Consider the following 144,179-nt stretch of genomic DNA (forward strand, 5'->3'; position numbering starts at 1 on the left):
TTTTTTTTTATTTGAGCATCTGCTTAAATAACTCACAAAAATTTATTAAAAATGTACTAAATTAATGATTACATTCTAAACAATATTGGCATAGCACAAGGTATTGGAGACTTTGACATTGGGTGCGACTGTAGCATGGTCCGCCTTAATTGGACGGAGTCCATGTCAATAACGAGTTATCTCACCTAATACTGCGAGGTCTACACCATTTTGATGACTACCTTTATTGTGTCAATTCCACATTTTCATACAAAGTCTATATGTTGACAGTTACTGTTGTCACCTATTCCATCAGGAATAGAGTCTAACATTATAGTATCGATTCATCGCATGTGTTATATCAAGGTCTACATCACTTGTCATTTCTGACATTTCATGATTAGCATTTTTATACAAGCAGTTACAACATTTGCTATTAATTTACTCTCATAGTAAATTAATACATTTTCATTTCATGTGAAACATGGCTAACATTTCCTAAATGGATTTTTCAACACTTGCATTGGATGGCAACAATTATTTAACCTGGGCCATGGATATCATAATAACTTTGACTGCCCGGACGTACATTGCCACCATATCTTCACCACCAAAGAATGTCGAACCAATTTTCGAGCATTCCAAATATGCAACTTTGCATTTTATGTCAACACCTTCATCCAGATCTCAAATCTGAGTATTTAATGGAGGACGATCCACTCGCTCTTTGGGCCTCTCTCTAGGAGTATTATGAGCAACAATCTGTTATCCTACCTGAAACTCAACGTGAATGGCCTCTCCGCTTTCTGGACTTTCAGTCCATAGTAGATTACAACTCTCAAGTTCATAAGATCTTCCCTAAGTTGAGATTCTGTGATAATACAATTTCGGATGATTGTGAAAACTTTATGCACTTTCTATCCATTATTCTGGATATTGCAAGAACAATATCATCATCAAAATCACTCAATGGGTGTGGTGCCCCTTCCTGAAGTCCATGCTACCACTCAGGATACAAATAAACTTCATGTCCATAAACAAAACAACAGGAAATCCAAGGGAAAGTGAAGGTTTTCCAACATGCAGAAAAAAAAGTGGAATTGCACAAGACAAAGATGGTTTCATAAGAAATAATAATATAGATCAATCTCAAGTTTGTCAACGGTGTAGTTGTACGAATCATCATACAAACAAATATCAAATTCCCAAATATTAGGTGTATTTGTATCTCAAATTTACTAGGAAAGGCAAGCAAGTTAAAAGGGATAAGCTTCAAGCTCACTTATACACAACCGAATGGCACTCCGCCAGTGGACTTTTCTTAAACCATTCCTCTGATGGAAAGCAATAATTTAGCCCTATAGAAGGAGGATGATATTGTGAGAACCGTCCAAATTGCATTCGAAATAATCAAATTGGCGATTCATCCAATAAGATGAGAGCTAGCACATGCCCATCTCTCGACGTACCACGTGCTAACCCACATCTCAAAGCAACAATCGCAGCCACGAGATGATTAAAACGAATCAATCCCAGTAGTCCTAGTATGTATTTATGCCTAAGATCGAAACACATACCTTTACAACAAGCTTTATCATAACAAGACATAAGAAAGAGCGAGTGATGTAAACATATTACAAGTTTTTAGAATCATTATAAGTTCAACAAATTTAAAGTACTACTTGCTGAAATTAAAGGATGAGAGCCACATAACAAGTTCGGGCTCTCCGAATGACATCAACAAGCGCTAGAATTAACAAAATACATCAATTTTTTATATCATAGCATGTCCATGTCACTACACAGCGGAATATCATCTAAAAACAGCAAAAAAGGTGGTGTCATTTTCCCTAAGGCACCACCAAGTCACCATGAGTAGCACACCACTACTCTTGCCCATCGCCAACATCAACGGGCACGAAGTAGTTATAGACTAACCCATCCTCACCTGCAAAAACTCAACGATAGCATCATGAGTATGAAGGTACTCACAAGACTTACTCATATGAATACATATAATAACCTGACTCCAAAGATTATACGATTAGAATGAGTAGTAAGGAGTAAGCCACAAGGTTAAGTTGAATTTAAGCAAAAAACACTTTAAGAGACACATGGTGTGAGCAGATAACATAAACAACAACATAAGTAATCCTCATATGACCATATGCACATAAACATAGCCAACAAGTAACCAATTTCTTCTCAACATAGACATACTCAGGAACCAACTCCCAACATATCACATACAACTATAATCACCCAAGTACCAAAAACTTTATGACTGATGTCCAATGGACATTAAGAATGCTCATGACCGAGAGTGTGGCAATTCGAATTGATCTTACACTCTGCAAGGGAGTACAATTTTACCCACACAACACGAGTCCGTCTTCTCAGCCCCCGTGACAACCTTTTTCTCACCTATCCCTAGCCGGTTGGACAATCCTCATGATACCGAGGACCACCGAGCTCCTCCACGAGGCACACACTAGGCTCCCTGTCTCATCCACATATCCACAAATCCACACCAACACATGTCACACACTCACATCATGAGGTCATGGCCCAAACAACCGGTATAGCATGAGATAGTTGGCTCATCATTTCCCTATTCGGATATGTGATAGCACAGAAAGTGCTTAAGCCAACGGCACCAACGATCGGTTCTTACTTGACCTAGGCGGGCCTATGATGTCTGAGACTCCATTCCTGAACCATCCCTAATACCCGCCTAAATCTAGGTTTATTCTTACAAACTCATTAACCCTTTATGATTAAATGTAATGAGACACAAATAAACCCTAAAGCTCACGAATGATGGACGAATCACCGCTCGACTTCTACCGGTGACCTAAGCCTTGCTAAGTACATCATATTCATTTTAAGTTGATCATTTACATGATATCACCCTAGGTAACAATGGATTAAGAGATAAACAATGTCAAGGAAGGGCAATGAAACAAATAGGATCTATCAACAAAACCCGATATTGGCTCGCTAAACATGCATGACATACATAAAGCAACAATTTATTAAAATTAAACAACACATAGATCCAAAATTGAGGTGAAATATGCATGGATGCTTGCCTTGATTTTTTACTTCACAATCAACAGCGACAACCTCCGGATCACCCTCGATCATGCCCCAGTTGCTCTTTGGCTCTTCGTTTTCTAAAGAAAGAGCTCGTGCAATGTGATGAGCATGAGTAAAATGCAATGCAATGTGATCCGAATGCTATGAGAATGCACATGAATGAAGTGCACTAAGTAAAGATCATGATAAAAACAAGATTCACACAAAGCAATTATCATAAGCTCATGGTATAAACGAATAAGCAAGGTGATGTCCTAATTACCAATTTAATTAAAATAGGATACAAACAAAACTCATGTTAAGTAAAGACTTAAAATGCCCACCATTATTTTTCCTATATAGGGTTACACCAATAGAGATTTTTAGAAGTGGTCCCAGCCCTAAATCATTTTTATTAATTTTTGTACAATTTTTAGAAGTTAACAACATGAGACCAAACATGTGCTAAAACCATGAGCCAAACTACTCTAACATGTGGACCCCTAATTACCCTATTTATCAATATTATCAGAATTGGATTCACTAGTTTTGGATCAACCATGAATTAATACTGGCTTATACAAGATTTAGCACAATTAAATAAACACAGACAATAAAGTACACTTATCATGAGCACAAGCAATTTTATACAGTAGAACATGAACATATAAAGCTAAGAAAATTTACCTTACAATTTTTGGACCTATACTGATTTTTCTATGCATTTTTTATCATTTCAGCCGGTTAAACAGTGTAACAATAATTTGATTTCGCCATTTCCTGGAATATCCGAATCACTAAATACTCTACAAAGCTTTTTGCACCCAGATCTATGTAGCCTAGTCATAGCCTAGCTGATTAGGTCAAAGCTCTCGACAGAGCATGTACAAAAGAACTGGCCGGCGGCCGACAGCGGCACGGTAGCGGCCATGAGGGGTACTAACGGCACCAGCACGACGAGGGGGGGGGGGGGTTCCATTTTGCCATGTTCCAGCGACATGCACAGAGCGGGGAGCTCAGCCCACAGGGAGCGGCAGCCATGGCCGTGGAGCTCACTGAGCTCGGCCAGCGACAAGGGGCAGAGAGAGGGAGGCTGCAGGGAGGCAGCTCAAGGTGCTGAGGAGCTTCACCTTCACGTGCTGAAGCTCGTCGCGCTGCTCGTCCGAGTGGATGAGGGCTGGGCAATGTGGTCGGCGGAGAGGTCCTCGGCAACAGCAATGAAGATAGGCGGCGAGGAAGCTTCAAATCCGGCCCGTGCGGTAGGGCATACAAGTCAAGAAGAGGTCAAGAAGATGCACAAGATCGAGTAGAAGACATGCTCAGGAGGAATCGAGCTCAAACTCACCAACTGCGATGGATTCGGGTGGATTTTCTACTGCTGCTATTGCTCGGCAATGGGGCTATTGTTGCTCCTGTTGAACTCAGTCGAGAGAGAGAGAGAGAGAGAGAGAGAGAGAGAGAGAGAGAGAGCAGCAGCAGCAGCAGCAGCAGCAAGAGAATGAGAGAGGGAGAGGAGCTGGGGGGAGGGGATAAGGTGAGGCAGTGCCAGGCACCACCCATGGCCGGCAATCGGCGGCGAGTACGCGGCGATGAGTTCCTGGGCATCCAACGGGAGAGAGGGTGGAAGGGATGACGAGTGGGCCTCACGAAGACATGAACAGAGACCCTAGATAATTCCAAATTTCTCCAAACTTTTTCTGCAGCTCCTAGAATTCACAAAGAACCCATTTTGATAGGATTCAACTCAATATTCCATGAAGAATTCAAATTAAAATTATCCAAAAAAGGCTATTTTGAAACTTCTAGTAAATTCCAAAAATCTGAGAAAATTCGCTAATATTCATCTCACATGGTAGAATAATTTTTAAAATTATTTTTAGACCTATGTCATATGGTGAAAAAAATGAGTTCCTATGTAAAGCTCCATTTAATTATATTTTTATCAATTAATGTGATTTTCTCTTTTTAATTCAATTTGAATTCAAACAAATGCAAATTTACATAACATTCAAACAAATGCTAATGAATGCTTATTAAATGCATGCAAACATGAGCATGCATGAATTTGGGGTGTGACAGATATCTTTAGTGTAGATAATATACTTGTGAAATTTACTTCCTAAGATATGTTTGGAGACCTTCATTGGTCTCATATCATCCCCTAAATGTCATAAGCCTTCTATCATCCTACTCCCTCCGTTCAGATTTAGTGGGCGTATATTTTCTGAATGCTTGTTCAGATTTAGTGGACGTATTCATTTTCCAAAGTAAAAATGTACCACTATACCCCTCATAAACCATGCGCATGTTAATTACTCTTCTTATTGCTTCCCGAAGCATTTGCACTTGCAGTCACGCGTGCATGTATGCATGTTGTAGCATCACGATGGTCCGTTTAAAGAAGCCCATCACTGGCACTGGGCGAGAAAGAAGAAGAAGAACACTGTGGTCAAGATGGTGAAAGAACCCATCGGCAAGGTGGCCGCGGACTCCGTCGACAAGTACAGCAGAGACAAGGAAGAAACCACTGGCGAGGTGCCTGAAGACTCCGCCTACGACGCCGACGACGAGAAGGAACCCAGCCGAGATGTGGCCAAAGACTCCACCAGCGATGATGACGAAGAACTCGGAGAGGTGGCCGAAGACTCCGCCGGCGGTGAAGAACCCATTGGAGAAGTGGTCGCAGACTCAATGGAAGACGAACCCATCGGCAAGGTGGTCGCAGATCTGTGTATGATATGAAAAATATGAAGCCTGATTACTCATACTCAACAAAGGGAAAAAACAACAGAAGGTGTTACTTACCTAGGTTATCATTGTCTCTAGGCAATGGCTCATTGAGATATGGCACTATAGACTCCATTGTTTCTTTGTTCAAGACTTCTACGGCTCCATTTCTTCTTGCTTCTCTTGCTGCTCTCTTGTGTTGGTCATGCACCATGCACCATACTTATACGTGGGTACACATAGTCTAAATTTTCATTTGAATCTTCATTAGGCGGTAGGCTGAAACTACTTTTGGAATTGCATGAGGCGCCAACCTAATTTTTCAGCTGAACTAGTGCTGGTAGTTTGGCGGCAATTTGCATTAGGCAGCGATCTAAATTTTCAGCTAAACACCTCGCACTAGTAGCTTCATTTGGTGGTAGCTTCATTTGGTGGTAGGCATGCAGCTGTATTAGACAGTGGCGGACCCAGGTTTTTTTTATAGGGTAGACATCTAAATTTTTAAGACCATAAATTTGGTGAAAGAGTATAAAATTGGACAAAAGATAATACAAATTCGGTAATTCGGTATAATATCGTAAATTCAACAATAAATCCTAAATTTATAAAACCGTAATATAAATAGTCTCAACATGACATAAGGTCTTACATAAATGGAAGATTACATCATATTACGATATTATTCTAGATTCTTTACTTTGCGCTTTCGCATGATCATGAAAGACTTGATTATGTCATCCTCACTTACCTTGGAGAAGATATCTCGCTCGATATATGTGACTAAACAATCATTCAATAACTCATCACTCATTCTATTTCTCAATTTATCCTTCACTAAACTCAATATCAAAAATATTCTTTCAACACTTGTCGTCGCCACCGGTAGGATCAATACCAACTTAAGAAGCAAATACACTAAATTATAAATAATATGCTTATTCATTTTAACAAGCCTAATATAGAGCTCACCAAGATTGTTTAGGCCTTTGAATCTATCATCTTTCTTCATGTCATCAATGAAGTTATCAAGTTAAAGTTCAAGTCTTATCAATTCCACACTTGAAAAGTCCTTGGGATAAAACTTGGCAAGTCTAAGAACTTTATGTGCATCATAAAAATCAAAAGAATTGAAGGGATTCAAGACTGACATGCAAATAAGCAACTTCATATTTACCTCATCAAACCGATTGTCAAGCTCTTGCCGAATTTGATCAATGACACCAATATATATTTCTCTTCAATTGTTTGAACCGGATAAAACCGTGGAGATCTTGCATGAGGTACATATCTACCATTCAATACAGGAATATCAATGCCATATTTAATGCAAAATAATTTAACTTTTTCTTCAAAGAATTCTTCCCACCCATGAGGTTTGAGCCGTAATCTTCTTTGTCTTTGCTTCATATTTTCGGAAATTAAACAGGCTGCCTGCTGACTAATAAATTAAAAGCGAACGTCCATGGCACAAATCAGCGAACCTGATCGATACACGTGCAGACTGCAGACTTGACTTCTGAACTGAGCCCCTGCCGGCTGCCTCTGTCCCTCTGAGGCTTTGACCGTCTGACGCTCGCCACGGCCCGCGTGCACTCGTGAGCTGCAGCGCTGGCGCTGCTGCAGGGAGCTAACGGACTGACGGGTTGGCCGCTGAGGCGCTGACGGCGTGAGGCGTCCCGCGGGCAGTGTCCGGCCCGCTGTGGCGTAGGCGTGAGGGCGAGGGTCGAGGCAGTGAGGCCGTGAGGCATCCCATCCGCAGAGACGCAGAGTTGCAGACCGCAACAGTGGCAGCACGGCAGCATGCAGCAGACCATTTTTTTTCCGGAATTCCGGTAGTCCGCAATCGGGATGGCAGTCGCCAGATGGGTTCCGGAGAGGCGGAGAGCCGCGTGACCACGTCAGGCGAGGACTACGAGGAGTCGAGGAGCCAAGGAGGCGTCGATTTGGGCTGTTTCGATTTTTTAACCGGGCTAAATTTTTTAGAATCGACTAAATTTTGGGCTGGATCGGGATAGTCCTGGGCCTACCAGGACCACCCTGTGGGTCCGCCCCTGGTATTAGACTTTGAATGCGCTGCATGAGGAGATACGAGACGATGAGAGTGAGCTGCATGCATATTTAAGGAATCAGTGAGGGCATTCAGGTCAATTTTGCTATCTCCTTGGTCTTTGATCCCAAAACAAATACACCCACTAGATCTGAACGGAGGGAGTACTTGATATTGTATATTGTATGTACAATAGTGTCTCTCAAGATATGATACTCAAGAAAATCAGTATTGTATGTATTCTATATATGAGTTAAATTTCTATAGAATTTCCTCTTGAAACATGAAAAAGCTACGACCATCGCTGAACATGATATGTTAATTGTGGATTTAGATCGAGCCACAATTATTCTCCATATGGGTACATACTTAGTGATCATGGATGCATTCTTATATCTTGATTCAACTCGTACCTTACTCAATTGTAAAGACATCAATCTAAAAGGTTTTAATGTGGAAACTCAAACTGAGAACGGTGATTTTTCTTACCAAATCCAATGGATATTCCAAGCAAACACTTGAGAAAATTTCTGTTTTATCATTTTGATTGTATCATACATATATCAATCCCATAACACATATTGCGTACACAATAATTTTTCAGAATCTTGATAAATTCAACATTCTGGCATGTTTACCTTGGCCATCCTTGTTTAGGGATGACGATGAAAAACTATTGACATTTTGTTGGTCACAACATAAAGTGTGCAAAATTTCCAAAATCATCATATTTTAGGCCCTCTTGTGCCATATGGAAATCAATTTCAAGCCCCTCTTACCTTAAAATTAAATATGAGTAATTTAATTTCCTTGATCACATTCAAGGAGATATATGTGGTCCTGTTCAACTATTATCCAGACCATTTATGATATTTTATGGTGCTCCACGAAGCATCTACAAAATGGTTGCATGTGTATCTATCCTCCATGAGGAACCATGCTTTTGCCAAATTAATTGGTCCAATTATCAAATTAAGACCAAAATATCCTGCAAACTCCATTTGAATGGATAATGCCGTGAAATTTCCTTCATGAGCATTCAATACCTTTTGTATTGTTCTATATCAATATAGAGCATTATGTACCTTATGTCCATACTCAAATGATCTCGTTGAATCTCTTATCAAGATAGTTAAATTAATTGCATGACCACTCCTAACAGAATTAAAATTTATCGACCTCTTGTTGGAATCATGCATTATTACACATACCAACCTCTTGTTGGACTCATGTGTTTTTACACGCTATGGATTTTATACAAATTTGACCGATTGCATATCATGCAACTTCCCCATTACAGTTAGTACGTGAAAATCAATAAAGTATTTTCCATTTGCAAAAATTTGGTTATACTCTATACGTATCAATATCACCACCGCATCATACATATATAGGCCACCATAGGAAATTAGGGATCTAAGTGAGGTATAAATCTTCTTCAATGATATAATACCTCGAACTCCTAACAAGATACTTAGATACAACCCAATATGCTGATTATATTTCGATAAGGATAATTATTCCAGCATTAGAGGGGGATATATATACCATAAAGAATGTCTTCAATCCTTTGATTCACATACTAAAGAATCTGAACAAGAAGTTCAGAGAATTATAAATTTGTAATACTTTGTCAATTGCATTTACTGGTCATAAGGGTATTGCTAATCCCTACGGTCAATGCACCAGAAAGAGTGGAGGTACTTTATAAACCACTCATCTCACAAATGAAAATAAGAGTGGAGAAATCTGGGCACAAATAATGCTTCTCAAGTAGCTATAGAAGCAAATGACGATATCTTCTAAATCAGTATATGAAATTCAACCTCTTGTTGAAAGACACCTAATGGATGCTCTATATACAGTGCCCATCACCAATGTACGCAGAAACTTATATGCTGGGACATCAGAACACCCTAATTTCATTGTTGTGGGAAATCATGAGTTAGAAGATTAATAAAATATCCACAAATTATATTGATTCCCCTGAATCATACTATAGAAATACTATAATTATCGATATATATATTTCTCCACAAAAATTGCCTAAGACCTTAAATTGGATCCAGGCCAAAGTCTGTGGCCATGGCAGAGTGCCTCTAACGCTCGGACTATACCAAATAGAAGGAATCAATTGAGTTAGAATTGCACTAGATTAACAAAATATATGCATTTACATTTGTAATACACAGTCGTCATTAAGACTTTCCACTGAAAACAAAATGGAACTATTCATTAGAAAGAATGAGGTTATCTCACAAAGCGAGGCAGGTAGCACAAGGCTTCATGCAGAGACCTGATATTGATTTTTGATGATAACATATTCTCAAGTTATGTGTGAAATTAAGTTTCGATATTTAATATTATAGCAATATAAATGGATTTATTCATATAGTTGATGTAGTGACCGCATACTCATATGAGTCACTAGATTCAGATATTTAGATGAAAGTCCTTGAATGGCTTAAAATTCCGAATCCAAAATCAAATCACAACATGTATTTTATAAAATTAAAAAGTCACTCTATGACTTTAATAGTAAAAAACACAAATGATGATTTTCAATGTGTGTTTATTAAGAAATTCCACATTGAATTTTGTATCATCTCACTACACAAGATATAGAAGAGGCAAACAATCATCTTAAAACAGAGTTTGAGATGAAATACTTGATTAAAACCAAGTTTTGTTTAGGTCTATCAGTTAAGCACGTTCCATCAAAAATCACATCTAAAACACCCATGGTCATTCGATCTCTTGGTATGGATAAACATCCATTCAAACCTAGAGGTGATGATAAGGTGATATTGGGACCTAAAGTTTCATAGTTTAGTATGATTGGAGCACTAGAATATCTTGTAATTGCACCAGACCTAACTTTATATTTGCAGCTAAGTTATTAGCTAGATAGCATAGGTCCAATAAAAGGACATATGATTGGCTAATGAAATATCCTCAGATATCTTCAATGTACAAAAGATCTTGATTTATTCTATCAGAAAATTAAGACATGGTCATAGTAGGATGTACCGATGTTGTCTTATTGATCATCATAACGCTAGATCATAAACCGATTTTATTTTCCTACATTATAGCGCGGCCTTATCATGGAAGTCATCAAAAGCAAACTCTAGTTGCTATTTCCACTGATCATTTTGAAATAATTATATTATATGCAGCATCACAAGAGTGTATTGCTTCGCAAAATAATTAATTATATTACAGGATCATATGATATAGATTCATCGTAATATCCCACAACTATCTATCAAGACAATACTGTTTGTATTGTTTAAATCTATACATATTATATAAAGTACAATATCACATAGCATATTGCTATAAAATATATTACAAACGAAGTCATGTGAAAATCTAACAAATTTATTCACTAATTTATTACCCACTTCAATATTCCATAAATGTATTCGAGAATTACAGAGTTTAGGAGAGTCAATCCTTAAAATATAACCTATTTATAATCATCGGATCATGTATATTGTATTTTTTTTATAAGTTTTACTTTTAAATTTTCTCATATAAGATTTTTAATGGAATAATATCAATACAAATATATATACCATATTATTTTCTTCAAAGATTTTCTCACTAAATTTTTAAAGAGTTTTTTCATGATATATTACAATCAGTTTTTTTCTTCTCATATTTATTTCACATGATTTTTGAAGAAGTTTTTCATAGATTAATATATAGATGATGAATCGATGTATTGCGATTGATCTCTTCTCTCCTATTGATATACCCATTCCCGAATGGAAGTCTCGCTAACAGAGACCCATTCATCTTGTATATATAAAAAAGATCAACGAGAATGAACATCTCGATTTGTCATCTCGATTACTTTCGCCTCTCAACAGTTGTGAACTCAAGAATATCTTATTTCTTCTCTTTTAAAATGTTAGCAGGAACTTCATTTAAATATTTATATAATTAGTTTAGACCACAGGCTTTATGGGCCAACTTTAATTAAAAGCACGTAGTTTTTGTCTAGAGGTACCAGCTTTAGCCTATTCGACATGAAAAGCCTACGAGTGTTAAACTGACTAAAAATAGTTGTAGGGTGTTTTGAAAACCATCCAATTTTCTTCGAATAGAACAGGCAACGTGAAGCAACCAAAAGTCACATTTCCATGTTGGTCATTCTCACAATCAAATCAGTAAAAAGTCAGAATGTATAGTAGCACGTTCAAGTTCAATAATACCCAGGAAGTCAAAGCATTACGGACCTAAACAATGATAACACATCATACTAGTGTCACAATGGGAGCAACTTCAGATGCGACACCTTCGTCCAGTAATACTGCAAAACGGAAGCAATCAAAATCACAAGCCAGCCCTACATTTGGCAAGCAGGGCACAAAAGAGTTGTCCAAAAGATGACTGCCTGTTTGGTTTAGAGAACTACTTTGCCATATTTCCACACTGCGACTACTAAAAGCGAGTTCCATGACCGCAAAAGCATTGCGATGCCAGGTCTTGCAACAGATCCATCCACCTTCAGCAGTAAAACATGAACTGCTGGACGTTTTCCTTAATTCTGGGGAGTTGCCTCACGGGGACAGATTGATCATATGTCCGAGATGTTGCCGCAGATGAGCCCTGATCAGAGTTGTCGTCCTCCATGTAGTAACGCGCACGAAAGGCACCCAGGTGTGCATAATACGCTGGAGGAACTGTCACAATATGGAGAGCAGATCAAATTGTAAGCAAAAACTTGTAAAACAAGAGAAATTTAAGTGACGAACAAACAGCTCTGGTAAGCTGATACATGGCTATCGGACTACACTAGTGCTCACCTATAGAGACTGAGCGAGTGCACCTGGCATAGCTGCGAGCGAGAAAACATAAATAAGATATGGTCAGAACAAGGTAAAATGGTGTGCTGCATGCATCATAGACATCAGAACAACACCAATGCAGCTTACGTGTAACAAAGATTGTAAGTCAAGGTTTGCAGTGCATCAGCACTGAAACCATTTTCATCGAAAAGAATGTGATAATGTGCTGGGCGGCTAGTTCCCTGTCCAAAGGCAAAACGAAGAATATCTGAACATTGAGCAAATTAACTGTTGATATTTGGGGAAAATTCTAAAATGCACACTCTATTGCTACTCTTTGTCATATACATATACTTCGTAGATGGGTACACACACACATACAGCACAACACAACCCAACATTAACAGTCCCTAACAAATCTTTATCGGTATGTGTAGAATGCCAAGGTAATAATCATATAACAATTCATAAAAAGGATTGGGTTAGTAAACATGCAACTCATTCGTGCAACATACCTGGATACCAGAATGACTACAGAGGTAAAAATCAAACTCGCTGGGATGGCAGATCTTTGTGTCAACAACAGTTCCTGAGGACAAAACGCAGTTGAAACTTCAATCTCGTTTTGAAACAAGCATTGATACCTAGATATAATCGTGTGTACCATATAAATTGCTGCCTAATGAAGTCGACTTACCAGGTAGGATGTTTCCGCTCCTATCTGTCTGATCACGCGCACGATGATTTTCAGGAAACAGGCGGGTGTGATGCCTCTTTTGCACAACAACAAAAGTGACTTTAGGTAGATAGCCCTCCTGTAAACTAGCACATGCCTGGGAGCATAACCACAATCACCAAGTACAACATAAACCCATACAGATCAGAGCTATGCAGTGAACAAAATGGAAAACACCTCTAATGTGATAAACAGGTAAAAAAAAAAGGACCTTGCGAATTGCGTCCATTTCATAAAGCAAGACTTGGCTGAACTGCCCCTCACTAACACCATCTCTGCAAATTGAATGTCAGAATTAAACAAAGATAAGAAAATAAAAGGATGAAATTATCTTTACAAACCGATAGAATATAATCCTGTGAGGCTTGTGGCCAGTAGACTTGTAGAATGACACGAGCAAATCCCTGCATTACAGAAATGTTAATACGGCAAAAAGAAAACAAGCAAAATACTGAATTGTCTAAACTTACCTAACCATTCCACCTCTTACAACGCCTCTCTCTGGATCTCTCACTTCTGTGAAAAGATTATTTATGATTTCGTCCCTATGACCTTGTGAAGATACCAAGCATTTGTACTTGGTAACTTGTGGCCAATCCATGGATGCAACGACCTACAAAAATATGAATTAGAAGCTTCAACTTTGGCAGGAAAGGAAGAAAGAATTAGTAACACAAAGCAAGTGGAAATGGCATGTTTCCTTTATAAACACAAGATACTAAGATCTGTTGTAGCAGGATTAGTGCACTAGTTCGTATATCTCTGCTTAAAAGGTAAAATCTGCCATCTCGTGGAAAAAGGAAAAACTAAGAACATGGCTCTGCAACCGCCAAAAACAATAGCATTTAATTAGAGGTGCATCTAACAAAACGAAAATAAAAACGAAAGAGTAAGGACTAAGCAAAAATGTCCGCCCGGGGGGGGGGGGGGGGAGCATACCGCTGCAATAGATGGAGATGAACCCTCCCCAGGAGACGGGTGGGTAACATCAGCTCCAAAGACTATTGTAGGAAAATCTGTCAGTAGTGGTATTCTCTTGTTCAAAGCATCTTCAAGCACAGTATTCCGACCTCCAACCTGATTGGAAAACGCCAATACTTACATTCTTATTTCGACCTGATTATACAGTGGGTAATAACATCACACTTAGCTTTATCCTACCTTAACGTTGATTTTCAGAGCAAGATTTTCAAGATACTGTTTTCCTCCTTTCAGAACATTCTTAGGTGCGCAACATTGAGTTATTACACCAAGCTCAGTTTCACAAAGTCGTTTTATCCTTCCTACAACACAAAGAATGCCAGAAAATTTGAATTGTAAGTTGACAAAAGGAATGAAGAATCATCAGCTTGAAAATCCATTTGGAAAGCTTACCATAAAAACCACTCATATCGGGCAAAATTATGATAAGTAACTCAAGTTGTTGCTCTTTCAGACCTTGTTGAGCAAGCACTTCAGCAGAATGACGATGTATACTTGTGATTGCGGCTTCTACATTGTCTTGGCGGGCTTGCTTAATATCCACACATGGTCCGGTACTCATTTGCTACAAACAAAATAAGAAAAAAAAATACTGTTAACCAACACATTTGATGGTGTCAGAAGTATCATCTAGAGAGATACTTACCATGCCAATGTTATTGCACATGCTGACAAGATCATTGCAAAACATCCCAATGTCATTTGGACGCAAGCGAGAGGCAAAAGTTAGACATGCCCAGTGTTTGATAGATCCTCCATTAACCATTCTCTAAAAAATTCACCAAATATATGTAAGACATAGACCACAAATTTAATAGACTAGAACAAAATTACCAATATAAACAACCCAGCAAAAAATGGTGTGCTTTTAATTTAACCGCATTGAGGTCATTCCACAATTAGTTCATTTATTGACAAAAACAGGGATTACACCACAGCTACCAAACTGAGCAACTACACCTAACAACACGAATTTTCCTTGTTCACATACAAGTTCTTAACAGAAAATAAAATTTCTGGGGAATAACAAAATATAATCACGTAAAAAAAAGTGAGAAGAGATGGATCAGAGCACAAAACGAACAAGAGCATGATACCTTGTTAATCATGTTCCACTGGCCAATGGAAGGGTTGCATACTTTTTCTTTTCCAGAGTCATGGTATTTAAGCTAGAAAAATACAAATTGAACATCAGTAGATGGTAAGTAAAAAAACAATATATATTTGTAAAAAAACAATACATGATGTTATTTTTTACTCCAAAAGAAGAAGCGCATTTACCCTTGGAGCTGGGAGCACACGAGCATCAACCAAGGCGGGTTGGTTCATCACCTTAATGCCAAATTCTTTTGCATAGTAGTCATTGTCATAGTTGTTACTACTAGCAACCTGAGAATATAAACAAGGTATCACTTTATGAAAATAAATAACGTGAATACAAGAAAAAATATGAGAAATACTATAAGAAGAAAAGTCAAAGATAGGCATAGTGATATATTCACCTCCAAAATACTGCTCTCCCTTTGTGCTGGTCGCTCACAGGCCAACTTCAGGATAGCTGTGACTTGACGCTCATTTAGCTTTCTAGAGTAGCGTTGTCCCTCAAGGATGTTGCAAACCTGCATAAGTATGAATGAACATTCTAATAACATGTAAATATATCAGATATATTTTGAAGGAGGCTGACAAATAGATTGATAAAAGTAACCAAAGCGACAATGAAAAAAGCCAAAAAAGCGCAACCTCCATAGGTATATATGCCGGCCTGCTATCACTGCCAGCTTGAAGACATGGCCAGTGAGTGTATTTCAAAGAGTAATTATATTGCCGTTTAAAGTACTGGACAACTGATACCCTTGTGCCATCTTGATCAAACCTGTAAAAGCAAGTAGAAATATTTAATGATAGAACATGGTTAAGTAAATGGAATGCAACACAAGTAAAGGAAATGAAGAGCCATATAAGAGAATAAATACATCAAATCATTCAACGGAGCTGAGGTAATCCCTGTAATCCTGTATTGCATGGGTATATCACGGCGATGTGTGACCACAACCCGGACTCCCTTAAGGGCTTTCTTCAGCTATAATCCAAAAAACAAAACATGACATAACGCAGCCATTAAACATAAATATTAAATGAGCACATAGTAAAGGCTATGTGGTTCATACTTTTATGCGATCCAGATCAGACAAACGCTTTGATGCATCACGCAAGTTCAGATACTCCACTGCAAATTCTATAATGGGCTGAGGCTTGTAAAATGCTGTCGCAGAAATATCTGGATTGGAAGAATACAATTTTCATCATAAAAATATTGGTTTTAATTAATAAACTGCATATCTGTTATGGAAAAAAAGATGGTATGCGATTAAAAGCTTATCTCATTAATAAAATATGTACTGCAAATTCCCAAAATAAAAGAAAAGAAGCCCAATCCATGAGGTGGTTTCCAGTAGCCAGGGAAAAGCTATACTGGAAATTAGCACGAAAAGAAAGAAACATATATCCCTTACTTTAGCAAGCCCTTATTATTATTAAACTATAGTCAATTAGCCATAAGATATTAGAGAACCAAACTTATAAACGTATAAATTGAAGAAATACAAGTAAATAACAATTTTGATCATCTACTTTATCTCCATCAGCTACTGTACCTCTTTATTCTGAAGTTTATGAGGGAACAGTCATGGTAAAAAAATAACATCATCCTAACAACTACACTCCTCCATATTGAGGTTTCTTTAACTGGGCATTGTTTCTTTGCTGGCACCTTTATTAGTTTATTCGACTCAGTTGATTAACCACCAAACTAAGTGCAGATCAATCATTTTTCTGTTGGAATAGTCCAATGCCATGAGCTGCGTATGCAAAAGAATATGTAATGACAATTATCAGAGTTATTTTGATAGTACTCTAATAGTTAAAATTTTCTCGTATGAATACTAGGATGTGACAAAACAAGGTTTTGCAATGTTGATGATACAAGATAAAGCAGACTACAAATTACTTGGAGCTACGCATTTAGTTCATGCAGAATAGTGTAGCCTGCTGAAATTATTGGAGCACTCCATTTACATAACTGGTAAATAAAAAACAGAACATACCGGATCTTATTTACAGTAGTAAAGGTAATGGTACATTAATCATTACATTTAAACTTTTGGGCGCAATATTTTACTGTACTTTATGAACCAAAATCTTAATCAAGCAACATTTTACACAGTACACAAGCCAACGTTTATTAGCATGATAACGAAACTAGCATGTGCAATCAATCCCCAGAGAGTTGAGAATAAAGCTACATAAAGCATAAAGCTACATAAAGCATAAAGCTACATAAAGCGCAAGGAACGTGGGAATACATTCAGCAAAGCATGTTGAAAGATAGCTTATGGTAAATTAATTACTCATAAGAGTTGGGTGCACATGTAAATAGAATGTATAAAGAAAACAATAGAGCAAGTAGTGTGTGATTTAAGGTACAAAGCATAGGCACAAGCAGAACTATATATACCAATATTTAGGGACAGTCCCATCTGGGTAGGGCGTAAGCTTTGGTAGTAACCCCTCCAGCATTCCACACCACTTCCGATCGGCCCACCATGTCCAAATGCTTTTGAGAAAAATGATCTTGAGACCGTTACATACCTGCCGCGAGTAATTGGGATTTAGAAAGCAAGAAAACTATCACTGTCTCATTTTCAATAAATAGAACATGTGCTTGAATGCATGGACGTATTACCTAGCACTTGGGCATTCCCTCAGAGCGATATCAAGAGCTTGGATGGTGTCCTGTGGCAATTCCCTCTGCCTACCAGCCAAGAACTGATTAAGGCTGTACAGATCTATTTTTGCAGCGTCCTTGATAGTAACCTTGTACTCTTTCTCCCTGCAGGACTCAATCAATGCAGCATAAGCACATACACAGGAGTAAAAGATACATAAAGAAACATGCATGAACTGCAGAAAAACATCGTACCTCAGGTTTGCTCTCTCAGGATTTGTTAGTTTAAGAAGAAACTGTTTCTCTTTGAATGGCAGTGGACCAGCTGTGAACATACCCTTTCTTCCATCGTAAACAGGCAGTCGCCCGTTCAAATATTGTTTGTGCAATTTAACGAGCTCGTTAACTATCCATCTGTTCCTTTCCCGTGAATTCGATTCAGGAGTGATGGCCACCTGTACCAAAAAAGGATACCAATTGCACTAAGAAGTAAGAAGCAAGATGAAGATACATCACTACACTATTGGTAATGATGCGATTACCTCTTAACTAGTTTTGACGAGAGAGAGAGAGAGAGAGAGAGAGAGAGAGAGAGAGAGAGAGTTCGTGCTTACGTCGTAGTGGTAAATGTCCTTGTCCGCGACCTGGACGAGGAAATGGTTGGCGCGCACGCGGCACCTCCGCCCGATCGTCCCATACCCCGGCCTCGCGGGGAACACCAACGCCTTGCTCGACGCCGGAGGAAGCCTCCCTGCAGGCGCCGCCAGCGACTCCACCGTCCCTTTTCCCTCTACTCGCGCCGCGGCTGCAGGCGCCTGAGCCCGCGCCGGAGCCGGGAACGACGGGTCCACTTGCGGGTGCGACCCAGCCTGTGCCGCTGCGACCACCATCTTCTTCTCCACCTGGCGACTCAGCGCCTCAACCTCCGCCGGCGTCGGCGCGGCCACCTGCCCGCGCCCCTGAGCCACGCCACTGTATCCACCTCGCCCGCCCGCCGGCTGGGGGGCCTGGAAGTGTCCCCCACTCTCGCCTGCGCCACGGCCGCCACGCGCCACGCCGGCGCCGCGGTCACCACGGGCACCTCGGCCGCACGTGGCATCGCGGTGCTCCCCGGGCTCCTCGCCGCCTCGGTCCCGCCCTCGAGAACCACCGCCACGGCCCCGCCCTCGACCGCCTCCGCCGCGCGTGGACATCCTGCAAACCCTAGGACAAGCACATCTTCCCACAAGCAGTATAAGATGAACTGCCTTGGAGCGGGGGAGACGACGTGGGTGGCTGCCGCGCGCATATATAGCGGGGCTGGGGCGTCGGAACGGCGACGGACGGAGACCGAGTTCCCAGCGACACGCACACGCCCACTCCATATCACTGACACGCGACCCGCCGACCAGGGAGTCCCACACGTCGGTCATGGCGATCCCAGGCTGCGTGCGAGTGGAGCGGGAACCGGGAGGCCACGCGATGACACGAATGGCGCGGGTCCGGAATCCGCGACCCACCTTGAAGCGGGCCCAACATGTCAGCGGATCTACAGAGAACCGTTTCCGGTGAAACGTAGCAACGTGAGTGGAGGGCCCCGCGTGTTCTTCGGCGTCGATCACGCGCCCGAGGTGTGGAGCGCGGCGCGGCGCGGCGCTTGGAGTCCGTGGCAGCGCGCGGTCGCGAAACGTCCTCGCCGGTCTCCGTCTCCGTCGCGTCTAATCGTCGTTACGCGTGGCTGGAGCGGCTGCTGTGGCGAGGTGGAGTTCACGAGGCCCTGTCGCAAGTCGCAAATCATGATGGCTCTGCAGGGCAGAGCGCCTAGGCGAGAGAAGAGACCAAACGTACGCGGGCCATGGTGACCTTTCAAATCGTGATTTGCGTTGTGCGGGGCAAAGCGGTCGTGGAACTCGTGTTTGATGGGGGGATAGGAAGGGCGCAAACAACTAAATCTAAACCAAAGAGAAGTGCTAGATCTAAGTCGTATCCTGCAAATCTCCAAGTCACATAATTTCAAAATAATTTGGATTGGGGGATTAGGTTTTGGGTGGAGGATGTAGGATTCGGGGGCAGAGATTTACCTGTTCCGGCAGATTTAGAGGGACATTGAAGAGCAGACTGATCCAACAGTAACAGACGGGGTTGGCACCGCTGGTCACGATAGTGGAGGAGCGACCATGAGTAGGATTAGGGCAGGAGCCGCTAGAGGCAGATGAGGGAGGTCAGGACGAGAGAGCCTCATTGAAGTTGGAGAAGAAAAGTAACCGACAAGAGAGAAGGGAGGAGGCACGCTAGGGGCAGAGGAAGAGTGCTTGAGGTAGTGCGAGGTGGCGGCGATGTCAAGATCAGGGTTGGGAGGAAAAGAACGCAAGGGAGAATGGTAGGGGATTAGGGTTCAATAGAAGGGGCTATCGGTGGGATATAAATCCACTGCCTAAAGAAGTGATTTATATAAATAAAATCTCGATCAACTTAGAAGGAGACAGATCCAAAACTAAATGTTTGCAAATTTGGTCAATTGTAGCAAATTTTGGTAATACAAGCATGTTTAAGAAACAAATAGCACCTCGCTAATCAATTTGGTAACCAATGGGTTTGCTAAACTTTGGCAAAGAAATAAACTAATTCTGTGACATAGGAAAGAATCTTATCTAAGTTTGACCTTGTGGACCACATCTGTTTAAAGGTTGACACCTCCCCTGCATAGCAAGCACGTACACAAGCCTGATCCTCGCACAACGACGCAATACAAGCGCCTGCTTAAATGTTTTTGCCTAAGACAGGAATGTAATAATAACAATTATTTAATTTCAAAACTAATCATGAGGGTAGAAATAAGGAATAAACACCGATGGCCAACGTAGCAACTTTTGCACCATTGCTGACACGAGTGTCCATCTCGTCTCTCGCACACTTCCTAGTCTTTTTCAGAGCCTGCAATGATTTACAAGTATGAATCATCAATCCGGTATCAAATACCCATGAATCATTAGGATGAGTAGTAAGATTAATTTCAATAACATTTATATCCGAAGTGGAATTCTTACTTTCCTTCTTTTTCTTGTGTCCTTCCAATTATAGCTTGTAGTTCCTCTACCAATGGTTATGCTTATAGCAGTGATGGCAAGCATCAGAAGCAGCAAGGCCAACCTTGAACTTTCCAATAGGTCTGGGCTTTGAGCTCGAGATCTCATCTGACACTTTAGCCTTTGCCTTGCGCTCTCTTCTTGTTAGGCATCTAAATCATCATCACATGACTAGAACTTTTTTTAATGCTTTCCTCAACAATCTTAAGCATCCTATGCAATTCAGCTATGCTCTTCTCCATGCTATTCATATGAAAATTCAAAATGAACGGCTCGAAGCTCGTAAGGAGCGACTAAATAATTACATTCGTAGCCAACTCAGGGCTAAGGGGGAAACAAAGTTTTTATAGGCTCTCAATGTAACCAATCATCTTGATCACATGAGGACTGATTGGATTGTCTTCTGTCAATCTGTATGCAAACAAGGACTTAGAGGTGTTGATCCTCTCGACTCTAGTTTGGTTCTCAAATATGCATCGGAGTCCCATAATTATATCGTGAGCATCCGCGTTCCCATATTGTTTCTAAAGCTCAGAGGATATAGTGGTAAGCATGAGACAGCTAACATTGAGTGAATCGTTGGTGTGCTTCTCGTAAGCCCTCCGGTCAGTGGCAGATACATTATCAGCTGGTTCATCAGGATAGGGAACCTCTAAAACATACTGATTTTTCTCTTGTTTAAGAATAATTCTCAGATTTCTATACCAATCAATAAAGATTGTTCCTAATAGTTTTTTTTTCAAGAATCGAACACAAATTAAAAATGGAATTGTACCATGATCTACAACAGAAATAAATATGCAAAGTTCAGCACTATGTTTATGTAAACCTTTCATTAAACAATTTAACAAAAGATACTCCCACTATATGTTTTGAAATCGTTTCCCTCTAACGACATATAGTGGGACAAGATCCATATTCGACTAAATTCTAATGAGCTTTGACATCACTACTAGATACTTAGGTGACATAGGTAAACAACATATTGCTAATCACATATCTATGTGACTCTTATTTTTGGGTGGCATCGAATGCCCCGAGGTCCAACACCATGCCCCATGCTAAAACCATTTTGATAGCTTGTTAAGGGCGTGTTTGGTTGGGAGACAAAGTGGAATGAGATATGATCACTCCTATTTTTAGGGATGAGATGATCCTCTTTTATGTTTAGTTGATGGATGGGATGAGCCTATTTTTTGTTTGGTTGGAGAGACGAAGACGGATGGGGTGAGAATCATCAACTAATTATATCTTTTAATTTCAAAAAATAATCATTAATAATACACTAATCAACATGCACTAACACGTATTAATGTTACTCTTGCCATAGTCATTACTAATTAACAATAAAATATGTTAATTAGCCCTAATCATACTCTAATTAGCTCATTAATTGCCACTAATTAGCACATTAACACTTACAAACACTAATATCATAGTAATATATATTAATTAGTAATACAATGTACTAATATCACTTATTATTTTACAAATAAGCATGATTAACAAAAGTGGATGACTTCGTCCCACTGTTTTGGAGGGATGGCTTCATCCAACATATTGAGAGAATATTCTCTAAGAGGGATAGCCCCATCCTTGTTAACCCCGAACCAAACACCACAAAAACAGATATTGCCCCCTCCCATCCCACTCAATCTCCTAAACCAAACACACCCTAAGTAAACTAACACTATGAGTGTAGATGTCTGACATCCATCCTAACCGGTTAAGATAAATGATGACACCCTGCTTTGACAGACCTATCAAACAATGATAAAACCTATGTAGGTGCAGCTATTGGAAGAGTATCTATTACTCTTAATTTTTCTGAGAAAAACTATTCTATCATGTAAATATATCCATATCATGGAAAGCATGAATAAAATAGCATGACAGAGACATAGATAAACATCACAGATAATCATATTTACTATGACATAGTATGACCCATTCACATGGTGATCTCCATCGCTATGGTTCCTGTCCTCCGGGTTATCACGCTTCAATTCTCTATGTTCATATACTAGTTTATTACACCTAATAGCACTAGTCATATTACATGAGAAAAGGAAGCATCATAGGTTGGTACGCAGACCGTTATACAATAACATGACAGCCTTTGACTGCAATTAACCATGACACACAGGCTATGAAAATTACATGCATGCGTCATATACAAATAAAGGCCATACTGTTCACACCATTCCTTGCAAAAATAAGTTAAGTGCATAATTGAATTCTAACGGGATGATGTAATCATGTTATCCTTAAAAGCCCAAGGCCCGAACAGCATATCGGTCCCACTAGCCGGTTAGCGGACGGGGGGTCGAGGGGGAAGCCCCCCACCCTTCGCGGGTTTCAGGGCAGCGTCTTGAAAATCTCTTAGAAATACATAGATTATATCTATAAATCGCTATAAAAATCTCATCGGTTTGATTATATGAAGCCGATTCTGAGTCATTCACAATGCCTCAATTTCTACTAGATCAATCATATTGATCGTCGCGTGTGGTTTTCCAGAAATGACGATAACACATACAACTATGATTTGTTGCTCATCCAACCATGCTGCAGCGCACGCTGTTAGCCTCAATAGTGATTCCAGACGGTAAGGGAAAGTTGCACACGTGATCGAGCTAATCTTTTGGCCATATGGTTTCATCGACTCACATCTCATCAGACCCTATTTTACCAAATCGAGTATCGACCGATTCATCATATGAACCAATCACAAGAACAATAATAGATCCAATTTATTACTACCATATATCACATATATGTGACCAATTCAGATAAAAAACTACGCATGTAGGCTCTAATACCATAATTGGGGAATGGGTTGGCTACGCTAGCCTAAAATAAAATCTTTCTACCGCATTCATCCAGGAAATCATGCAAGTAGGAGACCAGAGATTGTTACCATTTAACGCGCAGTGAAGTGAAAGAAGAGTTAGAGTAGACCAATCCAACGCCATGCTCGTCAAACTCCTCGAACAATTTCTCAATCAACTCTACGACCAGCCTCGTACATGTGATCACGCTCCTCGACCAACTTAACGAGGACGGATGGGGTGAGAATCATCAACTAATTATATCTTTTAATTTTAAATAATAATCATTAATAATACACTAATCAACATGCACTAACGCGTATTAATGTTACTCTTGCCATAGTCATTACTAATTAACAATAAAATATGCTAATTAACCCTAATCATACTCTAATTAGATCATTAATTGCCACTAATCAGCATATTAACACCTACAAACTCTAATCTCATAGTAAATATTAATTAGTAATACAACGTACTAATATCACTTACCATTTTACTAATGAGCATGATTAGAAAAGGTGAATGGCTTCATCCCACCATTTTGGAGGGATAATTTCGTCCAACATATTGAGAGAAAATTTCCTAAGCATCCCTATTAATCTCGAATCAAACACCAAAAAATAAAAATCACCTCCTCCCATCCTACCTCATCCCTTAAACCAAACACACCATAATATTCGGATGGTGATGATAGCGTCAGGTTGCAAGGACTGTCTGTTCCAAACTGGCACAACCTTGAGGCAAACGCCAGATGTGATTACAGCATGATTCTAAAGGAGATCCGAGAGAAGTTGAAGTCTCTTAGTCAGGCAGGCTTTTCCCATGAAGGAATGGAAAACAATGTAGGAGCTTATGATCTAGCTTAAAGCGGCACTTGCTCTTAATGTTAGCCACAGTGTGTGGTTTTTAAGTCTCCCTAATATTTCTGTTGTACCATGTAGCATTGTCGTTGAATAATAAAGCCCTTCCTTATGCAATCCAATAAAGAGAATTATTTTTAAAACTTAAGAAAACACCACTAATGATCTAATAGCCTAGCTCTGTGGATAGCTGCAACCTATCTATCTATATATACACACACAAACACACATGTCATCAACAGATAACACTATACATAACATCTCTAATAACCTAATTATAAAACAGTTTACAAAACTAATATAGGCCCACATGCAATAGATCAACTGCAATACAATTGTATTTAATCAGTAGACTATTTACTAATATAGACATTTATCTCTCCTCATTACTCTCTCCATATAGACAAAAATCTGATGTGGTCAGTCTTATAGCTAGCTGTCATGTATTGCTGATGATGCCCTTAGCAGGATTGATAATTCTAGCTCAAATAGATGTGGCCTTTTAATGCAATTTTTTAAGTGCCTAGGTCAACGGTTTGAATTTAAGTGCCAATTTTTTACTCTGTCAGTTAACATGTAATTTCTTATACATGTTTTTAATAACCCTTTTGCTTATGAAAGTTACGAATCTACCATTCCTATTCTATAAACAAACAAAAAGAAAGGCAATGTAGAAAATACCCAAAAGCAAAAGGTCAGAATTTCCTAGAACAGAAAATAGTTATGCAATCCAATGCGCGAGCTATTTCTGAAATTGAAGGAATATGGTTGATAACCCAATAACCTAGTTCTGCGAATTAGCAGTACTCCACAAACAGGACAATTCTTGCTCAAAGCAATGTTTCTCTTTATGCAATTTTAGGAGCTTTGGGTGCCAATTTTTTTACTTTATTAATTAACGTGTAATTTTTCCTACATGTGTTTAATAACCTTTTCTTTGTGAAAGGTTGAAAGCTATGAATCTGTACTGTTCTTTTTCCTAGAAACATACAAAAAATTAGGCAAAGTAAAAGCAAAACAAAAGTTCAGAATTTCGAAGGTTGTCGTTCTGCAGACTGATGAGTAGGTGACCGTCGATCAGTTCAAGAGCCATGAAACCCAGACATTCTCTGCAATGGCACAGCATGTTCTTTTATAAAAATCAACGGCCCGTACTGCTTACTATGAACTTTCAGTTTTCAACGGGACGAACACTGAAGAAACACAAACGTTAGACCGGAGATAAATTCCAAGCATTTCCAATTACTATTTGTACTTACCTACCAACTGGGCCTTTCTATCTGCATGTTCTCACAATTAAAAAAAATGTAATTTGACTTCAACGCTTGAACCTAATTAGCTCAACTGGTCAAATTCGTCGTTATAGTCTGATTGTTGCAGCTCTGTGATAGCATATATCTTGTGGCTTGACTGGACAAGATCAGTACTTCATCTGAAGAATTGTGCATAAAGTAAGAACAGTAGGAATATTATTTAGGTAAACATATCCCAAGAGGCCAAGATGATGAAAGACAGGAGATGTCTTAGCTAGTGGATATAATGATGATATTTGCAGATGCCTGACTTGCAGGTATATATTTTTTGAACGAAAAATTGGCAGGAGCTCTGCCAACTTTGTATTAATATAGCAGGATAAAACTTTACAGTCCTAGGCCAAAAAATGAAAGGGCAAAAAGCAAAAGTATTGACTAGTATATTAGTTGTTTCATCAAGTAATCAGCACACTAATAAAATGGAAATTACCTGCTTGAGAATCAGAGGAGTCAAAACTATGAATGTTAGGTATGTGTTGAACAATGCGATTGTCACTTCCTTGCAGTCTTTCTATGAACTCATTTGACATATGTGTCAGAAACATCTGGTGGAGTGTTCTAACGTACTTGACACCCTCAGGTACAGCCTTTAGATTCCTTAAACCAGCAAGTTCCAAAATATGTAGACTCATCATTGTTCCATCCTCTATCTCAATCCGATTCAGATGTTCCATGTTAGACAGAGAATTGAGCTTGGGGAACCATCCTGCACAAAAAGTTAGCTGTTCCCCACAATATGCCTTGAAGAGCCACAGATCAACTAGATTTAACATGTGAGAGAAGGAGCTAATAGGATCCTTCTTCAGATCAGACTAGTCAATTTTTTTTAAGGAACAGGAGGGGCAAGACCTCACTGATTATCATATATTAAAGAGAAAAAAGTTTGAAGTATAGATGAGAGAACCAAAGAAAAAGGAAAAGGAAAAAGAGCAGAGAGCCAAATTAGTCTAAATCTCGCAGCCATTGAGTTATTGCTGGCAGATAAAGTGGTTTTGCCCTATAGATAACCATAGCAAATTCAAATTTGAATTTTTCTTTGCAGTCTTGAATTGTTACACGTGGAAATGGTCCGAGTCACCTTTGGTTAAACAAACGAACCAATCTCTGCGCGCGTACAGCCAATCTGCTGGTCGTCGGGGTTGCTTATTAAATTAAAATAACAAGGATGAGATTCGCTTACCTTTTAATTACCTTGGACTTGGAGACAACTCTTCTTAATTCTCTTTTCTCTGGACTCTAGACATATAGTTGCCAATTATTAGATAATCAAAATCTACTAACAAGGTTCCAATTTCCGGCCAGCAGATAATTCTATCATTTGTTAGACTCTATTTGACAGAGCTTCAGATCTCAGCTCCACCTTAGAAACGGAGTTTGTAAGCCAAAAAAGTAGGTTAAACCTCTATTTTTAGTTAAAAATATAAACCAGATACTCACCCAAACACTCTCGATGTATTACATCTCTAACTCTACGAATTTTTAGAGCTAGAGATACTTAGCTCCAAAAATTCTTAAACCTGAAGCTTTACCATTCAAACACAACTCTATAATAGCGTTGTGATTTGCACTAATAGTTAGTCCTGAATAACCTATGATTGCTGAACTCTGACATAAATTTTTCATGAAAGAATATATATACTCCCTCCGTCTTAAAATATAGGATGTATTAAAATTTAAAAAAAATCTTTGAAAGTATATTTTGACTATTAATTTATTTTATAATATATTATCAATTGCTACAAAATCAATATCATATTAAAAGATCTATGAAATATGGATCTATTTATATAACTTTTATACATTAAAACATACGTAATTTGACTAATTGTTAGTCAAAATTTATAAAGTTTGACTTTTTCATATCCTAATACGCTCTATATTTTGAGATGGAATGAGTATTTGATTATCATAATTAAGGATCCTTTAGTCTCAAGGACACAGATGCTTAAATTAAGAAAAGTTCACAATAACCCATTTGAACTTGCCATAGACGATTAGCAAGAAGACACGGTGTCTTACTATTTAATCAAACCCAATATATGTAGCTCCGATTCAGACTAAACCGGGATCAGTTCCAGCCTACCAACTCATTTTCCCGGCTGCTTGATACGGTCCTGTGTCAACTTTTCTCTTTCACACATCCATGACGACCAAGACAGTCACCGCATCGATGTTGTACAACTATAAATATGCTATGTTTGTTCCACCATTTAGCCAACAAAAACCCGAGCTGCAAACCCAAAGCGCAAGAGCTCAAACCAACAGACAAATCACGTACAACTTTACAACTTCCTCTCTCTTTAGTCTCTCTCCTCAGCTAGCTCACAGAGAGCACGTAGCTAGCTGCTGTAGCTAGTTCTTGTGCGTGCATGCACATAGCTCAACGACGAGGAGAGGCACGCTGGTGTAACGACAGCATGAAGGTTAAGATCGAGAGCTCCAAGATCGTGAAACCGGTGTACGACGTCGGCATTGCGCCGAGCACCGCCAAGAGTGTGCCGCTCAACGTGTTCGACAGGGTCACCTACGACACGCACATTGCCGTCATCTATGCGTTCCGGCCGCCCAACCCGCCCAACGCCGCGCTGGAGCAGGGGCTGGCCAGGGCGCTTGCCGTGTACAGGGAGTGTGCGGGGCAGCTCGGCGACGGGCCAGACGGGAGGCCGGCCGTGCTGCTCAACGACAGGGGCGCGCGGTTCGTGGAGGCCAACGTGGACGTGCCGCTGGACGGGTCCATGCCGTTCAAGCCGGCGCCGGAGCTGCTGCGGCTGCACCCGAGCATCGACGGCCTCGTGGAGGAGCTGGTGCAGGTGCAGCTGACGCGGTTCTCGTGCGGATCGCTAGTGGTCGGGTTCACGTCGCACCACCACGTCGCCGACGGGCAGGCCACGAGCAACTTCCTCGTGGCGTGGGGTCTAGCATCGCGGCAGCTACCCACCATGGGGCCGCTCCCCGTCTGCGACCGCGCCACTCGGTTCCCACCGCGGGACAAGCCGCTCGTCGAGTTCCCGCACCGCGGGACGGAGTACTACCTGCCCGCCAAGAAGCGCGGCGAGGACGAGGGCGACGAGGAGCTCGGCGGCGTGGCGCACGACAAGATCAAGGTCCACAAGGTGCACTTCAGCAAGGAGTTTGTGACGCGTCTCAAGGCACGCGCGTCGTCGGGCCTCCCGCTGCAGCAGCGGCGTGGGTACAGCACCTTTGAAAGTGTGGTGGGCCACCTCTGGCGCACGGTCACAGCGGCGCGTGGGCTGGGCGCCGGCGAGACTACCAAGCTCCGCATCTCCGTGAACGGGCGGACGCGCATGCGCCCCCCCGTGCCTCGCGACTACTTCGGCAACATGGTCCTCTGGGCGTTCCCGCGATCCGACGCCGGTGAACTCGTCTCCCGCACCGTCCAGCACGCCGCCGACCTGATCCACCGCGCCGTGGCGCGCGTGGATGACGCCTACTTCCGTTCCTTCATCGACTTCGCGTCCTCGGGCGCCGTGGAAGCCGAGGGGCTGGCGCCCACCGCCGACGAGTCGCAGGTGGTGCTGTGCCCGGACCTGGAGATGGACAGCTGGCTGGGGATCAACTTCTATGACCTGGACTTCGGCGGCGGGTCCCCGTTCTACTTCATGCCGTCGTACCTGCCCATGGAGGGCACCCTATTCCTCGTGCCCTCCTTCCTCGGCGACGGTAGCATCGAGGCCTACGTTTCCCTCTTCGAGGGCCACCTCGAGGAGTTCAAGAAGACATGTTACAATATCGCCTAGCTAGTCCAATCAAGACTGCATAATTCGCTGCCAACTGGAGACGTTCAGCATGCAGAGAAGGAATGTTGCAACAACACGTGCATGGCGACATGCTTTGTAGTTTGTTGGGTTGCACTAGGGTTCACGTTTTCGGTGCTTTTCGGGTCTATCGGATGCTCTAGTAGCATGTACCGGCTGAAATATTTCGAATTTATTTGAATTTTTTTATATATTTTAAACTTTACATAATGTTGTCTCATCTATCCCTTCACCAAAGACCCAGGTTTGATTCTCATGCCTGCATTCCTTCTTCCCTCAAAATCTCGTGGCTCATTATGTGGGACCCACACTTCAGACTGGATGATAAAACATGGTTCAAACAGCAGGTATCAAATCGAACCCAAGACCTCAGATTCGCGGAACAAACTGCTCGGCACTAGGCTTGCACGCATTTTCTAAATAGTGGGGATATATCATTTATTTATCCTGTTTCTTCATTTTGATTTTGAATATCATTTAAATGATTTCGGATTGAAATTTTTCCAAAAATCGGCCATCGCTATTTCGTGGAAGGACATGTGCGGTTTGATCAGTATGCTGGGATTTCAATGGATGTTTTTGAGGTGCGTCAGTGGATGCAAGTGCTCACTGGATTGACAGGCCCGGCGTCTATGATGGCAGTTGCTTGGTTGCTTGTTGTGAGGCGCTATCTCTTGCCATGGACACTAATATTCGGACGGTGATGATAGCGTCAGGTTGCAAGGACTGTCTGTTCCAAACTTGGGTTCTCATTGCTCCCTGACTTCCTAGTGAAATGTATAGCTTGGTCGGGAGATAGTAATATTAAGTTCTGCTCATTACAGGACACATTATTGTACTAGGGTGGCTTAGCTTGAAAGGACAATGATTTGGTACTTATATGGCTGGAGTAAGTATCTTCAAGTTGACAATGAATACCACACATGTAACTTAAGCCTCCAAGAGCATCCTCATCGTAGGACTACTCTACTTACCCTCGTCAAATCAATTTTCATCCATTTTACACATCACTCATCATATCTCATATGATTATCAAGGATTCCACAATCACCAAAGATTTATGACATATGAGTTGAATTGATATTCAGTGAAGTAACATCTACGAAGAGATGTATTCCTTACTAAGCATGCTAGATATCAAGACATCATCCAACATTAATATAGATAACGACAGGTAATCCAGTGATATGGATTTATGATAATGATGTTTAAGGTATGACAATTGTTTGATAGGATTTAACTATTGCTAGTAATTGAAATAGCACAATACATAACACATGCGATAATAAGTTAAGTTTTATGTTAATCAATTAGATTATCAAAACATGGGTTTAAAATGATCAAGGATATAAGACTTTTCTTCTCCGAAGTCTTCTTCTAGCCCTTGGTCGAAGTTATGAACTTTCCTTCTCTAAAGTCTTCTTCTAGCCCTTGGTCAAAGTTAGAATTCTCCGGTTTTGCAAAGCGCGATTACAATTAACGATGGCCTATGCTATAGAAGAATCAAATAATACAAAATGGAAAATTAGAAGAGTCTAATGGATATCACACTATGATAGAAAGATAGATCTCAAATTTAAATGAATTTAGGCAAAAGAATCGCCATTATCAGAGTCAAAAAGGGGAAGTTACAACTCCCGAAAGATTTAATCTAAAATTAAATTAAGAAATTAAAAAATATTACTATTCATAGGTAGAGCCCATAAGTGGTCCCACTTAACAGTACCGGTAGGTCCTACAAAACAGTGTTAGGCTAGGGCTTGGATTGGGCCAGCTGTATCTAGGCTTGGGCCTAGGTTTAGGCCTAGGCTGGATTACACTAGCTAGCCCATGGCTATCGTGGGCTCAGGCAAAGGCTGGCTTGCAGCCTTGGGTGGGATGTGCCAACAGGCCAACCCATCTAATAGGCCGAGCCATGGCCTTCTCTACTGGGCCACGCAGATGTGACCGAGATGGGGCAGAGCAGCAACAAAGGTTGGTGTGCGGTTCACAGCAGCGCCTCGCTAGAGAGCTCACCAGAATGGGGAAAGAAGAGGTCGAGCTCTATGAGACCCTACAGCCAGGTGACTACGAGGGTCCGTAAACCCATTTTGGCGGTCAACGATGGCAGCCGGCCACCAGAGAGGGCCCAAATTAGCACCGGAGATAGGGACAGCAGTAGAAGAATGGGCAGCACCTACCATGGATTTGCTGGTCTTCCTGCAAGAGAAGGGAGCCTAAAGCTCCTAGGGCTCCTTGGTATGAAGGTTGCCTCACACAGAAGGATATTAGGCATCGGTGGTGAGCTCCTCGTCGCCACGATAACCTTCTGGATAGGTCCGAAGCAACACGCACACAAGCAGAACTGACTAACACGAAGTGCACATGGGAGGAAATGGAGAAGCGGCCGGGGCTTACTGGCATGCAAAGAGGGGTCGGCAGGTGGCTGGCGGCGGAGATCCCGTCTCAGAGGTGGCGCGACCTTTACTCTGAGCTCCGGTTCTCCCATGGCTTGTTGTAGAATACGCACTTGAAGGCGAAGAGAAGCTCGGATTGTGCAAGAGATGACCCGTGGCTCCTCGCTCCTCGATTGCCGGCGTCGTGAGGGATGGCTAGCAGTGGTGGCAGCCAATTTGGGCGGCGACGATGAGGAATCACGGCGGTGGCAAAAGGGGAAAGGGAGAAGATGATGCCTAGGACTTCAATTTATAGCGGGGGGGGGGGGGGGGGGGAGAGGTGAGATGGAGCGCCTCGGCCTCTTAGTTGAACAATGCGGTGGTAGGGCGGTGCCCATCGTAATTTCCGCGGCGCGTGGCAACGTGGTCGCCGACCATCCATGTGCGGCGTGCCATGAAGTCGCGTCTTGTTAGGCCAAGCTTTGGGTCACACGTTTGGGAGAGTAGAGAGAGCGGTGAGGGACAAGGAAGTCACCGGCACCTTGAATGAGCTGGAAAATGGCGGCGTGACTCAGGACGGAGCATGGGCGAGTTGGAGCTCGGGGATAGTTCTGGTTAGCCAGTCCGCATGGTGGTGAGAGGAGAGAGCGGTGCCAGCCCAGCTTGCTGCGCACGCCACTGGGCCGAGACGGTGTGGCGGTGGCCCAAAATGCGCAGGGGGAGGAAGGGCTGGGCCATGCACGGCTGGGATGCTTCAGTCTAGGCTGCACAAGGAAAAGAAAAGAAGGCGGCCCGTGAAGAGGAAAAAGAAAAGGATTTGGTTTGGGGTTAATTCAAATTTTTTTTTTTTGGATTAGAATATGAAGTCCGGATTTTTTGGGAGAGGTTTGAATTCAAAGGATTTGAATTTATTTCGATTTTAGCTAAATTGAATCTAAGGATTTGGATTTAAATTTGAGAGAGATTCAAATTCAAATCTCCACTTAAGGAACCATAAAACAAATAAATAAAAAAATACATATGATCAATTTATTGTAGGGATTAATTTGTAAATTAAACCAAAAATGCATATGATCAATTTATTGCCGGGATTAATTTAGAAATTAATTTGGCACCCTTTGGAATACTTGGCCAAAATAATATATTTGAATATACACATACATGCATACACATATATCCAAATATATATTTCCTTGACTTTAAGATTGTTTAATTAATTATATTTTTTAAAGTAGTGAATTTTGTTATAATCTAAATGCTAAAACTAAGGATGTTACATAGTATTGTCGTTGAGTAATAAATCCCTTCCTCTAAAAAAGAGGGAGAAAAGTTTAGTTCATCTTAGAGACCCCAGGCACATCCAATAAAGAGAATTATTTTTGGAATTCAAGGAACTACGGTTAATGATCTAATAGCCTAGTTCTGTGAATTGACACTCAATTAGAGCATGATGTCTATTAATATAGATAGCTGCAATCAATAAGTTTGTGTGTGTGTCTATATATATATATGTGTGTGTTATAAATTTCTTTATAAAATTAATATAGGACCATGTGCAATAGAAGAACTGCAATACAGTTGTATTTAATGAGTAGACTATCTACTAATTAGTATTCTGACTTCTATCTCTCATCATTACTCCCCCTCACATAGACAAAAATATGATGTGACTAATCTTATAGCTAGCTGACATGTATAGTTGGAGATGCCCTTAACATAATCGATAATTCTTGCTCAAATAAATGTGGCTCTTTATGCAATTTAGTAGTTGAGCCTAGGTCCTCTGGTTTGAATTTAAGTGTCATTTTTTATACTCTATCAATTAGCATGCAATATCTCATACGTGTTTTTAATAACCGTGTTGCTTATGAAAGTTATGAATCTCTACCATTCACTACTATAGAACAGTACATCACTATCGGCTCTAAAAACCCCTTCACTGTCAATTTTGGAGCTAGTAGTGGATAACGGGCAGTGATGGTCCCTGACTATCACTATCGGCCAGACAGATCGGCAGTGAGAGGGGTTATCACTGCCGGCTGAAACCACTAGCCGTCAGGGATGCCTATGGTATCACTGCCCACTGGTGGTTTCATCTGGCAGCGATGTCCAAAGTATCATTGTCGGTTGAAACTTTCAGCCGGCAGTGTTTTGCTTCTTCTCCCTCTCCTCTCTGTCCTCCCTGTCTATCTCCTCCCTTCATCTCTCTCCCTCTTGATATATCTATCTCTCTCGTCTCTATCCTCCCTCTCTCTCGATCTCTCAATCTCTTTCTCCCTCTCAATACATGCATACAATAAAACATATTTAATGTAAATCAATAATAAAGACACATTATTAATATATTGTAATTCATGTCCTTCATTAATACATAGTAATTAATATCATTCATTAATATGCTGTCATTTGGTGATATATAAGTAGTCTAACCCCCTGGTATAGATTTTTTTCTTATCGCATACTCTCTACTAGAAGGTACGGTGTCATCTTAAGGTTTGTCCTGCATCGACGGTACGATCGGTTTATGAAACTCACCGTTTGGGTTGATAATATATTACAGGAAGAACCTGACGATCTGTTCTTAAAGGGCATGAGTTTTTGCAGGTTGTAACGCACATGTGCGTAGTTTGGAGCACTGCATTTGAAGAATAGAAAGAATTAGTCCTTCAACACGTATAGAAATAGAAAAGAAGATATCGATATGTATTTTCATACCTCAAGATCATTGTATCTGGCATTGTCTCTGTCTACGCTGAATGCGTGCATGAAAGTAAGAACATAAAACCCGCAAAGATTGTTGCCGGGTGGCTGTCTCATACACTTCAAGAGGAAATGATTCGTCGATGGAATGAATTGAACTTTTTCATTCAGTAGAAAATTCAAGTCATGAATATTCCATGTATATCAGAAAGTCAGTTTTTACATCATACTGCTTCATGAATGGAAAGTGGATAACACTCTTTTTGCGGTATCTTGTGTACGCCCTATACGTGAATATGAATACCAATTAAACTTAGATGCAATCGTTGAGAAAATTAAATGATCGAGGTTACCTATTTAGCATGTCGACGAGGTCTTGGTAAGTCGTCTTATCTTTCTCAAGTCCGGGTGGATGACAAGGCGGATCCATTGAAAACTGCAGCAATATTACGTCACCATAGCAAATTAGTACTAGAATCGAGTTGCCCATAAAAACATAATGCCCTATCACATAAACATATACTCAAAGCTGTAGGGTAAGAGTACAAATTTCTTGTTTTAGTGGTGAAGCAGACAAGTCAATAAGTAGTCCTCGGTGAAGTCTGGGCGCTCCCTTACAAGTTTCTCATTCACAAACCCAGAATCGATGAATCCTACTTTATTATCTAATTCTTGTCTGCATGCGCGGAACTCCATTCTATGAAAGAGAGAAGTTAGCCATGCAATTTCAAGGTATAAGATCATATAACGTGAATTATATGCATAAGTTACTTATAGAGTCCATGCTCTGACTATAGCCATATCGATGACATCTTCCTTGTACAGTTCATACAGGTACAAGAATTGCACCTAGAAGGAGCCATCCCTGTTGAGAAAATATTCATCTATGTATCTTATAGGGAACATTTGAAAACCCTCCACGAACCGCTCTAAGTACCACTGATATAATCAGCGTATTTGAGTTGTAAGGTTTCTTTCTATATTTGGTTTGACCAAAGGATTGCCCAACTCAAACGGTCATGTAACATTCAACTTTGCAATATCCGTTCCCACAGTAAGTCGTGCCAGTTCTTTTGCTGTTAATCTAGAAGAAGCCAGAAAGTCCCTAATGCTTGGAGCATTCTGAACGATTGGAAATGATTTGCTCTTGGCCTGCTTCCTACTAATATGTTCGTAGTCACTCGGCAACTTACTTGAAGTGGCCCCCATATGTTTAGCTTTGGCCATATTCTCGATAAATTTCATGGTATCTTTAGGCACAACAGGCTTCGGTGGAGGTGGTGGAGGATGGAAATATCTAGTTACACCAGCGTCCACAATCTTTTTGGTTTCCTCAGCAGTGAGTGAATAGACATCCTTGGGTTCCAAAATCCTCTTAGATGGCACCTACTTCTTAGATGATGTCATCTGCTTGGATGCTGCGGAACCTGATCATATTTTCTGAGCTGATGGTTGGCTTCTTAATGGTGTTGGCTTCTTAAGCAGTGGACTTCTTCGAGGCGATGGCTAGGGAGGTGGACTTCTTCTAGGAGATGGCTGAGGAGAGGGAGATCTTTGAGAAAATGGCAGCTCAGGGTGTCGTGGAGAGAAGAGGTTCTCGGGAGCTATCCCTTGTGGAAAAACTATGTAGACCTTCTCCCACGTGATGAATGTGTGCTCATTCTCTCCTATAATGTTCGCCCTCTCCTCTGTGAGGTAGTCCACCTCAACATGATGATACTGGTCAACTGCCTCATCTACTTCGACCGTAACATAACCCTTTGGTACCGGACGTCCGTGCAAATGTTCATGGGAGCCGCGGGGATAAGCCACGCCAGAAGCCACTTTGATGGTAATATTTCTAGCACCAATGTGTAAGTTCACACGGTGTCCATGCTGTGATGAGGTCCACATGATAAGTGATGGGATCAGCTTCCAGAACTCCCGTAGACGCACAGCTACTTCGACAACCACCGGGGCAGGAGCACGCAAAATTAGGAGACGCTGCCGGCCATTCCTGTTCGCTAACAATGGCGCTCCGTTCACGCATGAGAGCTTGCTATACTGCTTGTGCTATCTTTTCCTCTATATGTTCCCTCTCCTTTTGTAGCGCTTGTTCGAGCATTTCCATCATCCTAGCTTGTTGTGCCTCTCATTCTGCTTGGGATCTCTTTTGACTCTTGTAATTGTCAACATCGCATGGGAATCTATATTTCCAACCCATCACCCTAACGCCTCATGTGCGACCACCATGCTCCTTGTTTCCCGTTGCCAAGGTGAGGTCGTCGCTATCCCTGTCTGGCTTGAAAGAGCCTTGTGCAGACTGCTCGTGGGATTCCATAAGTTTTTTTTTGTAAGAGTTTGTGTCATTTTTTGGTCTTTAAAGGTCGTAAAGTATAAGCTTCCATCAAACGAGTAAGGAGCACCCCTCCTAAGAAGGAAGTGTGTCAATTGTTTGCTCCAGCCCTCTGTCTCAGGCATGACACCTCTCTCTCGTAGTTCATCTAGCTGTTGTTGCAACTCCGTTCTTTCCTCACATACCCACGACTACCAACTTTGTGGGGATAGAGGTTCTTCTTCGAATTTCCTTTGTTCACCTCACTTAACATCTATGCTTCTTTTAACAACTTGTACTCTGCAAAGGCTTACCAATGATCTTCCAGGTTCGGCCATTTGTGGAAATCTAGCATTGTACCTTTCTACACATAGGTTCTGTTTAGTGTGCCCTTACAATTCATAAATGAAAGGCCCATGATCATTAACGTCTTACGATAACTACTTCCATATCTGTCTCTTCAGGGAAGTCAAACTTCTCTGATATCTTAGGTCACAAGATGTCATTCTTGATCGAATCAGGAACCACGTGTGGATCACCTCGTTCGCCAGTCCATAATATGTAGCTGATGGGCACATGATCCTTAACAACAATCCCAGAGGCTGACTTGTATGGCCCCAGAACTCTCTCTGGTGCAGTTGGCTCCCCTACTAGTGAGACCTCTGTGATCATATATCGTCTCGTAGGCGTCTTCGAGGGACCTCGAGCACGATGCCGCTCCTAGGATTGCTCATGGTCATGACCCTCCAGAGCATCAAGCATCTGCGCATAAGCGAAAAAACTATTGAGAACCTATACGAAAATATGTAGAACAGATGCATTTATCTACTTATGAATTACCCCATCGCCTCCATAGGCATCTGTTTGGTCTGGATTGAGGTAGTAGCTCGGGCTACCTTCTTCAATGTTTGATGGCGGCACTACATCTCCTTCTAGCACCTGAGCTGGATCGTCAGTTAGTGGTGTCATACCTTCCTGCGAGTTCTCTATACGATGACTATAAGCAATTGAGTATTCTACATATAGAGAGCTGATGAAGGAGGAAGATAGAGATAAAGCTGACGAGTGAGGGAGAGAGGCTATCGAAAGAATGAGAGAGCCATAAAGGAGTCGATAGATAGAATGTATACACATACAATATTGTAATTGAGTATATTACGACAACATTTAACAAAAAAGTCACATCTTACGTAGCAAAATAGGCACAAAGGTACTGACAAGTGACACATTGACCTTACAAGTCACATCATTTTACATAGCAAAATCATGATTACAACAAGAACTAAGATTACGACATCTTTACACATGAAATCAAATTTTTTCTCCTTATTTTCAAAGGTAGGCAATTTTAGCTTGATCTGGATAACTTGACTGTTGTATGCCGCAACAACTTCCTGTTTGGACTTGTATCGTACGTAACATGCTCCTTTGAATCCATTAAGGCCAAAAAATGATACACTACAAACCACGCTAACACCAAAAAATATGTAAAACAAGTATGAAAATAGCATTAGCATCAAATTATGCAAATAATTATATATGACTACAAGCTCGACTGGTATTGTGAAAAGACGTGCAAGATGCATGTGTAATAACCATTCCAATTGAGCTTTGCAATCATATGTATGGTCTTCAATTTCATCATTTTCCAAAAGAAAAAACAAGTATGAAAATAGTGCAATTTTTAATACAACACGTAACATGAGTAAAAAAAAATGACCTCAGTGGCTATAGCAAATGATCTTATTAGGCACATATAATAGGGAAGATGAAGGACATTGACCACAGTTTGGACAAATCCTTCTTATTCCACTACTATGTGAACCTAATAAGGCCAATGTGCAAGTGTTGTAAATAATAATGTGATAATAAGAAATGATAGCAATTCGTAATCAAGAATTATAATAGGTATCAAATTATAATAGGTAGCCCACTGCAGAGACAACATAAAAAATATGTCTCGGTGTACAAGTACAGACTAGCAAGGACCGAGGCATCATCTGTTCTTATCATTTGAAAACACAAAAGGATCACAAGCAATATATGTTCTTATCATTTGAACACACAAGGACCACAACTAGCATATGTTCTTATCATTTGAACACACAAAAGGACCGATGCAGCATATATGTTCTTATCATTTGAACACAGACAAGGACCACAAACAACATATGTTCTTATCATTTGAACATACAAAAGGACTACAAGAAGCATTAGTTCTTATCATTTTAACACACAAAAGACCAGCACACAAGCATTTGTTCTTATCATTTGAACACACAAGCAACCGGCCATGAATCATTACGAACTTGAGCTTAAACCCTAGGAATTGGAGGGGACAAGGAGATGGAGGGGGAGCCAGGAGGCCTACCTCGACGTCAGTGTGGTGGGCCATGGCGACGGCAGCGGTGGACAAGGGCGCAAGGCACGACAGCACGGGCTCCTCAGCGTAGAGGTGCTCGTCGGGGTGGAGGCAACGGGCTCCTCAGTGTTAAGGTGGTGGTCCTCGGCAACGACGACGGTGGATGAGGGCGCAATGCATGACAGCACAATTTCCTCGGCGTTGAGGAGGAGGTGGAGAGCTCCTTGGCGTCAAAGTGGTGGTCCTCGGCGATGGCTGCAGTGGACGATGATGCAGGGTACGACAGTGCGGGCTCCTTTGCGTCAGGAGGCGATTCGACGGAGGGCACATGCTAGGAAGGGGAAAAATTTTCTACATGTTAGAGGGTGCGGGCGTCGAGCACTTTTATAGGGAAGGACTTTCACTGTCGGCTCAAGATGACGACCGACAGTGAAAGTGGATCTTCATCACCGGCTCAATAGGACAATCGGCAGCGAAACATATGTCAGTGTCGGTCCAATAAGGCTATCGGCAGTGAAACAACTTTCACTGCCAGTCAAGTATGTTCACTGGCAGTGAAACCCCTTTCACTGCAGGTGGGGTGCAAAAAATTTGATTTAGCTGCGTGCGTGCGCAGAGACTCGAACCCATGACCTGCCCCAAGTAAGACCGAACAATTAAACTATTGCACTACTCAAGTGTTTTCAGTTGAGTTTGTACTATCTATAATTATTACTATTCTGTTGACCTAAAATCCTAATATATATTTATTTAAATTTGAACTTCCTATATACCAAAATTAAGTTTTGTATATACCTAATTTTCATGATTCAATTTTCTAATTCAATAAAAAATTAAAATATATATGTTCATACCTAAGTTTCTATATTGGGGCTTGCTATATATCTTAATTTCATCGATAAATATTATGAATCATTAAAAATTGAAAATAAATATGCTCATAACAATATCTAATGTTAATCATGTAATATGAAAATAGCAATATGCTAGTGCTATTGCTAATTCATCAAAAATAGTAATACATAGCAATAGTGCTTGTGCTATTGCTAATTCATTAAAAATGAAAAATCAATATGCCTAATAGTAAAGACATCTTCCACCGTAAACTACAAATTGAAGCTTCCATAATGTAAATGAGGTATAATTGCATATGAAACAAATTCATATATAGTAATTAATACAATTTATGTACTTTGTCTTAACGATTCACCCTTCATTATGATCACAACGTACATATGAAGGTTCGTTGGTGTCTTTCATAGGACCTAGGTCGATGTCCTCTCTGAAAGGAGGCAACGCATCAAATTGATTGTAGTCTTCCTCAGACTCCACACCGCCATCATCGTCGGTGACATGTCTGTGGCCCCAAACTTTCGTGGTGAAGTCAGTGTGCTTTTGCCTGTTTGCTGTCCCTTTTCCCCCACGAGAGGAGTTGGGATGCGCGGCGGTGGCTGCTGGATAAGGGGTGACGACACGCACATGGCTAGTAGAGGGAGGAGGGACAACAGGAGGTAGAGGGACACCAGAGGTGTGTCGAGGTCATAAGTCACGACGATGGAGGGCACTGAAGATGATAGATCTGAGCAACGAAGTCCGGAGTCATAGCTAGTGGGATGCGTGGGGAGAACAAAGGTAAATTGGAGATTCACGAGTGAGAGGGTGTAGTAAAAATGTGTGGGAAAGATCATAGATGCCTCAGGATATTCATTTCAGTTTTGGGCTCCCTCGCGTCCACACGCCCATATTTTGCTTTCCCGCTAGAATTTTTTTAGGCCAATTTCACCATTGATGTGTACTAGACATCATCTAATTTTTTTTTTGTGACAATAGCATATATTAACATCACAAAATAGTGGACATTCAATGATGACGGAACCAATTCGTCATAGACACACTTGACGAAACTGTCCCACTACAGACTCATGATGAAATGTCATGAATCTCACAAAATAACCCCTATTTCGTGACATTTTCAGATTTTTTTATAAACATTTTTGTCATAGATGCCCGAATTTTTTGTAGCGCAAAAATCGACTGAATCGAGTCAGCGAAAACCGGTCGAATTTCACCGAAAACTGAGCGCATTCTCCAATTTACCGATCACATTTTCTGCATTGAACGCATTTTGAACAAATTAGTCAAAACCGGTCGAATTTCTCAATTTACCAAGCGCATTTCTCAAATTTCAGTGAAGTTCAACAAAAAACCCCAAAATAGCTCAACCTGGTAAAATCAATAACTAATTCATCTGAGCTTCAAATCAAGTGAAACAAATTTTGTTGGTTTCCTTGTAACATGATCTACATTATAAAAGTATTTATAATAATAAAAAGTCAATTAATTTCTGTGAGAAAATGTATTTGCTAAAATTAGTTAAATGTGTAGTTAATTATTTGCTAATCCAAAAATCATGAAACCACTTTTTTAGTCTTCTTACATGATCCTATGTCTTTAAAAAATACATGAACTCATGAAATAGTTATTGTAACATGCAGGATTATGTAAATGTGTTGCAACTAGATTAATCCATAACTAATCCATCACACCTCTAAAATTAGTGAAACCATTTTTATTAGTTTACTTATACTATGCTTTATATAGGAAAAATAATGGTAGATATGAAAAATTTAATTATAGTGCTGTTTCTTAACTTGTTCATTTTATACTTGTGAACTTTGTAAAAATCATGGAGAAATTAATAAATCTCTAAATGAAGTGAAACTAATTTTATAGATCCTCTTAAGGTAAAAAAATATATATGTTTGTATGTTATTATTTTTCTTAACGTGAACCCTACTAAATGAGCTGCATGCTTTTTAAAGCACGCATTTTCTTTTTTTTTCCCCCAAACTTCCTCTCCATCAAATATGACGCAAACGACATTATTTTTTTTAAAAAGTCACAGAAGGTCTTACAATTGTCTCTATCATTTTTAGAATTTTATGATTTATTATTATTTTTTGAAATTTTGAATTCAAATTCGAAAATTGGTCGACTTCAGAATTCGGTGTGGACCGAATTGACCGGATTTCACAAATATCGACCAGTTTTCGCGAAAATCGACCGGTTTTGGATAAATTTTTGAACCACAACGGGATGAACACTGAAGAAACACAAACGTTAGACCGGAGTTAAATTCCTAGCATTTCCTATTACTATTTGTACCTACCTACCAACTGGGCCTTTCTATCTGCATGTTCTCATCCTATTACTATTTTCACTTACCAACAATTTTGGCTTTTTCTATCTGCATGTTCTCACAATTAAAAAAATGTACTTTGACTTCAACGCTTGAACCTATTAGCTCAACTGGTAAGCTCGTCGTTGTAGTCTGATTGTTGCAGCTCTGTGATAGCATATCTTGTGGCTGAATTGGACAAGGTCAGTACTTCATCTGAAGAATTGTGAATAAAGTAAAAAACAGTAGGGCTATTATTTAGGTAAACATATCCCAATAGGCCAAGATGATGACAGACAGGAGATGTCTTAGCTAGTGGATATAATGACGATACTTGCAGATGCCAGACCGGATATAAATTCCTAGCATTTCCTATTACTATTTGTACCTACCTACCAATTGGGCCTTTCTATCTGCATGTTCTCATCCTATTACTATTTGTACTTACCTACAATTTGGGACTTTTCTATCTGCATGTTCTCACAATTAAAAAAAAATGTACTTTGACTTCAACGCTTGAACCTAAGTAGCTCAACTGGTCAAGCTTGTCGTCGTAGTCTGATTGTTGCAGCTCTTTGATAGCATATCTTGTGGCTGAATTGAACAAGATCAGTACTTCAACTGAAGAATTGTGCATAAAGTAAAAACAGTAGGGCAATTATTTATGTAAACATATCCCAACAGGTCAAGATGATGAAAGACAGGAGATGTCTTAGCTAGTGGATATAATGATGATATTTGCAGATGCCTGACTTCCAGGTATATATTTTTTTGAACGGAAAATTGCAGGAGCTCTGCCAACTTTGTATTAATATAGGAGGAGAAAAGTGTACAGGCCTAGGCCAAAAAAAAATGAAGGGGCAAAAGGCAAAAGTATTGACTAGTATATCAGTTGTTTCATCAAGTAATCAGCACACTAAGAAAATGGAAATTACCTGCTTAAGAATCAGAGCAGTCAAAACTATGGATGTTAGGTATGTGTTGAACAATGTGGTTGTCACTTCTTTGCAGTATTTCTATGAACTCATTTGACATATCTGTCAGAAACATCTGGTGGAGTGTCCTTACGTACAGCCTTTAGTTTCCTTAAACCAGCAAGTTCCAAATAAAATATGTAGACTCATAATCGTTCCATGTTAGCTAATGACAGAGAATTGAGCTTGGGGAACCATCCTGCAAAAAAAGTTAGCTTTTTCCCACAATATATCTCGAAGAGCCACAATATCGGTGGGAGCGATTAAGATTTGGTGAAGGCTTTATCATTTTCAAGTTAAGAATCTCATCCGTATCAGACGCGAAAAGAAGCAGCCTGCTCAGGTTAGGCGGAGGTGAAAGGAGGGGACAGTTTGTTGTTCTCGACGCAATAACTGTGAGGGCTTTGTAAAGGATTTAGGATTTTCAACAATTTTCTAACCCGATCTGGACGGTTCAAAATTAAAAGAGTGCATAAAACTATAAGTAGGGAGCTATTTGTAACAACTATAAGTATTATAACCAGTAATACGAAACTACAAGTATTATGTACTAATTTCACATAAAATTTAATTTTAATTAGATTTATCAAATAATGATCTTATGTTTCTCTAAAAATTCTAGAGTTTTTTTTGTATGTGTTCATAATCTATGTGTAACCTATTTTAATTAGATTCACCCAAAAATACTGTGTAGAATTTAAACTAAATTTTTCCAAAATAACTACTTTTATAACACTTAACAATTGTTAGGGCCTCAAATAAAACCCCAAAAATATGAAAAAAATCACTAATATTCTTATTATATGATGGATTAATTTCTAAAATTATTTTTAGCCCTAAGTTATATGGTGAAAAAGTGAGTTCCTTTGCTAACAAATGAACTCAAAAGAACTCACTTTTTCACCGCATAATCTAGTGCTATAAATAACTTTAAAAATTATTCCATCATATAAGAAGAATATTAGTGAATTTTCAATATTTATGGATTTTATTTGAGGCCCTAACAATTGTTAGGTGTTATAAAAGTAGTATTTTTAGAGAGTTTTAGTTTAAATTATACATAACATTTTTAGATCAATCTAATTAAAATAGGTTGCACATGGATTATGAAATATTTACAAATTTTTTTAGAATTTTTGGAGAAACATAAGACCATTTTTTAAGTGAATCTAATTAAAATCAAGTTTTGTGTGAAATTAGTGTGCAATACTTATAGTTTTATGTTACAAAGTACCATACTTTTATTTTGTGCAATTCACTTAAATTAAAAAAGTTCACCAATATATATATTTCATGACAGATTACATTTGTCTCGTCACAGATCGTTAAATCTTAGAGACAAACATATAAAATCATCATCAAATATTCAGACGAAATATAGAATCGTCATAAATAGTTTATCATCAATGAGATGACGAAGCGACGAAATCATCATAACATGTCATATCTTAGTGACAAAATATTGTGATCATCACAAAAATAGCTGCCCATAGTGTCCTGCCTTAGGTTCATGACGAAAATGCTGGGATCATCACTAATCTATCTATAGTAAAGTCCATCTATTCTCTCATCCCACATTGAGCCACGTCATCACCAAGCCTGGAGCTGTTCGACCAAGGTAGCAAGCAAGGAGACCCATCGGATCTGGACTTCACGAGGCTCCCCAGAGCATGCCCGTCCTCATCCTTTGTTCCGCCGCAGCCACTCTCGCGAAGAAGCACTGGGCGGCATCGCCATTCTTCTTGTTATCAACCCTGAGCCCGAGCCCTGCGCACCACCTCTTTGGCGCCTCCGCGGCGTCCCCGCGCAAGCTCCCTGCACCCCCGTAGGCCGCTGCCCACGCAATAACACGACGAGCAGCGACCGGAAGCGCAGCGGGCGGGTTTCACGGGAACACAAGTGCAGCAATCCTTGCGGCGCTTGCTCCGCTCGGTTCTGCTCCGTAATTGCAGTCCTTGCAATCACCTGATCCTCGCGTCGCATCCCTTTCTCGTGGCGTTCGCTCGGCTCGGTTCGGCTCCATAGTCTCAAAGCCCCGTCCATCTGGCTGTTAAGTGGCTCCCGATCCGGGAGTGCAAGCGTTTGGGATTGATCCCCAAGATGAGCATGCCGCTCCTCCAGTTCTTGGTCTTCCATTTTGTGCTTTCCATAATCTCTATAGTTGTTTTCTTTTCGGCTTGAGTTAATCCATCATTGTTCCATTCTGAGCCAATCTTCTTGGATGAGCCATGGCCATTCTTGCCTATGCTGAAGTCCTGTTGTGTTTGTGACTCGATTCATCACCCAGAATGCCTAATCTACTGTTATTGCTATTTTCCATAATGTACAAGGGAAACTATAAGAAATCCATAATGTACCATTGCTCTCAAAATGACTTTGAAACTTTTGAAATATCGAGTTCCCATGTGGGAAATTACATACACTAGAAAAAATAGCGCAACGCTGGATTAGAAACAATGCAAGTGTCTAGATCCCGAGAAACTTGAGTGCGACTTGGAATAGGTTGGCTCTGGGGCGAGTATCACCGTGACTACATGCCGAGAGGGTCGCAAGCTGTCTCCCTTAGCCTCGCCGTCACCTTCGCTTCCAAGCCTCGTCGTGTCTATCGCTGAAGGGATAATGGACTGTCCCCTTCAGCCTCGCCATCGACTTCACCTCTGGCCTCGTCGTGATGCTCCGATTGGCCTTGCCTCTCACGAGTATCTCCACGACTACAGGCTGAGGGGGTTGCGGACTGCCTCTCTCCGCCTCGCCGTTGCCTCCGCTTTCGGCTATCACTGCTGGGCTCCGGACGACTCTACATTTGTCGAGCCTCACTGCGTATACCGCTGAGGGGATAGCGGACTACACCCTCAGCCTCGCTGTCGACTTCACCTTCAGCCTCGCCGCGATGCTCCGATTGGCCTTGCCTCCATCAAGCATTACCATGACTACATACTGAGGGGGTCGCGGAATGCTTCCCTTGGCTTCACCATCGCCTTCGGCCCAAGGTCCTTGAATCCAATCCTGATAGCGGCGAACGCGAAGATGTAGGGTGGCACTTTCGCCTCGCCATCGCCTTCGCTTCCGGCCATCGCCACGGAGCTCCAAACTGCCCTGCTTCCGTCGAGCCTCGTTGTGTCTATCGCTGAGGGGATAACGGACCGCCCCCCTCAGCCTTGCTGTCAACTTCAGCTTCAGGCTCATCGAGACACTCCGGTCGGCCTTGTCTCCAACAAGTATATCCACGAATACATGTTGAGGTGGTCACAGGCTGCCTCCCTCAGCCTCGGCATCGCCTTTTCTTCCAACCATCGTCGCGGGGTTCCGAACGACCCTACCTCTATCAAGCCTCGCTGCGTCTACCGCTGAGGGGATAACGAACTGCCCTCCTTAGCCTTACCATCGACTTCACCTCCAGCTTCGTTACAACGCTTCGGCTGGCCTTGCCTCCATCGAGTATCTCTGCAACTACAATCTGAGGGGGTCGCGGGCTGTCTCCCTTAGCCTCGCCGCCACAGCCTCGCCGCGATGCTCCAATCGGCCTTTCCTCTATCGAGCTTCGCCGCTTCTATCACTGAGGGGGTAGCAGACTGCCTCCATTGGCCTCACCGTCGATTTCAGCTCTGGCCTTGCAACAACGCTCTGACTGGCCTCGCCTCCGTCGAGCCTCGCCACGGCTAACCACTGAGGGGTTGTAGACTGCCTCCCATGGCCTTGCTATCGACTTCACATTCGGCCCACATCGCGGTGCTCCAGATAGCCCTGCCTCCATCGAGCATCACCATAGCTATGTGTTGAGGGGGTCAAGACCTCGTCGTCATCACCTCCGTCATCGGTTTCGAGCTCCACCACCGGGACCCTAGGCATGCGACCCCGGTAAGCTTTGTGGCCTTCACTCCTTGCCAAAGACGTCCGTGCTACAATGCCAGGAGCGATCCGGGATATCCCGACTTCGAAGGGGCTGGAGCTATTTCTCTATGCATCTGTGAGCCCCTTAGAACCTCAGTATCAGTGAATAAGGGTACTGTTAAGGAAAATATCCTAGCCTTAAGATATTTATACGACGTATGGTGACATACTGTAGCAATTATAATATCATAGTTACCACATCACATATAAACTGACTGTAACATAATATCTTAGGGGTAGAGTGGTAATTTTCCTTACCTATTCTCTCTATAAAATAAACCCTCAAAGAGCTAGAAAAAGAGGATTCCGATATTTCCTCATTTACACTAACTCTGCTCTTTCTCGTTCTTTACTTTTGACTCACTGTTCATCCTTAAGCTTGAACCTCTTTAACAGAGGAGACACTTATCGGATTCTATCTGTGCCATATTTTTGCATCCCCACGATCATCAATCAAATGTGATAGTACCCCAAATATTTGATCATCTTTCGCTCATGCAATCAAAGTGATAATCATATCTATCATCGTAATAAAAAGAATTGGTGAAAGTGAGTCTCCTTATTGGAATTTCCAAGTTGGTCGTTCTGCAGACATGTGAGTGTGACCATCGATCAGTTCAAGAACCATGAAACCCAGACTTCTCTGCAACGACACAACACTTCATTTAAAAAAAAAAATAATCAACGACCCATACTGCTTACTTTGAACTTTCAGTTTTCAACGGGATGGACTGCAGAAACACAAACGTTAGACCGGACATAAATTCCTAGCATTTCCGTTACTATTTGCACTTACCTACCAATCGGGCCTTTCTACCTGAAGGTTCTAACAATTAAAAAAAAAGTAATTTGGTTTCAACAATTTGACTTCAACGCTTGAACCAAATTAGCTCAATTGATCCAGTTCGTCGTTGTGGTCTGACAGTTTCAGCTCTGCGATAGCGTATCTTGTGACTGAACTGGACAAGACCATCTCAAGAGTCTATTATTTATTTTAGTATAGCAAAGTTAAAATGAACAACCTCTTTTGCTCATAAGATCTAGAAATCACCATATTAATTATGGAAAAAAGAAAGATCTACACTATTAATTGTTATGGACCATAATCATAACAGTTAAAATTCATCTTAAAATAGACAAGATTTAGAAGGCAACCAAGAAAAGAGTCTCTACGTGAGACCAATATAAGAGCCCACAGAATCCTTTTATTAGGTGAGCAAGACGAGGCATGGAAATCCTGTTTAGAGCGTGTGCGCTCGCGTGGTTGCTCACGCGTGATGCGTGGCCTATGATAGCCTAAGTTATGCGTTCGAGCTAGACGAATGATCCGGCGATGCATTTCTTACAAAGAGAGTGTAAATTGGCTCTGATGAACTTATTACACGTGTCGAATGATCCGGCGATGTTGAGTATGAATGTTGGAGAGATTGCCGAAGCTTTTCATGTAGAGAGGCTACATAATGGCTCTGGGTAAATGCTACTTGCCGGCTGGCCCAAAGTTCATGTGAAGAGAATGCCAGACTATTTCTTACAGAGATGATCAAAAGTTGGTCGGTCTGATGGTTTGCACGTGCCAGATGGTTCGACACTCAGGAGGGGTACATGTCGGAATATTCGGTGTTCACGATTTTTCTGAGATGTGTATTGACTGATGATTTTGATTATGAACTAATTTCGGTACACGGTTAGATCATTCCTTGATCCACTCTCTAGGTTGCAGCACCTAGGAACTCTTCTCTCTATACATATAAGCCCCAATCACTGTCTGACAGGCTTCAAACCAAGCAAAAAGCTTCATCTTGGGAATCCTACAAGAACTCTAAGAGCTCACTAAGACACCTACATTCATCAAGATCGGCTAGGTGTTGCTAACCACTAAAAGTAACAAGTCAATAGCTTCACTTGACCCAAATCAAACTTAGATTACAGCTAGATGCACACTTGATACTCTCCTTGCACTAATGATGTCCTTAATCTTCAATTAAGAACTTTGCGAATCACTCTAGTGCACTCCCTTACCTCTTGATCACACACTAAGTGTTTCAGCTCTTTTGGCTCGCAAGGGATACCACTGAGATGAAATGAAGGGGTATTTATAGGCTAGAGGTCCAAAACTAACCATTGCCCAATCACCCATATTACTCTTAGCCCCTTTTTATACTACGGTCAAAGAACAAAAGAGAGCCTATGCTACTCTAAGTGTCATTCATCTGCTTATAACACTTAGAACTAGAAGGTCCTTAGTCTTGACGTTCACATCCTTTGATCGCTCAATCATTCAATTAAGAGACCAATGTCACCCAACAACATTCACTACTATAGAAATGGTCACCAGTCCTAGCTCAAAAACACCATCAGTTGCAGTTTTTGAACCAACACTGATTACTCAGCACTGATAATCACGGACTATTAATGCTAATTTATTAACCGACACTGATAATGAGTATCAGTGCTGGCTCATAAAAAAAACCTGGCACTGATACTGAGGCCAAAGTGTTGGTTCATAACAAGTAACCGGCACTGGTACTTAACTACCATTGCTGGTTTTTGGTACAAGCTGGCACTAATAGTCTTCGTATTAGTTTCAATTTTTTATCATGAGCTAGCACTGATGGCCCCTCCCCCTGTACAAAACCTAATCATTACTGACAACATCACAAGTAATATCACATACAACACATATACTATCACACACATATACAGTTCATTCACAATTCATCTCATTCATGCATACATAACCATATTTCACATGTTATTGACTAGAGATCATAACTAATACAATTTTACAATAAAAGTTCATAATTAATAGAAGTATGCAACAAAACGGTAAGAAGTGATGTCATTCAATTGTTCATGTTAACCGAAGACCCTGAACAATAGCTTTTGCCTTGAGAAGAATCAGGTAACGACCTCCACAGGGCTAATTGAAGGGACAGCTTGCGAACAACACCATTTGGAAACATGGTTCCACATAGACTTTGGAATGACTTGGTCATTGATGAACCCGTAGAGTTGTTCCTGAATTGCATTGATTCTCTGTGGCATGAGGATACCTGTTTCCAGCTCGCAATTACCAGAATTAAAGAAATCAATCTATTTGAAAACTAGTAGGAACTAAAAATTAATCATCAATTTGTATACCACTTACCTCAGCTTTGGTAATAGTACTATAATTATTTTCGGTCCATTCATGCATGAAGTCACATACATAGTAGCCACATAAGTTGTTGCCTTGGGCAAGCCTACAAGGACAGTCTGTTACGATTTTCCATTCCTTCCGAAATGGAAAGTGACATCCTTTCCTCTTGACATAGCTCACATACACCTTGTACGTGGGTGATTATTGACCGTAACTATACTTAGATCCAATCGATTCAAAGTTTACTAAAGCGTTAATGAAATGATTAGTTTACCTTTGTAGCAAGTCTATGACTGGTTGGTATTCGCCTACTTGATTTTTTTTTTCCTTTCGAGGACAATGATACTGCTATAATCAGCCTGGATGATAAAGAGGGCCCAGTGAAATCTGCATATATGTCACCATAGGAATTAGTCCTAAGTTCTAATGTCGTGATACTAAAAAAGAGTAGTACAAACATAGAGGGAAACACGTACCCAAAGTTCTAAGGTAAAATTATGTATTTCTTTAATTGGTACATTTGAATAAATTCAAGTGCATATTCCTCGGTTTCCTGTGGCGGGGTGGCGACCATCGTTTGCTTTATTTTCATTAGGTCGAGGAATCCTACTTCAGTGATGTCCTTTTGACCGCATGTATGTATCTCCATTCTACATACACAAGAAGTTAAGATATTTAATCTAATGGTACAAGAATTTATTCTGTGAATTATACATGTAAGATACTTACATAGTCTACAAACTTATGAGTTGAACGCTGAGGGTATCTTGGTGGTAGAGTTGATACATTTCGTTAAAAGAATCTAGACTTCATCGTCTTCGTGGAGGAAATCACAATGTCTGTATTGGAATGTGAACATCTCTCTACCGGCCTTCGACCGTTCCAAGTACCAGGCATGAAATCTCCACATTTGGGTTATTAGCTCCGATAAGGACTCGACCAATGGTTCGTCAAGCTTAAATTGCCATTTAGTTTATGCCTTTTCAACCTTGGACTTGTCATAAAGTGCTTCTTTTATCATTTCGGCATCAATTAGAAAATTTCTTTCTAATTCTTCCTGTTGTTCTAGCGCTCTTTATTTTTTTTTACCTTCTCGATCGACACCTTCCTCAACTGTTTCTTACCCATGATGCGTGTGTAGTTACATTTTAGTTGTGGGTCCAGAGGTCTTGTTAAAGTCTAAAGAAACTTGGCGACCGTTGTTGGATTGATAACACTCTTCTCTGGCTCAGTACGCTTGAAGTGTGCAGTGACATCGGCACTCACTTTCCTTTTGGTTTTTCTCTCATCCATTAAATCATAAGGCAGAAAATATGCTAGCTTCTAGATGTTGATAGCCACTTCTTAGTTGATGCTTGTTGCTGTGACGAAGTCGATTTCTAAGATGACATCGACTTCTGAGCTTGTGCAGGTGCTACCGGCTTCTGCAGTGGGAGAGGCGATGGTGGCGAAGGGGTTGGAGATTTTTTGGTGGCTGTTGAGGTAGTGGCGGAGGTGGAAAACTTTTGTTTGGCTATGGAGGTGGCAGCGGAGGAGGTGGAGAGCTTCTAGGTGGCTATGGTGGTGATGACAGAGGAGGCGGAGATCCTTTGGGTGTGTTCGATGACTTTGAACTAGACCCAGACTCGTTTGTGTCTTCGCCAAACAATATGTCGCGCTTGCGTCACAAGACGTAATGGCCTGCATTTTTTTAGAGCCTCATTTTCCCCGCCTCTCTTGGGTAAGCTAGCTTGCTTTTATGGTACTTATTATTACACTATCCACATGTACTCTAGCGTATCCCTGTGGTATCAAACGACAGTTGAAGAGGGTCCCTTCCACCCATTCCTCAGCTAGACCCCTAGCCACCATGGTTGGAACACCCAAGATTGGCACGACAAGCTTGAATGGTGTGCTTTCTGTGATGTTGTCCACATGGTGACAGATTAAGGCTTCTCCTGGGCATCGAAGCATTATCTTTGACGGCTAATAGCTCCTGCTTTGCTTGCTGCCTAGCTTCCTTTATAGCTTCTTTATTTTGGTGTCTATCATCCGTCTCTCCTCTGCAAGTTCTTCTTTTAGCATGGCCATCATTTCTAAAATATTTTCTTTTCTTCATTTCATGTAAGTGTTAGTGTTTTGTTCGAATCCGACCTTCCAAGGCCTTAAACCCTTATCGCGTGTGTGACCGGTGTGCTCCTTGTTTTCCAGTGCCAATGTTAGTTCATCATTCTCCCTGTCTTCTTGGAAAGAGCCCTGAGAACACTGGGTGTGGGCATATCTAATCTTCCGCATGACTTCTAGTTGTCATTTGCTTTTGAAGCATAAGCTTCCATCAGTCGCAAGAGTCACCCCTCTCCCATATATGTAGTTCTTCACTCGTGGAATCCACTCAGCCATCACAGGTGTGACACTGCCTTTAGTTACATCTTCTTTCATCTTCTCCCATTGGTCAAGTTTCCTAACGTACCCACACGAGTCAGTTATGTGAGGGTAAAAGTTCTTGTGGGAGTTGGCCTTATTTGCTTCATTTATCTTTTATGCTTCCTCCGAATACCTATACTCCACGAAATCGTTCAAAAAATCTTTCACCGTTGGATAATCATCCCAGTCTAGCTTTCGACCCATCAAGTGATAATCTCAGTACAATTTACCCTTAAAATTCTTAAAAATTCTTCCCATTATGACTAGGGCCTGATGCTTCGCTGTGGTCATGTTGCATCCTTCAGGGTACTCGAACTTCTGCGACAACTTGCCCCACATGAAATCCTTGATTCTATCGGGAACCACCCACTTGTCACCTGTTTGCCTTTCCAAGTTCTGTAAGTGATTGCGATGGTGGTCCCTTACGAGACACATGCATGCTATCTTGAACGGTTCAAGTACATGTAGAGGTTTTATGGGCTCCCTAGCTGAATCTACCTCCGTGATGACAAAACGTCTCTCAGGCATCTTGTTGGGACCTCGGCCATACCTCGGTCCTTCGGTTTACTGACCATCCGGTATTGCATCAGTGTTCGGAGATGAGAGGGCATCATTAGTGATCGAATCCTGCGGAGCATCAGCATCAGGTTGAGGTATGCACTCGAGCTTCGCTCCTGAGCATCATCCAAGACTGGATCCTGGTAAGAGGAGGAGCCTTGTATCGGGGGGGGGGGGGGAGGATGTCCATGGGCGGTGACTTGATTTTGTACGTGTCATTCCTACATAAAAATTCCACCTATTCAAATTGTTGCAAAATCAATATTAGCATATATGACAACTAGTGGATTATCAAGAAATAGCAACTAGCAGAAAAGGTAATATGTCCAAATCTTCTATAACATGTTCATCATGTCTCTAACTATATGTATTGTACCCATTATTCATGAATCAGCAACAAGTGACGTTCATCATAAGTGCTCATATCTTAAGTCTACATCACCTACTTTTGACAAATCAAAGACAAAATGGTCCTCCACCCAAATAGATGAAGAAAAACTAAAAGGTTATGTTTAATCGCATTAAGGGATAACAAAACTTTACTTCTGAAACAACATTGCAACAATTTCTTTTGTTGCTTAATTAATAGACTGGAGAAAACACCACTAAATTAGCAATGAAAAGAGAAATTAATAGCAATTGATTGACATCCATCCTCGTCGGGGGCAGCGGCGTTGCGGGGTGGCCCTCCTCGTTGGGGAGGGAGAGCGCGCAGAGGTGAAAGTCGACGGAACGGATGCCAGAGGCAGAGGGCGCAGCGGATAGAGGCAGAGGGCGCCGTTAACTTGGGCATCCTGACGGCGCAAGCAAATTTCGTTAATGGGCTAGGGTTTTTAGGGCCTAGCGTGGGATATATATATATATATATATATATATATATATATATATATATATATAAAATACATTTCCACAGGCAGTTCACCTAAGGAACCGCCTGTAGAAATGTATCAATGTCAGTTTTTACCTAGAACTGGTACTGATTATTTTTTTATTTTTTCATGAAATATTCTTCTGTTACATATTATGCTTCGTAGTTAATACATGCCCTAAATATAAATTAAAGCATATTATTACTCCATAGATGCCCTTGACATAAATTGAAGCATATTCGTACATCATGCATACAAGTCCTCGATATAAATTATAGCTTATCCTAAATTTATACAAATTTCAGGTTCTGTCACATTGGAAAATAATTTGCATAACATGGCATTATTGGCCTTGAACTATTTTTCCTACACCATCGAGGCACATGTAGGGCATCACAGATCTATCGGGGGTTGCTTCTACAAGTTTGATCTTTTCTGGATCTCCGAAAGGCGACACATCATCGAACTAATCGTATTCTTCCTCATTATCCACATTGTCAACTATGACAATTCTTTATTTTCCAGCAACAACTACATGCTTCTTTTCATTCGCGGGGTCGATTATATAGAAAACCTATGCGACGCGATCAACAAGTACCCATGGGTCATCTTTGTGGCCTACAATGCTGAGGTCGATAGTTGTAAACCCGTAGTTGTCCACCATCATGTCATTTAGGTGTTTGACCTAATTGCACCGAAAGACGAGGATCTACAGATTTACTCCATAGTCGAGTTCCCAGATTTCATCTATGAACCCATAGTAGGTGATATGTTCCCCTATTGTGTCAGAGGCTTCTATCTGAATGCCGCTGTTTTGGGCCGTGCTTTTCTTGTACTTTGCTCTAGTATTAAATGTGTACCCATTAATATCATATGCTTGCCATGTTGTAACTAAATTTGATGGGTCACAAGCCAACATTTTCATATTTCTTTTATCTACAGATTCATCATCCGGAAGGTTTTGGTTCTTGAACCATGTGGTGAAGCGATGCTTGTGCTATTTCAAGATCTAATCATATGAAAAGCCTTGATTTTCTGTGTGAAGCTCAATCAGGTGTTGCTTGACGTACGACGCCACTACCTGTAGCTGCTGCAAGATGGTGAAATGTGCTTCTTCCACTGTTTTGTAATCATCATCGATGAATCTTTTCTTTCCTTTGGTCCCTCTCCTAGACATCATCCCCTCATGTCGAGATACCGGTACACCAAACGGTATAGCATCTTTTATGTAATTGATGCAGCACCCAACGACTTTCTCGATACTGTAGCCCTCGATCATGGAACCCTCTAGGTGAACACAATTCCATACATAGCCCTTGAGAATGCCCATGTACCACTCAAACACATACATCTGATGTAAGAATACAAGGCCTAGTGCAATTATCTCATTCATGATATGAACCAAGAGGTGTACCATGATATCAAAAAAGGATGGAGGGAAGCACATATCAAGCTGGCACAGAGTCTCTACTAGATGACTATGTAGAGCACCTAGTTTTTCAACATCGATCACCTTCTGAGCAATTGCATTGAAGAAGTGACACAACCGTATGATGACCACCTTTATGTATCCTGGCTTGATACCTCTGATTGTAATAGTGAGTATCTGCGTCATCATCACATGACAATCATGAGATTTCATACCAATTAGCTTCAAATCTTTCATCGAGACTAGTTTCTTGATGTTGGATGAATAACCATTCGGGACTCTCACCCCACGAAGCACTTGCATAGTGCCTTTTTCTCCTCAGGTATCAGAGTGTAGCTAGCCGGGGGGAAGATAATGTTTCCCAATTGGTCTATCTTTAGAGTGTAGCTCTTGCCTAATTTTAAAATGCACCAACTCCTTATGTTACTTTGTCTTGCCGGTATGTCTAGTAAGAGGCCAAGGATGCTATCACACAAAATTTTCTCAACGTGCATGACATCGATGCTATGGTGAACGTCCAAGTCCTTCCAGTAGGGTGAATACTTAAAGAAAATCGACATCTTCTTCCACAGCATGCCAATCGGCGTCTCACTTTTCTTCCTCTTTTTACCCTTCGGTGGCTTCTAAAAAATAACCTTGATGCTCTTGACCATTTCAAACACTAGTTCCCCGCTGTGAGGTTTTGGGCTAGTTCCTTGCTCAATCATGTTGTCAAAATGTTTCTTCATCTTGCGGTATCTGTGAGTTTAGTAAGAACCATCAGTGTCACGTGTACACTACCTTATGTGAGTACGGAAAGTACACAGAAGCGGTTTCATCCAAGCACACTATACACCTTTGCTTCCCTTTAACCTGCCCCGATAGGAAAAAAAGGGCAGGATATTCACTAATGGTAACAAAAATCATGGCTTTCAGCGTGAAGTACTGTCGTTGGAACTCATCCCACACCTGGACCCTATCGTTCCACAGTCTCGCCATATTTTCCATCAATGATTTCAGAAACACATCTATATCATTGCCAGGTTATTTCGGACCTTAGATAAGAATGGATAACATAAGGTACTTCTGCTTTATGCATAGCCATGGAGGAAGGTTGTAGATGGCTAGGACCACTGGCCAAGTGCTATGTGAGGTGCTCATGTCATCGAAAGGATCCATTCCATCGGTACTCAACGCGAACCTTACATTCCTTGGTTCTTCAGTGAAATTTGGATACGTGGCATCAAACTTTTTCTATTTAATTGCTAGCATCAGTAGGGTGTCGAAGCTTAGTTCCATCCTTCTTGCTCTTATCGAAATACCAACACATCAGTTCGAGTACAAACGTTGCAAGTGGGAGATCACTGGCAGGTACCACATCACCATGGCAGGACTTCTTCTTTTCTTCTCCACATTGGAAGAAGTGTCTTCTTCGTCACAACCAGCATTACTCTTCTTCTTCTTCTTCGCGTTTGCGGAAGCATCTTTATCCTCATAATCATTATTCCTCTTGTACCGACTCACGTTGCACACTTGGTATCTATCCAAGGCTTCGTACTCTTTACTGTAAAGGATACAATGGTTTGGACACGAGTGTATTTTTTGCACATCCAATGACAATAGGCAGATAAGCTTATTTGCCTGATAAGTGGTGCTGGGCAAGGAGTTAGGCTTCGAAAGCATATTTGCCAAGAGACTCAACAAATCCGAGAAAATCTTGTGTCACACCCAGTTTTATAAAGGGACAAAACTAGATGTAAACCACATGTATGCGAGGATTAAGTTTCATACATGCAGCGACTTCATCAGTGTATCACACACAGTGCCATTATTACAACGTTTAACTTAAAAAAAATAGAAAGACCTCAAATCCTTTAACTAAAGCACAATAGCAAAACACAGCGAAGCTCCCATCTTCCACAAGCAATTGATCAAGACAATTACCAGGTTAAATTTGCATAAATGCCAACTATGTTATCCTAGAGATATAAAAGCATCCTATTTATCTAGGTGATTCATCATGTTAGTTTCAACCTCTAGAAACATCTCCACATGTTTCCCAACCACTTGAAAACCACTTAAAGCTCCCAAACAAAACAAAACCAAACCAACTAATCATGTGAGGATCCAAGTTTCTCGTAACCGTGAGCACAACTAATATATTAGATTTTACACTCTGCAAATGTAGTCCAGCTTTCCCCACGAGTCATGATTTTCATGTTGCTGTGTTCGCAAAACACTTAACACACGCCTATGGTGTATCACCCAGAAATTCACTACAAGGTCGTTACAAAGTTTCATCCAGTATGTGCACGTCCGTTAGGTTTCACCACCGTCAAAGTGACACGATCCACCCAGAAGCCCCCTTTTGCGCCTTGTAGCTCCAGAAAGATTTACTCTTTCCTTCAACTATACATCCCATACCACTAACCAAATAGTTCTGGTCTTATCCGTTCCCACAAATCCACTCTTACGGTTTTGCACGCATAAAACTAGAATCTACTAATTAATAGGCCAGGTCTATTCCATACCAGGCCTCGTGGTTGGTACAAAACTTCTTGGGTTGTCGCTCCACGAACCGGTCCTTACTTAGGTCACTTGAACAATTGCCAAACCAACAACATAACTATAACCACCATCACCAACACCTCTTTGCTCAAGACAAAAGGTTCCTTGTTGCTATACCATTACCAGAATTTTTCAACTCATAGTTGCATATTTTATTAGTCATTCTTAACCAACAACCCATCCAAACCCTTGTCCAAAGCTAAGCATCAACTACCCATCATAACCACTACTAACAACTAGACGATAAGGAATATATGGAATATGGTACTATAAATAGATGGGATTCAATATTAATAACATGCATGTTTGAAATAAAGAATGCATTTGAAAAACTAGGATCAGAATATTCAAGGACACTCGCCTCTTTCAACTTGGTGCTCACACTTTTCAAAAACTTGATCCTAGAGATTCTCGAATTGCCCCTCGACTGCTCTCGAAACACACCAAAAAACACACAACAAAACTAACTAAGAACAGTACACCAAACAATAGCTAGCGTCTATAAAAAAAATGGTACTAAAATATAGTACACATCGCTACGAACACGAGAGCGCAAAAATCGTCTAAATCAGAGCTAGAACGAGAAAGTTACGCTAAAAATAGGTTTTGGATTAAATCTGATAAAGAAAATGACTTGTTTTGAAATAAACAAAAAAGAATATGGGCCTTTTTACAAAAACATAGGGACTTATTTATAAATATAGGAAAGTTTAGGGTCTAAGATGTAAAATGATAGAGGCTTATTTGCAAAAGTGGCAATTTTCCCAAATTAAAATAAATGGGAAGATGACTAGACAAAAGGGTCACTGACATGGTGGACACATCGGCTATTTTGCTGATGTGGCCAGTTGACATGGCGCGATGGCGTGGCTCTAGGCGGCTAACTTGATTAAGAAGGAACACGTGTCAACATGCGATTGGATGGTGAAGGGGTATTTTGGGTTCGAATCGTGGCCTTCCATCTCAGATCCGATGGCTGGGAAAAGGGAGAGGGAATTAGGTGGCTGGCGGTTTGCACTAAGATGGCGGTGGAAGGGGATCAGTGGCGGCGTACTTGCCAACGAGGGCGAAAACCTTGTCACCGGGCACGAGTAGCGACGGTGTGCGGTAGAGAAAGAAGGAGGGGGCACGGTGAACCTATTTGACGGCATACCTCGTGTGGCGGGGCACGGGAAGATGATCGGCGGAGATGGAGGCGGCGCACAGGTGCATGTCGGGGACCAAGCTCCGGTGGTCGGGACGCAAAACCGAGGGCACCCATGCACGCAGCGGGCAACAACGAAGCTCACAACGGGTCGGCGATGGCAAAAGGTGACCGAGCGGGAATGGCGCTTGGCGATGATGGCCCGGTGTGAGGGTGTAATAGATCCAAAATGGTGGCACAAACTTATATAGGCGGGGAAACTTGTAGGGCATTCAGATTTGGTGGGGTTCGTTGAGATTCGGGCTCGGTGAGGGCAGCGACGTTCGTGTCCAAGCCAAACTCGGGCTCGAACGACAGCGCGAGGAAGGAGACAGACACACGGCCGCCATGCGAGGGAGAAAACGGCTTCCGGCCAATGCGCCAACTGAGGGAGGCGGGCGGCAGATGGGCCTGGCCTTCAACCGGCCCAGGCATGGAGGAGGAAAGGAGAGAGGAGGAGGATGGGCTATGCCCAGGAGGAGAAAAGGTTGGCTGATGAGAAGAAGAAAAAGAGAAAAGAAAGAGGAAATCCAGCACAGGGAAAAGAAAAGGAGATTTTCTTTTATGGAATCAATTTTTAGCCTTTTCAAAATTCAAATGGCGCGCTTCGAGATTTTTAAAAATTTATTTTTCACACACTGAAACCCTAATGCTTCTATGCTCAGCATGAATGCATTCAGCCAAGGTATAACCTATGGCTAAATTAAATTTATTTTAGAAAATATGTTTTAACCTATTCTATTCATTTAAACTCTAATTAAATTCCAGCCAAATTTTAGGGAATTATGAAATTAAAAACCAGGGTGTTATATCTTGTCAGATCATCCATTGCTGGTCTTCAACCTTAGAAGTTCAAGCACCGGATGCAACACCGTAAACTTCTTATCACAACCCTTTATTCCTCATATAAATGTTCCTTCGATGCCTTCTGTAACGCCTCAAAATTATCTAAACATCTCATGTCAGATAAAACATGTGGTTCTACATGACTCAACATTTCCTCCAGATCGAATCAGTATCATCACCCATCATAACATCAGTGTCACCTTTGACTCCCTCATCATCACCATCCACTTGATCAACAATGATGTCGCCATTTGGTTTGCATGTACGTTGTTCACCGTGATTGGAACAAGATGTGTAATCCTCGATAAAACCTCTCAAGATCAAGTGTGATTTGATTATGCTTGATTTGTCCCACAATTTCTAGTTGTTGCAATCATAATATGGACATTATATTTCCTTTCTCTTCTTAGTCAAAGTGTCCTTCTCGGTGTCTTCAATAAAAGCAGAGAGTCCTTTGATATATATTTCTTCATGTCTTGGTGTATCGTACATCCATGCTCTATCCATCTTTAACTTCAACTACAAAATTAATTAATTAATTAGAAAATTAGAATAAAAAAGATTTTTAAAAAATAGGGAAAATGGGCTTATTATGATTATAATATATACGTAATTGAATCTACATTATCGCAAATTTATAGCTCAAAATAATGTGAATTCATTATTCTCCCCCCCCCCTCTCTCTAGATCTAGATCTATCCAAAAAATTCGCATTCATCATAAAACCTCCTAAGGCTAAAAAAACATCAAATTTTAGCTATATTTTTGAAATATAATGCTAGAATAATGTGAATATACACAATTGAATCAATATTGGCCATAAATTTTAGCTAATTCGATAATCTAAATGCTAGAACCATGAGCATCTCTAGATCACATCTAAACCCTAATTAAGCCATAAATCTAAATCTAAACTTCAAAAAGATGCTAGCTAAGGATGATATAGACTTACCTTAGATGGCTCTATTCAAAACCAAAACCTTCCCGCTCTATTTTCAAAATCCACGGATGTCTTTGAGCTCTATTGTTTGGACACAACGGACTCTCTGTCTGAATGGAGCTCCCCGCTAGAAGGCATTGTTTATGGAGAGATTATCATAAACGGTTTATATAAGAAACCGCTTGTGAAAACTAATTTTCACGTGCAGTTCCTTATATGACCACGAGTGGAAATAAACTGGTTTCTACAGGCGGTTGACATAAGGAACTGCATGTGAAAATAAAATATTTTTACTGGTGATTTCTTATGTGAACCGTCTGTGACAATGAGTTCATTATCATAGACGATTCACATAACAAACCGCATGTGAAAATACTTCATTTTCACATGCGGTTCACATAAAGAATCGCCTGTGAAATTTAATTTCCATAGGTGGTCTAAAACCACACGGGGTCAAACCTACTACTAAGATATTTTGTCATATGAAGCGTCTGTAGAAATGAAAACTATGTATCTCAAAAAATAGCTTTTGTAGTAGTGATAGATGGTACTGTCATGTGGAGTGTGAACTGTGGATTTTTACCAACAATAGCCGTGCATGCTATCTTGTGCAAACTTATTCTGACTTAGTAAAACTGACTCAATTGGGTTGCAATTTTTCAAACCCTAAAGTTGAATTAGGCGATTGGAATCTGTAAGCTTATTGGCATGTTCACTTTAGTTTTGACTTCGGGAGAGCTACATTTTCATCGATATATAGCGTGCATTTCACTGCTATAATTTAGGTAAACATATCCCAAGAGGTCAAGATGATGAGTGACAGGAGATGCCTTAGCTACTGGATATAATGATGCTATTTGCAGATGCCTGACTTCTTGCAGGTATTCTATGGCTGTGTGATGGATGGATAGATGGTATACTGTCATGTGGAGTGTGAACTGTGGATTTTTACCAACAACAGCCGTGCATGCTATCTTGTGCAAACTTATTCTGACTTAGTAAAACTGACTGAATTGGGTTGCAATTTTTCAAACCCTAAAAGTTGAATTAGGCAATTGGAATCTGTAAGGTTATTGGTATGTTGACTTTAGTTTTGACTCTGGGAAAGCTACATTTTCATCGATATATAACACGCATTTCACTATTATAGAAAAAGAACATCACTGCCGGTTTCAAATTAGTATCACTGCTGGTTTTGAAACCGGCAGTGATTAGTTAGTAGTGATACTACTGAGTATTACTGATAATCGGTCTCAAATCTGATGTTTTTGGGTCTGAAAAAATTGGAAAAAAAATCACCCGACAAACCCGTGACAAGACCAGTCGCATAAAGTTTTTTTACCATCTCATCTCACAATTATAGCTGATGGTGGGATAATTTATTCTTTTGATCCTTCTTGCCTGAATCTTTAGATGATTATTTTAGCATCTCGATGTCTTTAAATAAAAAAGTTATCAACTATAAAGTTATAGTTCTCGTCGAGAGTTACAATTTTTATATAAAGTTTATCTCTATTTAATTATGTATAAAAACGTTTTGAACTTCCAAAGACGGGTTATCTAATACTATTACCGTGGTCCATAATATGAACCATCAACTATACTTCCTCTATTATTATTATCGGTTTATAACACGAACGGGTAGTAAAAGTCACTTATCACTGGTTCATGTTAAGAACCGGTATAATAGTATCGGTTTTTATATGAATCGACGGTGATAAGTGATTTTCATTGTCGGTCCTTTTCTGATAAACTATTAGTACCCATTCTTGATAAGAACCGTCAGTGGAACAAAGTAAAATTGCTACAATGTGCTTGAGTAGCTGATCACAACGAGTTGCATGAGGGAGGGGAGGAATGCACTTAGATACCCCACGTAGCGTCCCTATCCAATTAGCAGACTTCGGCGAGGCAAATATCATGTGAACATGCATTCGTTTTCTGGTGAAAATGCACTAAATCAAATGTACGTGTAGTGCATGTAGAGTGCGTAGTTGACCGACCGATCAACCTTGACCATGCTGCATGCCACAGCCCAGTCTCGGCAAGCAAAAAGACATGCTCACATGGGTACCACGACCATGTCCTTCCCGACGTCACCTACCTACCAACTGCTTGGGCCTGCATGCTCTCTTGGCGCACAAGACACAAGACACAACGGCGCAAATTGTGTGACTGTTCGATTAATTTGTGCCGAATTATGCGAGTTGCAATAAATCCTAACTCAAGTATTGGATTCTTCCCAAACTTTTGGCAAGAAACCCCCACCCCAACCCCACACACATACGTGTGTATATATATATATGTATGTATATGTATGTATGTATGTGTATATATGTATGTACATATATATAGATATATAAGTACTATTCTATACCGTAAACCCTATCTAGCCGGCGTAACTCCCAGGCCCAGCGTGCCCCTGCCCCACGCACGCCCTCACCTATGCGTCACGCGCCCACGCTCACCCCACGCGCCACATGCAAAAGCCCTGCGCTGCCTTCATCAACTACCTAGTGTAGTATTTTTGGTTCAATATGCATGCAAGCATTGCATATTTGGTTCGAATGACTATCTGCTGAACAAAATAGAAATTACATCATCGTCGTTGCTGTCTGTGTCAACTGCATGTACTACATGTGCTATTTTTGTTCTGTGTCAACTACATGTACTGCATGTACCATTCCCCACCGGTTCCTGTAGCAACGAGCCAAATCCACCGTCCGGTTACTGTAGTATCCGGTAGGTATCCTGTAGCTAAGCAAGTGTGATAATTTACTTATAATTTAGATTCTTCAGTAATTTATTACAGGTTGGATGCAAGTATAAAAATTTACTATGGGTTAAAAATTAAATTTATAATGGGTTAAAAATTTACTATAGTTCGGATGTTTTTAAGTAGAAGTGTGAAAAAATACTATGATTCGGATGTTTCAGTAGTTATCAGTAATTTTGTTCAGTAGTTGTCCAGTAATTTTAAATCATAGAAATATTGTTCAGTAGCGTCATTAGTCGTCAGTAATTCAGTATTCAGTAGTTTTAAGTCATAGTAAAATAGTTTTTGTCAATAGTTTCATGTCATAGTACATTTGTTCAGTAGTTTGTGTGAGTAGTGTTAGTAGTTGTCAGTAGTTACCAGTAGTTTATTCAGTAATATCAGTAGTTTTTATTCAGTAGTTGTTAGTAATTTCAAGTTATAGTAAAATTGTTCAGTAGTTTGTGTCAGTGGTGATAGTAGTTATCAGTAGTTGTTTGTAGTATCACTAGTTTGTTCAGTAATGTAGTAGTTATTGTTCAGTAATGACAGTAGTCATCAGTAGTTCAGTAGTTTCAAGTCATAGTAAAATTGGTTAATAGTTTTATAGTTGCAAGTCATAACAAAATTAGTCAGTAGTTTATGTCAGAAGTATTAGTAGTTGCCAATAGTTATTAGTAATTTTAGTAGTTTATTCAGCAGTTATCAGTATGTTTTGTTAACTGATACGGGCGAAACAGGACTGGAGCGCTAGCGTGTGGGCGAGGGCGGCACGTGGCGGGCACGGTGGCAGGACATGCGGGGGCAGGGCAGGCTGGGCCGAGGTGGCCTGCTGGTGGGATATATATATGCATGCATCAGACTTAGAATATTTGGCAAACTTAGGCTTCAAATAATACAGTGATCTGTTACTTTTTTCGCCTAGTCAATATAATTGACGATGGATACCACAATAATGCAGCACAACATAGATGGTTCTGTCCGACATGGAACCAAAATCATCGATGATTCTTTTCATCTGACCAGATGTACGTAGTAGGTTCCATATTAGTCGTGCCTGATGACATATACATGCACAAACGTCAAAGATCTCTAGGAATCCTACATGCGACAAACTTATAATCAGGCCTCAACGTCTTACGACCTGGCATGAGCATGACTGCTACTCTAGTTGTTCTCTACCCTGATCCATAGACAATAATATATCCCATGAATCTTTTTGTAGTTTTTTGCAGGCTGTGATTTTTTTAAGCAACCTCGCAAACCTTCGAGACGGATAATTCTGTTCAGTATCGGGTCCTTTAATTGCTGAATTCGCCGTGGACTCTTTCTGCACCTTTTTATCTTGATATCTTCTCTACTTGGATGAGATGCATTAGTCCGTCAGTAATATTCAAACAAAGACTATATGGTTTTTGACTTTGTAATATTCTTCTGGAAGCAAGCTTTTTAGTGATAGAATTCGTACATGTTGTGATCGCATTCACATATATATAGTATAGCAGAAATGTCAAATGTCAACCTGCAAAACCTACTACAGTTTCAAATCTGCTAACATAAGCTGGAATCTGCGGTTAGGTGAGCTGTGGAAAAGTAAGCACAGGTGTCCCATCTTGTATAGTCCCAGTTGGGAATCGGCTCCTCTGATTTGTCAGAGTGAACAGTACCCATGGTTTACTTTAAATAGTGATTTATGAACAGTGATTTTGTAAACAATAACTGTATGAACACTAGCATCATGTCCCGTATCTTACAAACAGTAATCTCATAGACAATTTTTATAAACAGTAAATTAAACGGTATTGTTCACCTCCGACTTACCTCTCATAAGTAAGAGAAGCCGGTTCCTCCCGGTTGGCATTATATTCTAGTGGTGTAAACCTGCTCCTATCTTATGTTATGTCATCTCTAGTAGTTATCTTAAATTTTTATTCTAAAAACACTATTACAACATCCTCTATCACTATTACAGTATCCTTTATTTTTTCATCTCCAGCAGGTACCTTATTTTCTACCTTCTACTCCTCTTTTTCTCTCTCCGAGCCCGCTGTCAGCCTCTGTAAACAGTACAGCTACAGGAACATACGTTGTTTTCTTCCTCTGGGTCCACGGTCAGTCTCTGTAAACAGTGTTGATACAGTGCTACTACATTGTTACGGGTGCTACAGTAGGCCCGCAGATTTGCAGGGCCATTTGCTCTCTCCGCAGACTGTAGCATACTGTAGCACCGGGTGCCGATTCAGCTGGAGTTGCTACAGTACGTGAACAGAGATAATCTATTAACCTTATAGTTTAAAACTAGGAATTCAAATTTCCAGAAGAAATAGTTGCTCAATTAATCGCCAAATGGACATAGTTATGTGTATAAATTGTGTACTGGCTACTCCAAAGTATGATGACTTTTAGTTCTTTACCACAATTAATGAACGTGTTTGCTTGCCACCAGATTGATCTGAAAACGCGCGCGCGAAATGTATAGGATTGCACATCAAGGGTAGGACATCCATTATGAATCCACATTATTGCCACGCTTTGACCAAAATATTGAGAAATATAATAGCATGCAGTCGTTTTTATATAGATCCAACGTAGCTCTGGCGTCAAATTAGGCTTAACCTACACAAAGCATGGAAAAAAAATCTATAGAGCGGTGTTACAGACCTGAAGGACCGACATTAGCGATTAGAAGTGGGTAAATAGATGATTATCAAATTCTTTCGAATTTGATGACCTTTTCTTTTGTTTCACCCAACGCACCTCAAAACTCAGGCGGAAGCAAATAAAAAGAAACGAAGAAAAGAACCATTAACATATGACTTCATAGATGAGATACAAACACAAGGTTTGTTTTAAGATCATTTCATTACCCTAGTTACAAAAAACTTGCAACTAAAAAAGAAACTTGAAAAGATAATCACCGGGTGAAAAAACTCTCCAAATTAATGATTTAGAGGTAAGGAAATGCCAAACTCAAATTTGTACTATTATACGTGCATTTTACACCCTTAGCAACAAAGAGATCAACTTCACAATGAAGGAAAAACTGCAGCTCAAAAGGAAAATGAAAATCACAATCGAAAATGAAAAACTTGCAAGAGAAGTAAGTGGAACCAAAAGAAGAAGACTATAAAGAGATGAACACAAGCTCATACGAGAAAATAAACTTCATTAAACCCATAGGTCAGCCCTATTTTAAATAGATTATAAAGTATTTTCCTCTCAAAAGCTCTAACCTAAACTCTCATCTCCTCTAAAACCTATCTCTAGGCTCTCAAATGGCTGGCTCAAATCTTTCATACAGTCATATCCCTCTATTTATAGGCCTAGGGAGGTAGTTTACCCCTTAAGCTTTCTTGTTCCCAAAATACCTTGCTTACAATGGCCTCCCACCTACCATCGAGACATTTTGATCTATATTTCGCTTTGTCCATCGAACGATCGTGACACTTTCACAACTTAACTTCGTCTCGACACTTACTTCGTGATGATGCCACATGCACTTTATCCCTTCACAGTTTTGAAGCCAAACTGCGAAACCGTCTCGCACGCTTCTCAAAGCATAACCCACTGTTGCTTGCTTTGACCTTAAGTAAGCATCCTGATATCGACACGTGTACTCTGTCTTGCGATCTTGACCGCCGGCAAGTTTCTTCTACTCTCGATCCCTTGGGCCACTTTGTCACTTGCACCAGCATCCCCTTCATTTGACTTTGTTACCACGTCATCTTCATCCTTCCTTCCATGCTTTGCTTGACCTCCATGTACACAGTTATGATCACCCTTGACTCCATCCGGCCTTCATGATCATCCAGCACCAAACTCCTCGCTTGACCCTGATCATCCCGTCGTCGATCGCCAAGTTGCATCCATCACCATCACAACACTAGGCAAGCAAACATATTTCTCCAAACCTCCAAAAACCATGAAAAATTATGAACACCGAATGTTCCGATATATACAGCCTCTGAACACCGGACCATTCGGTGGGTACAATGATTCCTTCTTTGGAAACGTCTTGGAAAACCCTTCGGTGAGTATAATTGCATCAGACCTCATTTTGCAACATCTTTGTTAAATGTTCCTGCGAAACCTCCGGTGTTAACTTTGCTCATTGCTGGACTATCCAGTGTGCATCTTTTCTCTGGCACCAAAAACAGACTTATGTGGTAGATGCTCCAGTGTTTATATCCCCTGAACACCAGACCATTCGGTGCAACATTCAAATTTTGCTGCTAAAGAAAAAAAATACTCCGACATGCACTACCTCTAATCACCGGATTATCTGGTGTGTACAATTCCTACACACCGTACCATCTAGTCTCTGGACTCAGAGACTAGATTCTGAGACAAAAAATATAAACTCCATTTCCTTTTCACTTTGGGTGAGACATGATTATATTTGCAACATATAGATATGCTCAAGCAACCCAAAACTTATCAAACCAAGACTACAATCTTGTCAATTACTCATCACAAATAAACCAAGGTACATTTTAAATTGGTTTCTCAATCTCCCCCTTGATAAGTCCATTGACAACATCACAAAGAGCAAAGAATGGTTTGAAGAAAGCACAAGAGACTAATCCAAGTGACCAAAAACTCAAGAAAGAGCAAAGCATATCACTTGGCATAAGAGGGATTGCAAAAGCTCGAAAAAAGAAGAGACGCAAGCCAATAACCTCAAAGGCTCATATGCATATGCTCCTTGCCCCCCCCCCCCCCTGATGAATGCACAAATTTCATTATGGATTTTCTCCCCATTTTATTATGAAAGATTCTTTATTGTGTATTAATGTATATTTTCTCTCCCTTTGGCAATGCAAACATCAAGGACAACATTTATCCTCCTTTGAGATACAACACAATGCAATACAAAAGATGTGCAAATGAAATACTAGCCTACAAATCTTCACATATAGATCACAAATCACTTGCAATGACTAGAAATGTTAAAGCACTATGAGGAGTAAGCAATATAACTCAAATGTGTATAAAGTCTCAAAGTGATTCCATGTTACAAGCACCAGGAGTGAAGTAAGTTTTGATCATGTTGTTCAATTATCCAAAAGGTGTCACCACAAGAGCATCCACAATTTCGTAATCAGTGCAAAGGTTAAAGAAACTAGTGCTATGTCAAGTTCAAACTAGGCAACCCAGTTCAACCCGATGTGCTATGCAAACACCCATATATCAATCCAAGCCTTAGATTGACAAGATGAAAATAAATATTTTTAGAAAATTAAAAAGCACAAATTAGCTTCATCAGTTGACCAGTAACTATCCTCAAGTGAACTTAAGCAACCATGCGTTCACTTCTTTGGCAAACCACATGAAGCCTTAAACCACCGTATTAGATTTAATTTTAGCTCAAACTTTATCATTCATTTAATTAACTCAGCATAGGATTCAAGATATGCAATTTTTCACAAAGCCAAACAAGTTGTACCTTTGCGATACCAAAAAAGCACATGTTCTCCCAAGGGTTAATCATAGGCTAAACATTTACATATACAAAGGTCAAAGATCTCCAATTTGTTGAACTGAACAATGATACCTAGCACAAGCTTTTCACATAACCAGTCTAAATTTAAGCACTGATAAAGTTAAAGCAAATACTCAAGGGTGACAAGTGATTAGATTCATATTTCAAGTTTTGTGCTTAGAAAATTGAAGCTTGCTCAAAAGATTTTATGACATGTCTCAAAAAGAGTCTAAGCTTGTACAAATTGTTATACATCTACTCCACTTAGCACAAATTCACAACTAGTATAAGAAAATGCAATGAACATATAAGTGAAGTTCAATTACTATGATTATCTTATATGATACTATGCAAAATAAATACAACAAAAGTAAGACATATTATGTACAAAGGCAACTTTCTCTCACATAATGTCATATGGATGGCACACCCCAAGCTCTCCCCTCAAATAGAAAAATCTGGTTGCATCAAGAGGCTTGGTGAAGATGTCGATTAGTTGGTGTTGGGTGTCTATATAGAATTCAATGTCTCTCGTCTCATTGTGATCTTTCAAGAAGTGAAATCTCACATCCATGTGTTTGATTCTAGAGTGTTTTGATGGGTTATTTGCAAGGCTTATGGCACTGACGTTGTCACACAAAAGTGGTACACTCTTGAAAACTAACCCATAGTCACTCAAGGTAGTAACCATCCATGAAATCTGTGAGCAACTGCTAGCAGCAGCTACATATTCAGCTTCAGTAGTAAATTGCATAACACTAGATTATTTGTGAGAAGACCAACACAGAAGAGAAATACATAAGAAATAACAAGTACTAGGGATACTCTTCCTGTCAATTCTATAGCCAGCAAAATCCGCATCTGAAAAACCTCGAAGAGAAAGAGAAGAACATGCAGAAAACCAAAGATCATATGCGAGAGTGTGCTTGAGGTACCTTGGAGTATGTTTCACCACTTTGCAGTGAGACGTCCTTGGTGATGCCTGGAAGCGAGCACACAAACAGACAGCAAAGTGAATATCATGTCTTGTCACCGTCAGGTACAGGAGGGTGCCAATCATTCTTCTATACTCTCGCTGGTCCACCTCCTCTCCATCTTTATCCGGATTGAGCACGGTCGAGGTAGCCATTGGTGTCGCTAAGGGCTTAGCATCGCTCATGTTAAACTTCTTTAGCAAATCATCGGTGCATTTCTTCTGGTGGACAAAGATACCTTGCTTGCATTGCTTGATTTGCAGTCCAAGAAAGAAGTTAAGCTCTCCCATCATCGACATCTCGAACTCGCTACTCATAGTTTTTGTAAAATTGTTCACAAGTGCATGAGAAGAACCACAAAAAAAGGTATCATCTATGTAAATTTGAATAAGTAGAAAATCATTACCATGCTTGAGAGTGAACAAAATTTTATCTACCGACCCCATCTCATACCCATGTTCTAGCAAGAAAGACGTGAGCCTATCATATCATTCCCTAGGCGCTTGCTTGAGGCCATACAAAGTTTTCTAAAGCTTGTACACTCTATTTAAGTATTTGGGGTGCTCAAAGCTGAGGGTTGTTTGACATAGACTTCTTCTTCTATGAAACCATTTAGGAAAGCACTTTTGACCTCCATTTAATACAACTTGAACACTTTGGATGCCACAAATGCAAGGAGAATCCTAATGGCTTCTAGTCAAGCTACCAGTGCAAATGTCTCTCTAAAGTCTATCCCCTCTATTTGAGTGAAACCTTGAGCCACAAGTCTAGCCTTATTTCTCACTACAGATCCATCCTCCCGCTGTTTGTTTCTGAAAACCTATTTTGTGCCTATGGTGTGAATATTAGGGGATAGCTCTACAAGGACCAAAACTTGGTTTCTCTCAAAGTTTTCTAACTCCTCATATATGGCATTGACTCAATTTGAAGCAGATAAAGCATGTTTAACATCATGGGACTCAAAGGAAGCAACGAATGCATAATCAGTAAAGTGAGCATAAAAAGCGGATTTGGACCATGTTACCCTTTCATTGATGTTGCTGATCATCATCTATGGAGGGTGTCACCGTTGAATGTGTTGAGGAGCTTCGCGCTATGAGGTGATCTTCCCCTCAAACACTGCTGGTGCAGGCTCAAAAGGAGTTGAAGTGGAAGTAGATGTTGTAGAACACTCTGCTGTTCTAGAAGAGGCAGGAACCAGCTCGGGAGCAAGTGTGGTGGAAGTAGTGGATCATCCTCGTCACCCCTAAGAACCAGAAGGTTGCTATCTACAAAGATGCTTTCGCTCATCTTCTAGTTACCTGCAGACTCAAGAACAGGACTAGCACACGGGGTTGATTCATCAAAGGTCACATCACATGACTCCATGATGGTGTTAGTGTCAAGACTATAGACCCTATAAGAATAACCATGAAGAGGGTATCCCAAGAAAATCCTATCGGAAGAACGCGACTCAAACTTGTCAAGATTGCCACGTTTTAGGATGAAACATCGACAACCAAAAACTCTCAAATGTGAAACCTTCAGCTTCCTCTCAAAACGCAACTCATAAGATGTCAAATTCAAGATCGAGCACAAGTAAATCTAATTTGAGATGTAGAATTGTGCTAATGGCCTCAGCCCAAAACTTCCTAAGAGTTCTATGCTCATCGAGCATCATCGTAGCTATCTCCACCAAAGTACGATTCTTCCTCTCAACCATGTCATTCTACTGAGGAACATGTGGGGTAGAAAATTGATACTCAATACCATGCTCAAGCAGAAAGTATAAAGAGATAGTTCTTGAACTCAGTACCATTATCACTATGAATTGCTTTCAATGCACCAGGAAGTTCCTTGAACAATCTCAAAGCCAAGCTCCGAGAGTGTGATAATACTTCATCCTTGCTCATAAGAAAGAACACCCAAGAGTAGCGAGAGAAGTCATCAACAATGAAAAAAACAAACCACTTCCCACCTGCCAAACGAACCCGGGACGGACCAACAATGTCTATATGGAGAAGTTCTCCTAGTCATTCAGTCACAACCAGATTGACTGGTGAGTGAGGGGCAGCAACCATCTTGTCATGCCGACAAGGAGCACAAACAAGATTCTTCTTAAACTTGAGCTTAGATAATCATTAGATCAAGCCTAGTTTACTCAAACGAGTAAACAAATCAAAGCTCATATAGCCTAGACTCCTATACCACATCCAAAGCTCAGAAGAAGGTTGAGCAATCAAACAACGAGAAGAACCAAGAGACTCAGAAAAATTAGCTCCAAAAACTCTCTCAACTTTGAAAATCCGACAAATCAAAGCACCTAAAGAATCAATAACTCAGAAGTATCGTGTTTAAAATGCACTTCTAAATCCTCATCCAGTAACTGAGATACTAAAAGCAGATTGTATCCCAGATGCTCCACCAAAGCCATATCTTTGAGAGTAAAACTCTCATTTATCCTTATCATACCTTTAGCTTTCACCATTCCTTTCCGATCATCCTCGAAAGTGATGTATTCGTGCCGCTTCATCGGGGTGAGGCTGGAGAACCATGATACATCTCCGGTCATATGGCACGAACAACCAAAGTCAATGAGCCACTTCTTCTCTAGGCCTCCGCCTGCCATCTACATGCGAGAAGAATAGTAGGTGGATGGCTCAGTACTAGGATTAATCATAAACTTCTTGGGAATCCAGTACTGGGTCATCTGCCTTGAAACAGTAAAAGCAGGTGCATGCAAATCAACACTAACACGCTAGAGACGAGAACCACGAAGAGGAAACGTGGTCCACCAGAGCATTGCAACTCAATGTCTATTACACAAGAACCAAAACCATATGAATCATGGTAAGATCTACGCCGGGCACTACCTCTAGGAGGAAGCTAAGGAGCACTCGAGACTCATGAGTAAGAATGAGGAAAAGGCTTATTTACACCAAAATAGGGGCAGTACATGTCCCGAGTACTCCACCCCCACTCACGTCGCTCATCCCTCCTACAGTGAAAACAAAATCTAACCAAGTAACCTTTTCTCTAGCAGTAGGTGCAGTGGTAGCGTGTGTCGAAAACTCGACTGCCGGCTATTCTACCCTCTCTTACAGAAACTCTCACATTAGGTTGTGGAGCTTTCTTAGGTTATGATACGAGTTTCTACTTGATGGGTTGTGGTGTGAGTTTCTTCTTGATGGTTGGTGATATAACATTAATCTTGGATTTTCAGTTTCTAGGGTAGTAGATATGGTGAACACATTCTTACTCTCCTCATTGTAAGCCACTCACTCAAACCCCAAACAAGAGCCAAAGCTGCCTAGTCAGCACACATTTTGGTCTTGGCCGATATCAAATTCATTTTTTGTTTGCCCTATGAACACTTATTCACTAGAGAAATGAGGTACTCATTCTTAGTCAAGAGTTTCGAAACTTGCCCTCGCTGAGCTTGTCCTCAAAAACAATATAGGTGGAATAGTTCAGCTGTACGTCTTTCGAATATCCGGTACTCTCCCATCTAGATTCTTGTTCCAAATGGTGGTCCAAATGCAATGGTCTGCAGCACCATTGCATATAATTTTCTTCCCAAAGTGTGGGCATTTGACCAGGCCTGTTCATGCTCGCATGAGTCTCGCCAAGAATTCATGTCCAATCCCTAGCTACCTGGTACACGTCAAGAAAAGATATTGTCAGCATATATATGATCCTAATGTAGAAACTCTACTGTATATATAATTGGTCGCATCCTTGCATCTCATATATACTTGAGCGTTAGTGCCTTTTTTTTGTTGAAAATGGATGTGAACGTGTACAGTTGAACATTACATGCCAGCATACAAATGCAACCAAAACATCTATGCTGGTTTTATACCATTTTAAGAAGTTTTTCTTTGAATATTTGACCACCTTGTGGATCAGAATGCATAGCTTATACCTAGCTAACAATATAATTACCAGGATCCACAAAGACATCTCCTTTACCCTGAATCATGAACCAGATGTAGGAGTATTCATCAGATCTCTACCAACTTCATTTCATTTTTTTTTACAAAGATATCATATCCATTCTCTGATGTAATCTGTTATAGTTGGTCGATCTCGATCCTGGGCATTGTCGATGTGACACAAACACACAAGTGATTATTCTAAGCGTCGAAATCATGCCAGCAATTCAGAATCAGTACACCTAGTTTTCTCGGTCGGCACACGCTAACAACTAGGGAATAAGAATGCCCCAGTATAGTATATGCTGCTGCAACCTGCATCACCACACATCCCATATACTTGAACTTGAGGGGCCAACTGGGGTAAGAAGTTCATTTTGATGTTGATGACCTCTAAATGTTCATTGATACTACACTAAACATGGTCTCGATTGTAGTTAGCATAACAATTAAACGATAAATTACCGCTGTAGAAGAAGATCATGACAGAGAAGTGAGAAAGAGTGCAGCATTTATATAATGTTAGATAGTCAAGTCTCTCAACCAGCTGGTCGATTACGCGAACGACAAGAAACACCACACCAAGGGAACGAGTCCCAAGTGGCACGTCCTATATATATGTCCTATGTGTCCCAAGTGGTTCAGAACATTAATTTCCGTTTGGTAATGGAAATAGGGTAGTGCCCAATTCGGGAAAAAAAATTGTTGGCTCCGAACAAAAGATACGTCTTGAGAAATATAATTTTTTTAACTGAATAGCCGATATTTTAGATGCTGTGAATAAGTAAATCTGCCACATTCAGCTAGCTATGGCTGTTATTTATGATATCAAGAATCTCAGCGAAGCTGGATAACTTTAAGCCTCACACTGTATATATAGACACTTATATATATATAAGTGCAAAAGTACGTATATGCATGCATGCAAGTGCAAAGTGACTATTTACTAAATTATCAAAAAAAGTGAGTATTTACTAAACAAATAAGCATATGTATTTGTCCCTATACCTTTTGATGGCATGCATGCCTGCCTCTCCTGGAAGGCTGGAACAAACAAATAGACAGAGCTCACGACGTCGACTCTTTCCCCAGCTGGAACATTAGTCCCACCAACTTAACTTTGATCACCTCGTTCGGAGACCAGACAGGTCCAGACAGTCATGATCAAGCAGGAAATTTCCGGCGTGACCGGTCGAAATAAGACTTCAACCTTCACCTACCACAGAAACGAAAGAACCATTGATCGATCGATCACGTACGTGCGTGTGTATGTTGTACGAGCCCTACACGACCCCCCCCCCCCCCCCCGGGAGGACACAATTGGTCCAAGGAGGCAGCGTAGAAGAAGAGCAGGAACTGCGCCAAGTGGATCTGAGAAATGTTCACGCCGGTGAAGAATCATTTTCCACTTTATTATTGAGAGAACTTATAGTAATTTTTGAGTTTAGATTAATTTGCAACCTCCAAGCGTAGCTGGTCATTTTAACTCCATTTAATCTGGTTGTTATATTTAATTCTGATGAGAAGAATATTGTTCTGATCACGGTGAATATTCGGCTACATCATCACTGAGCCTCCAAGGTGGACCAGCTAGCTGCCAAGCTCTCCTGCTGCCTACAATATTCGTGGACTGGGCAATTATGAATCCTTATGTATCAGCCGCTACAAAGACGCATATGCACGGCTAGGAAAAAGAGAAAAATCCTCTTCCATGCCAGGATGAAAAGTTAGGTGGAGTCATGCTCATCCGTCTAAAAAGTTACTCTGAAACCATGATAATAATTAGTGACTCACCTCTTCTAATTACCTTCAAACCATGGTAAGTACTGACCCATCTGTCTAGTTACTCTGAATCATGGTGATTAGTGACTCATCTGTCTAATTACTCTGGAAAAACCATGGTAATTGCATCAGTAATCTAGTACTGTATTTGTTTATTGCCCCCTTCTCCCTTGTACTTACTACACCTGGGAAAAGGCAGAGTCGGCCCTGGGGGCGAGCGGGGCGGCCGCCCTGGGCTCCCAAAACCCAGGGGCCCAATATGTATACTGTGTTTTGTGCTGATCCTATATTGAACTCGTCCAGCGAAACATGACCTAAGGACTAGGCGGCACAAGTAAGATTTTGTTGGGCTTGGCCTGATGGACATGCTACGGAGTCCAAATACATTCTAGACCAAATGCTATTGACAGCTTTGCAGCCTCGGCCTTAGGATTGGGCTTGTTGTGCTGAGAATCTGGGACTGGGACACCTGAACGCCTTGGATCAGGTAGGTCTAGGTGAGTGGGCGTCTTGTGGCAAGCGGCGTGACTCTTCTACTGCTTGCTCGGTGCAACGGTGCCATGCCTCGGCTGCTCCCCGTGGCAGCGTATTCCATGACCGTGTCAGCGAGGCGCGGGCACGCTCCCACTCACGCGCTGTCGGACGGTGTCGACCACCTGCCGTGAACCGTCTGACCATGGTGGTGTCGTGGTGAGCCTGATATCAATTCTCTGTCCTTATTCCTCCTCGCTGTCCATCCTAAATCATTTTTGTCTCAATTTTCAGCGTTGAGACAGTGGCTCGTCTTAGTCGTCTAATTGGTAATTGGTGACACTGGTGAGACAGCAATTTTCCATACTTGGCCTAATCGGTCATCGGTGAGACAGAGACTTAGTCTAATCGGTGGGACAATAACTCGTCTTAGTCGTCTAATTTGTGATCATTTTAGTATTTCAACCGCTAATGTAATTTTTTTTAATTTTCAACATGTTCTTGAATCATATCTTCTATAAAGCATGCATCTAGCAGCGAAAAAAGGAAAAAAGGAAGCGAGTAGATGAGTTGATAGATTCGCAGAAAGGATCCATTGACAATTTTTTAAGTGTAATACGAGCAGTTCAAGGAACCCGGATGAGTTAGGGATAATTGCTGTGGAGGAACAACCTAATGGAAATTCAGAAGACCAAAGCTCTAGAGAAGAACATATTGACACTAATGGGGATGATAACATGTGAGTGATCATGAGCATATATTTAATTCATCTGCTAGTGTTGATGAACAACTGGTTTTTCCTATGAATATCTATGATCCAAGAAATTGGGGTAATCTTGATATCAAAGCAAGGAACATATTAGTTGAGAAGAGGCCTATAAAAGAAGAAAATCTTAAATTCTCTTTAGATGGTAACTCAAGACATTTTTCATATGCTCATTATTCCAAAATAATGAGCAATGGAGAGGTACATGACAGAAAATAGTTGATTTATTCTAAGCATGTTGACAAAGTGTTTTGCTTCTATTGTGAGATTTCAAATCTAACCATAGCAAGAGTTCATTAGGAGATAATGGATTTAGATATTGGAGGCATCTCAGTGAAAGGCTCAAAGAACATGAAACTAGTGTCGAGCATATTACTAGCATGAACTCTTAAAATGAATTAAGAACTAGATTGAGCAAAAATGAAACAATTGACAAAGATTTCCAACATAAAATCACAAAGGAGAAACAACGGTTGAAATAAGTTTTGTTACGAATAGTTGCCATTGTGAAATATCTTGGTAAACAAAATTAGGCTTTTAGAGGATCCAGTGAGTAGCTTTACGATGATAATAATGGTAATTTCTTAGCTTGTGTTGAGATGATTGTATAAGTTGATTTGGTAATGCAAGACCACCTTAGGCGTATTCAAAACAACAAAATTCATTATCATTACCTCAGTCATAAAATTTAGAATGAGTTAATTTCTCTTTTGGCTTCGATTGTTACAAATACCATCTTAAAGATTGTCAAATAGGTCAAATATTTCTGTATTATCCTTGACTGTACCCCATATGTGAGTTATGGAGAACAAATGACTTTGATATTCTATGTGTTAATATGTCTAAGAGAAAAACAAAATTAATGAGTACTTTCTAGGATTCTTGAAGGTGAATGACACATCTGGTTTGGGGCTTTTTAATGTATTGCTTGAGTCCATGAAGTCATTTGGTCTTAATATTGGTGATATAAGGGGTCAAGGTTACGTCAACGGTTCAAATATGAAAGGAAAACACCAGAGGTACAAAAATAGTTACTTGATATCAATCCAAGAGCTTTGTATATGCCATGCGCTTGCCACAGTCTTAATCTTACTATTTGTGACATGGCAAAATCATGTGTTAAAGCTATTTTATTTTTTGGTATTATGCAACAAATATATGTATTATTTTCTGGCGCTACCAAAAGATGAAAAGTTTTTGCTTATCCTTGTTCCAAGTTTAACTGTGAAATCATTGAGCAATACTCGTCGGGAGAGTTAAATCAATAGTGTTAAAGCAATTAGATATCTTCTCATCTAAGGTCAGCTTTGTCAGTTACATCAAGCTTGTGATACCAAATCCAAGGACAATAGTGATGCAAATTTTTTTTTTGATGTTCTTTGTAGCTTGGAGTTTATACTTGGTATGATTCTTTGGCGTGACATTTTATTTTATGTAAATATTGTGAGTAAGAAGTTGCAATCATCATCTATGTGCATCAACTCTGTCTTGCACCAAATTAAAGGTATAATTCAATACTTTGAGAAGTATAGAAATGAAGGGCATGTATCTAATTTAAACATTGCCAAAGACTTGCATCTGAAATGGGTGTAGAGTCATCATTTCTATTAAAACATTGTGCTCTTAGGAAGAAACAATATGATTAAATTGATTGCAATGAAGAAATACTGCAAGCTGATAAGGCTTTTGAAGTTAATTACTTGTTGGTTATGTTTGATATGGCAACAACTTCATTGAAAAATAGATTTGAAAAACTCCAAGTGTTTAAATGTGTATTCAGATTTTTTACTGAGTTTAAACACCTTGAAGTCACTAAATGATATTGAACTGACATATTGATGTATTAAATTTACAAAAACTTTCTCTCTATATGGTTCATCTATATGTGGAGTTAAATGATCTAATATCTAAATTAGGGGTTATGCAATTGACTTTGCCGGATAGAATAATGTCTACTATGAAGATTTTTGAATTTGTTAGAGAAGTGGATTGATATCCTAATGTTTCTATTGTTATCAAATCTTATTTATTGTATCCATAACTGTAACATCAACTGAAAAAACCTTTTCAAAATTGAAGTTATTGAAGAACTATTTGAGGTGAGTAATGTCTCAAGAAAGATTAAATGATTTGATCGCTTTATGCATAGAGAAGAATTTGCTGGATGAGGTTGATATTGATATCATTATTAGTGGCTTCGTTTATGTAAATATTAGAAGAAATTGTTTCAGATGATTTCTATAGGTAAAATGCTTTCCTTAATAGTCTATATGTTATAATCGATTTTTTAATGTATCACTGTTAGAGGTAGTAATTTTTTAATACTTACAATATTATCTTTGTAATTGATATATAAATATTTTAAAATTTATATTTAATAGAGGTTCCTGTTTTTAGTTTTGCTCTATGGCACCGAAATGTCTCTGGGAAAAGGTCAGTATCGCCATTGGTTAAACAAACGAAGCTGGATTTCTCCGCTCGCGCGTACAACCAAGCTGCTGGTCATCGCGGTTGCCTTATTAAAACATGTCATAGTACCGGTTACTTCATGTGTTAACTCCGATTATAATAGATGTTCGTAAACTTAAAGAATCGTAGTTTGCTTTTAATAAACACAGTAGTTGTAGAGCTGTACGTGTATATCACGCGTGCACGGTTACTAATCTGTCTAAATTACTCAGAAATCATGGTAATTACTGAATCGTCCATCTAGTCACTCTGAAACCAAGGTAATTAGAGACTCATCTGTCTAATTACTCTGGAAAAGCCATGGTAGTTATACCTGGAAAAGGTCCGAGTCACCGTCGGTTAAACAAATGAAGCTGGATTTCTCCGCGCGCGCGTACCACCAATCTACTGGTCATCGGGGTTGCCTATTAAATTAAAATAACAATGCTGAGACTTGTTAATTCGCTTACCTTTTAATTACCTTGGAGACAACCCTCCTTAATTCTCTTTTCTCTGGACTCTAGACGTATAGCCGCCAATTGTTAGGTAATCATAATCTAACCAGGTTCTAGTTCAGTCTACGGATGCATCCGAGCGATAGCTCGGTTGGCAAGATGGCGTCAGCGTCTGAGCCAGCCTGTGTTTGAGCGAGCGCGGGTATGGACGGGATTTTTTTGATTTATACGGTCACAAATGGAGCATGGGGGCAACGCTTTATAGTGGAGTCGAATCCGGTAGGGGTTTGATCCCTTGTTCCGTATCTAGCCCTGGGGTCTTTAATGAAGGTCGTGCAGATATGGTTGTACTGTTAAAGTATGAATAATTATGTCATTTCTTCATAATAGCATTGTGATTCTCAGGAATAGTTAGTCATGTAATAACATATGATTGTTGAACTCTAACATAATTTTTTCAAAAAGAATATATTTGGTTATCATAATTAAAGACGATGCTATATTGCAGGCGCCTGAAAACACTCTGTTTTCCAGTCGACCATCCACAGCAACACAGCCCATAGCCCACATGATCTCCATTCGATGTCTCTCATCATCTCTATACTACACACGTATGAAAATGCTCCATTTTTCTGTAAACCATCCACAACCACAGGATCTCCATCCAACGTCTCTCATCATCTCTATATTATAGACACTGAAAATCCTATATTTTTCAGTCGATCATCCACAACCACAAGATCTCCATTCTTTGATGGCTCTCTCACCACCAGATCCACTCCCTCCGCTCCTCCCTCGCTAACCACTTGTTTTCATGCTCCCACACCGCTGGCATCGCCCACTGGTTGTCCTTTGCCACCTGTGTCCGACAGTGTTCCTGCCGTCTCGTCACCCCACTAACCTCCTCTGCTGAACTTGTTGAGAAAACTCAATGTTTTCATCGGCCTTTTTCCATGCTAGACTGGCCAGCCCTTTTACTTTGGTTAAGCTCAGGCCCATGCGGTGATACTTACAAGAGTTAGGGCTTGATCCAGTTAGGATTGGCGATGGAAAAGGAGAGAGCATAGGAGAGAGGTGGCAGCGACGCCCGTTTAGGCAACAGAGGAGGCATTACTGCATCCCTGATCCCTTCGGGGGTTCAGGGTGCGCTGGACAGCACAGTTGCTTCTATATGTAGGTTGCCTCACTCTTCTATGTGTGTAAAATTGAAAAATCCGTTCATCCTCTTGATTCTCAATGGTTTTCTCTTATGGGTTTGGGAATCATCACTTGTGCTGGAGCCAAATCTCTTCACGGGCTTTAGTCTGGTGGTTCTAAGCTGGAAGAGATTGGTTGGGTGAACACTTGTGTTGGCTCTGTATGGAGCTACGTGTGCCAAGGCTCACCTGCATTTGCAGTGCATGTGTGGTAGAGGCTTTGTAGCTTCGTCTTCCCTCTCACCGGCGGCAACTAGTAGGTGATTCGATTTCTGGGATAGCAGCTGGAGAGTTGTGCCTTGCCTCTATTGTCAGTGCATTTCAGCATATTGCACTGTGAGTATTGCTCCTCTTTTCCTTGGATAGATCAGGTAGATTCGTATTCTTGCTCGATGATGAATGATTGTGCTGAGACTGGGCATATTTTTTAGTATAATAGTTAGACATGTGCATTCTCTAGTTGCTTGGCTATTTGTGATATCCCATGGAGTTATCGTCGGTGAACTTCTCTGGTCTGTTCTTTTCACTGATAAAAACATATGTTGGTTGATGCTCCAGTGGGCTGCTTGTTGTTATTCCTGATCTTAGTGCTATTGTTGGTGCAGAGTTTACTCAACCTTTTTGATACTTGACACAATAGCTGAATTAGTTGTTTAGTTTTATTATTGTCTTTGCTATATTTTTGTTCGTCTGGTCAGTTTGTGTATGCTCTGTTGTGGGATAGTAGCACTGTTCAGAATGATGATGTAAATCTAGAGAAATCTTGTTCAGGTTCTTGAACTAGTTGTTATCTTAGAAATTTGCCCAGTCTATGATGTTTCCAATAGAATTGTTAGGGAGCAGGTTCTCTAATGTCCTAGGGCCAACTGTTAGTTTCTTCCTCAGAGCAATTTTACTCATGTTTCTTACCTGCTGTCCAATACTTGTTATATATACACATGATGGTGAGTACTGCTTTGTTTGTTTTACTGGTTTATTCAAAGGTCATGTGTAAAAGATTCTTTCTATTACGCTCTTGTATTTTTACATGCGAAATGATCACAATGCTCACTTTATCGCATTATATACAAAAAAAACTTGCCTGCTTCGCAGGACCATCTCAATAAGCCCTGCAACAGTGAAAACCCTACTAGATGCAGTTCGCCACTCGTAACCAATCATCATTGAAGAAGGAAATGTTGCCTGGAAACATCACCACTCTCGGAAGCATGCATAATTAATCATATCCTTTAGTCTCAAGGGCGGAGACGCTCAAATTAAGCAAACTTCACAGTAAGCCATCGACTATCGATGATTAGCCAAAAGATACAGTGTGGTACCATTGAACTAGCCACCCACTACCATCCTTTGCATTACTAAATCAAAAAACTATAGTTTTGGTGAAAGAAAATGTCTTCCATGAACAAAGTGTGGCGAGGCCAATTCACAGGAATGACTCAAGCTTGGAGGAGAAGTGGCGATGGATAGAACACCATGAGTTTTCAGGGAAATCTTCTAGCTCTTGGCTTGGTGGCTAAGGGTCTGTATTTATACTAATATTCAGAGTATAAATGTACAAACATGCCCATATGAGACTGGTTGAGATACAAGTTCATTGCTGTACCATAGGGCATAGGGATAGCCTCGTAAATCATTTCTACTGCCAGTGAGGTGGTTGTTCTAGTGGTTGGTCGTCTATTCCGGTGCCACACTGCACCAACGTATCAAGCGGCCACCACTTGCACTAGCGTATCAGGCAGCCACCACTTGGTTGATATTGAATGCCTGTCACTTAGCTGAAAGTAGGGGGCGACCTGCGGGCCCCCTCCTAGTTGATCTTTCTAAAGGGTCAATTGCTCTGGGGGTCTGGAGGGCATTGAGGGCATGGTCCTCGGGCCTAGACAAATGGAGCCAAGGGGGTATGGGGGGTCCTTGATGGTGACCCCCCAACAGTAGCCACTGGTGAGGATGGTCAACGGTGCGGTCATCCCCGCAATATTCGGAGCATGGCCTCCGATGATCCTTGGCTCTGTGGCCATGGGCTCTCAGCCATCTGGTGATTTTGATTTGGGAAGTGTCGGTCCAGTGGTTTCGGCAGAATTCCTAATGTCACCTGCGAGAGAGGGAGTATTAAATGCAGCCTGTTGTTAGTGATGTAGTCGCATCTGGCCGGGTGGTAGTGAGACGCATGGCACATTAGTATTGGAGGGTCGTGGAGAGCGGTTTTGCTTCTCCATGATAGTGGGGAAGGAGACAAGATAGAACATGCGCCCATGCCCTAAGGTGGCAATGGCTCCTCGTTGGGTGGATAAAAGCAGGAATCTTGGACGGTTGGCGTCCTCATCTAGCATTCCCACCTCTTTTGCCCCCTGCTCTCGCCAACACACTCGATGCCCACTGCGCCTCCAATCTCCATCATTGTCGAGCACTCCTCATTGTATTTCCAGGGTCGTCATGACTCGTTCTAGTTCTCACAGCAGAGCCAGATCCCCGCCGTAGGGCCATGCGATATCTAGGGACCAGGCCACCACGCCGGCGGGAACTCTGGCACACTAGCAAGAAGCACTATCGGGAGACCAGCATGCTGGGGGAGTCGACTATCGTCGTGGCCGATCTCGACGGGATGGTCAAGGAGGGGAAGATCCCCTCTAGGTCGGTGGCTCACCTTCGGGTGGGAGAGGTGATCTCGACCCCACTTAGTCATGAAGTGGTGATTTTTTAGGCCTTCTTTGATGCGGGGCTCGGGTTCTTGACTGCACCACTTCTCAAAGGGGTGCTCCACCACTTCTACATGGAACTCCCCTAACTCTCAACCAATGTCATCTCCTGTCTGGCCATCTTCGAATGGGCCATGCGGGCGAAGGGTTGTGAGGGTAGGGCGGAGCTATTTTCTGCTATCCACAAAGCAAGCTACCAGTCGAAGCCTTAGATGGAGGGTGGGGAGACGAAGGCCCTCTATTTTGGAAACATGAACTTCCAGCTTCGGTTGGAATATTAGAACGCGTTCCCAGCGAAGGTCATCCATAATCAGTGGTATACCAGGTGGACGGAGGGGTGGTTTGATTATGATGTAGGCTTCAGATCCCCCCTCCACTCTACCAACTGGGACATTGAGTACGTCCGGACACTGGCGGTGGATGACCCCAAGGCTCAGTTGGTCTCGAGGGTGGCACTCCTTCGAAGGGTGGCTTGGAAGATGAGTATGCGTGACCTCGCGGAGGAGTTCATGATGCTGCACATCCGTCCTCTTTAGGTGGATTGGCACAACATCTTTGAACAAGGTGGGGAAGGCAAGCTGAACGTGTATTCTAAGCCCACTGCAAGTTCTGGTGAGCCTTCTTTATTGTCTAGATTCGAATCTGCATATGTGAGATGCCCTTTTCTTTCAGAGAGTTGCCTCCCATTGGACCGAGCGGCCGAGATGGTGGAGAAATTCCTGGACCAGCTCTCTATCATGAAGCGGGACCAATGCATGGAGCTGGTGGGGAGCTGGGAGTGACACAATGGGATCTGCTCCTGCCTCGAACTGGCGCCTCCGGAGTGGCCCGCTACAGCAGAACCCTGGGCCGCGGAAAAGCATGTCCACACCGTGGGCTTTGTAGCTTCGGTTATTCTGCACCGGGCTCGAAATCCGCTGGCCCCATGGACTCATGTTGCAGTTTGGCGGCCAAGTCGTCATGGGCTATGTCAAATGGGATGAAGCGCCATAGGTGTGTGGTGGACGCTGGGTCCACAAGTGGTGCTGCTGAGGACGGGGACTAGTTTGGGGGCGGTGACACTGAGAGAGCTCTGGCCTCTCCAATCCTGATCGATGGTGGCCAGATTGGAGGAGGGGGCGAGGCATCCCTGGGAAACTCTCTGGCATGGGATCTTCTAATCCCTTTGCCGATGTGGATGTCACAGGACCCACAGATGTGGCGACCAAAGGCGCAGGTAAGACCTTTGCTGGCCCCCACTTGTTATCACGATGCTCTGGTGCTTGAGGATCCTGACCTTCGTATTCCTTCTGGTATTTAGAGATAGCCGAATCGGAGCCAGCCTCAGCCTCCGCTCCCGAGGTCATGGCACCCTTAGAGGGCTTGACGATCGTTCCGGCGGTGCTTCTGACTGCCACTCTGGAAGCAAAGGTTTTAGCACCTTAGGACCTTGCGTTGGGCCATGGCCAAGACCTTGTGGCTGGCACAGGGGGAGCTGGGTCCCCTGTAGCGAGCACCCCAATGCTCTCAGGGAAGAGCTTGGGCTTCGAGACTCAGACCCCAGACGACTTCACCCTCCATCCGGAGGCATTAAACACTTTTGCTTCGGTCTTGTCGGTCCTGAGGAGCGGAGAGATCGGAGCATCTCTTGCTTGGAGGCTCTTGGAAGAGGTGGTAGCGCGTCTAAAGGCGGTGGCCTGGCACATATATTTAGGAGGTAGGTCTTTTTTAGCCCCAACCCTTGAACCGTTGTCTCATCCATCCTTTCCCTCATCTTGTAGTAACCATTGCTAGCAAAGGCACTGAGTTGCTCGTAGCACAAATCCCTCATAGGAGCCCAAGGCACCGCACGGGAGGAAGTGGCGACGCTCCGGAGCAACCTGGAGGAGGCCATGAAGCATGCGGATTCGGCAGAGGGTCATCTACAGGATGAGATGACACAACAGGAGTGCACAAAGGGTTCCCTGAAGGAGGAGGTGGTGTGATGGGAGCGTGCAGAGTCTTCCCTGCTAGAGGAGATGGCACAACGGGAGCGTGCGGAGGCCACAACCCAGGAGGCTACCGAAGTCCACTAGGTCAGGGTGGAGGCTATCAATGAGGCCAACGCTGTCACGTTGCCGCCAAAAGCGATGCCCGGGACCTTTGGATAGCGGCAGCCATAGCTTAACAAAAGCTGAGAGCGGAACAGGCTACAGAGGATGTGTAGCAAGTGAAGCACTGAGGGCTGGCCGAGCTCACCATGAAGGCTGCCTTTGCCGTTGATAGTTCTCTAACCGGCCTCAGGGTGAAGGGCCCACTGTAGCCCTTTAGCCCGGATGTACTGGTGTGGATGCTCCATTGGCTCTAGGCCGCGGTAGGGGCTGTGGCCAACGCTGCAGAGGCTTATGCCATCTCGAGTGTCCTGGTGTCCCTGGCGCTTCTGCACCGAGCGAGGGTCCACCAGTTCGACGTGTTGGAGCAACCGGAACCAGGCTTTGTGGTCAAGTATGTCTGTCCCGAGGCACCCTCGGCGCAGATTCCTACTGCCTTGGATGGATTCCACCGGGAGTATGGGCAAGCCACGAGCATCTTGAAACACTATGTTTCATGTCAGAGCATGTGAAGTCTAGTGTCCAAGGGACTCCAAGTTCGGGAGTTTAGGCTCTCTGTGCCCAGATGCTTCCTTCGGCGCACTACCACCACCTGGGCGGTCGCCTCGTTCAGACATCGCTATGTAGGGACAGCCGTCGTGCGTGGACAACGCTTTGCAGGATCGGCCTTTGGAGGTGTAGTCCTTGGTAGGTTTTACTTTTTTAATTCTCTTCTTCTTTTGCAGGAGGTCGGAGATTCAATGTGTTAGTCTGACACTCCCTTTTTATGTATTATGACTTTGCCCTCCACTCTTTGGTGAGGCCATGTTTCTCTCACACTTTTGTGGATTTTTCTGTGTGTTGTGCTGGCATACCTTTGGGCAGGATTTGTCCCTTCAGGAACCATCCTTGGAGCAACAGGAACCATCCCCGGTACTCTGGCTGTCACCTCCGGAGGACAACCTAGCACGTCTAATGCACGAGTCAACTTATCGTAGGCTCAATATGTTAGTGACCATGCCAAAGGGTGAGGTTATGCCTGGGGAATTGCCTCCGTCTAACATCTAGGGTCTTGCGCCTGCTACCCTTGCATGCGCTGAAAGTAATTTTGGCAATAACTTTGACGGGACATGTGCGTGAAAAACTGGGACATCTGTGTGGTCTCGTGATCCTGAGGTAGAATGAGAGTCGTCGTGACCTGGCTTTATAAGTCGTGCCCTACCTTGCGACCTGGTTGCCTTTGAACGAGACAAGATTTCTTCTTGCGACCTAGCTTCTCTCTCGTATGGCATCACCTTCTAGTACGGGCGAACCACCATCGACACCGGACTGGAGTCAGCCACCATTGTGCTGCCGTCACTACAGAGGGGATCACCTCCCGTTGCTCCAGCTCAATCTCTGACCCAAGCAGTTGCTCCAGTTGAGATCGTCAACATCTCCAATGATGAACAAGAGACTGACTGGGATCTCTTGGAGAAGGAGATTGACAAGGAGGAGAAGGAAGAGGAGGAGGCCAATGAGGTGTCCCCCAATTCTTCTTCATCCTCCAACGGTGCCAACTACTGCATTAGCTTTTGAGGCAGGGTGCCGCGTCAGAAGCACCTTTGCCGGCCCTAGGGCCTCATAGTATGTCGGGTTTTTTTTTTGTGTTTTTTGTCTTCTAGGTTGCTTGTGAGGCCTGGAGCTCAGAGGGGTGCCATTCGTGTTTGTGCCCCTTTTGGATGTAAGACCCGTCGGTTGAATGATTGTAATAGAACTTTGGTTATCTCGTAGCGATCATTGTTGTATCATTGCCTTTATACATATGTTTGTATATATATATTTTTGTTCCAGACGCTCTTCCCCTAACTGATACCTTGGCAAGGCTCTAAAAGCTCCCCGTTTTACACATTTGTATCTACGGAGTGATTCTGCATTCCAGGTGTGGTCGAGGGGGTCCCAGTACATGTCTACCAAGCGATAGGAGCTTGGCCTTTTGGACGTGAGGATAAGGTAGGGGCCTTCCCATTTGCTCTAGAGCTTTCCCGGAGCCAGCACGCGTCAAAGGACTAGATCTCCAGGTTTGAAGGTTTGCAGTGCAACCTTAGGAATGTACCAAGCCTTGGTTTCAGCAATGTAGCAGTTGAGATTCTAGACAACATGAAGCCTCGTGTCCTCTGCAAGGTCGAGGGATACTTCTCTTTCTCCAGTATTCTCCTACAAGTTTACTTGGAGGGAGCGTCCCTTGATTTTTGCCAGAGTCATAGCTTTATCGCCGAACAGGAGGCGAAAGGGAGTAAACCCTATGGGACCAGAACACCTTTGGGAGCTCTTCGACCCATAGGCCTTTAACGAGGCCGACAAGATGTCGATTTTGTCCAAAGAGGGTATTGCCATTGGCGCGCCCAATCGCCATATTGGATTGCAGGTGACAAACCATGGCGGAGCACATTTTGATGCCAAGGTCGGCACATAACTCCCGAAACAGGCCAGAGTCAAATTGCGTCTCGTTGTCTACAGTGAGGTGTTGTGGGATGCCGAAATGGCATCTGATGTTTTTCTAGAAGAATTTCTAGATATTCTTGGATGTGATTGCTGTGAGGGGCTCATCCTTGATCCATTTAGAGAAGTATTCCAATGCCACGACCGCATGCCGGAGGTTCCCTTTAGCACAAGGGAATGGCCCAATTAAGTCCATCCCCCAGCGTGTCAGGGGCCAGATGGGAGCGATTGGCAACAACGGGGTTGGGGGACGGTGGTTCCGATGTCCCATCATCTGGCATCCTTGATAGGTGCAGACGAGTTCCTCAACATCTGTCATGGTAGTAGGTCAATATAGCCCCTAGCGGAGCGCTTTGCCTATGACGGCACGGGGCACGAGGTGGCTACCACAGAGCCCCTCATGAATCTCTCTTAAGAGGTCGGCCTCCTGCTCCTTAGTGACACAGTAGAGGAGGAGCTACAAACTCCGGGTCTTGTAAAGGGCTCTGTCAATCAGGAGGTAGCCCCTAGCGTGCTGTTTAATACTACAGAGCTCGACCAGGTCATCGAGCTCCTCTGTTCCCTTAGGAAGGAGAACAGGGAGGCCCTCTAGTCAGAAGGCGTGATGGGTAGGATAATGGCGATGACCTCATCGGAGGTACCAGTTGCTGACTTGTGGAGGACTTCAAAGAAAGCCCCAAAGGGAAGACTCCGCTTCTGGCGGCGGCCTTTCCCAGGGTGTATGTCTGGCGGTTGTCTGTGCGGTGTATGCTTCTCATTGAGATGCCATGGAAGAATCCTTTGGCCTTGCGGATGGCTTCGAGGTACTTCAATAGCTCCAAATGCCGGACCTATAAGATCTTATCAATATGCCCGACAACAACCTGTGAGCTTGTTTTAACAATTATCCCGATGGCCCCCAAGGCCTGAGCCATGCAGAACCCTAGGACGATGTTGTTGGTTACCTTGAACTCTAGGCAGGCTGCGAATGTCGCTTGCTGTCCAACCGGAGAGATGAGAACAATCCAACCCCTGCGCTACTGGACCCTTATGCTTTGTCAGCGTATACCATCCATATATCTTGGGGAGGGGTCTCCGAAAGCCTTGTAGACGGGGGAGTACATTCGGCGATGAAGTCAGCCAAGACCTGTGACTTGATGGCCATACAGGCCAGGAACTGTACTGCGAAGGGTGCAAGTTCCACTGCCCATTTACCTATACGTCTCGTCACCTCCCGATTGCAGAACATGTAGCCCAGTGGGTATGAAGTTAGTACAGTGATGTCGTGAGCGAGGAAGTAGTGCTGAAGCTTGTGGGAGGTCATCAAAAGTGCATATGCCACCATTTTGAGTTGTGTGTAGCGTGTCTTGCCCTAGGCTAGGGCCTCTAAAACGTAGTAAACTACTCTCTGAATTGAGCGGTCTTCCTTCTCCTCCTCCCGTACGAGTACAGCGCTTACAACGGAGGCGAAGGAAGATAGGTACAGGATGAGCCCCTTGCCAGGAAGGGGTATAGCGAGCATCTTGAGGTTGAAAAGGTGGCCTTGAGGGCCTCGAAAGCATCCTGACACTCCATCATCCATGTGAATGCCCCGGAGCCCCTAAAAGTTTTGAAGAATGGAAGGCTATGCTCAGTGGACTTGGCAAGGAAACAGCTAAGGGCTGCCTAGAGACCGGCCAAGCGCTAGACCCCCTTCGAGGTGGTGGGGGTGCCATCTCTGTGATGGCATGAATTTTGCTATGGTTAGCCTCGATGCCTCGTTTGGAGACGAGGCACCCCAGTAATTTTTGAGCTTTGGCACCGAAGACGCACTTCTCGGTCTTAAGACATACGCCAGCGACTCGGAGGTTATTACAGGTTTCCTGCAATTCTACAACGTGGTTGGCTTCAAGCTTCCTTTTAATGACTATGTCGTCAACGTAAGCCTCCACGTTGTGGCCTAACTATGGTTCCATGATTTTTTGTACTAGGTGGGAGAAGGTAGGTCTAGAATTTTGGAGGCCAAAAGGCTTCCAAACGTAGCAGTACACTCTGAAGGGGGTAATGAAGCTGGTCTTACCCTCATCCTCAGCAACCATCCACACTAGGTGGTATCCAGAGTACGCGTCCAGGAAGCTGAGTAACTCGCAGCTAGCAGTGGAGCCCACTAGCTGGTCTGTGCGAGGGAGCGGGTATGGGTCTCATGGGTAGACTTTGTTGAGTGCCATGAAGTCGATGCACATGCGCCATTTCTTATTAGGCTTCTTGACCAGGATAGGATTTGACAATCACTCTGAATGGATGACTTCCCGGACGATGCCAGCCTCCAGTAGCTTCTGGACCTTCTCCTTTGTGGCCTTTGCTCGCTCGCTGGACAGCTTGTGAAGCGCCAGTCATACAGGTCGGGCATGCATGTCGACCCAGAGGGCATGCTCAATGATGTGGTGATCGACTGGGGAGGTCCTGCGGAGACCAAGCAAATACATTGGAGTTGTCCCTTATGATGGCTATGAGCTGGGCTTCTTGTTCTGAAGTGAGGTCTGCCCCAATTTGGCACGCTTGGTCGAGGTTCCCTTCTCCCAATGGAACGTGCTTGATCTCCCCTCCGGTCATGGCTTCAAAGGGACTCGGCATTCGAGGCATGCCGGAGAGGGATCTTTAAGGGGGCCTTCAGCCATGTTAGGCACGTGGTGGCTATCAACAGGGGCGGGGTGCCCATACTCCATGCACCTAGCCAAGTATTGATCGCCATGTATGAAGAGAAGCCCCTGGGGCCTAGCTATCTTCAAACAGAGGTAATTGTGATGGGAGGTTGCTCCGAACTTGTTCAGAATTCCCCGACCTAGGATGACGTTGTATGTGTAGGGCACGTCCATGACATCAAAGATGATCATCTCGGTCCGCATAGCGGAGCCTTCACCGAAGGCAACTGGTAGCTCTATCTGGCCCAGGGTATTGAGGTAAACCCCTTTGAACCCTTGAAGGGGCCTTTGGGCTAGAGAGAGCCAGCTTCGTGGAATGTGGAGCTAGTCGAAGGCATGTACGAAGAAGATTATAGAGCTTCCTCCGTTGATCAGCACCCTCCGGACTTCAATTTTGGCAATGTTGGTCGTGATGACCAGTGTGTCGGTATGGGGGAAGTTTACTCCCATAGCGTCATCATGGGAGAAGGTTACAGGGGCTTCAGCCCATCCAGGGACTTGTTGGTGGATGCTGGTGACCCCGATGTGGTTGAACCCACGTGCATAGTCCTACCGATGCCGCTTCAAGGAGCCATTGGAGGGTCCTCCTCCTGTTATGGCCAAGACCACCCACCTAGCATTGTCCCCTTTGTTGACATCCTGCACCGTAGGTAGCAGCGACAGTGAAGGTAGAGTCAGCGGGGGAGGGTTCTGCAAGGTTATGTGATCAATCTGGCGGCCTGCTCCTAGCCTACGGCCTCCACGCTGCATGTCGCCAGCCATGTCCCCTACCGCATGCACTGCCTGCCTCTCGAGGTACTCCTCTCGAAAGGAGATAAGGATCCCTCAATCTTCAGTGTTGTAGGCTTGTCCTACCCCGTGTAGAGTGCACAACTACCCTTCGTCTGACTGTCGGCCTGGGGCGTGCTGCTGCTTGGGGAAGACTCTGGAGCGCCCCAGGCCGCGCCCCCTAGAACTAGGAGAGCTCGGAGCTCCCCAAGTTTGAGCGATGTTATAATTGCCGCATCGTTGTTTTTGCCGAGGCCTACACACCCCGAAGCCCTCGGCTTCCTCAGAGCCCCTATTTACCGATGGAGGTGGCATGTCATGCAAGGACCCCACTTGGGAGGTGGGCTTCTCAGGCTCGACGCAGGGGGTCGTGGTGGCATGTACGATCTCCCGACAGAGCCTCTCCTCCTCTACATGTGCATATTCCTCAAATTTGCACATGATGGTGCTTATTGAGTGCACCAGGCTTTGATGGAGTCGATCAGGAGTGGCCCGGTGGACAAACCTTGAGTAGTGGCATCAATGATCGATAACCCTAAAATGCCCTTTACCTGGGCCTTGGTTTGGCCGAACCACCAGAAGTACTGTTGTAGGGTCTCACTGGTCTGTTGCTTAATAGCATAGAGGCTCCAAGAGGTCACCGGTTCGATGAAGGTACCATGGAATTTGTTGTAGAATGTGTCCCTGAGCTGGGCGTATGCATACATAGATTCGGGTTATAACGCCCAGAACCATCAGAGGGCTACTCCTTCTAGAGCGAGAGGAAAGAACTTGGCCATGGTAGCCTGCCGCCTCTGTTGGCTTTGATGGTGAGGGCGTATGCGCGAGTGAACTCCTCTAGGTCTGAATCACCTTTGGATTTAGGCAGCTTGGGGCTCTGAAACCCGTCCGGAAAGGGTATGGCCTGCAGGTCCGTCTAAAGGGGGGAATCATAGTTGACGAGTAGGTCCTCGCACCGATGGGCTTGAGGCTCTGCTGCCTCTTGGTCGACCACGGATGACGCCCGGTGATGATGCATCATGCCGTCGAAGCCCTCGGAGCCTAAGCTAGCGCAGCGTTGGCCATTATAGGCGCTAGCATGGGCATGTCGGTAGGAGATTATGTGGCCCTCAGGGCCACCTACTGCTCCTCCAGCTGAGCTCGTAGGGCCACCACGTGCACATGTTAGTCAACTGTGGTGGATTGTTGGCTCTGGTCTTAGCTGTAGCTTCTTGGGATGCAGCGAGATCTGCACCTTGCTACTGCTGAAGGGCCTCAGGAATGGTGGGACTCCTAGAATTAGCCACGGTCAGGGTCGTGGCCGGATCACCGGTGGCCATGGAGCCTTCATTTTGGCCGTCTGAGGGGCTAGCATCGGCGTAGCGTGAGATTGGCTTCAGCGATCGTGCGGACTTTCGCACTGGTGTGGCCGAGGAGTCGACTGCCTCTGCCTCCGCCCTGGCAGTTTTCTTCTTTGGTGGTATCCTACCTCTCCTAGTGTTTCTACACTTATTCTCACCCTGCAGACAGTGCCAGCTATTGGTGAAAGAAAATATCTTCCATGAACAAAGTCTGGCGAGAGCCAATTTACAGGAATGACTCAAGCTTGGAGAAGAAGTGGAGATGGATACAACACCATGAGTTTTCAAGAAATCTGCCCCCACTTGGCTTGGTGGCCAAGGGTCTGTAATTATTCTGATATTCAGAGTGTAAATGTAAAAACATGCCCATATGAGGCCGGTAGAGATACAAGTTCTTTATTGTATCACAGGGCATAGGGACAACCCCATAAATCATTACTACGACCGATGAGGTGGTTGTTCTAGTTGCTGGTCATCTATTCCGGTGCCGTACTGCACCAGCGTGTCTGGTGCCCACCACTTGACTAGTATTAAATGCCAGTCATTTTGTTGCAAGTGGGGGGGGTGACCTATGGGTTCCCTCCTGGTTGATCTTTCTGGAGGGCTTTGAAGCCATGGCCTCCGGGACCCCTCTGGAGTCATGGGGTCCTGGAGGGGTCTTAAGCCTAATGGTCCTCGGGTCTAGACTAACGGAGCCATGGGGACGTGAGGGGTCCTTGATGGTGACCCCTAACATATATCCATTATATCCCCCTCTCCCCCCCCCGGGTAACTACGCTAGTCGTTCCAGTAGAAGTAATCGAGAAAATTGGCAAATATTGAAGGCATTGTATACGGAGAGGATTAGATATTAATGTAAAAAAGCTTCCATTAGCATCCTGGAAGATTGGTTTGTAGACCCAAACAGGAAGCTATACTATGGGTTATTAATTTAAGGACACACAAAATTCTCTTTTGGTGAAGAATATGCATAAATTTTATAATAAAAATGGTTCTTCCATGGGTGCATTTGGTATGGGATAACTATTACCCTAATCGAACTTTGCCTACAAATATAAAGAAAGGATTCTTTTGGTGGATAGATATCATCAAATTAATTGATACTTTTAAGGTAAAGACTAGTTTCGGACATGCGTGCCAGTGCATTCCCGTCCACACACGTGCTCTGCCATCAGATATGGATCCATTGCTATGCACCACCTAGTGGAAGTTGCAACTCTCCCTACAGTGCACACATGTTTTCCTCCCACGATTGCTACCACATCATTGCTCAACCTCATGACCCATCAGCTTTTCCATCTCTCTCTCTCTCTCTCTCTCTCTCTCTCTCTCTCTCTCTCTCTCTCTCTCTCTCTCTCTCCGCTTTATCCCAAAATCACATTGCCTCACTTCCACTCCTTTCCACCGTGAGCTTCAATGGTGCCCTCGCTAGACCAGCAGCTCGCCCTCCCTCTCCACAACAAGGTGTGCTGGGGAGGAGCATCGCTACTGACCTCCCATTTGGGCGGTGGATCATCAATTTCCACGCTGCCACACAGGCGTGCTCATGAAGTCTATGCTATGGGGCTCAAAGCGATCGGCCTGGCTTAGCGCGCGGAGGTATGTGTTCAGACTAACTTTTGCTAAATACGAATGTGCATGCTAAACTACTATAGCATGCATGCCCGAAATTTAGACATGTCCTATTTTTAAAGTGCTTGCTTCTGCTCGAGTGGGGAATGGCGCATCTATCCTTCTTTGGCATGATTTATAGGTAGGAATCATCCCCCACCAGTACTCTTTAACAAAAAAAAAACATTATCACCCTTCATTCTACTGTATAAATGGATCGGCGACATCAAATTTTTAACCTGGCCACTATCTTTCAAGCCTTTGATCAGCTACATGAGTTGCAGAGCATATAAACAATATTTAATTTATCTTTTCGAAGAAGATGACATCCAGACATATTTATGGGGCAATGCTATATTCTCAGCCACTAAACTTTACAAGATTCTTATTGGACACATACGGATTCACCCCATCTTTAAATGGATTTGAAAAAAGTGTTGTCAGATGAAGCATAAAGTTGTCCTCTGGCTTCTTTACAAAGATAGCTAGGCTTAACATGAGGGAGATTCTTCATAGAAAGAATATGCATCTACCATCCTACACCTATGACCTTTGCATTTTGCAGATTGAGGAAAGTAGTTTATATCTATTCCTCCATTGTAATTTTGCCAGAAATTGTTGGGCCTTGTTTGGATTACGAAGAAACCTGTAGCTGAGGCCTTTTCAGACTCTAAGGCTCTTCTGGAAAAAATTAGGTGTTCCTTTTGCTATGGAGATTATTACTCTAATATGCTAGAGCATTTCGACTATTCGAAATGATTAAGTTTTCAGTGATGCATATCCCTCTATAGAGGCAGTAAGGAAAAATTTCAAAAAGGAATTCAACATATGGTTATCCATCATGTGAGACAAACAGAAGCTGATTCTATGGTTCAATGGCTTGCATCTTTAGATTAACTTGTCTAGGTCTCTTCTTAATTTTGTTTTTGTTCTGTAATTTCCTTATTTGTATTTCCCTATTTTAATTTTAATATATAACCAATAGGAAATGATCATACTGTTTCATAAAAAAAATAGCTAGCAGGAGCTGAGAAAAATGTTTTGAAAGAGATACTGATTAACGAAACAAATATTTGGAGCTCCGAGACATGGTTTTTTAAAGGTAAATAAAATTTAATGGATGTCACCGGTAAATATGATTTATCAGATATATCGTATATACTAAGCCAAAATTCAAACAAATTTAATAGAATTAAAAAAATTCTAATAAATATGGTAAATTTTTTTCTATCGAGCTCCATCAGTAGACCCAGTTTATCGGGTATACATGACCTAAATTTTTTTCTCTACTCCGAGTATGCTGCGACCAGTTCAAGCCATCAAACTTAATCTCCCCTGCTGCTTGATATACTGTCGTTTAAACTACTTATATCCTATTGAGACGACCAAGACAGAGGCATAGATGTTATGCAGCTATATATATGCTATGTTTGTTCCAGCATCTAGCCAACAAAAAACAGAGTTGCAAACGCAAAGCCCAAGAGCTCAAATCAACAGAAAAACACATACACGAGTTTACAACTCCCTCTCTCTCCTCAGTTAGCTCACAGAGAGCACGTACCTAGCTGCTGTAGCTAGTTCTTGTGCGTGCATGCACATAGCTCAACGACGAGGAGAGGCAGGTAGGTGACTAAGGTGTGCAGGAAACATGAAGGTTAAGATCGAGAGTTCCAACACCGTCAAGCCATTGTACGACGGCGTGGCTCCGAGCACCGACGAGAGTGTGCCTCTCAACGTGTTCGACAGGGTGACCTACGACACGCATATTGCCGTCATCTACGCGTTCCGGCCGCCGAACCCGCCGAACGCCGCGCTGGAGCAGGGGCTGGCCAAGGCGCTCGCCATGTACCGGGAGTGGGCGGGGCAGCTCGGCGATGGGCCCGACGGCAGGCCGGCCATCCTGCTCAACGACAGGGGCGCGCGGTTCTTGGAGGCCACCGTAGACGCGCCTCTGGCTGGGTCGATGCCGTTCAAGCCGTCGCCGGAGCTGCTGCGGCTGCACCCCAGCATCGACAGCCCCGTGGAGGAGCTCGTGCAGGTGCAGCTGACGCGGTTCTCGTGCGGGTCCCTTGTCGTCGGGTTCACGGCGCACCACCACGTCGCCGACGGGCAGGCCACCAGCAACTTCCTCGTGGCGTGGGGGCTTGCATCGCGGCGGCTGCCAGTGGGACCGATCCCCATCAGCGACAGGGCAACTCGGTTCCCGCCACGGGACAGGCCGCTCGTCGAGTTTCCCCACCGCGAGACAGAGTACTACCTGCCTGCCAAGAAGCACGGCGGGGACGAGGACGACGAGGAGCTCGGCGGCGTGGCGCACGACAAGATCAAGGTTCACAAGGTGCACTTCACGAAGGAGTTCGTCGGGAAACTCAAGGCGCGGGCGTCGTCGGGGCTCCCGCCGCAGCGGCGCGGGTACAGCACCTTCGAGAGCGTGGTGGGTCACCTCTGGCGCACGGTCACCGCGGCGCGCGGCCTGGGCGAAGGCGAGACGACCAAGCTCCGCATCTCCGTGAACGGGCGGACGCGCATGCGGCCCCCCGTGCCGCGAGACTACTTCGGCAACATGGTCCTCTGGGCGTTCCCGCGGTCCGACGCCGGCGACCTCATCTCCCGCACCGTCCATCATGCCGCCGACCTCATCCACCGCGCCGTGGCCCGCGTGGACGACGCCTACTTCCGTTCCTTCATCGACTTCGCGTCCTCGGGCGCCGTGGAGGCGGAGGGGCTGGCGCCCACCGCCGACGAGTCGCAGGTGGTGCTGTGCCCGGACCTGGAGATGGACAGCTGGCTAGGGATCAACTTCTACGACCTGAACTTCGGCGGCGGGTGCCCGTTCTACTTCATGCCGTCGTACCTGCCCATGGAAGGCACCCTGTTCCTCGTGCCCTCTTTCCTCGGCGACGGCAGCATCGAGGCCTACGTTTCCCTTTTCGAGAACCACCTGGAGGAGTTCAAGAAGATATGCTACAATATCGCCTAGTCCAATCACGTACTACGTACTGATCCAGCTGAGCCGCCATGAACAAAAAACGAACAATTAAGCATCCGTCGTCCATCGATACCATCCGTATATGTCAGCAAACTGTGGTAGCTTGGTTAGCATCGATCAAACCAATATTCCATTCCATTTTAAGTTACATTTTTTTTCTCCTCTTTTAACTTTTGTGCGTGCATGCATCATCATGGATGGACGCACGAGTTAAGTATAGACAACGACGGAGTTTACATATATCTAGTATTGCTATAAATAACTGTCTTAATCGCATGTATGCGTGTAGAGAGTGGTCACGATAATTATTTTATTGGGAAATAAACAAAGCAAGTTTCTCGATGATGTGAGTGTGCGTCTGCTTTTCCATATAACAAGATAAGGTTAGGTAAAGATTAGAGATATACACCAATTACACATTGGTATGCCAGTCCACTCCATACGTACGGAGTAAATCTTGTAGTGCTCACGAAGGAAAAAAGGGCAGCTTAATTAACTCGACCGCCGGAGTTGGTGGCCGGCGCCGCCGCGCCGTATTACGTATCGGATAGGACGCACGCAGTATATGTGCAAATCGCACATGTACTTGAGCTAATCTAATGCCAGAATGTGTAAATCGGATCCGGCGAAAGGCATATACATGGTATATATACATCCAGTCCACGCTCGGCGATCCCGGCTTCCCGGCAGTGCTTATGTCATTCCAGATCACCATCTCCTCGAGACTCTTCACCGTGTATTGCTCCAACATGGGTCACCGAAGTGCCCCGGGCTACCACTCCTTGTCGTCCCTTGACCCGTTGAGGAGGCGGAGGAAGAGGAGGAGGCCGCGACGACGACAACAGTGCAGTCTGGCTCCTCACCTCCATGGATCTAGTCCTGGCCTCTATGGATCCCGGCCACCGTCTTCATGGATCACGGTTGCTGGAACGTCGAGCGCGCTCGACCACCGGTGTGGAAGAGAAAGAAAGAAGAGAGACGAGATACAAGAGAGAGACGAGAGAGATGACGGAGAAAGAGATAAGAACGCGCTGTAAAGAGGGGATGCGAGATAGCGACATAAAACCGAAATCAATTAAAAGTTTAGGTTTGGCCCGCACATAGGTGACAGGTGGTAATTAATATGATCCGTCACCGATGACTAGTCGTAATCTTCAGTGACGGGTCACTAACGGGTCATAAAATGACTGGTTATGGTAAGACCCATCACTCATTTTGTATTTCCTTTATTCGTTTTTCACGTAGTGTGTGTTGAACAATGTGATTGTCACTTCCTTGCAGTGTTTCCATGAACTCATTTGACATATCTGTCAGAAACATCTGGTGGAGTGTCCTAACGTACTTGACAGCCTCAGGTTTACAGCCTTTAGTTTCCTTAAACCAGGAAGTTCCAAAATATGTAGACTCATCATTGTTCCATCCTATATCTCAATTCGATTCAGATGTTCCATGTTAGCTAATGGCGGAGAAATGAGCTTGGGGAACCATCCTGCACAAAAAGCTAGCTGTTCCCCCACAATCTTATATTACTAAAGCACGTACCTAGCGCACATCGTGGTTGATCCATGTCAACAAGACGATAATGGCCATCGGAACGGGATCAGACGGACGCACGTGCCTTCCACCTCTGGAAGCCTTGAGAAGGCCGGCAGTGCCGCGCCTGCTTTCCCTAAAATAGGGATGCCCTCGTCCTATCCGCTGCTCGTGCTCGCCCCCCCCCCCCTCCCTACACACCTCCAATCGCAGATCCGGTCCCCTTCAAATCACGATTCCATACGAGGCCAGTGTGGAAATCGATGAAAGGAATAAGCACAAGGTACGGATGCGTGTATATTGTGTGAGATTCGTTTGTAGAGTGAAGATGCAAAGGGTAACAGATAGATCGGCGGCGGAGAGACACGATGGCATAGTGACCTTGGCGCGATGGCGGCGACAGCCGTGACTGCTACTACGGGATGCTTCGGCTGGACACGTCGTATATCTATCATCGGCGTTGTGGCAGCCCCAAGGCAACAGGTCCACCTACGGGGCGACCTTGCGGAACCGTAGCTTCCCCTGTCGCGCGGGACGGGGTAATGGAGCTGGATCCCCCGGCCTCCCCACGGGACGACGGCCATGGAGGTGGACGACGTTGTGGCGATGGTTGCACTCTACGTGGCCGTCTACTCCGCCAACATAGGCGTCGTCTACACCCTCCTGACAGACAGATGTCGAGGCATGGGGCACCTCGGACGGGCTCACCACGGTGTAGACGAACGTCAGGAAGATAGTGCTATACGTCGCAACGGAGGCCAGGAGGGAGGATATCGTGCGCATGCTCCTCCCGCTATACGGCTTAGAGGCTGCCACCGTTCACTCCCATCTTGACCTCGACGCCTTCCACGTCGCCGCAAAGCAAGCGTGCACCGGTGAGCAACCCCCCACCCCCGTTCCTTAAAGTTCTAGGTGTTGGTCAAAGTCGCATCTTCTTCTTTTTTTTGCAAAGAAAAGGAGCAACAACTAAAAAGAAGCAAACAAACGCAAGAGGCTTTGAATTAGATAGAACAGTGCAACATAGAAAATACAGTGTAGGAGAAGCATCCGAGGCAAACAAAAGCAAGAGGGCTTCCATCAGATAGAACAGTGCAACATAGAAATATATAGTGTAGGAGAAGCATCCATATGCAGTCTAAAGCTATATTTTTGTACCTGGACAACTGAAACAATGGCGAATACTAAATCTAAATAAGTTGGGCACATACAGCACATAGCTCTAAGTGGATATGTATTTGAGACACACCTCATAAATTTCATTAGACAACTCAATTCTAAATATAACTAAGTTCCGTAGAACTGGTAGAGTCCGATTTTACTTATCATCAGTTTTATACAGCTGAAATGTGTCAGTAGCTCCCCCCTCCCACGGGTAAAAGCCATCGTCGAATACTCCGCCGCGAAAAAAAAAACCCTTTGCATCAAGATGCATGAGTTTATCAAACATATTTAGTGTTGTACATGCATGTATAAACATAAGCATATAACTAACTAAACTAATGCACTTACTTTGCATATTAACACAATAAAAGATACAGTGGATAGGACACATATATGATGGAAGTGGAAGTGATCGGTAAAATAAATACTGTTTAATGTCCACATTCTTAATTTACCTCTATGATATCTTTTTATTGCAAAGGTATAAACTAAAAAGGGAAATCCGAAGGAGCAACCTCAGCTAAATCATAAAAAAATTATTCTACAACAAAGGTACAAAACACTACCACTATGTATATAGTAAGATATTTTATTCACAAGGTAATTAAGGATGTTAGTTTGTAAAAATAGTGGTACTATCTATAATAAATGTTAATTTAAGTTACTTTTCTTCTCATACAACATGAAAAAAAGTTTGTTCCAACAATAATTATTTATATTTCATGCTTGACTATGGTACCAGTATTTCCTTTCCTTCCTGGGATAATGTACTGCATTCGTACAGTTAATTAATATATTAAAAGGGAATAATTAAAAAATGACCAAAAGAGGGAGCTCAACTTTAGAACTTAACAATGTATGTACAGAAAATGATATAACCAAAGAAAAAATCAAAAAAAACGATGAAAAATAAATATTAAAGAAAAAACTGTCACATATAAACATTCATGAAGGTATGGTCCAATTCTCAATTGATTATCTAGCATTTAAAAAATAGCTATACAAATCGATCATATTACATTCCTCCAAAAAACAGATACCAATACTGTGATGCTGTATTTTGGCAAGAAGAGAGAGTTAAACACAAGTCTAAATCAACAAGGACAAATATCGATTACAATCTTTGTTGCAAAGGAGGTAAAATACGTATTCCAGCATTTAAAGAGCCTCCAAATTTCTTACAGACTTAATTAATTACAATGGCGACAGCCGCTACAATTTTTTGCAAAAAATCAAACAATACAATAGTTTATTTGCTTTTACATCCATGGGCGCTAACATAGACAAGAAAATAAACGAATGCAATGGACCATATGTATTTTGTATAAATGGATAATACACCATCGTATAGGCTCATTATTGCCAGATAAAAAATATTGTACCGCAATTTGCACAACTCTATGTATATGATACTGAAAATGAGATAAACAATAGAATTCGAGCTATCCAAAAAGAAGATCATGAGGCTACAGATTGGATCGTGACATTATAAAAGGACTTATAAAAATGTTAGACGAATACGATCCGTTAGTTAAACAATTTAGACACGCAAGAGATATACTACAATAACATGATGGTATAGATGTGACCATTCGAATAATAGGATGCAAGAGAGACGATTTAGGACAATATCAAACACGTAACAACAATGAGTTAGAATTAATCATAATAGGGGTTTTTTTACAGAAAATTATAAAAGATATATCATCGTAGAGTAGAAGTGAAGGACTACAATAAATTTCCATATTACACCCAGCATTTATAGCATTACAATATCCCCTGTTGTTTCTATATGGAGAAAAAGGTTACAACCTTGGTATGTGTTACTAAAATAGCAATACAGGAGGACAAAAGATAAAAAACGAAACAAGGTAACAATGCAAGATTACTATAGATATCACATGCACTATATAAACAACCAGCATAATCCATACCTATACTACGGATTATTATAAAAACAAATAATAGTCGATACACGTGCTTGTATAGGCAAAGATAGACTACAGTTTATAAGCAAGAATCAGGACAAACTAAGAGTTGAGTACCTACAAGGTATAGTTGATGCTATAGAAAAAGGTTTTGTACATGGTAATGACATAGGCAATAGAGTAATATTACCATCAAGCCACACATGTTGTAGACAATATATGATACAAAATTACCATGATGGTATAGCTATATGCCGTGTCTACGGACCGCCAGATTTATTCATTACTTCCACATGTAACCCTAAATGACTTGAGATATTAGAAAGCTTAGAACCTGGGTAACAACCAACTGATAGAGCTAATATAATAGTACATGTATTCCATCTGAAACTAGAAGAGTTATTAAATGATATACATTCAAGTATAATATTTAGACCTATAGACACATTTCTATACTCAATAGAGTTCAAAAAAGAGGTTTGCCTCATGTACATATATTAGTATGGATAAACAAATCAAATATTGAAATTAAGAGTGAAATAATAGACAAGCTTATATCACTGAAATTCCCAATCCTAAATTAGATCTACTTGGATGCGTATTAAATGCAGAACATATGATGCAGGAGCCCTGTGGTAACAAAATCATATCTTACCCATGTACGAAAAAAGGAAAGTGTTCTAAACATTATCCCAAACAATTTAAGAATGAAACAACATTCGATGATAATGGGTTCACCGTATACAGAAGACATATATATATATATATATATATATATATATATATATATATATATATATATATATATATATATATATATATATATATATATATACGAAGAAATGAGCATAATCTTGATAATACATGGGTAGTACCACATAACCTATATTTAATAAAAAAAAAATACCAAGCCTGTATAAACGTTGAATATTTTAACAATAACAAGATATTAAAATACTTATACAAGTATGTGAACAAGGGTCCTGATACTGCAAAAATAGTATTCAAACGGAAGAACAACACACTCCAGATTTAAGATATCTCTAGATATAGATGAAACATCATTATGTGATATAAAACAGGGAACAATGCTTGCTAAACTACTAAAATAGATGTCCCTTATAATATGGAATGAAGCGCTAATGACTAACAAATAATATTTCAAAGCACTAGATAGATCACTAAGAGACATACTTAATCAATCAAACCCAAACGCAAAAGAGATGCCATTTGGGGGAAAATTAATTGTATTAGGAGGTGACGTAAGACATATTCTATGAATAGTTGAAAAAGGAACAAAATCATAGATAATAAACGCTTCTATCATCAAATTCAGCTTATGGAAACATGTGCATGTATCCAAACGAACAGAAAATATGAGATTAAAAAGAAATAAAACAAACAACAATCATTATATTGATCTCTACAACTTTAGTAAATGGATACTAGTTCTGAGCCAAGGATCACTACCAGCCAAAAAATATAGTGATGATATAGAACCAACATGGATATCTATACCTTCAAATCTCCTTATACATACTGAGGATCCTAAGATACCAGCTTTAGCTAGTGTTGCTTATCCTGATTTCAATAGCAAATATGAAAAATGCTTATTACCTAAAGTAAATAGCTATTTTAACTCCAACTAATGAAATAGTTGATGATATAAGTTCTTACGTGTTAACTCTTATACCTACTGAAGAAAAAAATATTTAAGTGCAAATAGCATTTCTAATGCTAAACACAATTAATTTTTCTCAACACAAATCGGTTCTTAAAATTGGAGTCCCAATTATGTAACCATGTAATTTAAATTAGAGTATAGGCCTATGCAATGGAACAAGGTTAATTGTCAATAAGCTTGGAGATAATGTAATTGGAGCTACGATTATTACTGGTTCAAATATTGGAACAAAAGTTTACATACCATGAATAAATTTGACAACAAGAGGTTATAAATGGCCATTTATACTAAACTATCGCCAATTCCCTATTAAAGTGTGGTATGCAATGACAATTAACAAAAGTCAAGGACAAACATTATCAAATGTAGGTGTGTATTTGAAGAAACCAGTCTTTACACATGGACAACTATATGTTGCAGTAAGCCAAGTGACCTCAAAAAATGATTTAAAAATACTTATTGAAAAATGAGAATGGAACATGTAGAAATAAAACACGGAATATTGTATACAAAGAAGTTTTTAACTATGTATAAATCCTAACAAAAATACTAAAAAAGTGATACTATATACAAAAGCTATTTTTTTGTCTTACTCCTATAGTAGCCTATTTCTTTATAAATACATTAGAGTTTAAAATCTACCCTATGCACTTCTGAATCCATAATATTTTATACGAAAATAAATATCATATTTTACTCAACATCTACCCAATTTGTCTGCACTTCCACAATAGTACTTACAACAATATATCCTCAATTGTAACAAAGGTATGTAACACAACCTATCCTTAAATTGTACGTTTTAATACAATATTTTAGCCTACATTGATAACTTACTAATTTATCTAATATGGGGTGCATTGTGTTTTTTTAATCATTATATAGAATGTCTACCATCCGTACCTCATTTGTGGAATTACTTAAAAAAGTAATTACCAATTGCAAAATAAAATATGCATCATTTATATCCGAAATCAGTGAAGACGGATGTTTACTTGCTGGGCTTGAGATGGATATACCTTCCCCAATAGAAAGACCAGTTTTCGTATGGGTTAATACCCAACAATGTCAACTACCACCTTGTGAACAAGTTGCACTACAAGCAATCATCTTCCTTCAACAAATATATGGCTTCCGAATAGTAGACTACAATTACCAACATATGTTGCTACATAAAAAAATCTCTACATGACTAATAGCATTACCTACTGATGTATTAAACTTTAGTAGATCATTTTTTCCCAAAGAAAACTTAGAATTTATGTGTAAGTATCAATATTATCTTCAGTGGCTTAGCAATTTTTTAGATTGGTTGCAATGTCCAAGCATATCTTCAATAAATATTTCTATGTTTCCTCTATTTGTTATTGGTAAATGACTAACTATCAAAGTCAGATGAGATACAATATGCTATCTGATCTAAATTCTAAATCCTACAACTGGATTATATATGTAAGAGTTTCAAGAATGTGGGAGTTCCGAGGACCAAAGGATGAAGGTCCAGTCAAACACCTGACCTAATAATCATTGATGAGAAGGTAACGTACTAACTATAGTACTTCTACTATGTAAAATGTTTGTACTAATAGTTCTTCTAAAATTATTAAATTTTAATCTTGCAGAATAATTCAATGTATGCTATAGTACCATCAGATGCGATCGTAGAACTGAAAGACCCTCTTGAAGAAGGGGAAATTGTTATTATTAAGAAATTCTTAGTGGAAAGAGTTAAAACTGCATTTAAAGTTGTTCAATCTTCATAAATGATAAGATTGAATAGGAAAACTATTATAACCTAGGTAGCTGCATAACCACCATCATTTCCAAGATATGTTTATATACTAACGCCTCTTTTAGCATTGCAACAATACACAAACAAACTGAGAAAATTCTAGGTATTGTGTCTGTACTTTATATCTTATATATTAACAACATAAAAAATCACCTATTGACATTTTTAAAAACCTTTTAATTTATTAAAGATGTAATTTTCCAAGTAATTGTTGTATTTAACACTGCAATCATCCATCTCACCAATGAAAGGTAGCAGGTGAAACGAATCATTATCTTACAAGATTTAAGGTAACAATCTTAACTTTAGGTCTTAAATAATCATGCATGTCATTTATTCATCTCTCTATTCTACCTACATCCTGAATTTATACCACCCCATGCCCTTCAATAATGTCTCCTGCCATCCTTCAGTTCTTTACCATTTGTTACCTATCTTTGGACGCTGCACCATACTAACAATCATGTGGGCAGATTTTGTGGTAATAAATTTTATAACGCAAGGTACCACATCTGCACTATGCCCCAATGTTGATGCCATGTATTTTCAATATTTATTGAAGCCCAGAACTTGAGCATAATATATGAATCCAGAAATACTTTCTTAGTTAAAACCCACATAAATATCTTTTTTTTCAAATTTTGAATATATTAGACAATTCTGTAACTATAGATAAACAATGCAAATGTACTTTAACCAACACAAGCCATCTACATATTTCATAATAATATTCGAAATTAGCACTATTATATTCTTACTTTTCTGTAATGTCTCCTGCATACTTACCTGTTTATTCTTCAACCAAAGATCAATAAGGTCGTTGCTTCAGAACTAATAACAGATTAATCTACCTTACAATGGAACAACAATAGAGATATCACTTTAAGGATCAAGAGCAACAAAATTTAACGAAGATCTCATACATCAAATTTGACAAAGACAACCAATCATTATTATCTTTGTTGGAACACTAATGAAACAATATAAAGGACCATTATTACAAAGTTACTTTATTACATCAATGACCCAAGGGTCTAAAAGATTATTACAAATCAATGGAAATGAACTTAGCATGGCACCCAACTCCACAGACAATCGATCGAGAAGTCGTATGCCTAGAACTCAGTTCCATCTTCTCGGAAGTCCTCGCAATCTTCGTCTTCTGAGCAGCAACAAGATTATGGGAGAGAGCAAGCATGATTATATGTAATACTCAGCAAGTGTGGAAAAGTATGACATGAGGGCCAAAAGTCCAGATAGGCTTAACTCAGGGGTTCGTTTGCATAAATACTATTTTAGTAGTAAAATAGTTATAAAAGCAATCTATTTTCTATGTGAATGATTCTTTAAGACCTAAGCCCAGGTTCTGACCACCTTACTCCCCAACCGAGGTTCTAACCACCTCTAAACAAAGCTAACTTGAATCACAGTTCTCACCACTGTGATTTACCAAATCCAACCCAAAACCAACCCGAAAATCACCCGACTAATCATGTGAGAAGTCTGTAGGATCGAATATGCGTAGAATACCCAATAAGAGGGGGGTGAATGATTGCGGAAACCAAATTTAAAGATTAACTCACCCAAATCAAAACTCGATTTAAACTCGGTATTCCACTCAAAACAGATTGCACAAGCTCTAGTAAAAATGATGTAGAGAAAGATCTGCTGGTTGGATTACTCTCAATTTTGGTCAGCAGAAACTAGATTCAAATAGAAACTAACCCAACAAGAATCGAGTAAATCAGATATGTGGATCAAGAATTATTCCTGGTCGAAGCAGAGTGTATCAACCAGAATCGAGTAGATCAAAACTTAGTCGAGTTGACAAAAAGCTACTCGAGGTCAAACCAAATCCACTAGAAATTTTCTCATATTAAACACTAGATATTCTAGCAAGGTTTTGGATGTATTAAACCAAGATGAAACTTCATAGAAACATAAAATTAATTGAAAACCAAAACTGATCATGCAGAATATAGAACAGAGAGAAAATTTCAAATCAGCAACTCATCAACCTACGAAAAAACTTGATTTTCATCGCATATATGAGTTTACAAGATGCCTCTTCAAAGCATCAAACAATGACTTCCATGAAATTCCAAAACAGCTTTCTCTCGAGTTTCTCTATCTCTCTGCTGTGTTCTGTTGCCTTGTTCTGCGCTTACCTACCTAATACAACAGACCTCTCTATTTATAGGGTAGCTACACGCACAAACATGACCGAATCTAACTACAACTCCATGTCGTGTTCAATCTGGTCTCTATCCTCCTCTAATCACAAAAGGACAAACAACTTTTGCTCATTAAACTAATTAGCCAAGAACTCTTACGTAATCATGCATGCACATCTCCCATGCATACATGCATATACGTAACCAACTCAGAATCCGTCTCCGACACTAACTCTTGTCTCAAGTCCAACCACCACATGAATCCCTCGTGCCTACTCCGACTTGAACATGAATTAGTCTACATGTCCTCTCATGATCAGATCGCCTCCTGCGTCCATCACGAAGCCTTGTCTCCATATGCATTGTTTTCTCAGCTCAAACACCCCGCATGACATCCTCGATCACCATGACCTCAGTTCCTCCTAAACCTAGTCATCGAACCTCAGTTTCTCCCTGAACTTAGTTCGTCCATCCATCATCAACCACGTTCGCCTTCGAGCAACACCTGCACATGAATCAAACAACAATCGAGTATGAGCACAAGTCCTTCCTAACTTGACTCAAGATCAGTTTATGTAACACCACGCAAACTCCAAGCAAAACCAACACACTAACATAAACATATCTTAGCAACTCATTAACATCAACCAAATGTCTTATGGTTTCAGGAAGTACACCATTCCATTCCCCTACCACCAAATGACCTTCACAATGCTGAGAGGATAGCAAATTACTTGGCTAGGCCCGTCCCATACCAAACTTGTGGTTGTACTGTTTTCTTGGGTGGCCGCTCCATGAACCAGCCGGTCCTTAATATGTTATGGGCAAGGTCATCAGCATCCAACATTGGGAGATAATTGATATCCGATAAATCCAACATTTTTGCCTAGAATACATCCACATGCCAACCAACATGTCAACTTGCTCAAACCATACTTTCCAAGTCTAAGCATTTTACCAAAGTTCAGCATTATTAACCAAAACCCATTTTTCCTATACTACCCATGAGTAAGCACAACTAAGCATTTTCTACCCAGAACATGGCAACCAGACTACGACTACAACGAAGGTTATGAAAAACTAGTAAACCCTAACAATGGGATTTCATGTTTGATAAGCATGCAATTTGTAAAACAAAACTTTATAAAAATAGACGCAAAATTTTCAAGGACACTTCCCTTCTCCATTGAGTTGCTCGAAATCCCCGAAGTCATGATCATGGATGTTCTTGAACGTCTCTGGGACAAAATCCTCTACAAGCAATCAAACAAGCAACACTAAGAACGAACACTAAACAAAGTAAACACATAAAACAAACACTAGAACAATCTAGAGCACAATTTTAGGAAGATTTGGGCACAAGAATCACCCAAATAGGAGCAATGAAGCGAAAACTATGGGTAAATGAATTTTAAACAGCTAGAAACGACAAAAAAAAAATTCTAGAACTAAACCTAATTTTTAAAAGGCCTAAAACATTTATTAAAAATTTTCTAGAATTATTCTATAGCACAAAACTAATTAAAACAAATTTATAGAATTTATTTACATTTTTCTAGAAATAAAACTAATTCTATATGACCAAAAGCATTTATTAAACATTATCAGAATTAATATATATTTTCTAAAACATTTTCCAAAATAAAAAAATATTCTAACCTTAAAACTATTTTTTAGAAATAAAATAGAATTTAAAACCTATTAAAAACATTTATATAAAGCATTTTCTATTTTTTGGAATTTTTCTAATAAAGAAAACCTATTTTTCAAAATATTCAGATTGTTGAGAATTATTTTTCTAAAGAAAATCCAGATTATTGCGCAATATTGACATCAATGGCTGACTAGGCATGCTAACTAGGCTCTAAGTTCCTGTTTGGACTCGCCACATTGAATAAAACACACATGTGGTCGGTTGACGTGGCTGCGCTGACTAGAATTATACATAATTGAATTCAGACCCTAGATCTCTAATCGGACGACCGAGATTGCATAAACGAACCGGTACACAAAACTTATAATCCTAGCCCTACAGACATGATCGGACGGAGAGGGAGGAAGCTACCTTGGCTCCGGCAGCCGAGAGTCAACGGCGGCGACTCGGGGTGACGGAGGACGATTGGAGACATTCGGATTGGCGTTGCACGGCTCAAAACTCAATGGTGAATGGCGGAGCGTGACTAGAAGATGACGTCGAACTCGCATGAAGGGTCACGGGACATCGGGGAAGCTGGAGGAGGCTCGACGACGATAGCCTTCAATGGAGGAGATTTGGCGATGATGGAAGATCGCTGGCGGTGATGAAGCTCAATGGCGTTCGGTCAAGGACGACGAGATATGATTGACGAACACAGGCACGCACTCAAACGGCATCGGGGAAGCTTAGAGCGGCTCGAAGACATTGAGGTGGCTGGGCGAAGCTTTGGTGGCGGCATGACAGCTCACGAGTGAGGGGAAAACCGAGGGAACTTGGGGGTTTGGGTGTGGTGCGGTGCAAGGAGGCTCACCCAAGGATGGGATTTGGATTTTATAGAGGAAGGAGGCGGGATTGAACTGGTCATCAGGGATTGTTGATAGCGGCGAGGAATTTGGCTTCGTTTCCTTTTCTCTTGCACTATTTCTTGGTGAATTGATCCCGGTGTGATGGCCTTCTTCATTGCAGCGACAGTTACTAGAGGAAACATGGCCTCCCTCCTTTACTCGAACGGAATCGACGGGAATTGAATCGGGTGGGTGGCTGCCCTATACATGGAAGGGAAGGATTCGGTGGGGGGAGGAAGGAGATGACCAGCGGGACCCATAAGGCAGAGAGAGATCAGAGGGAGGAGGGAAAACGAGCGTGACAAACCTACCCACCTTAAGATGAATCTCATCCTCGAGATTCAGAATGATCTCCAAACAGCCGGGGAAATTTTGCCTTTAGATCTTCTTCTCTTTCCAAAGTAGCTTCATCTTTAGAATGGTGATTCCACTGTACTTTGCATATGTGAATCACTTTCCTTCTAGTAACCCTCTCGGTTGTTTCAAGAATCTTGATCGGATGCTTTGAGTATGTGAGATCTTCTTGAACATCCAAGTCATTGGTATCTGTTCTTCGGGAACTCGTAAGCATTTCTTCAATTGAGAGATATGGAAGACATCATGTACATCGGAGAGTTGGGGTGGTAACTCCAGTTGATATGTCACTTCTCCTCTTCTATCCAACACCCTAAACGGTCCAATATATCTGGGTGCTAGTTTTCCCTTGACTTTGAATCTTCGAAGTCCTCTGATAGGTGAGACTTTGAGATACACGAGATCTCCGATTTCAAAAGTTAATTCTCTACGTTGGTTATCGACGTAACTCTTATGCCTTGACTGTGCAATTCTTAAATTCTCTCAAATCATTTGGACTTGCTTTTCTACATTCTGCAATACTTCTGGCCCAAACACTTGATTTTCTCCAGTTTCATTCCAATATAACGAAGTTCTACACTTTCTACCATATAGGGCTGCAAATAGAGATATCTTGAGACTGGCTTGATAGTTGTTATTATAAGAGAATTCTGCATATGGAAGACTCTTGTCCCAATTGCATTTATATTTTAGAGCACATGTCCTCAACATATCTTCTATGATTTGATTTGTCCTTTCTGTCTGGCCATCGGTTTGAGGATGATAACCTGAGCTAAAGTTTAACTTAGTGTCCATGGACTCATGAAGCTTATGCCAAAATCATGAAGTGAATTGAGTGCCTCGATCTGACATAATCTTCTTGGGTACGCCATGAAGACAAACGATCCGTGTCATATACAATTATGCTAGTCATGCACTTGTGTACGTGGTCTTAACTGGGATGAAGTGAGCAGCCTTTGTCAAACGATCTACTACAACCCAAATCATAGCCAGACTGGGTGCGGGGTAACCCAATGATGAAATCTATTCCAATTTCTTCCCATTTCTATTCGGGAACCTTCAAGTGTTGAAGCAATCCAGTAGGTCTCTGATGTTCTACCTTTACTCTTTGACAGGTGTCACATAGAGCTACATATTCTGCGACATCACGCTTCATGCCATACCACCAGTAGCATGCTTTCAAATCTTGGTACATATTGGTACTGCCTGGATGGATGGAGTAGGTTGACTCGTGGGCCTCCTACAGAATTACATCCTTAAGATTTTTTGATCCGGTACGCAAATGTGCTTTCCAAACCATATGATACCTTGATCATCTTTGGAAAATCCAGGGGTTTTGCCTTCCTTTATATTCTATTTGATCTCTTTGATTTTCTCATCTTCTAGTTGTCCTTTACGGATATCTTCGTTTAACATAGGCTCGATTTCCATGACCATAGGTCCTTTATCCATGACAAATCCAAAGTTGAGTTGCTGGGATTCCTCGTACAGAGCTGGTTCAGATTCTTGTACCATGATAGCGTTGCAATACACCTTTCGCTCAAAGCATCTGTGACTACGTTGGCTTTGCCAGGATGGTAGTGGATTTCTACGTCGTAGTCCTTGATCAATTCCAACCATCTGCATTGCCTTAGATTTAGGTCTGACTGAGTGAAGATGTATTTCAGGCTCTTGTGATCTGTATAGATTTCACACGGATTGCCAACAAGATAATGTCTCCAAATCTTCAAAGCATGAATGACTGCGGCTAGCTCTAAATCATGAGTTAGATAGTTCTTCTCATGATTCCTCAATTGCCTTGACGCATAAGCCACGACATTTCCTTCTTGCATAAAAACATATCCAAGACCTTGTCAAGAAGTATCACAATAGATATCAAAATTCTTACGAACATCCGGTAGAATGAGCATTGGGGTTGTAGTCAATCTATTCTTCAACTCTTCAAAACTAGCTTGATAAGCTTCAAACCATTAAAACTTCTTGTCCTTTTGTAACAATTCCGTGAGTGGCTTGGCTATCTTGGAAAAATCTTCTATGAATCGGCGATAGTACCCTGCCAATCAAAGAAAACTCTAGATCTCTAAGATAGACTAAGGTGGATTCCAATTCAAAACATCTCTAACTTTGCTTGGATCTACAGCTACTCCACCTGTTGAGATGACATGGCCAAGGAAAGAGACTTGCTTCAACCAAAACTCATATTTACTGAACTTGGCATATAACTAGTTATCTCTAAGCTTCTGTAGCACGAGCCTTAGGTGTTCTTCATGTTCTTGTTCGTCCTTCGAGAATATAAGGATATCATCAATGAAAACTACCACGAACTTATCCAAGTACTCCATAAACACTTTGTTCATGAGATACATAAAGTAAGCCAGAGCATTGGTTAACCCGAAGGACATAACCGTGAACTCATAAAGACCATATCGGGTACTGAAAGCTATGTTGGGTATATCCAATTCTCAGATCTTCATTTGGTGATAACCTAAACGAAGATCGATCTTAGAAAAGACACATGCTCATTTTAACTGATCAAATAGATCTTCAATCCCGGATAGCAGGTACTTGTTCTTGATGGTCACTTCATTGAGAGCTCTATAATCCACACACATTCTTTGGCTACCATATTTCTTCTCGACTAAGAGAACTGAGGCTCCCCATGATGATGAACTCAGGAGCACAAAACCCTTATCCTCTAACTCTTGGATTTGTTTCTTAAGTTCCGCTAGTTCATTTGCAGGCATCCTATATGGCCGTTTAGATATCGGGGTTGTTTGCGGTATAAGCTCAATGATAAACTCAAAATCTCGGTCTAGTGGCATACCTGACAAATCATTAGGGAAGATTTTTGGATACTTACACACCACATTGATTGCTTCCAAAGGATCACCCTTCAAATTATTGAGTGCACATTCTCCAGCTGATGAGATGGTTGCTATGAACTCGATACCGGTACCTTCTACAATGGTCAAATGAGCTGCTCTTCGGGCACTGATATGATAACAAGATATTAATGATGCTTGTTTAAGTGGTTTTATATGGCATGATAAATTGTGACATTTATTTTTGTTCCCAGAACCTCAGCAACTTGGATGAACTTTTGAGCATTTAAAGGATCAGCTATCCAGTTCCAGTTAGCAAACGTTGTCCTACTGCCGTGCACTGTACCATGGTAATTGAGGCATACATTCAATACATAAGTCTTTTATACTCAAGCTGAGATTTGCATTGTTTCTCGAATCCATAAGCCTTTTACTTACATGCACGCATAAGTCTTTAGGAAGCCTTTAATATTTATACTCCATTGTTTTGATGCATACATTCAGGCAGTGACAATAGAGAAATGACAGCCTCTTAAGCATCAGAAAACGCTACTTTGCAAGACCAAGTTAACCTTTTGATGTATAATTGGCCATTTGGACTCTACTGGGCATCGATGCCCTTTTGTCAAGTGCAATCCTTCTGATGTATAAATATCTCAAAGAGATGCATACTACTGTATCCAGCAAATCCATCGCTGCAGTGTTATGTTAACTACTATTCCTACTTTGTTTAATTATATATCTCAGACTCTAAATATCTTGTAAACTTCTGTATAATATGTACAAAGGCGAAGCAGTCTAATGTCTGAAGATGCTTTACTCCCTGTATCCATTTGCAGTTTCATAAGCTTATGCACCATGTTCCCCCTGTTATTTAACATCTAAATCTCAATACCAAAATTGATGTTGCATTACTCAATCCAAATATACAACTGTTATTTGCGTACCTAATGCTTTTCTAAAGTACAAACCTTATCAAATAACTCATGAAGGGTTATCGATGACCTTTCTAGTATACCTCGAAGAGCCACATCTCTACTAGATTTAACATGTGAGAGGAGCTAATAGCTAGGATCCTTCTTCAGACCAGAACAGTCAATTTTTAACCGTGTTAATTTCTCAAACTTATAGAATATCGGTGGGAGCATGCCCCCCTCCAACTTACCTGCCAGCCAGAATAGCTTTGGATTTGGTAAAGGCTTTAGCATTTTCAAGTTAAGAATCTCATCAGTATCAGACGCGAAAAAATGCAGCCTGCTCAGGTTAGGCATCTTTTTCAGGGAGTTCGATAACTCTCTGCAATGTAGCTTTGCCGCACTTTCATTATCGTCAAGCTTCTCATCTGTGTCAAGTTCCCCAGCTGTTAGCCAAATCTTTATTGGCTGAAACAGTATGTAAAGCTTGCAGATTCTTCAAACGGCAAATATTGCCCGGAATTTTTGTAGCACTGAAGAAATTTAATGGCCTTTCTTGAAGATCATGGAATACACACACATGTAAATGACGTAAATTAGTTAGCATAGTTATTTCCAAAGGCAACTCTTCCACGTAGCTGCATCTGAGAGCCAAAACTTGATGCTGATACCTTCACTTTTTGCCGGACTAAGGACAGACCAATATATTTACCGTATATTGATATAGGAATCAATCTCAATATAAGAAGACTTCATAAATGATAACATAGCATAATATTATTAACTTAACGTAAAAAGTCATTCTTACATAGAGGACCTTCAAGGGTCAAAAAGCAAATAAACATCGCAGCTAGCGCAGTCTTCTCATCCTATCTCCAACAGGCAGTGGATGTAGAGCACCACCTTAGATTTCTCAATCCTTAGAGTCATCTTCAAAAACTTTCCCGATTCAGCAGTTTGGCTATAGAAAGTGTGGGTACGTCTCGTACTCTACAAGTTACGGTAAAATATGATATGAAGGTTTCATAATAGTAAGGCTTACATGAGCCTATTTGCATAAGGTAGAATTTAAATAAAACATTTAATAAAAGCAATAGTAAATTCTAAAAGTAAATAACCTCAAGAATTAACATTCTTGACCACCTCAACTGAAGTTGACCACTCAAACATAGTTCTCGCAACCATGAATGACCCACCAACCCAAAGTGCGCCGTGTTGATCACTTCAAGGCCTTTACAAAGTTTCTCGCAATAAGTGTCTACTCGCTGAGGTTTCACTACCGCGTAACACAAATATCCTCAATAACAGAAGCCCCCTCTTGCGCCTTATGGTTCTAAGGAAATCTCATCTATTCTTCATTTCACCACCTAATCTACACTATGTTGGGAGGGACTAATTAATTGTTCAGACCCATCCTATACCAGGCTTATGGTTGTATTGTAAAGCTTGATCCGATCGTATCATGAACCGATCCTTAATTGAATTGAGAAAGACTACCATCCACCATCCCTTGGCAACCAACCCAACCTCTTGGACAATTCTCTAGTCCATGTTGCTAAAAACACAATTTTAACTCGTTGTATAAAACCATTATCAAGTTATTAAACCAAGTGTTTTTCCCAAGAATGGCTAACCAATACTACCCTTGATCCCACCAAAACTGAGGCGACAAGGTAGATTTTGAGAAACTAAGGTAATGCATATCATAGGTTTCCCACTAACAACTATAAGCGTGAAAATTTGTAAACAAATCATTTAAAAAACATAGGATCAAAATGCATCAAGGACAATCTTATCTATATAGTAAGTGCAAAAAATGGCACTCGGCGATGTGCCTTACAATCAATCTAGTCCTAACAGATGAGCTAGGCGGCGGTGCCCTCCTGAAGTACAGCGAGGCATGGAGGGTTGTCTCCACTCTCCGGGGCCACCAACCCCATGGCCTGGTCAGCGCATGGGGTGACATCACGCATACCCTCGATGCGAAGACCTCCTGCAGAAGATGGAGTCTCCTTGAGCTTGAGAAGATGAGGCTTCCACCTGGAAGGGGTAGGAGTCAAAGGCCGAGAAATCCAAGTCCCCCAATGATGACAAGGCCTCTGCGGCCTCCGCATCCTCCATCTTGAGCTCGGGACTTCGCCGAAGTTGGGCTCCGGAGCTTGGACCACGACGGCGTGTGGCGGAGGAGCTTCGCTGAGCTATGTTGAGTCTTCCTGACGGACATGTCGTCGTCGGGTTGCTCCTAGCGCCCTGGCGACGGTGACGCACTGCGGTAGAGGCTTGGGTAGGTGGAGGCTCATCAGAGAGGGTGTGGATTGGCACGGATGTCAACGATGAGCGGCGGAGTACCACCAGTTACAATCCGTTATCTCGTTTGGAGTACATGTGGATGTCAGGTTGGCTTATAGGAGCGTGGTGGCGGTGAGGTGCTTCGGCGGCGGCAGATCTCATAGGCGGTGCTCTCGCTTGAGAAAATTAGGAGAAGTGAGGCGGAGAGCTTTGGAATGCTAGGGGGGTTGTGGAGGGGTATATATAGGTCAGGGTGCAAATTGAGTTTGGGCAGGGATCAGGGCTGACGAGATTGGCATGAGTGACTCCTTCAATTGAGCTTCAATCTGGCGCGGCCTTTGCTTCTTCTTCCTTCTTCTGGGTCGGCGCTTCCATACAAGCCGTCATGGGGATTGGTTTCCATCCTTGGGCGTTGTAGCGAAAATAGCCATATTAGGTCATGATTGTGATTTTAGTGATTAATGACAATATAGTTATTGGAACTAACATGTTTATCAAGAATATATATTAGTAGGTCTCATGGATGCAATACATCAAGAAGACACCGTAGCCGGGACAAAGTTTAATTGAATTGAAAAAGTCCCAAAAAGATTTGTCCCACTAGAAGGTCCAGTGCAGAGGGGTTGAACTCACCGTAGCATTCGGTCCAGAGGCTGATAGCCTCACCGGAGTATTTCTAACAAAGGGAGAGAAGGCTGATGACCTTACCGGATAGTTCGGTGATCTGCACTGGGTAACACCGAAGCATTTCTTGCAGAGGCAACTGCAAGTACTGAAGAATGAAGATCAACTCGCCGGATAGTCTGGTGATCATTGTATCATTACACTTTTTTCTAAAAATGTAGATAACTTTGCATCATTGCATTTTTTCTAAAAATTATTAGCGAGATCACTACTGGTTTTTTAATGTATTATTATTGTGTGAACTAGAGAATATATAGTTGTTTTATCAGAATTTTGCTTTGTCTTAAGTACACTATCGTTGTTTGGGTTAACGAAGGCTACATGTTTGGATTGATAAGATTGTTTTAGATGCCTCAAATTTGATATCTTCGGCTTCTGTGACGTGTACCTTGTATTCGATCTCACGTTGTCGCCACACTATGAGGTGCTTTTCATGATAGATCCTCTTGATTACAAGGACAGACTATCGGAGGGATTAGAATGGACACCATCAGTGTACATGATGCGTGTCTACTCTTCTAAAGCAGGGACGTGGGAGGAGAGGCCCTTTGTCTGTGAAGAGGGTCCCGACGAGATCATTGCCGATGTGCGGTCAGCTTTGGGCTTACACTGTCTACCGGCATGGAGCACTCTATGTGCGTTGCATCACTGATTTTATTATGCGGTAGCCACTTGTTCCTTAAACTCTCCTGTTATTTTCATTCTTGCTTTGACTATTTAAATTATGGTTTACTAACTTATTGTCAATGATTTTATCTGTGCAGAATAACCTTGTCAAATGATAAGTACCGAGTAATTAAACTTCCGAGGGGTATTAATACGAGTGTATATTGTCAACTTCATCTCGGAAAGTCAAAGAATGGGATACATTTTGCAGTAGTTGATGATCAACGTCGACTCCAGGTTTGGTTCCTTGATGAATTTGGTGGCGAGACATAGTCGGGATTGGAGCATGACATCAACCTGCAAGCTGTGGTAGCACATCTCTTCAAGAACCGTGATTATCAAACTAATAGACCCTGGATTTTACAATATGATAACTATAACCAAGAAAACAACAAAGAATCAATAGTGGAAAAGAATTTGGATTGGGACTCGGACGATGACAACGCCGTTGACATTGAGGATCGGGATGCAAAATGCTTCGTTCTATGGGTACAATCAAATATTTGGATTCCATCTTTACAAAGAGATTATCGTCTTGCATTTATCGTCTACAAGAGTTGTGGCATATCATTTTAATAGCTTGTAGGTTCAAGATTTGGGCAAGCTATGCTTGAAATATCAGACTGAAACTATAGATACGTCTTTAGTATATACACAGGGCGACGTCAAGGTGAGCTACCCTGGTCTACGTGCACCAGGTTCTAAAAGAAAGATATGCCACAACTCTAGGTTCAACTCTAATAATGTGATTAGGTTTAACTCTAATTATTTTTGTGTCACCTTCAATTACAATCTAAAAGGCAGTAGAGTTATAATCCGCGAGACAGAGATGAAGGGAATCGAGGACGTTCTAAGAGGGGGTAAATTAGGATATTTAAAACTATTGGCTCCAAAACTTTCACAAGATAAGTCTATTTCAATTTTTATCTAAATATGCTCTAGACTTATCTAGTGTGTCTACTTCTATCGCTCATAAGGATTGCAAGGTAATTTCTATCTAAATGTGCTCTAAGGTTATCTAGTGTGTCTACTTCTATCACTCATGAGGATTGCAAGGTAAATTGCAAGTATGTCAATACGGAAACGTAAATGAGGTAGAGAGACAAACTCAGCACGAGGGATTTTTATCCCGTGGTATCGGTGGCACACAAGCCACTCCTAGTCCACGTTGGAGCTCCACATAGGATATGCTCCCGGTCGCTAAGTCTCTTCCGGTCATGGCTCTTGAGATACTAAGTCACCAATATAAGGCCTTAAGCACGATGAGCCACCAAGCTACCAAGTCGAGGTCTCACCACTAACCTCTCTTCCGGTCACTTGTACGTCATCTTCACTTCGGAGTTTTAGTCACAAAGACAAGAGCCTTCGCGTCCCCGTACAATTCTCTTGTCGCCGCTCCACACCAAGTTGGAGGGTCAACAAGTTACCGGTGAGTCACAAAGACTCCAAGGCGCCGGCGTACCTCTCGGTACACTTTTGGATCACTCCTTGATCCACACTCTAGGTTACAGCACCTAGCAACTCTTATCTCTAGGCTTATAAGCACTAATCACTCACTAATAGTGTGCTTAATCACCTTGGATGAACACTTTATGCTTTTGGATGGCTTGGATGTCTTCTTAGGTGTACAAGGGTTTCTCTGAACTCCAGCAGCCCCAAATGAATGAGTGAAAGGGTATTTATAGCCACAACCCCGAGGACTAGCCGTTATCCTAATGGCTCAAATATTCTGTGAACACCAGATGATCCGACGTTAACAGAAGGACAAGCACCGAGCCATCCGGTGTATACATTCTCAAAAACTAGCCGTTGGAACTCCACTCAGAGTTCTTCGGAACACCGTATTATCCTATGTATACATCCTCTTCATCGCCTGACTATCCGGTGAGTTATCCTGAGCCAAACCACGCCAAACTTCTTCTCTACACAAGATACTCCGGTGTGCACTGTCTTCATCACCGGACCTTTCAGTGTGTAGAACTTCTTCTTTTCTGGGTTTTTCACACACTCTTTTAAATGCTCCGGTGAAACCTCCGGTGTGCATCACTTCATCACCGGACTATCCGGTGAGTTATAGTCTTCTGCACCGTGACACAAGTCACAAAATGCTCTGGTGTGATATCCATCTCATCACTGGATCATCTGGTGCCTTATAATCTATTTCCTTCGAAAATACCAAGCTTCTGTTAAATAGTCCGATGTACATTTCTTCTGATCGCCGGACCTTCCGGTCGAGAATAATTTCGCTGGAACTTTTTCCAATTCAATCAAACTTTATCCCGGTTGCAGTGGCTTCTTGATGTATTACATCCATGAGACCTACTAACATATATTCTTGATAAACATGTTAGTCCCATTGACTATATTATCATTAATCACCAAAATCAAAATCAAGGCCTAATATGGCCATTTTCGCTACAGAGAGTTACAACCAGACGTAAATAAAAAAAAATAGAGTTCAATTGCATTAAAAACATAATTCCTAACGAATTTTTGCCTAGCGATGTACCACCTAAGGAATACGATTGTAATCGTAATACAATCTAAAACTTAACTCCAATCCTTATATATATATATATATATTAATTGTAAATAATATATATATATATGCTATATTACACCTTAGGTGTAGGATACCATGGACCCAACAGCCAACCCAGCCCAACCAACTAGATCCAACTGAACCCACCAACAAGATAACATGCCCACCCCTCCCTCGCGCGCCCAACCCAACCCAAGAACCAATTTAATTAGGTTCGACCCAACCAACTCCCCGTGTCTAACCCAGTTGCACCCCTTCCCAGCCGTGGCTTCCTTCAGCAAACTTGATGCCATCTCTAGCGAGCTCCCTCCCCTTCCCAGCCGCAGTTACCTCCGGGACTCCGATCCCATCTCTAGAAAGCTCAGTGGCAGTGCTGGATTGGTGCCCCATGGTGGATCTCCTTCCCAACGGTTGTGTAGGATGGGAGGCCCGTTGCAGATTTCCTTCTCGGGCGATATGCAGGATGGGATAACGGTGGCAGACTTCCTTCCCGAAGGCGATGCAAGATATTGGATCTCCTTCCCAGAGACATTGCACTACCGAAGGCCAATCGGAGGTATCCCCAATCCTGTGTTATCGAGGGTTTGCCATTTTTGTGGATTTCATGTTTCTAATGGTTTGAACCTGATTTGCTCTGAATTTTAACTATGTTTTTTGTGATCAATCAGTAGAATCTACTTGCAACTCACATGTTGGCAATGATTTAGGGATAACCAGCGACTCGACCATTCAATGATTCATGGGCGACCTGGCCATGCAGCAGGAGTGCAGGATTGTAGTGCTATTTCAGCCTAGTTCTAAGTTCTAAGAGCATATGGTGCACAAAATAAGAAATTGACATGCGAAATGTTGGCTAATTTCCAGAAGAATAGGCCGGTGCAAATTGAAGGGCTCTCGTAGCACTATTTTGATATGTTGAATGTTTTAGCTCGATGTTGTTTCAATAGTGTGTATCTCCATATTGTAAAGTAACCAAACTATTGTACTGGCTACTTCACAGTGTTGGAAAATAATTCAATTATTGAGAACCATGTTTGTTTACCAAAGAAGACCCCATGTTACACATGATTCTCACACAAATAGATGCAACTGAAATATATTACACATAACTACTGAATGATAAAAATAATACTACTGAAGTAATCTCACACAAATAGACCCCATGTTTGTTTAATGAATTGTGATCAATGTGCTTTCATTCCAATTGATATCATTTTATTGAATTGTATTTCTACAAGTGATAGTTTTACATGTGGTATTTTTTCAGTTGGTATCATTTTATTGGATCAGGATTTATGAAGCTCTCTCCCATGTGCTCTATCGCTCTTCCTTGAGTTCAACATGTGTCTGTAGCCCTTTTTGAGATTATTGACAAAAGAGGAGAATTTTGGTGATCAAAGCAAGGGCAAGAAGCAATTTCAAGTTGTATGATGGCATGCCAAGTTGACAAAAGGAGAATCTCTTGCATGAGTCGACCAAGGGAAAAAGTGGTGATGGAGAAAGGGGAAGCCATAACAAAGGGGGACTAAGTGGTAAGAATATGCATCCAAGTAATGTGTTAAGGCTTTGTGCTCTTTATAATTGGTATAATTTATTTATTTCTCACTTATTTTGGTTGTGTTGTCATCAATCACCCAAAAGGGGGAGATTCTAGAGGAAATGGCCCTATTAGGTTATGTATGTGATTTTAGTGATTAATGACAACATAGTCAATAGGACTAATATGTTTGTCAAGTATATGCTTTAGTATGTCTCATGGATGCAATACATGAAGAAGTCACAGTAGCCAAACTCAAGATTGCTTTAATTGGACGAGTTCTAGACAAAATGACTGCACCGGATGGTCCAGTGTTCAGGGGTTGAACTCACCAGAGTATTTTGTCCAGAGACAAAGTGAAGGTTGATGACTTCATCAGATAGTCCAGTGCTCTGTGTCTTGAACTCACCGGAGCATTTATGCAGTAGAGTTACCTCGGGGTAGAAAGATTTGAAGGCATTGGATAGTCCGGTGATGAAGGGTATAAAGCATCGAAGCATTTCTTGCAGAGGTGATTCTAAGTGCTGAAGAATGAAGATCAGTTGATCGGATTGTCTGGCGCTTGTATTGTGTACACCAGAGTATTATCACTGCAGCATTTCTACCAGAGAAGGTGTCAACTGTTGAAGATTGAAGCTTAACTCACCGGATGTTCTGGTGTGAAGAGTATGCACACCAGATGCTTACACCAGAGTATTTCCAATAGCTAGTGCCACCTGTCAAATGGCTAGCTACGGGTGGGGACCACACCGGATTGTCCGGTGTCTAGAGGAAGCAACACATCGGACTATCCAATGTTAAGGAACAATTCTGATTATTGGGCAATAGCTAATCCATGGGGTTGAGACTATAAATACCCTTCCAACTTGGTCATTTGAGGTAGCTAGAGTGTGCTAGAGTCCAAAGAAACACAGAGACACTTGATAAGACATCAAAGCCACCAAAGTGCTAAAAGTGATCATCCAAGGCAATTAGCACATACATTAGGGAGTGATTAGTGCTAGTAGGCCTAGAGAGAGTGTTGCTAGGTGATTGCTTCCTAGAGAGTGGATCAAGGAGTGATCCAAGCGTTTACCGAGAGGTAAACCATTGCCTTGGAGTTTTGATGACTCGCCGTCATCTGGGCCTTCGTGGCTCAAGCTTGTTGACCCTCTGACTTGGTATGAAGTGGTGACAAGATGCTTGTACGGAGACACGGGGACCCTTGCTTTGGTGGCTCAAGCTCCAAAGTGATCACTGTAGCAAGTGACCGAAAGAGAGGCTAGTGATGAGACCTTACCTTGGTGGTTTGGCTGCTCATCTAGCTTAAGACCTTACCTTAGTGGTTTGATGGACCAAGAGTCGTGACTAGTTGCCGTTCGGGGGTATATCCTTAGAAGAGCTCCAACGTTGACTAGGGGTGGCATTTATGTCATCGATACCACAGGATAAAAATCCCTTGTGTGGAGTTTACTCTCTCTACCTTACTTACATTTCCATATTTACATACTTGCAATTTACTTTGCTAGAGTAGGTTACAATCCTTTTGAGCTGTAGAGTGGACACACTAGATAAATCTATAGCGCATTTAGCTAGAAATTGAGATAGATTTATCTTATAATATTTTCAGAGCCATTAGTTTCTAAGTGTCCTAATTCAACCCCCCTCTTAGGATGTCATCGATCCTCATAACTATCTACTCAAATCTAGTCATTAAGTAAGAGACAAGGGCCAAGTCAAGTATGGCGTGTATGCTCTACTCTTTGTTTCGATTATCACATCAAACAGAGAGTCGGGGGCTACATCGCATACTTTCGTTGCTAAGGCTTTACTCTTCATTCTATTCAATCATCGAGTAGAAAGTCAAGGGCTACGATATATTCCTTCAATGGTACAGGTATGTTCTTTCTTACTCTCTACTCGAGAATTTTTCTCCTCGACCAGAAAGTGGGAGGCTACATAATAATACCATATTCTTTTGTAAGTATTTTTGTAAAAGATTATCTAGCTTTGCATTGATCGCGTTGGATAGAACCAATGGAGGCATGTGTTGGGTCGATGATGGACAATTACACCTCATAAGGCATAATGACACCGAGATTGTTAGACATCTCACATCGAACAGCCAACAAAGGTTCTGAAAGTCCTAGTCGATCTCGTGTTTGCTCTCTGATGAGTTCTTATTTGTATGATTGATCAAATGCGCAAATCAGTAAAAGTTTGTAAAAGTGCATCATGTGTTATGTTTCTAGTTTTATACTGGTCTTTTCCTTATTCCTTTTTAGGCCACTTTGAGTAATTACTTGAGGGTCGTGCGTCTAATGGCTTGTTTAGTTGAGATTTTAGGAACTAGCAGATATTCGATAAGTGATCTTCGAGGATAATAATAACACACTCTAATTAGTCTTGCATCTACTTATGCTAACTCTATTTCATCGATAAGAAAATAGCAAGCGGTAGCATATTAAACAAGCAAAATAATAGTAGAATTTATAGACATCCACAGAGTATGGATCAAATCTAAATGTTTCAAGTCCCGCACCACGGACCATCAACTAGAAGGACTGCCTTCGCTTTCATCATCAAAGAGGTTAAGCCCCAAAGACTCGACGAAAGTATGGATCAAAGGTTCGACACTTTCCATAATTTTTTATGCCTCCTCTACAGGGCATCCAAAACTTTCCATCACCACTAAGGTGTCAAGATTGGGATCATAGCTCTTAAGGAGACCAAGCATTGTTTTGACGATGCGGGGCAAAGAATGACCGCTACAGTTCCAGCTAGTACGGTAAATAGCCCAAAACTTATTGTCTTTCGGCAACCACTCCCATCTCTGTGATGCCTCAATCGGTGTGAAAGGCGGAGTGGAGATATCGTGCGAATCTCTACACGCCCATCCAACTTCTGCAAGGCATTAAATGCACATATACCCATCGGTTCAAATTTCAAAAGGTTTTTGAACTCGACTAATCGAGCTTTTAGTCATTTCTTGAGTTTCGAGTGTGATCAACAACAGGGCACTCGACCCAATTATGTTTACACTCAATACTCAAAACAAGATCCATTCTTACTCGATTCTCTCGACTGCAAGTCTGAACCACCTTACTCGACTAGGCTTAGACTTGACGGTGCTCGAGTGAAAAATTGCAGAAACCCCTCCTCCCGAGCAGAATTAGGGGGCTACTGTTGAGTATCTAACTATGGAGTATATACGCATAAAAAATATACCATATATAGATAAGGTATGTCGTGTGCATGTTTAACAACTCCGGATATTACGGAACAGGATCTGCGGTACCTGATACTCCAATTGGGGGTCCGAACCTGTATACATCACGTGTGCCTCGTCTCCTGTTCGATTCCTGAATCACGAAGATAACCCCATTATTCTTACGGATATATTGTTAGGAAAAAACCCTCGACACAAGCAAGCAGCCATGACCTTTGCATTCATAGCTCATCCTTTCATTAAGTGTCCAGTAGTTTATCCTTTCTCAAACAGTCCAGTAGTTCATCCTTTCATTAAGTGTCAATGGTGTCTATTTCAGTATATAGCTAAATACTTCCTTCTTCAAGTATTCATATTTCATCATTTTACTGATTTTCTTAAGAGTATTGTGACATCAAAATTCGAGCTTTAGTAAAAGCCTCTACCCGGGTTCAGTACTTCCCATTTTCCTTGTGTTTTCAATTCACGACTTCCATCTGCTACACTTCCTGCACAACATGTCACCATTCCGCTGCTACTCTGTTCCATGGATTCATCACTAAAAATCATAGAGTATTTTGCATATAGGAAAAATTGACATCGACGGTCAAGATTGTCAATGATTTATAGCCGTTGAGCCAAAGGAGGCATGCTAGATGGGCACCCAGGCAGCGGATCGAGGTGCTGGCGGTGAAGGAGACTCCTATTAACAATGAATTGAAGCCAACTTCATCAAATTTCAACCAATGCTCATGCCAGAGAGATCCTGTGACAACTATAGATCGGGATGGTGGGGTGATCCGCAGGGCATGTCTAGGGCGCATGAACGAGGAGCATCCAGGTTGATGGCCTTCTTCGGAGCAGAGGGAAGATGTGATGGGCTTGCTGGCCTACTTGGAAGTAGAGGTGCGCCGGCAGCATGTGGTCTAGAATGGGGAACCTGCATCGAAGCAGAAGCGCATTAAGGTGAGCAAGATAGGGAGTGTGGTCACATGCAAGAAGCGATCATGCATCTTGGGTGCCGGTTTAATTAGTTGGGGATGGTCTGGCAGAGCGTGTCAAGCTATGGGTTCCACGGGGAGGTTCGATCGGGACATAGGTGGGTTGGTTTGGTCCGGTTGGGTGGGGATGGGGTGCACAGTTGGTTAGGTTGGGTATACATATTATGTGTAGAATAGTTTCTGTGTGTATATGTATATTTATTTCTTACTGGTCCATATTTAGTAGATTATTGCTTAAAAATTATATACGTTATGAAGTGATGCACTAGGGTGTTATGAAGTAATGCAGCATGGTTTTTTTTTCTCTGGCATCGCTCCCGTATATATACACCTTGTTGGATTGGAGAGTTGTCTGGGAACGTTAATTTAGAAACTTAATTAGAGGATACACCGTGTATGTAAAACGGTTGCTACTCGACTGGAACTAGTTTGAAAAAAAAAATCTGGTATTTTCAGAACGTTTGTACTCTATGAAGTCAGAAATCCCTCTTTGTAACGTGTCAGACACCCATGTGGGTACATGCAAGTAGGAACGTACCAGTACGAGCTAGCAGTAACATTGAAGTAATCGTGAGCTTAACCAAGTCTCGGGCTACTCAGCTACTCCCTCCACCTCATTGAATGTGTGCTCCCTGCCATTCCCACCACCTTCCAGCAGCAGCAGCAGCAGCAGCCGCCAATAACTACGAGTGCTTCACTTCACCCCCGTTAAAACCACGCGGTACGGTGGTGCCTATTTCTACTATCACACTCGCTCCACCCTCGCTCGCCTCGCCACACGTCCACACTAACGGCTACACCGCAGCTGCAACTTTAGTAGCCTTGGCGTACGCGTTGAGACGATGAAGGTGAGCTCCTCCGTGCCTGCGGCGGCGGCGGTGGCGGTGGCGGTGCTGCTGCTATCGGCGGCGGCGACCGTGAGGCGGTGCGCGGGGCAGGCGCTGGTGCCGGGCGTGATGATCTTCGGCGACTCGGTGGTGGACGCCGGCAACAACAACCGGCTGGCCACGCTGGTGCGCGCCGACTTCCCGCCCTACGGCCGCGACTTCCCCTCCACACACGCCCCCACCGGCCGCTTCTGCAACGGCAAGCTCGCCACCGACTACACCGGTAAGAATCACATATCTCAAGTCTTCATGCATCTCAGCTCTGCCTTCTTGATTGGCGCGTTCAGTCATGACGACTCACGAGTGGTTTTTGCTGCTGGACAATATGATGATGCAGTGGAGAACCTCGGGTTCAGCTCGTACCCGCCGGCGTACCTGAGCGAGGAGGCGCAGAGCAACAACAAGAGCCTCCTCCACGGCGCCAACTTCGCCTCCGGTGCCGCCGGCTACCTCGACGCCACCGCCGCCCTCTACGTACGTGTTCATTTTATACAGACCAGCTGTTGACCGACTCGACTCGATCGCTAGCTCAACCACGCCGCATGCATGTAGTACAATCAATACTGTTAGGAGTACTTACTACATGTACGTACGTACAACTGCCATGATGCGTGCAGGGCGCGATCTCGCTGAGCCGGCAGGTGGAGTACTTCCGGGAGTACCAGTCGAGGGTGGCCTCCTCGGCCGGCGCGCAGCGAGCGGCGGCGCTGACGTCGGGCTCCATCTACGTGGTGAGCGCCGGCACCAGCGACTACGTGCAGAACTACTACGTGAACCCCATGCTGAGCGCCACCTACACGCCCGACCAGTTCGCCGACGCGCTCATGCAGCCCTTCACCTCCTTCGTCGAGGTAACCACAAGCACTCATTCATAATCAACCCGACTGACATATTTTTCATCAATTCGCTAGGACGCGACCACATGTCAGGGAAATGCATAACGACATATCCTGAAACTCAGCTTAGGAAGCGATCGACATGTCTTTAAAAAAATAGTCGTGTGATCTCAACGACCTGATCTCCAACTTAAAATTAGTTGAGTTCATTGACGGCACGCTGCAAGTACGGTAGTACCCCTAGCATGCATGCAGCAAGGTACGAGAGCGGGTATGCAATGCAATGGAATTCAGGGGATCTGCAGTGCAAACGAACCATGCAAATATGCAAACATTATTCCTGTCTGTCTGACCTGATCTAAAGACATCTCTTCTTTCTACCATCCCACATGATATGCAATGATTTCTGATGGGGCTACGCAGTTTCTTTTTTTAAAAAAAATGACCTGATGGGAGGAAGATGTGTCTTCAAATCAGAGTTCAATGAGCGAGAATCAATATTTGCACAGAAGATTTTCCCAGAATTCAATAGCTTTGCAGGGCAGTGGTGGTGGATATGAAGTCAGAGGTTGTAGTGGGTAGGGCCGTGTAGGAATGCAATGGCCTCAGTAACTCTCCTCTGCTGCGTGAACATGGCCGCCTGCCAGCCATTAACTGTGCGTGTACGTACGTAGCAGCAGCATGAGTTGTTGCAACATCAATGCCTTCTAAGCTTTTCGAGACCCGGGTCAAGTCCAGTCCAGTCCAGTCCACTGCGTGTTACTGTTGTCACATGTCGAGCTGCTTCGAGGAAAGTTGGGTGTGTTTTTTTGCAATTTCTGCACAAGTTGAGCAGTTTTCTCCCAACTACTCGCACGGTCATACCAATCCTCATGAACGCACGCACGCACTTTGGAAATCCATGTCCATGTCGAACCTGCAACGGTGTCCAGAGAGAGGAGTGAGAGATCACGGGCATTCAGTCACGGCTTGCTGCTGCCATACGCAGAGATCCTAGAGGCCCTACAGGAAGAAATGTAGGGTAAAAATTAACCCCTCTTGACTGCATTGGCGTGGTCCTGTCGCTGTACTCAGTGGTCACTAGTCAATACTACCGCTATTGCATAGTGTAAGCATCAGTTCATCACATGCGTGGACGACGTGTGCCTCCATGAAAATATCGACAGGGGATGTCGCCTTGGCAGTGAAATCTTAAATGTCGTACCAAATCCAGTAAATGCGATCCAGAGAGCAGTCAAGTACGTGCCAAAACTGCTCCTAGAAAGCGTTGAGTGATCCGTCGAGTCAGGGTAGACTGCATGCTCTGTTTCTAATTGTCGTAATCAGCTCCTCAGTTAGTAGCACACACTGCGATTTAAATTTAATCCATGCAATTCCTTTTTCTTTTTCATGCGATTCCCTTCTTTTTTGAAAAAGAAAAGCATGCAATCCTCTCTCGGTGCATTGGCTCATTAGCGTTACATACATGTGCTCCAAAATGCAGAGCCTGTACGGTCTGGGGGCCCGGCGGATCGGCGTGACGTCGCTGCCGCCGATGGGGTGCCTCCCGGCGTCCGTCACTCTGTTCGGCGGCGGAAACGACGGCTGCGTGGAGCGCCTGAACAACGACTCCCTCGTCTTCAACCGGAAGCTCGGCTCGGCCGCGGACGCCGTGAAGCGGCGGCACTCGGACCTGAAGCTCGTCGTGTTCGACATCTACCAGCCGCTGCTCGACCTCGTCAACAACCCCACCAACGCCGGTACGAATCACGCAGCGTTTCCGGTTTGCATCGTTTGTTGACGAGAGAGATGAAGCGAGCATGGATGTGTTTCAGGGTTCTTCGAGTCGCGCCGGGCGTGCTGCGGGACGGGGACGATCGAGACGTCGGTGCTGTGCCACCAGGGGGCGCCGGGGACGTGCACCAACGCCACGGGCTACGTCTTCTGGGACGGCTTCCACCCCACGGACGCGGCCAACAAGGTGCTCGCCGACGCGCTCCTCCTCCAGGGCCTCGAGCTCATCTGATGAGAGATGCCGCCTTTCGTTCTAATACCAACTGAGCCCATCCGATCCATGTACCTTGCTTCTGTCATTCTGTGCTGCTAGTTGCGTCTCTTGGCTTTTGCTTGCTTGCTTGGTGTGCATGATCTCAGCTTGACGTAGTGTTATGTTACTCAGAATGGTGTGGGTGTGCCGCTATGTATGATTATACTCGATGTTTTTCACAATCTGTGCCCTGGTATTTCATATTCGGAGTGATCGATGTAGCATATTTCAATTCAACTGAGCAGTCTGGTACCACCGCTCCGTAGTGCAGTCCGCGTGTAGCGTAGCTACTACACAGCCATTGAGGAGTTTTAATGACCCGCATTACGATCTCCAACTTGAATTTTTTTTTTTCCACACAGTTTTTATGTTCTAAATACCAAAAGAAACATGCGTTTCCTCCCAATAAGTTGTTATTCCGAATAAGGTACATTTGCGTCACTTCACACATATCATCAAATTCTGCTATACCTCTATTTACAGCAAACCATAACATGGTAAAAAACAAAAGAACTGCATACACCTCTAAGAGAGTTCAAACCCAGTATTTGAGTTGATGGCGTAGAGAAGCTTGCTCCGTAGCGTATTTGACCGCTTGTATGTCGGAAGCTGACGATAAAAAAAAAAAGGTTAAAGAAAATAGAAGAAAGTGTGGCATACCAGGATGAATGCTCTATGGCCAGTCATCTCAAGAAATTTGGCTTGTCACACGATGAACTCAAACAAATTAGAATAGCATAAGGGTGAAGAGGTGATACCTTGAGCGTATTGTAGCACGTGGAAGCAGATGGAAGGCGATCTACATCTTGGCCTCCAATCGAAGCCCAAAGTGTTACATCACATGGAACCTAAGCCAATGACACAATATTGATAAATCAAACGGGAAAAAATGAAGAAAGTAATACATTGATTGCAACCCAGTGCACAAGAATTTACTTTGTTAACAGAATACCATCAAGTACTTCTTTCGATGAAATAATCAGTGTGCTTTCATAAACATATTTCAGAGGGCATTAAGAATCTCAAACTGATACTACAGTTGAAAAATAAGCCAAAAAAACACTTGAGCACGAACATCTGTATTGCTTTATTATTTTCAAAAAATAGTTCATGTTGAGATAAAGAAGGGTCAAAAGATCAAGAGCTCATAAGTTGTTGCATAGCAGTAATGCAGTACATCAAGGAGATAACTGTTAAGAATAACTTGTATTTCATAGAGGCCATAGACCAATATATACATGTACATGTGAGTAATATGCAGCAAGCCTCTTATAAGATGGGGATATTACACTTGCACAATATAACAGTAAATATCTCTAACACCCCTCCCCCTCAAACTCATAGGGGATCGACCACACCATAGTTATCAAGGCGTCGCTATATCGTCACCATATCAATGATATAGCGGCGTGGTGGTGAATTGCGCTTCACCACAGCGCTGGCATGTATGGCGCCCGCCATATTGGCATGGAATCACCGTGGTGCCGACAAGGCGTCTTTTGGCGATCTTTTTTGTGTGGCAGACACCATAGCTCTTTAGTCGAGGGGATCAGAAGGGGGACGAGAGGTCGAGTGGGTCACAAACCGAGAGGCGAGAGCATTATTGTTTCCCTGACCTGACCGCTTGAACCCTAGCCTGAGTCGGTGAGTCATTGGTTGCCACCGAAACCAAGAGCCGTCCGCCGCTCATGCTCAGATTCGTCAGCCTGCCCGTGCTTATATCCATCCGCTTGCCACGGCGCGCCCTGCGCAGCCCCTTGAGCTCAACTAAGTTCTCTCTTCTCAACTAAGTGCTCAGCTCACCTTGCACTAGCGCAAGTTCAACTAAGTAGGTGACTACTGAGTAGTGCTCAGCTCAACTAAGTAGGTTGCATTTCTTCAGCTCTGGAGATATTCTAGCTCACCTTGCAGAGTTTAGTACTAGCAGTAGTATAGTGAGAAGTATAGCACTAGCAGCAGTATAGTGTTCTGTTAGCAGTTTAGCACAGCAGTATATTAACAATATATGAGAAAATTATGTCTTTTGTGCTACATTTACATTGCTATTTTTTATTTTCTAATATCCTATACTATAATTTTTGAGCTACATTTACATGCCACTTGCCAATATAATTTTCTAATATCCTAGACTATAATGTGTGTATTCATCATGTCGATGTGTGTATGGCGCCGCCACGCCGCTCGCCATAGGCGCTGTAAAGTTGTAAAGGTAGTGGGTCGCCGCGCCTCGTCACACCGCCGTAACAACTATAAGTCAAACTGAGTTTGACGGGATAGAACATGTGCTAAGTTGTACTCTGTGCCTTTGTGAAAAAATCAGCGAAATAAAACTTTGAAGGAATATATAGAAGATTAATAACCTCATCATGTACTTGTGTCCGTGTGTAAGAAGCATCAACATCAATATGCTTGGTGAGCTTATGCTTCACCAGATCTCGAGCAATACTGATATCACATGTATTGTCCGAGTAAAAAAGAGTAGGTGCAAGCGATGAAACACCAAAATCCAACCGAGGGCGAGCGGATCCGAACGGGCGCAGGAGGACAACGACGGATCGTGGAGTCGGCAGTCGGCAAAGGGAATCCGACAGCGGACAGACGGGAGCAGGTGGCAACAGTCGCGAAATCCGACGAAGTCAAACTGAGGCGGACCCGAATCAGGCCGACTCGGATCGACCAAGAGGAGAACGACACAGCCGGGTTGGGCAAGATGCCAAATCCGACCGAGAGACAACAGATCCGACTGGAGATGGGCGGGGAGAGGGTGAGAGCCGACGAGGGAAGAAAGGCGACGATTTGGCTAACATTGGGATGAGTTGCGACGTCCCAAACGAAAATGTAGCTCTGATGCTAGGTTAGGAATAAAAACGTGTATTCCATGAAGAGGCCAGTATATATACATGTACAGGTGAGTAATATGCAGAAAGCCCCTTATAAGATAGGGATATTACATAGGCACAATATAACAGTAAATATCTCTAACAGTACTATTTTCGTAGACGCTAAATAACAAAACAGGGAAAGCTTTCTCAGTTTGCTCAATCAAACCTTATGTATTGTGAAAGAAGGCTGCAGGTACTTGAATCCAAGTAATGGAGCTCGCGAACAGCTTGTCACAAACTTTAGTAGCAAACAACGCTCCATTGGCTTAAATCCTTTGATGACCTGCACATTTAAACAACCAATATGTTATTATGGCCATATTATCACTTCAGCTCCCATGAATCACAACACATTATTATGGCATGGAGTTTCTTATATATTTCCAAAGAAAGACAATATCAAGCTACATGAAAACAGCAAATAGCATGAATCCATGAATGCAAAATGACCAAAATCAGACATATACATATACCTCCCAGAAGAGCTTAACAGTTCGACTTGACTCAGTATAACCACCAGTATACTTGGTATTGTTCCGCAGATCATCCACATCAAAATCCTGCAATCCACCTGAAAGTAACTGCATGTGGCAATCATAAATTAGCAGGGTTCTAAAAATTGTGTGTTATCTCTGTTTCAGTTTTCAACATGATACACACACTATAAGAGCTAGAAATGCTATAGTGAATAATGGAAATAGAGGCAAGTACATTGCATACAGTAATTTTCAGCTAGTCAGTATATTAACGTTATGCTAGGTCCTCTTTACCACATTTCCAAATTTGAATTTCTATTTTACCACTTACGCGTCAACAATCTCAATTTTAAAAAAGAAAATCGCAAAATAACTTGAAGTTAGAGAAAATTTTCTTTATATTGGATATTTGAATTCATTTGAAGTTTGGTACTTTCTTTTTACTGTTCCAAATATAAAAATAAACTCATTTCCCATAGTATATGCAGGGGCAATGTCAGTTTCGGTAGTATCCAAATCGGGGAGAGTTACCTGATTAAATTCATTTGCATTAAACAGGCTCAGCCAAGATGGTGAAATAAGATCGCTCAGACCTCTATAAAATGCATTTGCAAATGGACGTATCTGCAAGGACAATGGTACTATGAAAAGGCTGCTTACTTATACAGAACAAAAAGCTTGTAAACCATAAGAAAAATGGACCATCAGACCATGTCACAAACCTGGCGGTTAAGCTTGAAATCTGCTATTGCATGAACATAGTGCAACTTATTTTCATTCGTAACGGATATATTTTTACCACCAGGTCTCAGCTCATGGACAATTCTTTTACCACCCAACTCTTCAATTGCAGTAAAATCCAAACATAGATCCTCAACATCCCCATCATAGTGCTGTTTAGTAGAAGATAGTCCATATTGTTGTTGTCAAAAAGGTAATAACAACATAATGTTATCATCTTATCATCTCAGAAAAAATATCATAAAAAGCAAAAAGAAAAAGCAAAAAAAGCAAAAAGAAAAGCCAAATTAGTATCATATAAAAACCCCAGATGGTATCAGCTTCAGTTTAAGAGTAAATACAGCATCATCAATCCCAAAAGTACAATCAATGTCAATAAGGCTTAAATAAATGGCAAGATATTGTCAAAAATATGATGAGCTACAATAAATGCATAGCATTGACTCCTAGAGGTACCAATAACCACCTACTGTGAACACTACAAACTGTGAATACATTGAAAGATTGAAAAGGCAAGCTAAGAACCAATCGGTGATAATGATTGATATTCATGAATAATACCGAGGGAGATACATTAACATAAATGGGTCGGATAATTGTCCATCCTCCCATCATAAGATTGTTGCTACTTTCAATAGAAAAGTAATATCCTAAGTAGCAGTTTATCTTGCTAATATTTTGGAAACAGAAACAAAATAAAAAATATATATAGTACCTTCAGTTGCATAAGATTTCTATAAAGCTCTGGATCAAGTGTTGATAATTCATCCAAAAAACTATAGCGCCCCAGAAGTTTCTGCACAAATACTTGTGAGAAAGAATAGTCCAACAGAATCCCCTCATAGAGTGCTTTGCCGACAACTCGGCCAAGAAATTCAAGCATATCAATGCTGTTATCCAAAAGCTTAGCAGAATTGCTGGGAATCAAGCTGCTATCAGACACTGATGTCTGTGAAAACAGCCCATACCTATTGAATGTTGAGAGGATTAGAAAAAAAAGGTTAGCATCTTTGCCTTGATGACTCTTCCCACACGAGAAAAACAGGTTGTATTTTTATATTAGCATAGATAAAGGACTTAAGGCTTAAAAGTTTCACAGTAGGCTTACTCTGGACTAAAAGCAGCTTTAGACAGATCAGTTAGGAACTCCTTTGACAGGCCACCATAGTCCAAACCAGCTTCAGGAAGGCCGCATTCACTTACAAATGACACGTGAATGCAAGATTTCAACTTTGACCTTAGACAATTCAACTGCCTATATCCATCTTCAATTATATGGCCTCGACGAATAACTATCTCAATAGATCCTGGACCTGGCCCAGATACTTCGCCAGTAACTTTTCTTGATGCTTTGTCTGACTCAATAAATTCTCTAAAAATCTGCACTCTGGGTAAAAGAAATGCTTAAGTATTAAACATGCCTGCTCCTTGAAAAAAAAATATATAGATGCCACCACTAATTAAATTCATCAATCAAATCACAATATGACGACAAACTAGTGAGATGTGTCTGTCAGGCCATAGCAGCATAACTAATAGTACACAAACACAGTATGGCCACTAAATGAGCTCCAGCAGCGGAAAAGGTTTGGGTAATGTTTCACCTTAAGAAATCTCACATGAAAACTGTTCAAACATTGAATGCGAATTTGACCCTTTTTTTCTAAGAAAAGTGGGAATTAGGCCATTTTGTCAAATAAAGCATTGCTAATGGGGAAAACGACATACAAATGTAGCAAACCTTAAACTTTCTGAAGTACCATGTTTCTGAAATCAGCATGGTAGGCAAGTATCTCTTCAGTGGATTTGTAAGTATAGGAACAACAAGAATAATCAAAGATCCTAATCATAACCAATTTCAACATTCAATAGCAAAAGGAATTCAGAACAAGTAGGTAAGGTAGGTATGAACAACTGGTACTGTACTCGACAATCCTAAGGGTATGTTTAGGATTATTTTTTTTAAAAAAAGCAAAAACATTATTTCATTTAAGTTTACAATGTCCATGGACATTATTGACGTTTTCTGAAGCTAAATACAGTGAGATACCTCTCTTCAAATGGATATACATGTGGTAATGTGGTAAGTACAGAGTTCCGGGTAGGAATTCCTGAAGAATGATTTACTGGAAAATTACCAAATGCTGCCTCATGGGCCCTGGCAGCAGCAGCAATTGGAATTCGACCATTTCTAGCAGGTGCCAACCACAGAGAAATAGGACAAAACTTATGCCTGCTGTCCCTTTCATAGAGTAGATTAAGACATCTCACAGCTACATCAATAAGAGGCTTGTTGTAGCTTCCACCATTCTGAACGAAAGAATTGTATACAAATGTATTAAGCGCTGATGCGATCTTCCGCTGCTGCTCTAAAGTAAAAGGAACCTGTAGAGTCAAAGAAGCCAAAGGACACTGTCAAAAAGCGAGGAGACTAGAGACAGAAATAGAGAGATGCACGTGGGCCTGGAGCATGTTACCTGCTTCTCATAAAACTCAATATCATCTAGCACAAGTAATAGGTGCCCATAAATGGCACAGAACAGATGCAACATACACATTAAATCCTTTCCAATACCTTCTGATGCTCGTCGCATGGTTTCAATATCCCATAAAGTTAATGCATCATCATTACATTGCTGAGAATTTAAAATACTATCAGTGTGATTGCCATCCTCTGAATCACTGGATTTTCCTGTAATCTTCTGGAGCACATTTGCCCACTTGTTTGCTGTGTCCTTGACATTCTTTCTTTGCCTCATGGAGGATATTTGCTCGCCTGAACTACTTGTAGCCAATTGTTTATCATATCCTGTTTCTTGTAATTTCTGGGCTCGGCCAAAAATAGTTATTTCTAGTGCCCCCCATAAATCAACAAGAAATCCAGGTGTGAATGCAAGCATGTTGAGAATAGGCAATGCACCAAACGACGGGTTAAATACCGAGAAAATTCTGAGCATGTGATAGTAAAAGCAAATGACATCCGACAATTTTAGGCTCCGAAAATGGATCTGCTTCAGGGTTGGATCGTCATTAGTTCCCCTACCACATGAAACATCCTCCTTTGCCAACATCAAAAGCTTTCTCAAGTGCCATTGCTGGTAAATTGGCTTCAGAAGATCCATAAATAATGTTATCATGCTACAGTTGTCATTGGTATCACCTTCCTCTGGGAGAGATGTATCAGCATGGAAAGCGGTATCACCAACACACTGAGACATTCCCGTGCTTTCCTCAAAAATTTTCAGTAAGTTTTGGGAAATACAATTAATAGCATCAACATATAGGCAAAAATCTAGCCCTTGAATGAAGCACCCTGAATTGGATAACTCATCATGCACGGTAGCCAAATTTACAATGTTTCCAAGTGCCCAACCGGAGCAAGGAATAATACTGGTGCCAACAGTTGAAACCTCTGACTGCTCCAATTTTATTATTTTTTCAAATATTGTATCTTTGTAGATCTGCCACCACCTGCCATGGCTTGATCAGTTCCACATTTACGATATGCCATTCTTTAAAATAACACAAGGAATAAACAATGAAGAGCGATGTAAAATTAAAAGTGATGACTGCTGCAGTGGGTAGCGAAACAATCAATACCAACAACACAACAGCCAAAAGGATAAGTGTGTCAAGGATTCATTAAAATCCACAAGTAACATGGAATTGACTTAAAACTTTGTCTAGGTCTCAAAAAAGATGCTGAGGTTTCTTATAAATGCTACGCCCAATAACATGGAGATAAGTACAAAATGAAACAAGAACAAATTCATAATCTTGCACAACTTGCAACTAGTTCACCTAATGCTAGGCCAGTTGCACAACAAACTAAAAATCCGGTAGCAACTACCAGAGTCTTGCGATGGTACACCGACATACAGAGCAGTATATTGATCACAATAGTAAAGCAAATGCTTGTTTCAGTATAAATAAATGTCACTTAAAAATTTAGCAGATCATATATTAAATAGCACACTGCTTTGCCAATTGCAGCCTATGAAAGCTCAACTACATGAATAACACTCACTTTGTGTCAACACCACAACAATTTATCAGTTGAAGCTTTTGAATCCTTGAGAATCAATGCTTTCATAGAAAATCAATCCAATAACATGGAAAATGCCGGACATGATTTGTCCGTATCAACGTTAAGACCCTTACCAGTACAATACTGAGACATGGTTGCAGTACAGAAATGTGCTTAAGAGCAGGCAACAGAAGAGGTGGCATGCGTTTGCATAGATACGGAATTGTAAGTATCAGTGTGAAGTATTCCTTCGAACAACCATTTAGATCAGCACTTCTCTCTGCTATCTTAGAGTGGAAAGGGCGCAAGGCTACAGTGACTGCACTTGCAGTAATCAGAAATTGGTCATCTGTTGCAGCTGCAGAAGTTTTCTTCCCTGAGGTAGCATGAGGACCAAGACATTTTATATATTTCCTAACACAATTAAATGTAGCACTCTGGCTTGCACCAATAAATTCAATCAAACTCTCCACACAGGCATCAGCAGCTCTAGCATTATCACTTTTTAAACTTTTCCATGTTTTGCAATCAGTTAAAGACACAGCCAGTCGCATAGCAATAACAGTAATGTCAACCATGTCTCCGTCCTTGCAGCAGGAGTAGTCACACCTGGCAAGAATGGAAGAGCATAGTGAAATCAGCTTTTTTGCCTGATAAAGCCAAATGGACCTCTCTTCTGGCATACCCACAGCAAAGGAACAGAAGTTTTTGCTTGCATCTACAGAGAAAAGATACATGTCAGCCGCGAAGAAAGGCACACTGATCAGAAGAAATGAAGCATAGGGGACCTATCCAAACAATTTGGTTTCCTGCTGAATGACTAAATCTAGTCTAGTTAAACTTTTAGTGCTTAATCTAATTTACTATATAGCAAGGTAAGACTATCCTGGCTGGCATCAAACTCTCCATAAACATGAAATAATAATCGTTTTAGGTTCAAATACTCAAGTTGCAGGAGTTTTTCTCATTAGCTTAGCATGCATATGTTGCTGGGAAACCATCAAGCAAGGTCACAGTCTAGGGGTAATAAAACATAGATGTTAACTTAAAGCACTGAATTCAATCAGTTTGAATAATAATCAAATAAAGTCAACATCTATGAGAATGTTTGTCTGATTGATAAAATTTCCTTAAAACACTATCAAATTTACTCAACAACTCATAAACCATCACTCTGGCACCCATAAACTATTCTCTATTAGATCATGGACTAGATAGTAGAGAAATAAGTTGTACAAGCAATGCCATAATCGAGAGTTCAAAACAAACAATGCTGTCATATTGCTTGCCATATCACATAATCAAAGTCCACCATACTACCAACATACATCAAACAAAATATGTGTGTTTTCTAAGCAAAACTAGTGTTTATTCTGTTAAGTTGATTAATTCATTCTAGTATTGAGCCATCCGGCACTGGGTTTCAGCAATATAAGGATTATAACCCTCAGAGAAGGAAGGCGAAAGCATTAAACTTCTAACATTCAAGTGGACTACAAATAGCAGAAAGGTAAAAGTAAATGTATGAGTATTAAAAAATTCATACCCTTTGAGTTTATGCTATTCAAGATGATTTTGAAGCAAGTAAAGACAGACTTCACAGTCTTGCTCTGCTGTCCCTTGTACCAGCTTGAAGGTTGAGTAATGAAGAAAAGAAATGGCCTAAGCATCTTGCTAGATATCCATTGATTTGTCAGGCTGATGTTAGGCTGGTTTATTAATAGTTCCCAGTCTTCATGGAGCTGTTCTGAAACCATTCTTATCACATAGTATTTTCTCCATACTCGCTGGCACAAGAAAAAGGGAAACAGTGGTCATTCATTTAATGAGTGCGCAATATCAAGAGTAGTTCAAAAAAGCACAATGATACAGTTAGCACACACATATCCATGCTCATGGAGTCACGGTACATGAATGTTTGACTAGGCTACTGTGTGCATTTTGGATCTAATCTAGAGTCTAAATCGACATTACAGCTCCGGCATTAAGCTATTAGTATTGTTTAGAGTGCCTGCATGTTTCGTAGAATTATAGAAATGATTTTTACTGGATGCTTTCCATGCATTCTCCAAATTTAGTATAGTCATACAAATGCAAATCCTGCAAACACATCAAACTAGCGATCAGTTAATCAGCCTCTCTAGTTATGCACTTACACTTGCCAACAGTAATCATACATTCATACTCATTAGTCATTACAATCCTCCCTCTCTTCAAACAGATATTCATAATCACTTATTTGACACAACGCAACCAAACTGAAGTTTCTAAACACTCAACAAACAAATCTCATCGTCACCTCCCTCAATGGCCAATACTAATGCTATGCACAAGTTCCAGTTGGTAGCGAAACCACTAATACTTCTCTCCTATCTCTAATGCTCATCACAACAGCCTCCGAAAAAAATGACCATACAGAGTCAAACAGAACACAAACCATCCAAACCCGCGGGTTTCCTACAATCTCCAGATCAATCGTGCCTATCAGTCAAACGAGGTACGGCCCCTCAGATCGATTAAACTACCAGAAAACTCGAACGCAAAATCCGCGTGATGAGCAGCAAGCGGATTTCGACAGGAAGTGGTGGGCGGGTGGGTGGACAGGGTGGTCAGGTAGGTACACACGAGGGCAGAGCAGGGGGTGGGTGGCGTTGGAGGCAGGTACCTGGATGGAGAGGGCGGCAGCGGCGGCGCGGCGGAGGTGGCTGCGGAGCTGACGCTCCTCGGAGACCTTCTGCAGCAGCGCGTCGCGGGTGATCTCCCTCGCGCTCGACCCCCTCAGGGACACCTGGCGAGAAAAAACAACAGCGAGTGAGCGAGGCACGGAGGGAGCAGCAGAGGGCGAGGGAAGGGGGCGGAGTGAGGGACCTGGCGGTTGCCGGCCGGGGGCACCGACATCGCCGGCGGGGAGGGGACGGAGGGAGGCGCACGCGTGCTCCGGAAGGGAGGAGGGAGATGGACGCGTCCACGAGCGGGGTTGTCGTCACGGGTCGTCTCGACTCGACTCGACTCGCGAGTGGAATTGCTTTCTGCTATTACCAAGTCTCTTGTGACGGGGGCAATAGCTTTTTTTTTCCATCCTACCAGATGCCGCTCGTGCAAACATCACCCTACCAAATTTTCTTACTCGTCTACCAGCAAAACCCGATTTTTTTGTCTGGCATATAGTAACTTTTCTGTTGTAAACAGTAACTATGAGCTAAAAAATTGAAAAAAATGTGTCGATTTTTTATATGCTCATAATCTAGATGGTAGATAATTTTATAAATTATTACATCACATTAGAGAATATTAGTAAATTTTTTCAGATTTTTTAGAATTTTTTTGAGGGCTTAAAAATTGCTACAAGTTGCAAAAATAACACATTTTGAAGAATTTTAGTTTGAATTCTACATAAGATTTTTAGATGAGTCTAGTTAAAATGGGTTGCTTATGAATTATAGAGCGTGTGCAAAAATCAACATATTTTTTTGCTTTTATTAGCTCATGATTACTGTTCACAACGGGAAAGTTACTGTGCATGATAGAAACCGGGTTTCAGCAGTGTTTGAGTGGCAAATGGGCTAGAAATTTTGGTAAGTGGCATTTGGACGGGCGTCATCCGGTAGGATGGCAAAAAAACTATTGCCCCCTTATGATAGTGGCAAACGAGCAATGGATGAACAACCGAAAACTCGCGGTAATTGTAAGTTGTAACTACTAAAGTATCTTCGCGCGATCTTAGTATTGCCTATTTTATTCAATAACTTATTAAATATTTGTATGTTATAATAGGAATCAAAAATTTATATATAATAATATTATTTATTCCTCTAAAATCAACTATCATCATCGAAGCATCTTTCTAGTTATAGCATTATTAACAGCATTGAAGCACTACGAACACTAAAAGCATTATTCTGAATACTAAGCAATATATCAACGTACAACCAAATTTACATACTTATTCGAGCATACATAAAAACTCATAAAAATATGAGGAAAGAATATTCAAGCTAAACGTTGACGTTGAACATAATAAAATATATACTCAAAAATTTATCACAGAACATAAACAAAAATAAAAAATACAAACCATCCTCATTGAACCCATTCAAACATAAAGAATGCATTGAACAACTAAGCTACTAACAAGATGCAATGCTAGATCACGTTTATACTTTGGACTTCGGCAATACGTAAGTATCAAGCTCATACCCACCGACGAAGAAAAAAAATCATGGTTCTTAATAAGCAGCATGCACTGGACCTTATCACAACCACCTTTGTGTTCTGAAGCTCTCGTCATCTCAACCTACTTCATAGGTTGTCACTATTGCCCTTACTCTTACCCTCTGTATCATATTAATTGGGTACCTTTTACTATTAAGCCTGTATAAATGAAAAAAAAATTATTAGACCCACCAAATAAACGACACTATTAAAGCATTATAGTGTAGAGATCACCAAAAGCTTCAGATCCAAATCAAAGAAAAGCAAAATGAGAAACAATTACAAAAAATTAAAAGAGAAAATTCGTGAAATGGATACCTAGAATCTAAATTGAAGAAAAAAAAAGAATACCACTCATATATATATTCCTACCGTTCCATGCCTTATAAATGTGGTCACCAAAACCCCAATGAATCTGGCTCTAGAAATCCACACGCAAGATTAGAGATGAAACAAAACACAAGCTCATAGACACGCACACCCCAAATTTTGCAAGAAGTCGCCACCCCACTACCCAGCGCCACACAACTCTGAAGCTAGGCACCACCGCAACCGTTGCACATGATGAATTTCATTAAATAATGCATTGATTCATGGTGGAAAAACAAAACTATCTGTACACCATTTCACAGTCACTTCTAAATCTGGTATACCCATGGGTTCCATGCGACAAATGTTTGCCACACCATCTGTTGTCATGTTGCATAGCTGAGACAGTGGGAGATCCAGCCGCCCAAAGACCTAGGGCGAACTTTAATCCTATTTGGATCAACAAACTAATCCCATTTACTAACTGGTAATCCCTATCATAAGCTCA

At 41.8% G+C, this 144,179-nt stretch overlaps 5 protein-coding genes, 1 long non-coding RNA gene and 1 pseudogene across 7 annotated transcripts; 3 read left to right on the forward strand and 4 right to left on the reverse strand.

Moving 5' to 3' along the window:
- Window positions 1-3,070: 3,070 nt before the first annotated feature.
- Window positions 3,071-4,682, reverse strand: LOC133911198 (uncharacterized). Its single transcript, XR_009908616.1, has 3 exons — window positions 4,403-4,682; window positions 4,188-4,296; window positions 3,071-3,155 (listed from the first exon to the last, which is right to left on the reverse strand). It is a non-coding gene; the product is annotated as an uncharacterized LOC133911198 (long non-coding RNA).
- A 7,345-nt stretch (window positions 4,683-12,027) lies between these two features.
- Window positions 12,028-19,287, reverse strand: LOC133913041 (protein argonaute 12-like). Of its 2 annotated transcripts, XR_009908969.1 has the most exons (23): window positions 18,689-19,287; window positions 18,330-18,529; window positions 18,093-18,239; window positions 17,865-17,998; window positions 16,519-16,628; window positions 16,324-16,430; window positions 16,091-16,223; window positions 15,850-15,966; window positions 15,629-15,736; window positions 15,445-15,516; window positions 14,994-15,116; window positions 14,741-14,912; window positions 14,528-14,649; window positions 14,306-14,443; window positions 13,837-13,979; window positions 13,708-13,770; window positions 13,578-13,641; window positions 13,328-13,463; window positions 13,146-13,219; window positions 12,778-12,872; window positions 12,649-12,680; window positions 12,258-12,525; window positions 12,028-12,152 (listed from the first exon to the last, which is right to left on the reverse strand). XR_009908969.1 is itself a non-coding variant. In XM_062356072.1 (22 exons), the coding sequence occupies exons 1-22, from the start codon at window positions 19,265-19,267 to the stop codon at window positions 12,350-12,352; spliced, it is 3,045 nt and encodes a 1,014-aa protein (XP_062212056.1). In that variant the 5' UTR covers window positions 19,268-19,287; the 3' UTR covers window positions 12,028-12,349. The 2 variants fall into 2 exon arrangements, 1 of the variants encoding a protein (XP_062212056.1); XM_062356072.1 differs by having other exon boundaries at window positions 12,028-12,525.
- Window positions 19,288-26,473: 7,186 nt separating this feature from the next.
- LOC133910708 (disease resistance protein RPM1-like) lies at window positions 26,474-117,490 on the reverse strand (annotated as a pseudogene).
- On the forward strand, window positions 28,384-30,071 carry LOC133911199 (putrescine hydroxycinnamoyltransferase 3-like). Its single transcript, XM_062353405.1, has one exon. It carries the CDS (start codon window positions 28,516-28,518, stop codon window positions 29,902-29,904), a length of 1,389 nt encoding a protein of 462 aa, XP_062209389.1. The 5' UTR covers window positions 28,384-28,515; the 3' UTR covers window positions 29,905-30,071.
- Window positions 96,951-98,682, forward strand: LOC133911200 (putrescine hydroxycinnamoyltransferase 3-like). Its single transcript, XM_062353406.1, has one exon. The coding sequence runs from the start codon at window positions 97,126-97,128 to the stop codon at window positions 98,455-98,457; it is 1,332 nt and encodes a 443-aa protein (XP_062209390.1). The 5' UTR covers window positions 96,951-97,125; the 3' UTR covers window positions 98,458-98,682.
- A 10,432-nt stretch (window positions 117,491-127,922) lies between the features above and the next one.
- Window positions 127,923-131,261, forward strand: LOC133913043 (GDSL esterase/lipase At3g53100-like). Its single transcript, XM_062356074.1, has 5 exons — window positions 127,923-128,385; window positions 128,500-128,636; window positions 128,780-129,013; window positions 130,482-130,737; window positions 130,813-131,261. Exons 1-5 carry the CDS (start codon window positions 128,118-128,120, stop codon window positions 131,001-131,003), a joined length of 1,086 nt encoding a protein of 361 aa, XP_062212058.1. The 5' UTR covers window positions 127,923-128,117; the 3' UTR covers window positions 131,004-131,261.
- A 140-nt stretch (window positions 131,262-131,401) lies between these two features.
- Window positions 131,402-142,173, reverse strand: LOC133913042 (E3 ubiquitin-protein ligase UPL7). Its single transcript, XM_062356073.1, has 14 exons — window positions 142,019-142,173; window positions 141,816-141,938; window positions 140,697-140,937; window positions 139,285-139,868; window positions 137,601-138,584; window positions 137,174-137,508; window positions 136,232-136,510; window positions 135,839-136,091; window positions 135,105-135,275; window positions 134,914-135,006; window positions 134,380-134,487; window positions 134,073-134,189; window positions 131,783-131,872; window positions 131,402-131,633 (listed from the first exon to the last, which is right to left on the reverse strand). Exons 1-14 carry the CDS (start codon window positions 142,046-142,048, stop codon window positions 131,550-131,552), a joined length of 3,492 nt encoding a protein of 1,163 aa, XP_062212057.1. The 5' UTR covers window positions 142,049-142,173; the 3' UTR covers window positions 131,402-131,549.
- Between the last annotated feature and the right edge of the window lie 2,006 nt (window positions 142,174-144,179).

This window comes from Phragmites australis, chromosome 3 (assembly GCF_958298935.1).
Source record: "Phragmites australis chromosome 3, lpPhrAust1.1, whole genome shotgun sequence".
NCBI classification, from domain to species: domain Eukaryota; kingdom Viridiplantae; phylum Streptophyta; class Magnoliopsida; order Poales; family Poaceae; genus Phragmites; species Phragmites australis.

Bases quoted from the DNA above. Each gene is read 5' to 3' on its own strand.
- LOC133913041 (XM_062356072.1), bottom strand. From the start codon at position 19,267: ATGTCCACGCGCGGCGGAGGCGGTCGAGGGCGGGGCCGTGGCGGTGGT. The intron at 13,980-14,305 runs GTATGCTCCCCC...ATATTTTTGTAG, and splicing joins CATCTCCATCTATTGCAGCG to GTCGTTGCATCCATGGATTG. The intron at 13,771-13,836 runs GTAAGTTTAGAC...TCTGTAATGCAG, and splicing joins GTAAGAGGTGGAATGGTTAG to GGATTTGCTCGTGTCATTCT.
- LOC133911199 (XM_062353405.1), top strand. From the start codon at position 28,516: ATGCACATAGCTCAACGACGAGGAGAGGCACGCTGGTGTAACGACAGC.
- LOC133911200 (XM_062353406.1), top strand. From the start codon at position 97,126: ATGAAGGTTAAGATCGAGAGTTCCAACACCGTCAAGCCATTGTACGAC.
- LOC133913043 (XM_062356074.1), top strand. From the start codon at position 128,118: ATGAAGGTGAGCTCCTCCGTGCCTGCGGCGGCGGCGGTGGCGGTGGCG. The intron at 128,386-128,499 runs GTAAGAATCACA...ATGATGATGCAG, and splicing joins GCTCGCCACCGACTACACCG to TGGAGAACCTCGGGTTCAGC. The intron at 129,014-130,481 runs GTAACCACAAGC...TCCAAAATGCAG, and splicing joins CCTTCACCTCCTTCGTCGAG to AGCCTGTACGGTCTGGGGGC.
- LOC133913042 (XM_062356073.1), bottom strand. From the start codon at position 142,048: ATGTCGGTGCCCCCGGCCGGCAACCGCCAG. The intron at 135,276-135,838 runs GTACTATATATA...TCTACTAAACAG, and splicing joins GAAATCTTATGCAACTGAAG to CACTATGATGGGGATGTTGA. The intron at 131,634-131,782 runs GTATCACCTCTT...TTTTATCGTCAG, and splicing joins CGTGCTACAATACGCTCAAG to CTTCCGACATACAAGCGGTC.